Source organism: Seriola aureovittata, chromosome 5, assembly GCF_021018895.1.
Source record: "Seriola aureovittata isolate HTS-2021-v1 ecotype China chromosome 5, ASM2101889v1, whole genome shotgun sequence".
Taxonomy (NCBI): Eukaryota; Metazoa; Chordata; class Actinopteri; order Carangiformes; family Carangidae; genus Seriola; species Seriola aureovittata.
Window position 1 is genome coordinate 16,811,255 of NC_079368.1, and position 121,896 is coordinate 16,933,150.

At 39.3% G+C, this 121,896-nt stretch overlaps 2 protein-coding genes across 4 annotated transcripts; one reads left to right on the plus strand and one right to left on the minus strand.

Moving 5' to 3' along the window:
- Positions 1-13,783: 13,783 nt before the first annotated feature.
- On the minus strand, positions 13,784-97,473 carry ntrk2a (neurotrophic tyrosine kinase, receptor, type 2a). 2 transcript variants are annotated; one of them, XM_056375607.1, is made up of 20 exons: positions 96,864-97,473; positions 93,954-94,028; positions 92,495-92,566; positions 91,887-91,955; positions 90,701-90,846; positions 81,180-81,313; positions 79,965-80,097; positions 79,661-79,732; positions 79,201-79,428; positions 78,008-78,034; positions 77,543-77,554; positions 76,271-76,308; positions 75,839-75,938; positions 42,199-42,387; positions 35,580-35,710; positions 30,095-30,267; positions 29,695-29,850; positions 28,953-29,043; positions 21,241-21,399; positions 13,784-18,833 (listed from the first exon to the last, which is right to left on the minus strand). In XM_056375607.1, exons 1-20 carry the CDS (start codon positions 97,121-97,123, stop codon positions 18,648-18,650), a joined length of 2,451 nt encoding a protein of 816 aa, XP_056231582.1. In that variant the 5' UTR covers positions 97,124-97,473; the 3' UTR covers positions 13,784-18,647. The 2 variants fall into 2 exon arrangements, with proteins under 2 accessions (XP_056231582.1, XP_056231583.1); XM_056375608.1 differs by having other exon boundaries at positions 28,959-29,043; positions 96,864-97,472.
- A 6,628-nt stretch (positions 97,474-104,101) lies between these two features.
- Positions 104,102-114,667, plus strand: LOC130169074 (solute carrier family 28 member 3-like). 2 transcript variants are annotated; one of them, XM_056375491.1, is made up of 17 exons: positions 104,102-104,221; positions 104,818-104,903; positions 105,062-105,153; positions 106,568-106,757; positions 108,458-108,602; positions 108,696-108,809; positions 109,059-109,136; positions 109,581-109,661; positions 109,949-110,029; positions 110,138-110,263; positions 110,620-110,753; positions 111,086-111,254; positions 111,406-111,603; positions 111,689-111,770; positions 112,972-113,070; positions 114,001-114,115; positions 114,446-114,667. In XM_056375491.1, the coding sequence occupies exons 1-17, from the start codon at positions 104,138-104,140 to the stop codon at positions 114,558-114,560; spliced, it is 1,989 nt and encodes a 662-aa protein (XP_056231466.1). In that variant the 5' UTR covers positions 104,102-104,137; the 3' UTR covers positions 114,561-114,667. The 2 variants fall into 2 exon arrangements, with proteins under 2 accessions (XP_056231466.1, XP_056231467.1); XM_056375492.1 differs by lacking the exons at positions 104,102-104,221; positions 104,818-104,903 and having other exon boundaries at positions 109,078-109,136.
- The last annotated feature ends 7,229 nt before the right edge of the window (positions 114,668-121,896 follow it).

Sequence of the window (121,896 nt, forward strand, 5' to 3'; positions counted from 1 at the left end):
AAGGCATAAAAAGTCATAAAAACATCATTGTATAGTAAGGCATAAAAAATCATAGTATAGTAAGGCTTAAAAACGTCATAGTATAGTAAGGCTTAAAAATGTCATAGTATAGTAAGGCTTAAAATTGTCATAGTATAGTAAGGCTTAAAAAGGTCATAGTATACTAAGGCTTAAAAAACATCATAGTATAGTAAGGCTTAAAAAGTCATTAAAAAATCATAGTATAGTAAGGCTTAAAAACGTCATCGTATAGTGAGGCTAAAAAATGTCATAGTATAGTAAGGCATAAAAACGTCATAGTATAGTAAGGCTTAAAAACGTCATAGTATAGTAAGGCATAAAAAGTCATAAAAACATTATAGTATAGTAAGGCATAAAAAAGTCATAGTATAGTAAGGCTTAAAAATGTCATCGTATAGTAAGGCTTAAAAATGTCATAGTATAGTAAGGCATAAAAAAGTCATAGTATATTAAGGCTTAAAAACGTCATAGTATAGTAAGGCTTAAAAACGTCATAGTATAGTAAGGCTTACAAAACATCATAGTATAGTAAGGCATAAAAAAGTCATAGTATAGTAAGGCTTACAAAACATCATAGTATAGTAAGGCTTAAAAACGTCATAGTATAGTAAGGCATAAAAAGTCATAAAAACATCATAGTATAGTAAGGCTTAAAAACGTCATAGTATAGTAAGGCTTAAAAAAGTCATAGTATATTAAGGCTTAAAAACGTCATAGTATAGTAAGGCTTAAAATTGTCATAGTATAGTAAGGTATAAAAAATAGCAGTATAGTAGCGTGTAAAAAATTTTATGAAAACGTCATAGTATAGTATGTCATGAAAAAACGACATAGAATAGTCAGGCATAAAACGTCATGATATAGTAAGGCATAAAAAGTCATAGTACAGTAAGGCATAAAAAGTCATGATATAGTAAGGCATAAAAACGTAATAGTACAGTATTTCAATAACTTTATGATATTTACAACTGAGAAATTTGTGAAAAAAAGATGCATTGAAGTGCATAACACACATTGCACATTGCATTCACTTTTGTTTTCATGTTAACCTGCACATGCAAAGATTTAGAGAGGACTTAACCCAGATAAATTTACTTTACCCGAAATGTTCTAGTCTGACATTAAACAGTTGACCTGCATCTTAAAATGTTTTGGAAATTAAATAAATGGCAGTGCCGGAAGAAATTACAGCAAGACTAAGTATACAAATAGAGGAGAATGAAAAATCAAGATGTAAAGACAATAAATTGTAGAGAGGAGAGTGGAGAAATAATTTTAAGATAAAGAATAAAAAGGGAGATTCAGATGCTTGGACAGAGGAAAACAACACGAAGAAAAAAGATGATGAGAATGACAGAAGAAAGGAGGGGGCAGCTCTTTATTCTTGTGTCAGCTTTTTGTCAGGGAGATAGAGAGAGTCAAGAAAACAAAAAGATAAAGAGACAGCGAGCTCTAATTTTCCCATGTCAGCGTCCAGTCAGACCACAGACCACGGCGACATGGGGATGTCGATGGATGGACGCCAGCAAGGTCATCAGCCATAACCTTCAGGTTAACACAGGGACTTACCACACACTAAACACATTATGCAGATGTCTGCATAAAACACACAGACACAATTAACATAAAGCATGTTAAGTTCATGGGACGCCAGGGTAGAGAGCACACATAGTCCTAATGAACGTGGTGAAAGTGGTGATGATAGATCCAGAGAGAGACAGACACAGACAGACTGGCACACGCACAGTCTCAGGAGTGTAATTAATAAAGTATGGCTGCTATAGATATGAGAGTGGGGATCTCTCTGCATCCCGCTCACTACACCCACATATTTTTATTTTACTATGGTGGCCCTGAGAGCTAAATGCACTGCAACTAAAGAAAACACATGTAAATTAGAGTTGTTCTGATACTGGAGATGCATCCAATACTGCCTAAAATAATATATTGGTTATCAGTGATGTTTTATGTGTATATATTTTGTTAAGTTGCACTCCAGTGAACCACTTTACAGCATGTATGGAATCTGCAATGATCAGGCACAACATTAAAACCATGAGCGGCTAACTGGTTTTAATGATCCATGTAAACTGTTGGTGTAAAAGTGCAGGCAATGCAAAATCATTTCAAATCTTATTTTTACACTATCTGTGTGTGCAGGTATAGCTTTAATTGGCAGAGGTAATTGTGAAAGGAGAGATGGATGATGAGGGAACTGATGATAGCTCAGCAGCAACAAGGAGACATTTGGGAATTCCCGTGTGTGACAGGTGACAGACAGGTTTGAGTGTCCCTGACCTGACAAGTAAAAAACTATTTTTCAAAGTCTAAACTTCCTTTTTCCCCCCCAGATTTAACATGACTGTAAATAGGGAGGGAAATTGTGGTTTCCTCCGGGGCTTTTCTTAATACAATGACAATACATGACATAATTTCAGCTCTTCTATGTCCTCTCCCCTCCAGATCTCAATCAAAACATCTCTTATCCATCAAAGACTAAAATATGTGACCTCCTGTGACCCTTGAGATTGACTGAATGACTGTTGAGCCACGTGTCAAGGTAATGGGTAGCTTCCAATCCCATCAGCAAAGAAGTTGTGAAGGCAATTTAAGGATTGAGGCAGGCAGCCGGTACTTGGCTGTTGCAATCGACAGGAGAGTTGTTATCGATACAGAAGGCAGAGATGGGATGACGGGTGAATTCCTGACTGAAAGAGCCTCAAAGCTCATTGGAATGTTAAGAGCAAAGACACACAGGAGCAAAAATACACCAGTCTACAATACAACAAGCTCCACTGAACATGAAATACAATACATGAACCTGACTATAACAGCTGGATCATATTTTATGGTTATTCATAGGCCTTGTGCTTGAATTTTGGGTGCATATAAAAAAGCAACTTTATTGAATATATTGTTAATAAATCAAATGAGGAAAGGGATATATACACAATTAATCAAATAATGATCCAGGAGGCACTTAAATTAGCATAGACTGAAAAGACTGAAAACATAGGCAAACAGTTAGCTTGGTTCTCTCCAAAGTTCAAAAATACAGTAGTAGGTAACTGGCACCATATCCTTCGACACTTTGACTTATAAACCTACAGGTGACAAGTTACATGTAATCTTTGATTTTCATCGTTAATATAAAGGTATTGATTAGTGCAGCTTTTAAGTGAAGCACCTTGGTAATGGCAGAAGTGTAGCACTCACTACTAAATGACAAATGTTTTCCACGCTTACAAAGTAAAACCAAAGCAATAAAATGACGTGCATGTCATAAGCTGAATTAAATCATGCATTTAAAAAATGATACAATCAGTGACTGCAAAATGAAAACATTTAATTACACCCACTATATTAATGCTACGTACATATTTTACTTAATTACCTTTTCAGGAGGAGGTTCAAAGAACCATAATCCTTCACAGGACAGGGTCTGTAATGTTTGGCTCAGCTGGACGCAGGTAGCAAGTACATAAGTCACCTCTCTGTTTCCACACTAACAGTTTCACTGTAAAGGTTGAGACATGTCAGGAAAAACAGAAACATGTTTGGGTGTCGAAACAGGATGCAGAAATACACGTCATACTCGTTTGTGGAAATAAAGTTTATATATACTTTAGATCCTAATGAAGTCATGTGATGCAGCATGCAGTGTGTTTGTTTACCCTTTTGCACCTGTGGCTTAGTCACACTAATTACATCCATTCATGGCTCCCTCTTCCTGCTTCTCTAGAAATGACAGTTAAGAGTTTAATTAGTCCTCCATGACCCTCATCAGAGCCAGTCTACCTCAATAACAGTCACCTCAATCAGAGGCAACAATAAGCACATGCAGGTGCACACAAACGCAAATGGATGGGCCCTTCCAAGGGGGTGTACGCATATGCACTCACACACACACACACACACACACACACACACACACACACACACACATACATTCATATACTCACTGGGGGCTGAGGTCCCCTCAGGATTAGTCAATTATTAAGCGGTCTATCCCTCTAAGAAAGAGTGTTATTGATTGATTATCACTATAGGTTTAATAATTTAGTTGTTTTAATAGCAGAGATATGGAGACCAAGGAGAAGATGAACAGCCTGGGACATGGGTGGAGCCAGAGGAGGAGGAGGACGAGGACAAAGGGGACAAATCGTGGAGACAAAAAGCAGGAAAAACAGGAGGGCAGAGAAAGGATGGTGGACAAGAAGGGTTGAATGGTAATGAGCCTGTGGACACTGAAAGAAATCCACTGACAAAAACCTTTGATGGAAAAAATGAAAGAGAAATTCTCGTTTTTGGACTCAGAAGTCCAAAACGTAAAAATACTGCAAAAAACAGCAAATCTTTGAGTTTCTGAAACATTATTTGAATTATAAATATATGACTATAATTTAATATCAGTCAGCTAATCAATTAATCAACTAATTGCTCCAACTCTAAATTTCCACATGGTATCAGTATTACTGTACACTTTTTGGCATATGGGTTTAGATTTGCTTCATTAGTGATAGCTGAGAAAAAATCAGACTAACTTGTTTAGCAATTAGTGCCATAGTGCCTAATCACAATGTCATCATCATATCATCTGCACGCAATTAGCATCTCCTTCAGTATTCTACAATCAGCATCCTTGAAATTAATGTCAACATGGCTTAAAGTTCAAGTCTGGGAGTTCACGGAAATCATTACAGACCCTGGCTGTAATTTTACCAAACCAATATGCTCTGCTATTAGGCCTATTTTTTATTTTTTTATGTTGACACTGAATAGAGGATGAATGCGTCCTCCCTCTCTCTGTTTTTTCCTCCATGCTCGTCTATCAGGCCTCTATTTCAAGTCGTGTTATGATTCATCTTCTGAGTCGGGCTGTGTGAAAAGGATTGTGTGAATTGCAAAAACAGTAACACACCAGGTCAGCTACCCTCATACCTGCACTTTAAATCCGTGGCATTTTGTCTGGTGTGTTTCTCCCTGTTAAAAATGTATGAACCAACTGTACAGGAGAGGCTCTCCAGCCCAAGAAGCACAGCTTGTCTGAAAAATTCATGAAAAAGGGTTTTTATCCCTCACTGTTCTGTGGAGGTGGAGAAAAAAAGGAGATTGTCATCCCATGTCGTCAACCAGTGCATCCTTGACCCCCTTACTCCTGGACAAAAACATGTTGATCCTAATGCGTGCACACATATATATAGGCATATAAAAATACTCACAGATAGAAAGCAAAAGAGAGACTATAGAGCACAACTTGGGCCTTATTTTTGTAATAAGACTTTTGGTAATAACAACATTTTACTCACTAACTTTATTGCTAGGGTTTGTGGTAAGAATTACAAGCAGGCAGATGATCAAACAGATTTTACAGCAACCTGCCAACCAAAGAAATAATGTCAAAGATATTCAAACTTTTTATTACTCTGAGCACTTTTAGGAGATTCAGAACAAGTAAGTAAGTTATCCGTGAATGGAGATTGTTTTGTCAAGACAATTGACAGTGGATGCTGTCAGTTGTTTCAGGGGCAAGAAACCCCCCCCAAAAAACTGAATCTTAAAACGACAAACCACAACTGTTCTTTAACACAAACAAAGTATTTATTTTCATACAAACCACAATCTTTCTCTAATAATGTAGGGTATCCAAGGTATTTATGCCTAAACATTACCTAAACCATAGCTTTGTCAGATCAGAGAAATCATACGTTGTGTTTTGCGGGTCAATTACAAACAACATATTTTGCTGTCTCATTTGAAGGACATGAGGTCAGAATAAACAAGCAAATGTAAATCCATTATTTATTCTCCTTTAGCTCTGTTGTTAAAAACAACTGCTGTTTGGTTTTATTTCCAAATAGTCTGGTTTAGATTATCTGGCTGGGTTGTTGGCTGCTTTGCAACTAGTTTGATTATCTGACTATGTTCATTGCCCCCCGTGGACTTCACAGGAGCAATGCTTCATTGTTCCCAACTCTCAGTAATATCATTGGTGAGTACGATGTTGTCATAACCGACAGAGAGGGAAAAAAAACAGACATGAGACCCAGGTCAGCAGTATCCACACAGAGTTATTGTGAAATGAAACTGTTAGGGCTCATATCCCCTGTCATGGTGGTCGTGGTGGTTTAGCCACGGAGCTGTGAGCCAAGTCAACTAACTGTTCCACTGAGGCCACAAAGGTTCAAACCCCAAATACACCACTACTCTGCTCTGCTCTCCTCCCCTGACCGCAACTCCCAGCTGCCCCAACACCACTCACACAAATAAGACATGTCCACAAGTCCTACAATTCATGAAGCAGGTAAATGTTTGGTCCTTAACACTCACCACACTCACACAAGTCAATGCATACATACATACAAACAAACAGACAAACAAACCACACACACAAACATCAGCACATCCTTCCTCCATTGGCAGTACAGGAGAGTCACTGGTGTGATTGCATTATTGATTGCCCTGGATATGTTTTTTTTCTCCCGTCTTAAAAGCATTTAGCAATCTGGCAATTAGTTAGAGCTTAATGTAGGATGTCAAAACAGTGCTATTGATCCAGCAGAGCAAGGAGGAAAGATTGATCAGTCAACTCATTACGTTGCTGGCGCTGCCTCGTCATAAACACTCCAAATGAGACTCCATCAAAAGCCCATCCCTCGCTCGCTGGCTGTCTTCTGCTGCTTGCTCTGTCGCTCTCTCTGCATCAGTTTCCCCAGTGTTTTCTGTTGTTGGCTCCTGATGTTTGATTGCACTGTCTGCACCTCGTTTGAATTTGGTCATATGTTTTGTTCTGTTCATTATTGCTCCTTGCTATTTCTCCTTTATTTGATTGACTATGACCGATATGATCTATTTCATTGTCATGTTTCCTATACTCTCTACCTGCCCCCTCTTTTCTTTGTCTGTCATCATTGTATTTATTGTAAGCTATTAGGGAAAGATTTATTTCCATCTTTTCTCCCAGTATTTCAGTTTATACCATCAATCTCTCCTCTCACCACTGCTCCTGTATCACCCCTGAAATCCAGTATCTCCACGTACAACGAGAAATGTACGAACAGTTATCATTAAAATCTCAGACAGGGCAAATGAAGCTGATTTAGTTTAGTTTGCATCACTTACACCAATTCATTAGTCAATCATATGAAAATCAGGCAGTTGCAGACACACTCGATTCAATTTGCAGAAACACATGGCTCAGCAGTCATTTTATAAAGTGTTGTATTGTTCAATGGACAGATGCTAAGCTCATTAAAGGTAGCACAGGCTGCAAAATAACGAGGGCTGGCATTCATCAAGCTCTTCATATTTTGAATTTTGATTAAAGTTGTATTTTTCTTTCACACCAGTACAATTAAATATTCAGCACATCCCTACAGAACAGATGGGGTAGAATTTAAAGTCAAAATGGGGAGATCAGAAAACAGACAACACTGCTATAACAAAAGTAAGGACTTGACAAGTCAGACAAATGAGTCTGTTTGGTTTACTGGGCTTAATGTATAATTTATCTCTTGCACATTGAGAAATATGTTCATTTGCCCTGTGCACTGTAAAGTAGAATAAATTGAGAAAGTCAAAAATTTTAGGCAACTAATTTTTAAATTTTACTTGTTCAAGTTTTCACTTCTGTTAACTTACTACAAGTTGGCTTTATTTCTAATTTTGCTATTTTTGCAAGTTGTCAGCTTTACGTACCCTTGAGCTTAAAGTTTTAGAAGGATAATGAAACATAAATACCTTTACCTCCTTTCATTATCTGCAAATACTGTTAGAGCTGCATAATGCCACACATTCAATCATCAAAACAACTTGTAAGTTTGTTATGTTTATATTTAGAGGTCTGGACAATAGACAGTAACACTCAAACTTAGGTCAAAAATTTTAGCCAACAAGGATGAGATGTGCATGGGAAAAAAAATGAAATTTGAACATTTGCAATATCACAACAACTGAATAAACATCATCCACTGCTGAGGTTCATGTGACTAAAATCTTGAGCTCAGCAACTACATAAGCCTCGGGATGAGATTAGTCACATGTCGTATGTAATCTGTACATTGTTAAGAAATTGCAACTCTCCTGAAATGGTTCTCAAAATATTCCTTTTACATTTCTTCTTTATGTCCAGCTGCACCACAGCTAGGTTCCTCTTGCCTCAAGTCTGTGTGCTAAGCTAAGCTAAGCTAAGCTAAGCTAAGCTAAGCTAAGCTAAGCTAAGCTAAATGCCTCCTGGCTCCTGGCTGCAGCTCTGTACTCAGAAGCTGATAGTGGTATTCTTGTCTAACCCTAAGCATTTATAAAGATTGTGTGAGTCACACTACATATATAATGTAGAAAAACAACAATTGCTATCCAGAAGCAACATATCATGGCACCTGTGTGATTTGTGTGCTGTTTTTGTCCCAGCTTTCTGTCTTTCTTGTGTGTTATCGTTCTTTTCCCGACAAAGAAATCTGAAGTGAGAAGAATAAGTGCATCATCAGGAGGGGTCGTGTAATATAACAGCTGTGGCTGATGGACTTTGAGATTCACCTCATTTTCCATTTGTCTCCAGTCTCCAGCCCCTTTATCTCTGCTGCGCTTCTGCTTGTTTTGAGAGTGTTTCACTTGATAACAGCTTTCAAATGGGATATCAGCACATTTAGAGAGGAAAACAGCAGGATCATGAAAGATACTGCTGAAGATGGTCTTTTGGATCAGGTCTAGACATCTGCTCTTACCAAAATCCTTTTTCTCTCTTCATCTCTGTCGGTCTCTGTTGTTTTTCCTCTCACTCTGTCTCCTCTCTCTCCCTTTTCCTCGTCTTCTCCAACCGGCACCGTCTCTTTCTCTCTCTCTCCGCCCTCCCCCCCTTCTGCCCCAACAAGTGTCTTATATTTCCAATGATGATTTAGCTCATAAATCTTGATAAAGCCACTGGCTGTTCCGTTTTGGTGGAACAGGAAACTCTTGCAGGAGCAGGAGGAGACAGAAGATGAGGAATGGCTCTCAGTTATGAGGTTGTCCTGTTTTTCATGTGTTTTCTTTTTTCCATTTTGATGCTGTCCTCTGGGAGAGAGCATTCCTGTGTATTGAGAGCACCTCTTTCACTCAAGGGATCTGGAGAGGTGTTTTTTGTGATCATATCTGTATTTGTTCAGCCACCCTAATATTTGTATCTGTATCTAATCCTTTTTTTGTGTTTAAAATGAGCCATTGCTTTTAGTCATTTTCCAACCACCTCATGCATTTACCTGTAATAATTAAACTATTCAGCAGAAAATCTGTGAGAAAGAAAATGTCTCTCTGTTATTGCCCCAGCAAACTTGTCTCCTCCAATTACGTTTATATACTACTAATTTGTTTTGCGGGGAATGCCATGTTTATGTTTAGTTGCAGGAACTTTGTTTTCAGTAAAAGAACCTGTGTACTTTTGTGCAGCAACCAAGTCGTGAGGAGGTGATTGGGCCAGAGGATATCCGGACAAAGGACAATACACCTGCACCTCTGAGTGGTCAGGTTTAGGCACGCAAATGCAACTATTGGTTGAGGCTGGGGAGAGAAAGGGGTCTCAATTAAATGTTAATTAAGTAAACCTGTTGTTACTTGTCATCACTGTGGACTTTTTCAGTATTAAAGTGAGTCTATGTAACCTTTGCAAGAAGTAATGAGAGTCTTCTTCTGTGGTATGATAGCAAACTTTAGATATTGTTATGAAACTGACGTGGCTGAGTCTGTTTGATGACTTCATGACTCTTTTTATGTGGGCCACTCTTTCCCTATGTTTTAATATGTCACACATTAACATTTAAACAGTTCCCCGTTAACAAATTTATCATGCTTCAGTTTGTGAGTGGATATTGTCAGGAAATCAAATAAAAAGTGTCGCACATCTGCTCCTTAAAAATGTTTCTTCATTATGTTAAAATGTTGGCATTGTATTCCTCTTTAAATGTAATTGCTTTTAAGTAGAAATGTAAGGGTTGTAGAAATACACAACCAGTCAAGCAATTTTCAGTTGAATACTGTTCGAATAATAAAATTCAGAGGGAACATGGATTCAGTTATAAAACATTCTTTATGCTCGATATTGCTACGCTGGGAACAACCATAAATCACTCTCACACAAACAGACGCTCACATTCGCGGGGGAACGCATCCACATGAACACTCCTCCCTGCGGTGGCGATGATGTCACCACACAGGTGCAGCAGTGAAGGATTAACCACTAATGACTGCCTGTCATTGTCTTAAAAATCTCTAATTGGTCCACGTCATCATGAAGCCGCTTTGGCTCACTTCGTCTTTGTCTCCACTGGACCATTGTTCTGTTGTGTGTTTTCTCTCTAAGCCTGTGTTTCTGTAATAATGACACATTTTCTCCGAGCAACAGTTCCCTGCTGCTTTTAGATCTTCTGGGATGAGGCTAAAGCTAATAGTATAGTATTAAGATAGAGGCAGGCTATAGTTAGTAACAACATTACCAAGGCTTTGATGTGCAGCACGCTTGATAGAGACTCTATGCCTTGGCTTGGCGGCAATTATTTCCGTGGCTGGAAAATGATGAAAAATGCTGGGATATTGTCTTTCAGTCACTCAGGTCAGGTGACGTGTTTCCTTTTTCGGATGATTCAGAACCATTTGACAGGCTTTGTTCAGCTTTGAACTCACACACACACACACAATTTTCAGCTGTTGCGCTGCTTGAATACAAGGTCCATTTAAACAACTACTACATTTAATCTTGAGAACATAATGAAATGGTTTTCTCCTCATTATTTGGTTGTCCATACTGTATCATGCACAAGATCTTGCCTCCCACTGGTTGCATTTTTTTGAAACTCAATGTCTGACTAAACTGTTTGTACTAAATCACACACAATTCTTACAAGCTTTGCTTTCTTTACTTGTGGCGTTTAGTCATAACTCAACATTATTTGTGGTCGACATAATGCTTACTGTTTTCTTCTTTGTCCAAAACTAGCTCGTGCGTGATTTTCTCCAACTATCATATCACCATCTCAGTTTGTAGCGTGTCAGTGCACTTTGTGGTCAACGACTTTTCTTCCCTCCTGGTTACTCAGATATGTCTCCGCAGCACCTGTCAGTCTGTCATGACCTCACTGGCTTTGCTGGTGTTGATGGCGTTCAGGCTGCTTTTCTCTATTTTGTTTATGTTCCATTCAGTTATCAGTGTTAATTCTTTGTTTGCCTGCTGTAGCCTGGCATGGCAACCCAGTCAGAGAAGCCTTTTGCAGGGTTTCTTTTCAATAATAAGGTTTTGTAGAAGTACATTAATGTTTCTCATGAGTTGGTGTCGTTTACATTTATAATTTCAGAATCAAACATAGCTTGGCCTATAGAAAATGCGGTCTGTATTTTAGGTAGTGCTGACTGGGGCAGAGGCAGATTAGACAAAATGATGATTTTTGAAATATTATGGAGCACGTTCATGTTGGTGACTTGCGGTGGAAAGATTACTTACAAGTGAGGTTTGGGTTTCACGTGTGAACATTAGGTAAACATGGAGAAACTTTCCTCCTTCAGCAGATGAATGTGAAAACAATGTTATAGTGTCAAACTCTGAGCAAACCGTCCGTCAGTCTGAACAGTGAAGGTCAAACATCCAAGTGAGTAATAATAAGCAAAACACATTTTTGAGTGGATCTCAGTTTCAGACATTACAACTAGTGATGTGAGAACTTGAAATCTCCAGTGGTCTAAACTGAGAATGAATTTTACAGTGAAATAGGAGAACTGTTGTGTCCAGCAAACTTCGGAAAGGGCAATCTTCTTGTCAAATTGTTTTCCCCAATTATGTTTTGGTGACAAACATAATTGCTGGCTGGATGTTGGTTTGAATGAAAGGCTACATTTGTGAACTGCACCAGCATCAGCATGGGGTGGATGCTGGGTGTACAAATTACATGACAATAATATCACAGACTGGGGTTTAGGGGTTTAGGCAACAAGAACATGTTGGTCAAGGTTAGGGGAAAATCATGGTTTTGGTGAAATGTACATTAATAGGGTCTTTCCCTAACATTAACCAAGTGCTAGACATAACCATAATAATAAACCATAACAAAATTTGATACAGCTGTTGTCGCAGTTGAATTTCCTTCAAGATATATTTGTAATAATTTAATAAAGTAATGATAATTTCGAGGAGACAGGGCTGGTCTGGAGGGGATCTTTAATGATCTGAGGGTCAAGATGTATTTACACCAAAGCTCAAGGCCCCTGAATCCCAAACCACACCCTTTACAGGCTGCCAAAACAATCTGCCAGAAAACAGATTAGTATTACTTAAATACTTCCTTAAAGCAAACCAGCTTTAATTAATTAAAATTCCTAAAGGAAATTACTTAAGAGTCCTCTGGTCTCGCCCACAGTACTTTTTACTCAAGAACAACAGTTTTAGACCACAATTATTGAGGTTAAGCGTGTACTAATTGAGATCAAGGGTGTGGTAATACTGTCTCAAGGCAGAGGGAAGGCGAGTTGTTATGATGAAGATGTTTAGCAGGATTTACCAGTCAGGACATTTTGGTTACATGTTGTACAATTGTAAATTAATCGCTAATATTGCCCCAGTCTTTTGAGAGTGACATCTGCTCCTCTGTTTGTCTCACCAGGACGCACAGTAGATCAGCTTTTATGTTCCCTCATTTCCCTCATCCTTACAACTTGTGTATGTGTGTGTGTGTGTGTGTGTGTTCTTTGATTAAAAGTGTTATTTATGAGGTTGAAGTGCTGAGTACAGGACTTCTACACTGTACACTAAGGAGAGCATTACTACCACTTGCTTTTTACACACACACACACACACACACACACACACACACACACACACACACACACACACAATATGCTCAGTCTAAGTATTTTCCCTTCCTTCACACCCCCACACACACACACACATACACCCTGTTACACCAAGGTGAATTTTGTGCGCCTTGTGCATTTCTCATTTCCTTTCCAATGACGTTTTTATTAAAAGATAAATTGTAGACAGAGTTCTGTGTAAAAAGAACAGATTAATTCAGCTGTTGCTTAATTGCATCGGGGATTTAGGGGTACTCTTCTGTCCAATTTGCTAGTACAATTCCCCGCAAAAGCTCTCAGCCTGCTCCTAATCTGCAAACCAAGCAAGTTTTTTTTTTTCTTTCTTTCTTTCTTAAAAGACACTGGATTTATACTGGGATTAATAGAATGAGAGAGATGTAGCATCACTCACACAGTCCAGCTCTATCACTGAATTCAATTTCGCATATTTTCCTGTTGCTCTCACACCGCCCAGAGCATGCCTGAGTACGTCTTCTGTTACTAACCAAACCTCTCACTTTCTTTTGCATATCCCTCTGTTTGCTGAGGAGTGTGTGATTCGCCTCTCTTAACACATACACGCACACACACACACACTTTTACACACACATAACCATTCATTATACTCACTTGCAGGAGCTTTGATGTGACATAACACTTTTTATTAATTACATTGTATCACGACAGACTGGTCCACGTTCATAGAAATCATATCATCGTCATCACCATCATTACCATCATGACTCACTATGATCATTTCCACCACGCAACTGTATGACTGTTCAAGTTCTTCTGGTGTGTGTTTCTCTGTGTGTGTGTGTTTGTGTGTGTGTGTGTGTGTGTGTGTGCGTGTGTGTGTGTGTGTACCAGCAAAGCACAGATTGGTAGCATCAAAACTTTTGCTTTACTGAATAACAACCTGCTTTCAAAGACAGAACATTGGCTGCATCAGTCGGACTATTTCCAGCTTTTAATTACCTTGTGTTTCGCAATAGGTACAGCTGCTTCTAACATTTTGAAGAGTATTTTTAGGTATACAAATAACATTTTAACATCTCTTTTAATACAGAAACCTTCCAGCGTTTTTTGTCCTTTGTCCTATTTTAAGCCTCTTACAATCCAAACATCCACAAAACATTCAAAATCCTCCTTTTTTTCTACCACGGTGGCAGCAGTGAAACCCTTTAAACAAAGAGACAAATAGCACAGAATCAAAAAAAGAAATCTGGTACTGAAAAACAGAGATACTGCATATAGCAAAATTGGCTTCATTTTTTCTTTTTCTGTTTTGTTTTTTGCAGAGAAGCAGTTTTTTTTTGTGGTAATACATTCTTCAGGGCTTCACAAGCATCCAAGCACGCAGGTAATCTCAAAGATGACCTTTATGATATTTCAGCTCTCTTAGCTTAGACTGTGATGTTAGTGTTGTGAGAGAGAGGGGAGTAAATGTGATATGGATAATAATACTCCTTAAGTCGTGACGTGCATCTGGACCTTGTGTGAGATATGTTCCAGTCCAATGAATCACATGATTTAGACCAAACTCATTTACAGTAAGGAGATAGGCAACGGAAAATATCTGTAAATATTGCTCATATATTTCTGTGAAACCTAGGCTTTTGTAAATTGTGTAGAGAAGAAGGCTGATTTTCGAGTCATAAATAAAACAACTGAGTGATTCCATAAATCTTAGCTGCCATAATACCAACCTCAAACCTACACACCTAGGTAAAGTCATTTATCATGAATCTGTGAACAGCGACAACAAATCAGTCCCTGATTCCTCCGGTGAATCTCTTTGCATTTGAACAAGGATTTCGCTCGAGTCTGAGCCCAGCCTACGGATCCCTCCTGACTCACTCTGGCATCAATCAGCCTTCTCCAAACACACACTCACACACACACACACACACACACAAACACACCGCCGAGAGAATGAGCAAACATCGCTCTGCATCCCGGGGGCTGCTGTATGTCATTTTGTGTATTTGTGAGCCCCATGCAGCTTCCCAATTCTCTGCCCTCCACTTCTAAGACAAAAGAAGAAAAGAGTACAATCTAGATACTGACACAGTCTCGGACACAGCAGTTAGCGACGCTTATTTCTTTCAGCAGCTTATTCACATTTGTACATGTATTTTTGTTCATTCCTCTCGCTGTTATTTCATTTTACAAAATAAAAAAGAAAAGAAAAAGTAGCACTTCTAGAGACCAAAGTTTAAGACTATCACGTACAGTATAGGCAGCATAGAAGAGGAAAGTTGGTTGAATAGTCTATTTTACAGTAGGTCACTTGAATAAGAGAGAGAAAGAGAGAAGTCTGTGATTGTCAGTCCCTCCTTTTCTGAGATATCCGTTCATACAGCAGTTGTTGTTTTTCCTCCTTTTCTTTCCTGTGTTTGACCAGTACCTTTGGTCTGAGGCATGGATTCAAAGACAGCCCATCTTCAGCCACAGTTATGTTACCAGTTCACTGAGCGCTGCTGCGTTGTGCTGACAAGTCTTCATCATAACAAACATCCCTCTCACAGCCTCTTCCTTGAACTGTCAAAAAATCACTGCCATCCAACTTGACACAGTTCATTATTAAAAAAAAAAGAAAAAAAAAAAGAAGAAGAAAAAAAGGAAACAGCAGGTAATCTACTCTTTTGACATCTGAGTCGTTCGTACTGTGTTCGTTTCTCACAGTTTTTTCCAGCTCACACACAGGCCCTCACACGCCCTGCCCTCTGTTATTGCACAGAGATATTGTGTGGCAAGTTTTTGAATAGAGTCGAGTGTGCTGACTCAGTGCAAACTCTACTGTACTGTACAGCAGGGATGGATTTGGAGACCCTGTTAGCCTGCACCGGCAATGCTGCAGCTGTTACCTCTTGCATTCATGCGCTGACAGGTGACAATAATTTTGCAATATGGCAAACTAAACCTACAAATGTGACAGACTGGTGAAACATCCATCCCTGTTGTAGAGTGTACAGTGTACATGAGGACAGACTAGGTAGCTGTTAAGAGGGAGCCTGACATAAAAATACATATACACTCAAGATTATCTTACACATTTGCTAAAACATAATCTATTAAACCAGTGTTCAGTTTCAATCAGTTTGTTGTTGCAAAAGGCAACTTTAGATATAGAAAGAAATGTACAAAATGCTTCTTAATTTATAAATAATAATACTATAAATCAATAAAATCAACATCATTTTCAAGTTCACAAACATCAATACCATCAAGTGCCGTTGTTAATAAACAAATAAGACTTATAATTCCAGATTGATGTTTTACATCTAATTCAAATGGCTGTTAGTGAAACTGCAGTGATTATGACTTTTCAATATGTGTGTAAAGAGTAAAATATGCCCCAGTAAAACGCAAAAACAAACATTAAATGTGTTTCGTTGCATGCATGTGAGCTGTTGTATATACAGTGTGTCTGTCAGCGTTTGACCAGATATGTGAGCTGTACCGTAAGTGAGTGAAGTGGTTCTCCATCATGGGGATGTGTGGTGCATTATTGAGTTCATTTTCAGTTTAAGCTGTTGGTGGACTGCCAGTAAAATGTGTGAGGAGAATGTGTGTGTGTGGTTGAGGGCAGCCATAGGATTGTGATGGGAGCGTGAAGTTGAAGTTGTGGTTTATTAGAACATCTGCAGGCCGCAGTAATGGCGGATGCTCACTCTTACTTTGTCCCTCAGGACATTCACACCTCCTCTCTCTCCCTCTCCGTCCTTTTTTCACTCCACTGTCTTCTCATTCTCCTTCGTCTTTTCTCTAGATGACCCATTCCTACATTTTCTCTCCCACCATCTTCAACTTTCTACCCCATTGCTTCTGTTCTGAGCTCTCTCCCTTTCTCCCCATTTCTTCCCCAATATGCGTTATTACCTCTCCTCTTATTTCTCCTCTCCACCGCTCCTCAGTCCTCTCTCTGTTTTCTTCTCCTACTCCTCTCCATCCTTCCTTCTCAGCCATAAAACAATAAGTCTTGAATGTCTGTGAGGAGACTGTGCTAATGGAGCCCATTAGGCTGTAATGAAATATACATTACACCATTACAGAGGACGGGCCCTGGCTAAAGCACTGCACCGCTCAAATAATAAAACATGCACAATTCAATTTCCTTCTCAGCCCGTTTTGAGTGTCTTTCAGTGTGTGTGTGTGTGTGTGTGTGTGTGTGTGTGTGTGTGTGTTTGTGGAGATGGAGGGATGACAGGATAAGGTATACAGTGCGTGTGTGTGTGTTTGTGTGTGCGCGCGTCCCCTCTAGCACAGATGTGGTTTTCAAGGATGTCTGAGTGCTGAGAGCCTTGATGATTTAATATGGGTTGACCAAATGAACCACACCTTCTCCAGCGCCGTCGCCCACACATCTGACCGTGATCTGACCATTCAAAACCCAGCCTCCCTTAGCAACCTTTACACCCCCAATACCCCCAACACCAAGGCCTTGCAATAGTCAGACAGCTGCGGACAAATGAATCAATTGACCTCCGACACGAGCGCTTGACATCACAAGCGAAGCATCTGTCACTTTGGTGGGTGGGTGAAGGGGGGGGGGTTATCGTGTTACCCTGTGCTGTATGACAGTGCAGTCCAGGCCTTAGCAAAGTGATATGTAAAAGAAAACAATGGTAAAATGCAGTATGCAGATATGAGTGCATATATCCTTAAAATCATGTATGACAATCTGTTGCATGAGGAGATATTGTGGAGCTTTTTTACATTTCTAATATTCATCATTACAGTATAGTAGAATACCTTTGCCTTCTTTCTGAATAATTATTTGACCACAGCAGCTCAGTTAAGCCTCAGTTGGCACTGTATTGTTAGTCTTTTGTTGCTGCTCTTGCTTTTTTTTTTTTTTTTTGTAATCAGTGAAATTGGCCAACCAGAAATCATCCAATCTCACCTCCTGATTTTATCTGACAGGCAGAAACAAAACCAGATTGTGTTTACTTTCCCCTCCTGTTGTTTTGGTCATTATTCTGTTACAGTCAATCTACTGTATGTTAACCGGTGTGTTAATCGTCACTTGTGTAGTCTTTCCCGCAAGCCATGTTGGATGAATCTTCACATTAATACTCGTGTACAGTTCTGAGAGACAGACAGAAAGAAAGGACGAACAGACAAGACAAGGTGAGAGGGGAAAACACAGTGTGTTTATGGCTCGACATCTCACAGAGCCATTTCCTCTGAAACGTCTCACTGCCGTTCAGTCTCATATTTACACGCAAAGGATTGAAGCTTCTGGACATCCTCCCCCACGCTGCGCCTCCTTGACATTTCCGGATGTTCAAACGGGTCCTGTTGTCCGACAGGCAGCGACGAATGAGTCACTAAATTTAAAGTCCTGTTAATCAGGTTTCATCAGTTTAGCCCCAGTCAGTTTAAAGCATTTGAAAAGAAGGGAGAAGCTTTTTTTTCCTCCAAAGTTAAATTACTCTTAGTAAATGTCTCTTCGGGAAGGAAAGAGGGAAGGAATAGTGGTGCACAAAGGAGAGGAAATTGGTAGGGAGGACAGAAACGATTGGGGACGAGTTGAAGAACTTTTTGATTGCCTTTTAGAGTTTGATAATAGCTTCACATCCTGTACAGCGGTACCTTGCACGCACACAAACTTCATTCAGAGGTATCACCATGTTCACACACACACACACACAAACACACGCATACATGCAACCTCAAATGTTCATACACACTTGGATGTAACCATCCCCACCTTAACAGACATATTTCTCTGTCACAAACACACACACACACACACACACACACGCACACACACACACTCATAACTCTCTTCCGTCCTCCGCCTGCGTTCAGCCCAGTATATCCAGGTATACAGGCGAGGCCTTAGCCAAGTTGAGGAGCAAGCCGTGGATTTCTTTGATGTTGAGTCTCATGTGTGGCTCTCTCTGCCAGCAGCCCAGCATCAGGTCGTAGACTTCTTTAGGACAGGTCCTGGGGCGCTGCAGCACCCGGCCCTGGGTTATACACTCTATCACCTACAGAGGAAGAAACAGAGAAAAGAAAGACCTCAGGTTTGATGTCAGCCGTAATCTTGACCCTCTGTTGCAAAAGAAGAGAAAAGAAAAGAAAAAAAAAGCAGGCACAGCCCCAATCAATTCAAGCTGAAATCCATAACTTTCTGCATTTTCAAACTCCAGTGAAGATGATGGAGCATCTGCTTGGTAAAGCTGCTTCACCTGCAGTGGCGCACAGTGAGAATGTCAGAGTGAATAAATTATTTACTGAATTGATGAAATTACACTGCACTGGAGCAGTCATCCAGACAAATCCGATGCAATTCCTCAATAACTGTGTGAGAGTAAAGTCTCCACCGATAGATTTACCTACATAAACTGTACAATGAATGTAGTGTCTCAGCAAACTTGATATATTTCCTTATATATAAATGAAAAGAAAAATACAGTTTTGAGCTTTAAATCTCCTTGAGGATGAAGATTTGTGGATCAAGACACTTTGTTGAAACCTAGCTGCTGTGTGCAGAGGAAAGCTCTCCTCAGTACAGGGAGAATATATCATCCTCTGGCAGCAGTTTGGAAAATATCTATACTGTTATTTGCCTGTAATATAATTAAGCATTTTATAATTTCCTCAGACATTAAATACACCCTGCTGTGTGTGGAATGAATACCAATTATCGGCTTCTATTAAGCGCCCAAAAAAGCACCTGTGTCTTCCAAATCGCTAAATAACCATTTTGAAAAAAAACATTGTAATACCTGAAGATTACCATTAGGTATCTCTAAATTTTTAATGATCCGATCAGTAAGATTATTATCTTTTTGCCAAGCCATTACTAACTGGGAATCAGTTTGTGAGAGTCGATATAAAATGGAAATCTCATTTTGAAACAAAAGCCCATATCCTGTTTAGAAGATATCTGAGCCTCGAATTTTGGTCAGGAGGTGAGTGAACTGTGAATCAGCAGAAATCTGAGAGATATAAATGATAAAGAAAAGGGTGGACGGGGCTAAAGGTTAATTTTGGTCCTAAGGCGGTTCATGATGTTGAGGTTAAGGTTAAGGTGAAGGGTTGAAAGGCTCTGATGCAGCTGTGTTTCCTGGAAACTGGGTCAAGACCCTGGGTGTAGTGAAGGGAAGATTTGTAAGAGTTATTAATTATTCAGAGGCGACAGCCAATTGTTTACTTATTAATCTAATGCATAATAAGAAATGCATTTAATACGGCATTTCAAATTGAGCGATTTGGTTTCCTGTTATGTCAGTAATCTAATGTAATTTCAGTGAGTTACAATCATCTTATTTCAGCATCAGATATATTCTCAAACAGCTTGTCCCAGCTCTTATGATGTTTACACTGACTGAAATTGTCAAAAGCAGGAAGTTTTTTGTATGGGTGCAAATCAATGAAAATACTTTACTTTAGATATACAGTATTTTGCATCACTTTTACACATTTTGCCAAAGGTTCAGCCTCTTCAGTGGAATTTAAATTTAAGTTATGTGAGTTAAAAACATGTTTGGCTGCTGAGTATGAGTCTGTATCACAGTAACTAACCCACAGGCAGGCCAATAATTATTGTTAGTGGGTTTAAAACGGCAACTGTCTTGATAAAAGGTTAATTATTTAGATAATTTAGCAAAAGTGTCAAACATTCACTGGTTCCACCTTTGGCTCCCATATTGGTTCATTTTCTCAGTTTTAGGTGGTTTGAGTGGAGATTCTTATTTAGAACAAAATCTACTGACTGTGTCGCTGCTCGCTGTTGGTAAAACGACACTTAGGGAACAAAGCTTTTGTCCTGAGCAAAAAAGAACAGACACTTAGTTGCAGCAGTGCCACCAGACCACAAAATTCAGCGTGATCCATGTCAGAAAAAAGAAGGGGAAATATTGTGAGTCCTTTTCAAGAAAAGCCTTTCCACTCAAAACACAAGACACATCTGCTCCTGCACCAGCCTGACAGCGATGCCAGACAGCTTCTGCGCTTTAGAGCAAAACCAGCAAAACCTGGTTCCCCAGCTCTGCGTCTTACCTTACAATTAATTCAAGACATCACAAAATGATAAACAACTTATCAAGTTTCTAAGCCATGTGCCTTACCTTTATATAATGAGGTGACTCAGGCCGAAAGATTCACAAAATGTATACCTATGGGAAAACTGCTCACACAATTGATCAAATATTTAAATTTACTTGAACCAAAGGGCTGTTTCCTCATATCTGCGGGCTGCAACATGTTGTTTGCCATTACTTATTAAGCTGAAAGTGCTTCCAGGGGAACATTTACATAAAGTTTCTGCTTTGTACTTTTCACTACACTAATGTTTTGTTGTGATAGATCAGTAATGCTGTCTGCTGGTGTGTTTAGAGGTGTTTATAGAGGTGTCAGAGTTATAATAAGTGACTGTATTGTGTTCTGTACCTCATTGTTGGAGAGCTGGTACCAAGGCTGTTTTCCATAGGTGAAGATCTCCCAGAGAACGACTCCTAGACTCCAAACATCACTTTCCGTGGTGAACTTTCTGTACATGATGCTTTCAGGGGGCATCCAGCGGATTGGCAGCATGGTGTGACCTCCGACCTTTTAACGCACACACACACACACACACACACACACACACACACACACACACACACACACAAACAAGGAGAGAGAGAGAGTGTAAAGTCAGTATAGCGTAGAGTGAACAGAGGACAGAATAAAGATTGTGCGAGCAGTTAAGCATCTTCAGAGTCATCCCATCCTCTGACAGACATGACCGCTCTATATTCAAGTCTTTTCTTTTCATTTTATTCTGAGGCATCATGCATTTCGAATGCACGGTCACGCAGCTTTTCACATTTCTCACCAAGGTTCACTCAGAAATTTCAATACATTTTAAAATGGTGCTGCAAACATTTCATTCCTCCAAACTGCTGCCTGAGGCATTTAAATAAGTATGGTTTGGTGGTATGGCGTAGTAGATTCCATCATCTCCCTGACCGTAGCACACCTCAATTCTGATGAGCATATACTTTTATTTAACAGAAGATCGAGCGAGTATTGCTTTTTACATTCCCTAAAACGAAGAGGGTATATGCACTAATTTACTGGCCACCCATCACTATTAAATGGACTGCACTTACAGTATATAGCCCTTTTCTAGTCTCTAGTCCCATTGACCACTGAAAGTGCTTTATACTACAAGCCACATTCACCCATTCACATGCGCATTCATAGCTGTTTAGAGGATAAATAGATAAATAGAAAGTGTGTAATCAGCCAATGGATCAAAAGAAAAAAAAAAAACATTTGAGGAAGCAATCAAATGTATGCTATAAAATGTGTGAGCCAGAATAAACTATTGCAGAATACAGTATGTGTACTGCTAGTGTCCTATGCAAGTGGATTTCAAGTAAGAAAAATAATTAAATTTTGACCCTATTCATTTTAATTGTTGTATCAAACAATATGATGAGTCCCAGTGATTCTCGGAAAGCAGAAATCAACTGCTGAGGAACTCACAGGCACTCTGAGAGACAATTGGTCATTTCATTATTCTCTAATCTGAACTGAGCCTTTGGAGCCTGTTTGATTGTCGTATTCATTTGATGTTTGTACTGTTCATAACCACAGACAGCTCATTTCAGACTCCCACAGACTGTGACTGTAGCCTTGAATGGGGTTAATGCTGCGGCAGAGGTCCGAGTGTGAAACACTCTTCATGCTCCACCAGTGACAAAAGGTGAGAGAGCACCTCAGCCTTAAAGTATCATGTAATTACAGTACTATGTTTGCATAAAAGCTATTGTGTCTTACATATTAATTATGTCTCAGTGTCGCTCAGCCATTAAAAGAGAGAAAACAGTATGCTTAACCCTTTAACACAGTTTCCCCCCTTAGTAGCTTTAAGTATGGAATTAAAGCTATATGATGTTTACAGTCATGCCATCCAATAGGAAACATTCTACATATCTGTTAACCAACCTGATATATTGATTATCATAGGAAACGTGGGATCTCCACTAGAATCTAAAATAACATTTTTAGGGTTTGAACATTGTTTTGCTGCACAGCATGAATTTGCAATGACGGACCTTCTGGCAGGTCAGTGAAGTTCAGGGGGCTTAAAGTTAAATTCGTCAGTGCTTGAATTTTTAACCCTAACCTATTTATAGTAGAGCTGAGTGAAACATAACCTTGTATACTGATGCTGTTCTCTCTCATACCGAACCTCCCCTCTACCCTCACTCCTTCTCTTCACATGAATCTACCGACCAATCTGCGCTCCATTGCTCCACACAGACAGCACAATCCATTCTCTGAGGTTTATGCTTGTTATTAATGGCTTGGTATCCACACTTGGCCTGTTTCTATGTTATTCAGTGGGTTATTTAATGGAGTAATAAAATGTGCACGGTCACATAGATAGCCATCAGGTTCACTGGTACGTCCTGGGAACCATATCTGCCTTCATCTCCGCAGCTCTTACTCTTTATAACCAGGCCCTCGCTTTCCTCTCTGTAATGCCACGTCTCCCTCCTTGTTTGTCTGTTTCTCATTTACATTTGCCTGTTTCTGTCAAATTCAAATGTGCTTTATTGGCATGTCCATAATGAAGGTAAGTTCTGCCAAAGCAATGTAAAAGGGTTACAGTGTAAGAATGATAATATAGAATGCTGTAAAAAAAAAAAAGACGACATACATTACACTAAATACACTACAACACACTATACATTTACTTTTACACTTTTATCCAAAGCGACTTCCAAGCAAGGGACAACACTGAAGCTTCACCATACAACACTATTTATACAACAAAATGCACATTTTCTTTCGATATTCTTAATCAAAATCTGATGCTGGTCTCAAATGCAAATCACAGACATACACCGTGTATAATATAATAGATACACTATTCTCAACATGGTTGACATATATTTGACGGGACACACAAAGTACCGTTTGGTCATGATGAAAACTGGGACCATTTTAAATCCTGTTTAAATTAGATAGATACATCTGTGGGCTAAACAACTACAGAGTTGTGTTAAATTACTTTAGAAGCAGAGTGTTGATAAGTTTTATGGATACGGAAGACCCCAAGTTATGGTATTAAAAAGTTTCTTGTGCTCACTAAGTAATCATTGTTAAACTTTGTTAAGAGTTCAGAGTTACTGAAGAACCGAGGCTGGTCCAGACAGCTCTGTATTGTGGGTAAATCTGACACTCAGAATTCAGATAAAAAGACAGACAGTAAATATGAAGCACCATAATAGATATTGATTTGGGACACGGCCATTGTTGATTCTACTCTGTTCTATTCTGTTCTATAGACAGTCTTTTGACAGTATTTATTATTCACTGATGTGTCTGAACCTGCTCATGTCCATTAGTCTTTTTGTTTTATTCATCATTGCTGATCATTTCCCCCTGATGGTCTGAAATATTAATATTGGGCTCTTGAACTGCTGTGGTACATTTTTTTGTTTGTTTCTTAACTTTGTGTGTGTGTGTGTGTGTGTGTGTGTGTATATATATGTATGTGCATATCTGAATTAGAGAGTATGACAGAGAGAATGAGGAGAAAACAAAAGGGCAGTCTCTTCAACAAGGCTGTAACAAGGCTGAATTGAAAGAGAAAACAGAGGAGAGAAAAGAAATGAAGGAGCAGGAAGGGAAAGCCTCAGATTAAATCTTCTTTTGATTGGAGGGGGAGGGGCACAAAAAATTTACAGTGGAGAAGTCTGAAGAATAAGCGCTTTTAAAGATTCTCACTGACGGTGCATCAGCCCCGTCTCTGTTTTCTCTTTGCTGTCAGTAGCTTTGTCGTCAGTCTTTGTCTCCTTTGCTGTTCCCTTCCATCTCTCTCTCACTTGTTCTCACCTTCTCTCACCCTCTCTAACCCGCCTGTCTCCCTCTCTCTCCCTCTCTGTCTTATAAATATGCATCATTCCAGCTAGATCACTGCCTAAGTGTTCCAGGAAAGCCTAAAACAGGAGGAAGAATAAAGCAGAGGAGGGCTGTGGGCTCTCTGTAGTGACCTGCTGGAGGCTGTGGTATCCATGGCAACTGGACTGGTTAAAAAGAAAGCATTATGGGATGTAGTGTAGGAGGAGGGGCCTAGGTGACTAACTCCACCTACTCTTTGTTACACAGGAACCCTACCTAAAAAACTATTTCCAAGAATGCTAGTGTCTATGCATATGTATGTTTGTGTGTGTGTGTGTGTGTGTGTGTGTGGTGTGTGTGTGTGTGTGTGTGTGTGTGTGTGTGTGTATGTGTTGGTTGACATGACATTTTTCAACAATGTTGCTTTTTTTTATATACAACTCATCTGCAACAGAAATTTGTTTTCAAGGACATGTCATGCTGCTTCGATGATGTTATTAACGTAGTAAGGAAATGTTGTTCAGTTCGAGACACAAATATGCAGACAATGAACTTATAAGTAAAATGCTTACACACAATATATTTATCTCTCACTAAAAAACATCATCTTTTAGTACAACGTAAGACTACAGAGTCATAAAGAACTATCTTCAGGGACAAGAAGAACAAGAAGTCCTGATCTGGTCCCCACTGAGCCCTGATCTCAACATCATGAATTCAGTCTGGGATCTCCAAGATGCTTGGAACAACCAAGCAAAGGGGTCACACCAAATACTAATTTTACTCATTTGATTTAGGTTTTCCCTGTGTCCTGCACTTTGTATGACATAAAAAGATAAATAAAAACTATTCATGGCATTATTCTGGACGTTTGGGATTTCTTTTCAGTGTGCACATAAAAAAAAAGAAAAATCTTAAATAGTGGCGATTTTGAGTTACCCAGTTACCCATTCTAGGTAACTGTGAAGCGACTGCTGGCTTGATTGTCATAACATATACAGTAAGTCTTAATGTCATTTTGATATGTTGTTTTGTTTTTTTATTTGAATAATAATAGCTACAATCGAAAAGGTAGTTACAATAAAACTATATACATAGATGATGGAAAATCTTTTTTTCAAAAACGTGTGCAAGAGGAAATTGTGCTCCATTTGGTAGATTTTATCAAATGTTGACAGTATCATCTTTGTATTGATCTGTATCATGCAAACTGTGTTTTGCCTGTCCACATGAATGCTCACTCCTGTACAGATAACTGCTCCACTCTGGCGTCTCCAGGTGATCCATTAAAATGCTGTTTGTCTGTGCTGATCGGGACCCATAGATGGTTTGAAAAAAAAAACAAAACACTTACGAGCCAAATTACTCTGCAGAGATTGTTTAGTTCTACTTTGTTGCCAGCATTTCCCAACAGTCTGTGTCAGCAGCGTAAAACAGTCAGGCTCCGACGTTAAAACGTAAGCAGACAATTAATTTTCTTCCATCCTACACATTTGGGCATGAAATCAGTTAAGAGAGAGAAAATGTGCTGTATATATGCCTTCACCCTCCCCAACTCCAACTGCAAGTCCAGCCCCACCCACACACACACACACACACACACACACACACACACACACACACACACACACCAAAAAAAGGCTGCACGGAAAGACTCGTGGTTTGCATCCTTGTCTGTCTTCTGAAGCATCTGTCAGGTTCATTGTGTAACAGGGGATTCAATGACGTCACCACAGCCCCTTCGGTCCTACCGCCTCTGCTTCTATTTCCTTACACCAACACATACATAAGCACTGAGGGGGGGCCTCCAATTCCTCTATGACTCATCTTTGCTCCTGTCTGACGCAAGAGCATGGCTGGGTTCCCACATACACCATTCTCACAGTCACACAGTCACACACATACACACACACACACACACACACACACACGCACACGCACACACACACCTATGTCTTCTCCTGGATGCTGAAATATGGGTGGATCACTGTGTTTTACCTCCCACCATCCTGTACCTCTCCCGCTCTGATGTTTCCCCCCTGTCTGTCTGCGTCTCTTGTGTCTCTGATATCCTGCTCTGTGGTTGGGTGAAGCTGCAGCTCCTGTATGTGTTTGGTTGTTACTGACTATCCTGTGCGATGTTTTCTCTGTGGGCTGCCTCTCCTCCAGACCTCTCCTCTCCCACTTCGGCATGTGTATGTTCCTTTATTGCTCTATTACCGCCTTCACTCGTTTTGTATTTTTATTTGCGTCTTGTTTTCTCCCTCCCTGGCCTCCCACTCCTTTGCCTCCCCCTTTCTCTTTCTCAGCTGCTCCCTCCATCTCTCTCCTTCTCCAGCTCTTTCTATTCTCTTCGTCTCTTTGCCACCTTCCTGCCTCTGTCTCCCACACTTTCATCTCTCTCCTTCTCCCCCCTCTCTTTTTCTCATACTGCCACAGCATACTAAACAGAAGTTCTCTGATTACTTTTCTTCCTGAGAAACGTTGGATACAACTCCGAGGCTCACCGCCACTGCCTTCAACCGTTGCTATGACTACAGCCTCGGCGCTTAGCTTTATTGAGGAGGGGTGAAAGGAAGGAGGGGAGGAGAAGGGGGAGTGCTGTGTCGTCACACAGAGATAGTACAAAAGAAAACCAAAGAGGAGAGACCTTAATCTTTTTTATTTAATTTGATGCCATGTACAACTCGTTATTCCAAATTTAATCCTAACGAAAAGTAATTTTTCCATGTGATTGGAGCACCTATTACTTGAAATTTTTAATAGATTTTTTTTTTTTTTACCTTTTTAACATTGTTGCTTTGCTCTGGGGTCATGAAAGGTTTTTCTACATGTTGTGAAATATGATTACCTGTAAAATAACAGTAAATAAGAATATCTACTATTGGTAAAGTCATTTTCAAATCATGAGAAACAAGAAAAATATACCTGGAATTTTCTTATTTTGGCATGCCAGTGTCATGTATATGGGTCATAATTTCTACTGAACTACATTTTTAAATACAGTAGTTGTGATTATAAAATGGCAAAGATGAAGGGAGAGAGAAGCCTATATGCAAGCTATAATCTAGAAAACTGCCTCTCGCCTAAATAAAGATGATTTTGTTTTGTATTTCTTTAACTGCACTGAACAGTAATTATTCTGGCAAAAATATAGGCATGCTTTTATCCATAACATAAAATGCATCAATCAATGCAATTACTGAACTATATATTCATCCAATGTTATCTTTCTGCATGTTATTAAGTTATTATTTATTAATAAGTTATTATTTTTTCAAAACAGAGATTTTTCTTGTCATTGAATGGCTGCTCCCTCCTTCTTTCTCTCTTTCACCGCCCTCCCCTGAGCTCTCTGTCACTGTCGCTGCTGTCAGTTTGTCACAGTGGATGGGAGAGAGGGCAGGAAAAATGGACAGTCACTATCAATCAATCAGTACAATTTATTAGATTTCGGCCTTTTGGAAAACCGACAGATTACTGTGCAGCAGGAAAAAAAACTGTCTCTGGTACTACTGAGTTATCTTGACACTCACAGAAGAGCTGCTAAATGTCCCTGGATATATACAAAAACACACTCTCACACACACACACACACACACACACACACACACACACACACACACACACACACACACACACACACACACACACACACACACACACACACACACACAAAACCTTTCTTATTTTATATCTCCGAGTTCATTTACTGTTTATGGAAGCTACGCTAAAGCAATTGAATTGAATGTGGTCTTTCTACAAAAGAAAATATTGATTCATATTTTGTGAATCTTGTTCTGCCCAATTGATTTTTCAAAAACCATTATACTTTTTGGGAGGAGTTTCTAATTTAATTTTTTTGTAATTTTAGTGTCTTGTCATGCAGTTGTCTTACTAGCCATGTCTCTGGTGAATGGCAGATTCCTGGATTTAAAACGGGTGTAAATAGGCCCTTGATGGCAGAAAATGCTGCAGTAATTATCTTAATAAACAGCTCTTATTTTACACTTGCTATGACTTAAATCACTTAACAAAGCATGCAATTTCTTCCCCCTCTCCAATCAACTACATCATCTATTCACAACATGTTCAATTTCACTGAACTATACTCAGTTTAGTCAACCCACCACAACAAGCATCTTACTGTAACTCTGCCAGAGTCCGTCAGTCATGCCCATGCAGGGGAGGAGCAGCGAGGGACCCATGCAGCAAGGAGGAGGGAGGCTAAAAGAAGGGCCAGAAAAGATATCGACACATACACCTACCCTGTAGTAGTCAGTGCTGTAGACGTCTCTGGACATGCCAAAGTCTCCAATCTTTACCAGCAGGTTCTCACCCACCAGGCAGTTTCTGTTGGACGACAAATATGAGCAAACACAAACTAAGTACAGAAATGTTTGTTTTACAAAGATTGAGTTACTCTGTAGGTTGTTTAACCTCTACTGTATTTATCACAACCTACAAAGGTTTGGATGGCAGTTTAAAATGTTCCACACACTAGCCAATTTGCAGATTTGATGCGGGTGAATTCATTGAAGAAAGTGCAGCAGCATGCCTCTCCTTTTCCAACCCCCTAACTCTAACCCATTCCCAAAAAGATATCAGCCAAACAGGTAGCCCGTAGAGAAAACATGAATATATATTCTGCAAAAAAGTAGATATCTGTGGTCTACCATTGACTGATTGATTGACAGGATAATAATAAAATCACGTCTCTTCTGTTTTCTGTTTCTAGATGTTCAGAAATACTTGACTGTGTATTAACACAGTCATCAATCTGGCCACTATGATGCGACTGTGTTGGTTTGTGGTTTTCCAACAAATTATTATGTTAAGTAACTGATCAAACATGATCTTATCAATTTTATTCCATTGGTAAAAATGTTCAAAAAACTATGTTTTCACTTTGTCATTATCAGGTATGCCATAAAATATAGAGGTTCTGAATAAATGTCCCAGTATAGTGATGTGTTTATTTATTTAAGGCAACAAGTGACAAACCTGGTGGCTAGGTCGCGATGCACAAAATGCTGTGATGCCAGGTAGACCATGCCAGATGCTATCTGCTGGGCGATGTGCAGCATCTGAGACTGGGTCAGCTCCACAGGTCTGGTGGTCTGGCCCTCTGCCATCAGAACTGCATCTGGACCGTGAGCCCTATGCAGGATGAAGAGGAAAGTCTATGTAAACTCAGTCATGTCATGTTGTTTCCTGTCATCTGCGTTTCCAGTGTTGCTAGACTTTTTAACCTTTTAAACATCATTTTAACATCTACTATACAGTTAACTTAGTCTATTGACCCCTCTGTTTGCATGATGGCATTTTAAGGGGATGTAAAGTTTTCAAAAGAAACAGGTGCCATGTTGATGACATTCTTATATAATGAAGAAAAGAGCCATGCCTGAGGAACTTGTTGAGGTCTCCATGTTTCATGTACTCAAACACCATGATGAGGGGGTCGCTCTCCACGCAGACTCCATAGAAAGTGACAATGTGTTCATGTTGAAGGTTGGTCAGGAGCTCAGCCTCACGGTGGAAATCCTTCCTGGCATTTTCACTGGCCTCTTTAAGTGTCTGCACACACACACACACACACACACACACACACACACACACACACACACACACACACACACACACACAGAAGTGACATTTTAATAAACTGACAAATGAAAACTCACACATTATGCCACGCACACTGTTGCCAATTAGTCATTTTCACATTGCACCCAGTCTGCTCCAATTTATTTGGCTGATGTCCACTATGAAAAAAAAAAAGTAAGTGTCTTGCCTTGTAAAAGTGAGTTACAGCAACTCGGCACACACGGTGTGAAATTACTGGCACTGAGCAAGGACTGATACAATAGCAGAGCAGGATAAAATGGAGACATCTTATATTAATGTAAGCCATTACAACGTCCAGCACTGTTTACATTCATTATATTCACTGCTTCCCTTTGAAACTAATCTTTGTCTCCTTTGCATGAATCAGGAAATCTGTCAGGCAGTTTGTGTAATACAAGCATCTGTGACAAAGACAGAGAAGGAGTGTGTGAACGACTGAGAGAGAGAGAGAGAGAGAGAGAGAGATAGAGAGAGAGAGAGAGAGAGAGAGAGAGAGAGAGAGAGAGAGTTGCAGGGAATGAAAGTTATATGGGGTCTGTATTCATTTCACATCTAAAGAAGAAAAATATAGAAAATTCCTCTTGTCCTACATGAATAATTGATTGTCTTCCTACAGTGCATGACATTGATATACGTTTCTTTTCTACCTTGTGTATGTGCGTGTGAGCGTGTTTGTTTGTCTGTGTACTAACGATGCGGATAGAAGCTCCTATTACAGATGTACCGTAGGTCTAAAGGACAAGGAGAAGTCACTAACAAAGCTCAGGAAGACGGAAACGACCCGTGATCTTTCATCCAGAATGCTGAGATGCCAGAAAATGAAACAGACTGTGACTCCACCCACACACTTTCAACCAATCATGTATCATGACACAGAGGCTCGGTCATGTACATTACAGACTGTAATGTGATACTGCATGATAATGACATGATGGATTATTACAGTAGAGATACTGTATGAAAGCATATGCACTGATCTCCGCTTGAAATGTGATAACAGACGTGTATGGGAAATCTGGGTTGACTTTCCTATGATGAGTTCTCACATGCTCAGACTGTCCGACCTTTCAGGTTTAGTTTGTGCGACTAAATACCAACCTGCTCCAGAGGTTGTGTGTGATAATGATTATAAAAACACTCATACTGCCATTATAAAATGATTTAGAAATTGCAATTAATGGCTTCAATTCATAGTTAATAAATCATGTACTGGTGACCATTAAAAAGAAAAACTTGGTGTTTATACCTTGGATTTCATGACCATGAAGTTATAAACATTGGTAATATTAACATTAATAAATGTTAATAAGTCATTAATAAAACGCTTTTTCAGAGGATAAGAGATTAAATGATGAGGTGGACGGTTGTTCTTGTTGAACAAAAAAGGGTAAAAAGACAAAGCAAGTGTCATACTGGAGGAAGATAAACATCAGGCACAACCTGGCAACCCAGACTTCATTCTTATAATGGTTTATAACTTATCTGTGAAACATTAGCGAATAATGCAACTATTAATGGAGCAATTTACAACTTTTACACCTTTATACACCTTTACAAAGGGTGACATATTACAAGTGGCACTAAAATGCTCATGGGTCATTGCTACATTTTTATATTATCCACATTTGACTGACGATGGTCTGCTGATGGTCTACCTCTCATACATGCACTGTTTGTAGCTTACACACTGAGCTCCTGGTAAAAGGAAATGTGGAATACAAAAACATGATTAAAGAGAAAAAAAACTTCATTTCTTGGCAAAGACATGTATTGCGCCACTGAGTTCAATCAGCTAACTGAACTGCTCAAATGACCAATGTTACAGACATTAATCACTGTACTGAGCAAAACATATTAATTTTGAATTCAGGAACGTAACAACAGAGACGTTCCTGTGAGCCAGAAAGTCTCTGAACTCAGTGTTGCATTAATTCCCAGGCAAAAAGCCATAATATTCCACATTTAGTCATCTGGTCTGCACACATACAAGTCCCTGGACAAATAAAAAGCAATCAGCAACCTCTAGCTTGCGAATTTAGTGACTCACATTTACATGTGTGCAAGGCAATTCTATTGAAAGTGGAAGGTATTCATGATTGATGGCATGCAGGAGTGTAAGTATGTTTGTATGGATGTGTGTGTGTGCATATGCATAGGCCAATGTGTATTTGCACGTGTTGAAGTGTGCCTGTGATCGATGGCAGCTCAGTGTATAACGTACAGTAATAGCAAAACTTGCTTCTGTATTATGGCTGACTGGCTGATTGATAGCCGACTCTGAAATCAGGACCATTAAGCTCTATTAGTGAGTGTAGCCTATTGTTATGTGGTGTACAAGGGAGAACATGTTCCTGTAATGTAGCATGCATGACTGAGTTTTGGACTGAGGAAAGAGGTGTCATGATGATTAAGTGCACTGACAAATCTCGGAGCTGCTTCATGTACATCATTAACATAGTTCCATCAAAATATTGCACAGATTTTCAGAGAACTTCCAGAAAGTGAACAAGCGCAAATGCAAATCACTGTTCAACAAGATTACATAATCAAAAGAGTGCCAGGAATCCTTTTGTTTAATCTGGTATATCACAGCATTTTGACTTTAATGAATTAATTTGTGTACTCAGTCCACACTGTGTACAACAGCAGCCATCAGCACAAGTCTGGTGCTGAGCTGACAAAAAGGGTCAATTCATTCAAATCAACAAAGAAAAAATCAAACAGCCTCTCAAATAGTGCTATCTGACCATTCAGACTGCTTTGATTTTGGACAGTAAACCACAGGAACCAACTTCAAAGAAATGCCTGATGAGAAAAAAACATTGAGTTACAGAAGCTGACGTCAGGAGCCTTTGTTTCCATGACAACATTTTTGGAAAAAAATGCATTCTCAATATGCCAACTGCTGTTTTGATATCATGTGAGAGCCATGCCTCAGCAACTTGTTGACTCCTCCATGTTTCATGTACTCAAACACAATAACAAGGGATGGATCACCGAACAGGCCAGAGAGGTCAGGGGGCCCCTGGGTCAGAGCCTCAGTATGAGGTGACAGAACATGACCACAGAGAAATGCAAAAATGACCACGGAGATGCAACATTACCAAAATGAGATGCAAAACAACTGCAACAAGATTCAAAACAACCACAAAGAGCTAAATGACAGCAAAATACACAAAACGACCATAAAGAGACACAAAATGACGTTGCAAAATTCGTTTGTAGTCATTTTGTTGTCTCTTTCAGTCTGGGGGCTTTTTACATGTCTGTCCCCAGGGGGCCCATTTTCTTGTAATCTTTCCATGACCATGATGTAAGTTTTGGTTGTAGTTGTCCTAGTTTTAAAACATCTCCCGTGACAGTGTCTCAGTTGTTATGGATTATCCAGAGACCTCACTGTTATCACGTGAACTTTGTTTGGCCAAAGTAAGAGTCCCTCTCAGTTTGTTTTGTAATTTGGGCGAACTAGCCCTTTAAACAAGACAAATCAGTGGAAATGTTTATTTGAAAATCTGTTTCCAGCAGCCTTCATCACATTTTATCTTTGTTGATGCAGCAACAAGGGGGAGGAAGAGAAGACGGTAGAGAAGTGGTGAGTCATACCAACTGACAATAAGACAAGGACGAAAAGAGCAGGAACAGTGCATTGTACACTCTGTAAGCAGGTGGTACATTAGCTAATTGAAAAAAAAAATCTAATGAGTTCAGGGACTTAAATCAATGATGTGACTCTAATGATTAAATGATTCATCTACAATCATGTCTTTATACAGCTGCAGTTTTAGCTGAAGTGCTGTTTTATAAAACATCTTACCAGGTTTGACATGCAGTCAGCAACATACAGCATCTTGTTCCACAACCAAGAACTTCAGGTGCATATTTTACAGAGTGCACAGACTGAGCTGAAGCTAAGCTGGCAGCAAACATCAGTGGGCTAGCAAGCGGTTTAGAGCTAAGCTGGAAGGAAACAGGAAGTGTAGGAAGAGAAAAGAAGGTGGAGGATTTGAGAGGAAGTCTGGAAGTGTCATGAAGACAGAGGAGAGAGAAAAAAAAAGTCAGGTGAGAGAGAGAGTTAGAGGCGAGGCGTGAAAGACAGAGGAAGTGGGGAGTGAAGGAGGATGGAGTTAGAAGTGAGAGGAGATCGGGTGGTGGGCTGGGGTTCTCGCAGGTCATGTATTGTTAATGAGAAGTTCTTCACCAATCAGATCCTGTTTCACCGCAGACCAGCAGAGAAAGCATGCTTGATGTGGAGATGGGTGGATGGGATAGATGCGATGGGAGGATGCTCCCTGAGAAACCATTCAATTTGACCCCGGAAGTCAGCGGTTTGAGTGTAATTCCACCTTTTGCTTACAAAGAAACTCTTGAATAGAACGACTTTCTAAAAATGGCAGAGGAAATGGAGTTGAGGCGATGGCGCACAGAGTCTAAATACTATATAGATGCCATATGAAGGATTTCATTTCAAAATGCCATGTATACATTTCAGGAACATAACATTATCTGCTGTAATCTGTTCAATATTTCAAATGTATTTCAGGTGTCAGATCTCATTGCAAAAATACTGTAGAGAAGGCAACAACTTACCTAACCTTCAATAATAACATAATGGGTTTCATTTTGGTTCCACCAATCATTCTAAAGTCTAAACTAAACCCCTCAAAAATTGGAATACCTTGTTTGTATTGTAGACTGGATGGTATTTATTTCTTTTTACAAAGACAATCTGTCCTTCTACGTGTACTCTTTGCTTTATAATAGCAACAACACAATTAGGCTACTAAAACCAAAAAAAAAAAAAGAAAAAAGAAAAATGTGCTTTGTTCAATTGAGCGATGATTGGTTACAGATGTTTTTTCCCACAATCCTCACAGTCAATCGCACAGTTAATCTCCCATTTTAAAGACAATAAGACGACTGTAAATAGACCAATTTAGACATATTCTGGAGGTCAGGGACTAACCCTTACCCTTAAAAAACGCCTAACAGGAAGTACAAACACTAAAACAAAAGGTTTTAGCTCAATGACTACACAATGTCTGTGTCATATTCAGCCTTAACTGTATCATATGAAATATGCAGTGATTTGTTATTCTAAGACATCATTTGAATTTAATAAGCATTATTACCATAAACATGGTTTTTAACATTTGAACAGCAGAAATATACTCAAAACCGTTTGTATATTTTTGAAATATGTTTTTCTCTGGAACTTGCAGTTTTAAAAAAATTAAATGAAATCAATTAGACTTCCAGATTACCTTCACAGCCACCAGTATCTTCTCCTGGTCAGGCGAGAGGTTGTAACACTCAGCCAGGAAGACTTTTCCAAAGGCTCCCTCTCCCAGCTCTCTCTTCAGCACAATGTTGTGTCTCTTAATGTGCTGGACGACTGTTGAACAAGGAGAGACAGAGAAAAGAAAATCAAAAAGCAGTTCCCAGGCGGCGTCCTGGTGGCTCACCTGGTAGAGTGCGTACCACGTAGGCTTGGGTTTGAATTCGACCCTTTGCTGCATGTCATCCGCTCTCACTCTCACTCATTTATTAAACTTTATCAGTTTAATTCATGTGAGGTTTATTTGCCTGTCAATCTGTGTGATTTTACTACAGTGATTTAACAACAGCCCACACTTCGACATGTAATTTTGTTGTATGAATCAGGTTGCCAACAAAATACTGACAGGTGCCAGCTGATACGTAAATGTAGGTACAGTGGAGGAAAACAAGGCTGTGAGGAACAAAGGAGTAACAACTGGGCATCTTAGAGGAAAAGAGAAATGTATTATACCAAGTATTTTTTGCAAAAATCTGGGTATCCACATGACCCAGCAGTAGCTGACAAAACTAAAGTTTGTGAAAAATAGTGTCATCAACCTTTTTCTTCTTACTATGTAATTAAAGAGTAAAAAGGGGAGAACAGCCACACATAACATCAGGGCCCACATAGCCGGTTCTTACCATGTGATTAAAATAATTGAAATAATAATTACTAGGTTCCTCATGAAACACAAGATTGGTTATGTTCAATAAAAGCCGTCTATAGATGTAAAAGGTATGTTTGTTTTCCACATGACTGCTAGGAGCAAACTCTCAAAAATAAAATCCCATTTCTCACCTTGTCCTTATTTCAACTCATATAGTTAGGTAGATATATTAATAAATCTCTACAGTGTGAGTGTAATTGTACTAATTTATATTGTATTTTCTTCTACACACCAGTGTTCCTAGACTTTAGTTTTATTACCCAGTCCTGTACCCTGGTGCCCAATATTTACAAAAATACTTGGAGCTGAATTTATTTGTCCTTTTTCCTCTAAAATGCCCAGTTGTTACTCCTTTGTTCCCCATAGTCTTGTGTTCTTCCACTACCACTACTTACATTTACATATCTGTTGGAGCCTGACACTATTTCATTAGTACCTTATTCATACAACAAAATAACCTCGGCAGGCTGTATTATAAAGTGTTACTGTAGATTTTTCTCTCTTTTCAACACAAACATAGCTGCAGGGTGTATGATATTTTATCATTTCTTAAAATGTTTCTCTGTCACTCAGAATCCACACACTCTTGAGGGCATATTTCCCCGTCTGCCAATTTTATTTTATTACCCAAGTAAAATTGGCAGAGGGAAGATCATTATTTAATTGTGTGTCTGAGGATATTTTCCGTGTTTACAGAAATATTTCATGGTATCATTTATACATGAAATGAATTTTACAGTAAGTAATTGAATTTGCTGTTTTGTTGTACACTAATTTGATCCAGCTTCTACTGTAATGTCAATTTTAAAAATGTGTCTCTTTGTCTGTTTCATGAACGTCATCTTTTCCTGCCTCCTGCTCACCCACAGTTGGATCAGAGTCGATGAACCTGCTCTCTGTTGCTAAGTAACTCGTGACTCCATGCCAGCTGATTTTTTAGAAAATTTGGCATCTCACCATGGTGATGATACAAGGTTTTATTCTACAGAATGATTAACAGCGTGGTGCCCTCACTATAACCAAGCTAAACCCTGTCTCTCTGACTGTGCGCCAGATGTTCTGCAACTGTCTGCATGCAAGGAGACACACATTATCCTATAACACACGCACTTGGGTACCTCTAGAACGAACACACACACACACACACACACACACACACACACACACACACACACACACACACCACACACACACACACACACACACACACACACACACACACAGGACACCAAGAGCTGAGATTTATCTGTGATGTGATTAAGAGGTGCATTTGAAGAAAAGCTGTCCACTCAGAATATCACATTAAAGCCAAGCTAGACTCTCAGAAGCTGCATCGATCTACACTGTAAGCTACTGAGGTCCACCATAACCCAATATTGAACAGAGACAGGGAGAGAGAGAGAGAGAGAGAGAGAGAGAGAGAGAGAGAGAGAGAGAGAGAGAGAGAGAGAGAGAGAGAGAGAGAGAGAGATAAGAATTGCTGGCCTACATCAGATATCCAAAAGCACCTAATTTTCAGTGTAAGATTGTGCTGGATGAGAACACACCCACCATGCAATGTGTGTGTGTGTGTGTGTGTGTGTGTGTGTGTGTGTCTGCTTGTGCTCCTCTGAAGGCTTTGAACATTTACAGTATACAGTATCTCAACCCTGTTTCCTATCCTAGAAATGATGCCTACATATTACTAATTTATTTTACAAATACATTTTGGGAAATGCTAATGCTACATTTTTGTTCCAAATAAACGTTGTGCAGAGGAGGTTTTCAAGAATGTTATTGTTACGCTTACATAGGACCAGGCTTTGACACGAAATATCAGAGTTTGCCTTTTTGTGTTGCGTGGGTTAGGCAACAAAAGCACTTTGGGTCAAGGTTGAGGAAAGGCTAAATGGTTAAATGTTAATAAACTGCTTCAGGTCACAGTTATATTTTTTGATATTTAGCCCAGATGATAATCTTTCCTGAAGATCTCGATTGCCTACACACCAAGCTTTAGTTGCAGTTAGCAGATATTTGCAACAACTATTTGCATATACTGTATGTTCAGTTCATGAACATTTTAAGATTTGGCAACTTCATTCATTAAAACGTTTCCTCATGATGTTGATAAAAACACAATTCAGATCATGTTCCTTTTGCTGTTGCATATGAGTTGTATATAAACACAATGTCTAAAGGCAACAGGTTGAAAACAGTATCTAGATGTATCAGTGTGGCTAAAAGTCTCAATTTACATAGATGATATATTGCACATGACATTAAGTCGTCAGTTAAAAAACAATGGAGGCAGGTCACAGAACACCCACAATTCCCTGTGCAGCAACAGCACACAATAAACCCACATCCCCACAAGACAACTACCCACCATTTAACCAGCTAATTACCTCACCGCACCATTTCCTACCGCGGTTGTGTAATAAGCGTTCACCCATGAAAACGCCTCGCACCACTTCTCCTTAATTAACGCCCTCAAATAGCAAATAAATTGATGTGTGCAGACCAGTGCCTCCTCTATTGCTTTTTTTTTTTCTTTTGGCAGGAAGATTTGGCGTTGGCTCACAGCATGTCATGCCATTTTTTAAAAATCTAACAAAAATATTGTTAGATTTATACCATGTCATCGCAACTAATGTTGTATTCATATGATCAAGAATTTTACATAATTATTGGACAGAGCAATCAAGAACTTTCTAAATTAAGTTATTTTATTTTTTATGGTGTTATATCACTCATGAATTCTGCTTTCCAGCTGTCTGCCTCTGCCAATTTTACACTCCTTCTTCCACCCTGTTTTCATTATCAAACTGTATCTCTGCCATGCAAAACATCACCCCTCTTCTCCTCAATCAGTATCCTTAATTAAGATCTACGGAAATATTATTCCCCATTTACCAAACGTTGCACTCTTATTCTCTGATATTTTTCTTAATTAGTACCCGTTTTCCATGCTTATCGTATTCGCTCATTTTCCCTCATTTAGCATCCATCTATCCAGCCTCATTATCTTATTCTCACTTTCCATATTTAGCATGTCTCTGCTCCATCATTTATTTCTCCCTACTGCCATTCGCCTCAGCTGCTAAACCTATCACTTTTTAATCAACATCCTCTAAACGTTCACATCCAGGCACGTTCTTCCCCCCACTCTGTGGCTCCATCAGTCTTTCTCCATCACCTGTTTATGACAGCGCTTACAACATTAACATCAAGAGGAATAATATTTCTAATCAACCACCTCCTCTGTCGTCTTTTTCCATCCGTCCTTCTGCCACATCATACGATCTCTCCCAACTCCCCATAGAGCCACCTCTCACACCTATTCCCCTTAATCAGCATCTTATTAACAACCAAAGAAATTAATGTCTCGGGACATAATTATTCCCCATTTTCCATCTGCCTCTTCTTCTCTTCCTCCTTCTCTCATCTGCCCAAAATCTTTCCAAGACCCTGCTGACATAAGACAGCTTGAACAACTCGGAAATTGTGCGTTTGGTAGTTTGAAGTGAACACTGTGACAGTTCAAATACACAATCATGTTTGACAGATTCTTTGAAAGCAGAACCAGCAGAGACCTTTTCCACTACACCTCCTTCTAGTCAGCCACTACTCCCAACAATAAACACTCCTATCAGAAGGTGTAGCTAATTGTGACCTATTTTCATAAGCTTAGTGTACATGTGTGTGTGTGTGTGTGTGTGTGTGTGTGTGTGTGTGTGTGTGAATGTGTGTGTGTGTGTCAGCATGTCTGTATAAATGGGTGTTTTCTAATACTGTATGCAAGTGTAGACTCATGAAAAACATTTTCCAGAACATTGTTAATCCTCACTCCCTAGATACAATAAAATACATGCTGGGATGGAAACAGTGGAAAAAGTGAGAGATACTGTTGACAAAGGCAAGAGCAAGGTGTAACATAACAGAGAGAGAAAAATCTCTCCCTCAGTTCAGGGCAGCAGAGAACATTGAGGTTGAGAACATTGAGATTTGCCAAATATTAACATTCATTTTCATGCCATTGTTAGATGAAAGGATTGATAAAGCTCCCTTGTCATGTCATGTTTGGTAAATATGATTGGCAGATCGGAAGATTTTCCAAGCAGACATGAGTTTGGTGTCAATCTTTTCGTCAAAATTGCATATTTCCAAAATGTCAAACTATTCCTTTCAGGGCAACAAAATAATAAACACATTACACTTCAGCATTTAAATTCTATAATTTGGGAAATAAAATGTGTGTCCCCAAAACAATTCTCCATTTAAAAAATATGTAAACTGATAACTCAATAAATAAAACATAAAAATCCAAATTATTAAAAAAATAGAGACTTCTCTTGGTTTCTGGGTGGGTCTGTTTATGGGATATGGGCACATAATCTCAGTATTTCTGAAATCCCTGGCCATGCCCTGGCTTCACGCACACAAACAGCCTGTGTATGTGTATAAGGGATTAGGGAAACATAAACACAGTAGTTGCCACCTATGCATTTACTGTAACTCTTTAATAATGCATGTGACATGTTTTCCAGCAACGCTAAGTCCTCTGATGTTATTATTGTTAATGAGGTGTTCACTTCAGAGGTGAGCTGCACAACTGAAGCTTTGCAACACAGCTAACAGTTCCCATAATTACACGCCGCTCCTTCATCTCTGCAGAGTAATTGTTGCTTTATTGCTGCCAGGAAGAGGTCTGTGCCATCTTTTGAGTAGAAACGTGTAACTGCTACTGATTCCTGCATTGAATATTACAGGCCACAAGCTGGTTAAGATCGCTGTTTAAAAAGAGTTCACTTCCTGGCGTGCAACCTAACGTCACTCTGCCAAAACTGTCTCCATCAAAAGCTATTATACGATCTGAAAAGGCAGAGTGCCAAATAATCTGTCAGTTACTTTCAGTATTTATGCGGCCTGTCTGTGAGTCAAAGAAGCACGCAGAGTAATAGTTGTAATGGCTGTAATATATTAAAAACACACACGTAGGCTCATACACATACACAGCAGTCCCTTATTGACTTTCATTGATTCTCTGCGTTTTCATTCTCGTCTTTGGGCTGTAAATCCCGGTCTATCTTTTAGTTATATCGCAGGACTGAAGAGGTCAACTCCCAATCCCCCATTATTATACCTCCTCAACCTTGCCCTCAGCAAAAACAGCCTGATGGCGCACGCACATACACACACATGCAGTTCCATAATTTACTGCAACACAAGGCCAAAGCTTGGAGAAGCTTTTATTACTTGCCAATAATCATAATGTCATGTTGATGGACCAGGTCAATAACCTTGTGTGCTCTCTGTCTGTCTATTTGACTGTTGCTCACTCTCGCTATCTCACTCCGTTTTCCTCACGTTTCTCTTTTCTCCTACTTCTGTTTGTCTCTGTCTCCTCCCCGCTTTTCTTTGACTGCCTTCTCTTTGCGCTTCTGTCTCTCTTGCTTTGTGAATTTGTTGTGTGTACATATATGTTGGAGTTGTGCATGTTTTGTTTCCTGCAGCTCTGGGAATATATATGTGTGTCTGAGTCACGGATGGAAGTCTTGAATTTATGAATGGATTTGTGCCTAACATATGCTGGGGCACACACACACACACACACACACACACACACACACACACACACACACACACACACACACACACACACACACACACACACACACACAGAAAAAGACACACACACTTGCATATAAACGGACTTTCTGTTTCTCCCTCTGAATTGGAAGCTCCAAGGTTATTGCCATGACAGCAAGGAAAGATGTTACCATGGTAACCCATGTGTATATCGCACATACAGTTAACCTGAATATTTGGGAGGACAGTTCACAACTGATTGATAAATGTTTTGTTTATCTTTAGCATAGTTCAGTTGGGTACACATTGGTAGATTTTTTTTACTTACACGTGTCCGTTTTCAGCAGACTGTTTGTGCTCCTGAAGTACTGAGGGTTTTCTATCACTGGGATCTTGGTCATGCCGATGATTACGGCGTCTGGGCCCATCTCTGAGGACGAAGGAGTGTTGCTGCCATTGGAGACGTGGTGAAGAGGAGAAGCTGAGTCATCATCGTTACTGATCACTGACGATGGTCCTAAGAAAGCAGAGAGGTGGGAGGGGGATGAGCATTGCTGAGTTGTTTGTTTATCTTATCTTTATAATGATCGAGAAAGGTCTCGCCTGTGAGATGGAGAAATGTTTCCGCACACGTGCCAGCTATTTTAATAGTATGAGGACACAAGAGAATTAATTATGTTGTTAAGTTGTTATTAGCAGAGATTGAGGCGATGAGATCACAAAGTGGGGAGGTTAAGCTGTTATTATCGATCACGACAGACCTCTAAGAGAAGGAGCGAGAGATGTCAGTTATATTCTATAACAGCAGCTCTCTGATCACTCTCAGAGTCTCTCATATGTTTTTCGGAGAACACACCTTCTGAAGTTTTTGGGGTTAGTTCACACCAACTTCACATGACGATTGGTCTTTTTGATGCTTCACACAACTAAATAATCATTTTCTGTGTGTACAAACAAGGGCAACAACATGAATGCCTTCAAGAAAAGATTGCCTGAAAGTGCACACCATTATCCCCCATTTGAACGATTATCAAGTCTCACTCCGTGACGGCAGGCTTTTCACCCCAACTCTGACTGTGGCTGTTCAGAGCAGCTATAATCATTTCTGCCCTCAGACGTGATTGGATGACACGTCATACAAAGTAGTTTCTTCCGAGCATACGAGCCTCTGCCTAGTTAGAACTAATCTAGGAGGCTGGGTTAGGACCGAATGTAGCACAAATTCAGTGTCTCACAGGCACCTGAAAGAGCAGGTCTCCAACAAATAAGCCCCTTCACGTATTTCAGACAGGCTTCTCTGTCAAACAGAGCTCTAAAACTTTCCAGGGCGAAGTTTGATGAGTATACCTCCTGATGACAGTGAGTAATGTCAGAACACTCCCCACCTATCACTTTCTTGCTAGGTGGGAGGTGGAGGGAGATGCATCCTTGGGTTGACCAAAAAAGCCTCATTGCAACAGCCAACACACAAACGTTTTAATGTGCAACAGCACAGTAAGAAGTTACACAGTTACACTGAGGTCATCTGACGAAGTTATCCGTCACAACGATACTGCTTTTAGGAAATGTGGATGAGGAGTGCATGTAGCACAGAGTTGACCTCAATGTTTGGATGAGGACAAATTTGCAAATTTCAGCTTGTGGTAAATGAGTGACTAAGCCCATAAGAGTCCCATTAGAGGGCACCTACGTTCTTTGTCAGCTGTGGTTGTTTTCATGTTTCAATTATGGGTTATTTTTTTAGGTCAGGCTCTGCAGATTTTAATGATGAAGTCAAAGAAAGAGAGCAACGGAAATGTATCTCTAAGCTGGCGGGTAACCAAGGGAAATACTGTATGCCTTCAAAAAGACACATGCCAAGAATCCAGAAACCTGGAGGAGTAAAAACCAAGAAGCGGGAAATCCAGAGTCATTGACCTCAGTTCTTCTACTGACAGTGAAAAAATGTTCTCTGGAAAATAAGATTTTCTGTATCGAACTTCAGAATTCTGTTACTCTTTCTCTCCATGGTGGAATACACCAGATATTAAAATTCATGTTACATACAACAGACATCATCGAAAGCATGAAAACGTGGAACAAGAGAGTGCAAACAGAAGAGAGGTGGGATGGCATGAGTCAGACACTGAGCCCAACCCTTTTACAGAAAAAATGGTTTGCTTTGGCAACAGAACGGAGGTGTTATTAGTTTCCAATTAAGACAGTGAAAGCAGTCCATGAAGCTGATTCCATGTTCACAAGTTTGTCAGTTGCAGTAAACCTTCATGACATTGCTGCTTATTTCCTGTGTCTTCGGGTTGCTTGCCAAAGCAAACAATATCAGTTTTATTTGCACACAGACTGTATCACTAAACTGAATAGAGGCATTGTTAATGTTATTATTAACACCTGTGCTTTTTATATGATGTCAAAATGTCTTCTTTGTAAAAGACCTATTGTTTCCCAACCAGAAAGATATGTTTACTTCTGTTGTAGCCATTACCTTTATGCAATGCAGCTTTAATGTCTGTCAAATGCCAAAACCACGGAAAAAACACACCTTCGTCTTTGTGTATGTGTGTGTGTGTGTGTTCATGAGTGTGTGACTGCAGGTGTGTTCTTGTTCCCTGATAACAAAGCTTACAAGGTCACAAAGATTAGAAGACATTGCCGAGGTATAGTGAGATCTTCACAATGCCAGTGGACAGGTTTTAAAAGGATGCACGGTAACGGCTCCTGTGACTTTTTTTCATTTCCTTTACCATTCATTTTATACATGTTTGTATTTTTGTAGGTCTGTCATCATGAAGTCATTTCAGCTCCACCATCAACGGATGTTAAAATTGTGGAGGAAAGAGTTTTCATCGCTAACACACAAAATGAGAACATGCAATTCTTGTAAATGATCTTAATCACTCAGGTACATGGAGGGGTTAGCAATTGACTGCTTTTCAGTGCAAGTGCTGTAATAAGAGAATGTGAGTGATTGTCTATTTGATGCTTGTAGCTCTGTAATGTCATCTAATGTACAATTTCATCTCTGATTTAGTGGTGTGAACAGGAAAACTTATATGTGCATGTGTGTGTGTGTGTGTGTGTGTGTGTGTGTGTAAGGCTCACTTAACGACCATAATTGGATGCTTCCATCTAGTCTTGGTCTTTCATCAGCTTTTCACTAGTGTCCGTTGACGAAAAATAACAAGGACAAGCCAGAGCGTGTCTCATCATAGACAGGGAAGTGTTATTCAGAATTACACTCACACACACACACACAGGGAGTGAACACAAGGCGCAGTGCTTCTCTAGACCTCTTCAAGACACAAGCATAAGCCTGCAAACATTGTATTATGAATTGAGATTGATTTCCCCTGAGCACAAAATACAGGAGATGTATTCCCTCTCGTGGTCAGTTCTGCTGAATTATAACACTGGTTGACATTGTTCATTTCCTCTGTCCCTGGCCTCATATCAGGCTCTAGTGCTGCTGACAGGCCTTGATTGAGAGGGAGAAACTAAGAGAGTTTGTTTGTGTGTGAGGATGAGTGTGTGTGTGTGTGTGTGTGAGAGTGTGTATGTGTGTGTGAGACAGAGAGAGAGAGAGAGAGGGAGAGAGAGAGAGAGAGTCTAAATGAGCTGGTATTTGTGTGTTGGTGACTCATGTGAGGATTGAAAACACCTTGAGAGAGAAAAAGAATGAGAGGGAGAGCACAATAGTTTGTTTTTTGTGTGAAGGGATGTTCAAGCTTAAATGTGCTGTGTGCATGTGTGTGTGTGTGTGTGTGTGTGTGTGTGTGTGTGTGTGTGTGTGTGTGTGAGAGAGAGAGAGAGAGTCTTGGGAGTGATGAAGGGGAGCCAAAGATGAAAACCATACAGGTTTTGGGGAGAATAAAAAATATTCTGTTTGTAACTGTTTGCTTTGGAGCAATTGGTCATTTTTCACACATTACAAATCTTTGTTGGAAATCATACAGTTATCATTATTATTAAGTATTATTATTATGTTGATTTGTTTTATGTGTTTTTTGTTTTAATTCTTTTGGACAAAAATAAAATAGCTTTAAGCTTAGAGATAATGCAGGTCTTCTTAATCTAAAATAATTATATTCTAGATATTTTAAGTGTTATTTTAAGTGTTTTTCTAAGTCTATAATGAAGAGAGAAAGAATATTTTGTCAACCCATTCAGGCAAATTTAATCCTTCAGATTCAAATCACCAAACGTGGACATAACAGTATTCAGCGGACATCGCCAAAATGTAAAATGACAACGTTTTCATGTAAAAACACACAGACAAATACAGTCATAAAGACATTGTTTGAATTTTTGTCCTGGTTTCATTCCAAACTCCAAGGACAGAAGAAAGTCGAATTATTTGATCATCATCTGAATCCCATCACTACTAACATAAAGCTGCATCTGATCGTACAGTAAACAATAGTAACATATTTTACTTGCTTACCTAAATGAAGACATTTCGTTCTGCCTCAAATTGAGATTGAAACTGTACCAACATTATTAAATGTGAAGCAGCCATTTAGTCACAGCTGACAGTCCTACAGAATGAGCTGTTTCACATAGGTGATGGTTTCAATTTTCTCTCACTGGAGAAATTCTGCGACCAAGAAATGAAGCTGTTAGTTTTGGGCTGTTTGAATTGTCTAAATTAACTTCGGTGTTTACTACTATTGTGACTTTATCTCAGTGTAACAAAGAGAGAAAAAAAAAACATGACGCACACGAGAGCGCAGGTTATTGTCTGTCAGTATGTGTGTGTTTGTGTTGGGAGGGGCTGAAGATCATTAACACAGAGAGGTCCCAGGGTCAGATCGTTATAAATACCGTTAAGCCGAGGGGCAACAGGAGCCTCTGTGTGTGTGTGTGTGTGTGTGTGTGTGTGTGTGTGTGTGTGTGTGTGTGTGTGTGTGTGTGTGTGTGTGTATGTGTGTGTGTGTGTGTGTGTGTGTGTGTGTGTGTGTGTGTATGTGTGTGTGTGTGTGTGTGTGTGTGTGTGTGTGTGTGTGTGTGTGTGTGTGTGTGTGTGTGTGTATGAGACATGCAGAGAGTGAAGAGGTGGCAGCGGGCCCACGGGGAGTGACTTGGTAAAAGGGGGATGAAAAGCTGTAGGAGATGATAGGCGGCGGGAGGAAGAGAGAGATGGACAGGAGAGGTGAAGGTATAAGTGGGGTCAGGTCAAGACCCACGACCCGACACCGTTAATGGAGCTGATGTTTAAACTGGTGGAGACTGGAGCTCCTCGCAGTCTGGTCGGGAGAAACCTGGGTTAACAGTCAATAAATTACATTGCCTTGCTTTCAAAGTTCAGGTCATGAGTGAGAGGGAGTGGCAGGAGCATGAACACTAAAACTGCCAATTACTGCATCTCATTGTTTTCAAGTCTATTTGTCTTTTTAACAACAGGTGCTGTGTTGTGACTGTTTAGGTTAGTGAGACACCAGTTGTCAAGTGAATGTGGAGAGTTCAAGGGGAAGTGTTATGGATTGCAGATTTAACCATAAAAGATTTTCTTTAAAGGACAGTTCCAGGTTATTACAACTCGGGTCTTATTGTGGCAGTATTTGCAATCATTTGTATTGGTAATGACAACACTGGACTCAGCAAAGTAAGCAGCAAATAACAGTGACATCGCTACAATACAATCCAACCAATATCCAATTAAGTCAGCAGGTTATGTTATCTAAAAACTGACAGTGAGGTCAGCAATAACCCATCATTGGATAAGAAAGCCACCGTTGGTGCTGTAGGTCAAGTTTAAGAAGTAGCCAGTCACTATGAAAACTCTGATGTACATTTAACACAAACATTTAAATGAATACATTTCCCTTTAGCCTTTGCTTTCTCTTAATCATTTTTTGCGAACATGTGGGTTTGATCAACTAACCACCTGGCATCCTGTTTGTGTTTTTGCAGTCCATGTATTAGCCCCACACAGCAAATGTACCCGCTGTACAGATGTTAGCTGGAATGTAAGGAAACAAGCCACGCACACGCCAACCGTGAGTATGGAGTGTTCTCAGCTTCGGTGTTGAAACTGAGCTCAAAACTGACCAAGAACCCCCACCCTTCATTTCTCTCCAGTCTATCTATGTTTTCCTCTTGCCTCAGGATATATACATATACAGTATATATGCAGATTTGCCTTTGCCTAAATTAGTTCCACTGAGGGCATATTTGTCTCCATGTGTGTCTTTGCATTGGCCTTATTAATTATTCATTATTGATCAGCCACACTCTAAAATTTACTTACTCAGTCTGACACAACTTCAGTGGTGTTGCCATGTTCCCAGATCTCAGCAATTAACTTGGTGAGAACAATGTTACTATTACAATAGGAATAATTACCAACAGAATGAAATAGGATCCAAGTTGTATGAAACTTTATTTAAGTAGAGTGAAAGCATGAAACATTTACTCAGCACTATTTGAGCGATCAAACGCACCATTTAAACAACGTTGATCATCTAGGTCTTGATCAGGTTTGTGTACCGCAACAAATGGCCCAGTGTCTGACTGAACAGCTGTTTCTGTCAAGGGAGGATGGGCAATGCTGCCATCCAATCAGAACACACCTCACAAATAATGACACTGTTAAATTAATGACCTCCAGTCCACACGACCCATTTCGTCAGAGGTTTATGTTGAGTGCTGGGAATGAGATGCCTGGTGAAACTGAGCAGATGTTTTTTTGTCGAGAAAGTAGGAAAATCCCTTCCCTTTGAATGTTGTGGAGATAATAGAAACCTAAGCGCTGCACAGTGCTTCCAACCTATAGAAAAGCAATCCACTGTCTTTCCGCTGTTGCCAGCAGGACAGTCTACTGTGGCAGGATGTGGGTGCTGAGAATAAAATCATCTGCAATTCAGCCATAATGCAACCCTGAAGCATTCTGCAGAAATTCAGACGTATTACAGCCATCGCATGGAAAATGGACGATGATGAAGCTCCAGATACAACACAGCAACGGGTCAAGCAGTGTTACACAGCTATGAATACGCCCGTATGGACAGTCCATTCTTCACCTCTTTTAGTTGCTGCTGTGACACCGGTGTTGTTGTGAGAGCCCGGGGGTTTCGGGGTCTGGAGTGGAGCAGGAGTTTTATGGCAGGAGACTACACTGGAGCTGAGTTAAAACAATGACTGTGAGTGACTGTATTGATCTCTGTTAGACTCTCTGGGTGCACCTCAAACAAACAGAAGCCATTTACTGCTGCATGTTCCTCAGGGCAATGGATGTAGAGGGGCTATTATGGGATTTAAGGACATCAGGACCTGTCAGTCAGTCTGTTAAAACAGCTTGGTTGTCTTTTGCTCAAAGCGGAACAGCGAGAACAGTTGTTAGCAGATAATAGTGGATTTGATGATTTGAGATTACTTTATTGGCAGTGGTCAGTGAGGTCAGAGTGGGAGATTGGTTGACGTATGGGGTTTGGATGAGATTCAGAGGTGATGGATGACCTAGATATCAGGTACAAGTCGGATTAAGCAAGCAAGCGTTGAACTGTTGTTTAGTCTCCGTGTTATTAGCCACTTGGCACATTTACTGCCACCACCTTGGCTCCGGCTGCTGACGGAACATCATGAGCCAGAGCAGAAACAACTCGATTTTTGCGATATTCTTTACAATTTCACAGGCACAAACGCTTGGCTACAGTATGATAATTTGCCTGTTGATCAAAAATAATTACAAATCAAAAAGGCAGGAAATTCCTTCATGCAAATCCTATCATTCTGCCTCTTTTGGATGTTTTATCAAAGCAGGCAGAGGAACAGTCGCTATGACTTCAGTGCGAGGGCAGGACTGCTGCCTCTGCTGACCCCGAAGGCCTCGGTGACCCCTCAAGACCTTCACAATATGTGCAAACACACGTACACAAACACACACACACACTCACAGATGACTGGTAACATAAACCCGATGGTCTCTAAACTTCGCTGTCACCCTGCTGAACACAGGAAGTAATCTATCGATCCAGGATGAAGAGGAACGGAGGGATGAAGTGGAGAGAGACAGACAGACGAGAGGCAGGGGAGAGGAGGGGAAGTTTAAAGCGTGAGGAAAGAAAAGCAGCAGATTCACTGAGCGGTTGGCAGAAAGATGGTAAGGTAAATAGAATCAAAATAATGCAGGAAAAGAAACATGTAAATGAAATTGATCTTCTTATAATAAGCACTGGGGTTTTCTAGACCATTTTCTGTCCAAGTTTTACTTGTAGAACCGTTTTTTTTTTGTTTGTTTGTTTTGTTATTGCATATAACAGATTTGAGTATTCGTGTTTTTGCTGAGTTCTTCTCACTGGTTTGAAGTGAGGCAGGTCTCAGCTGGAAAAGGGTGATGTCACATATCTGTGCACCGATCAGGAATTAGCAACATCTGAATCAGTTGTGGGGTGTGTCGGCTTCCATTGTAATTGCCAATTAAATCTTATCAAACCAAACAGTCCTGTTGAAGCAGATCACCTGAAGTTTTTGTGTAAACTCTTACTCAAAAAATAAACAAGGATGTTGGACCAATTGGAAAAGTGTCTGCATGAAAGCACAGCTTGAAAAAAAAAACAGGGAGAACAGAGAACTCCTACACATTGCCTTGATGGTCTATTTATTAATTGACAGTGTTTTGGTCTGTGCTTTACTGTCTGCTTCACATTTTTGCATTTGTGAGATTTACATTTATCAGCATAGGCCACAACAAATGGATATTGGTTATTGTTATATGCCCTGAAATTCCATATCAGTAAATCTGTACTATCTGTAAAATATTACAGATATTACAGACCTCTGTTTTGCTATAAAGGCCTTCCATGGACGTTTTTGTTTTTCAAAGAGGAAAAACTGAAAGGTCTTATTCAACAGCAAAAAATGCCAATCACAACTTCCTAGAATCCAAGTTGATGTCTTAAAATGTCTTGTTTTGTTTGACTAACATCCTCTGCAGCAAGGATTTTTGCAATCATCGTCAAAATTCTTCTGTTCATCGACTAATCAATAAATCAATTGACCGTTTTATTTTACAGAATCTATTAATAGCATACTTTACCTATTACTGTAAAGATCATTTATGTGTCATGTCAGGGAGAAATGGCAGCTTATGATGGCAAATAGCCTTCAAATAAATGTGTAACTTTGAGCCTAAAATGCAAAGAACAACAAACAATCAACAAAAAGTTTTGAAGGGAAACAACGACTACTACTGACAAAGAATAGATTGTATGTTGCATGGATAGAGGGAGAAGGGCAGAGAAAGAGCAGAGAAACAGTGGGATGGATACAGTAGATGGGTAGAATTTCCTCTACACTGCAGTTAGGTAAATGTCCATGAATCTGCCTGTACAAGCCAGAAATCCTCCTCCTCCTCTTTGGCCTAATGCAGAGGCCTATCACATTCCCCTTTCCTCTGTACCATCCATTGGTAAAAATAGACATTTCCTCTTCTCTCTCTCTCTGCTTCTGTCTCACGTCGTGTATCTCCTTTCCCATCTCCATGCATATGTCTACCACCCCGCTTTCTTTCATCATCCTCCTCTGTGTTACTTCGTTGTTGCCCCCTCAGTCTGATCTTTTCTATAAATAATATTCTACCCACATTCACCTTCTCATATGACACACTGGGAGACCAATGCTTCCTACTTAAAGATGTGGGGGGATAAATAAATAAATCTCAATATTCTCAATCTATTCAACTGACTGTGGTGGAAAGCAACAAAGTCCATTTAAATACTAAAGTAAAAATTTGATGTACTTTACTTGAACATTTGCATTTATGCCACTTTATGCTTCTGACTCCACTAGATTTCTTTGACAGCTACTTTCTTTGCAGATTAGGATTTTATATGTTTTACATCTTCTAACACATCGTTACAGATTAAACTTTCTAAGCGTATATAAAAGTGTTAACAGCCTACCCAAACCAGCTTCACTTGCTCAACTATAACACTGAAATACTTATTCATTATTGCAGCAGTAATAATAACTGAAATAATGTTTACAGTGGTGGGAGACGTATTGAGTTCCTTTTAAATAAAGTTAAAGCAACAATTCACCAATGTAAACACACTCGATTACAAGTAAATGCCCTGCATTCATTATTAACAGTAAAAGGTACTTAAAGTATCAAGTATTTGTCTTGCAAAAAAGATGATCTGTGATTAATCTATTATTATATACGACTATGCATCAATGTGTGTGCAGCTGGTTGAGGTGAAGCTATAGTTTGAACTACTTTATGCACAAAGATATGGTTAAGTGCAGCGGTTCCCAACCCAGGGGTCAAGCCCGATAAATAAATGAGGGGTCATGAGATGATTAATGGGAGAGGAAAGAAGACAAACAAAGTTCTGACACAATAATTTGTTTTCATGTTTTTAGAATTTTCTCTAACCTTTGGCTTTTTGTGGAACAATTGATAATTTTAACTCTTTGTACCAAGAGCAGTTATTTCAATGAGATTGTATGAGAAGTTTAATGTTGACAAGGTGAAACTGCCAAAAACACACAAACATCTGAAACATGACAAGGGGTGTCAGGTAAACACTGCAGAGTCACAAGCCACACACGTCAAACAAAGTACTGTATTTTATAAGCTTACGTTTATAACGTAAAATCTGGGAAACAACCAGTAACTGCAGCTGTCAAATTAAATGTAGTGGAGAAAAATAAACAATATTTCCATCGAAAATGTTGTGACATTGAGCTTAAAATGTAAATACACTGAATACTTCTGTCACCGTTTCCCCGAAGTTTCAAGCATAACCCATCAACTATATGAAAACGACTAAATTCCAGTGACATAAAAGAAAAAAAGAAATATTTGTGACGTAATTTGGGGCGGTGGGAGTTCATCACTCCCAGCAACATTCTCAAAGGTTTGAAAAGGAAAAGCCTTAATGACAGTAATGAGAATGAAACATTATTGCTTCCTACAGCTAAGAGATGGGCCGAGTCAAAGAGGCAGGGAATGAAAAGATGATTTACAGAAAAGAGGAAGTACAATAAAAAAGAGGATTTGGATGTGGCATCAATTTCAAAGCCCGAATTGACACAGATTTATTCAGTTTCATTTATTGTGTCTTACTGAGCCTTTTGTTCCTGATAAATAAAGGAACACTCAGCTAAAAAAAATATGCGTTGACACAGAGACGCACACCTAAAAGCAATTGCACTCTCAGATGAAAAAGACACATTTACACACGAGGGACGCCAATAAATGATTTCTTTTATTGAAAATAAAAAAAAAACCCTGTCTTTCTTCTGAAGAAGGAAATATCTTTTTCAAATGAGGCTTTTAAGCAATTACAAAGAATCGTCTCTTGAACGCAGCTTTAATGTCAGTTTATGGAAGAGGATCATGGCCTAAAAGTCCTGGTAGCTACAAATGTAGCAATTTTATTTCTGTTTAGCTTTGTCTCTATGCTGCTCTTGACATGACTTATAATTCAGACATGTTTTTTTATATCCTGACTGTGGAGAGGTATAAAGGTCATCATTGTGCAATTATGTAAATGTATTTTTTCTGTAAAATGCAGGGGTGATATTTATGGATGGTGCTGCAGTTAGCGGACAAACCATTGCTGATGGAGACACATGAAAAATGAGGTATGGTAATGTCTGTAACAACCACAAGATGGTAAAATGGTCACTTGATAATAGTTCAGTTATAAAACAATAATATTGTGTATCAGAATGTCCAAAGGAAATAAAAAGGACAAAATAAAATAAAGATAAAACAACATTCACTTCCAGTTCAAAACCAATTATACTGTACTGTCCCAGTGTTAGCATTTTTTCAATTTTTAGCTCAAACGTCTTCAAAACATTTCCAATAAAATCTAAAGTATGCGATTTACAATGGTCGAACAAACATAAACTATGTACAATTGTGTGCAAAAAAAAAAAAAAAAATCTAAGCAGTTCAACCCTATAATAGGAACTGTAAGGGTTTACAGGACAATAACTCATATCTTCTGAATTGCACTGTGCTGTATTTTGTTGGAATGTAATGAGCGACACTGGTTATTCAAAACCCCATGAAATAATTCAGCATTTAGCTTGTTGAAATATAAGAACATACAGGACCAAAGTTAGCTTAAAATATGGACCAAATATTTCTCTTGAAGCTCCCAGTGAAACAAATCCTGATTAAACATAAGTATAAATCAGCTTCACACTAGTTTTTGTTTTAAAGGAAGAGTTTGACATTTTGGGAAATGCAGCAGCCATTTAGCTTAGCTTAGCACAAAGACTGGAAACAGGGAGAAACAGCTAGGCTGGCTCCATCTAATTGCAACAAAATCCACCTACTAGCACCTGTAAAGCTCATTAATTAACACATTACATCTTGTTTGTTTATTCCAAACAAAAAGGAAAGTATATTTCACAAAATATCCAACTGTTCCTTTAAGTTGTGGACACATTAGAGGTCATCTTTCTTTAACTTATCTTCCCATGTTTATAAGCCTGTTATTTAGGCCTCTGAATGTTCAGTTGGTTCTCCTCAATGAGTTTAAATACTGGTCATGTCACATTTGGTAGATGCTTTTATCATGTGGTTGATAAAATCCACTTTGCACCCTTTGCACTAACCAGTGATTAATGCATACCTTAGAAAAGACTTTGTCATAGTAAATGATCAGGCTATAACATATGCACTATATTGTAAAACACAAACAAAAAAAAAGCATAGCTTTAAGTTCACACTTAGCAACGGCCACAAATCTTAACTGCAAAAGTTACATTCATGTTGCTGATGAAGCTAAAATGTTTGAATATTTCATAAGCAGACTGTTAATGCATCTGGTTGAAGTTTCCCTCTGTAATTCAAAACACACACACTCTGTCTGTCTCAGTCTGTCTTTCCTTTAAAACACACACAGACTGATCCATACACAAACACACCCTCAGTAATACCACAGACACACAAACAGACACCCACACTTCCCAATCTTCCCCCTCCATTCACTTGTTATACTGACTGTTATCGTTAATTGCCTCTGGGTTATTTTTAATTGATTTTGTTCACCTTTTGTTTTTATTTATTAATTTTGTTGCATTTTTTAAACATTCTTCACTCTAATGGGTTTTTGATGTCATTTGGTTTCTGACGCCTAATTAGCACTTTGGCAGATTGATTATTTTTTCTCTTTCTTCTAAGCCCCAAAGGGATTGTAATATGGGATTTTCTTCTAATTATGAGCTTTTTACTCTCTTTGTATGAATACACAAGAGAACTAAACCTCCAAACTACACTGACTGTGAAAGTTCAACCAAACAAATGTTCCTGTTTGCTGACAGTTCCCTAATTCTCCTAAAGAATTCAATCAGTCTCGCAGTACAAAGGCTTCAGAGAGCTTTGGGAGTATATCTCAGTGTTACACTAACCTATCATTTCCCTGGGAAAAAAAAACACCATATATTTCTCAGAAGTAGTTTAAAGACACTTTCAAAATTACTCCAGCAGTAAAGAAATGAACCTTTAAACTGAAATATATGTAAAGTATAAACACTGCGGTTTAAACAGCATGGTCAATGAACACCACTTAAAATGTGGATTTTTATACATCAGTGAAAGTGCACAGCCCCTTTTTTCTTATTAATGGATGTAGAGGCTGCTCAAGCGCACACGCTTAAGATAATGTGATATAAAAACATGAGCAATCTCAAAACATAGGATGGTGCTTTTCTTTTCTTTTTTTTCCGATTAAATTTACTGACCATTTCGGCTGTCTGGGGTTTGGGATAAAAAGGTTGTACTCAGACATTTTAAACTGTGATTTCTTCTCTCACGCCAGTGAAAGTGTCTTAACCCTGAAGCCCTCTAAATCAAATATTCTCCCATACATCTGCCCGGACCTCAATCTCAGCCAACGCTGCCTCTCTCTATGCATGTGTGTGTGTGTGTGTGTGTGTGTGTGTGTGTGTGTGTGTGTGTGTGTGTGTGTGAGACGACACAGAGTCATCCCACATACTGACATGTGCAAATATGGTGGACTGCACGAAGTAAAATTCTACCTATATGTCGACATGCCATGCATGTGATGCACTAAAGCACTCGACATGTGCATGCAATTATTAATTTATGAGTGCATTTGTGAATATAAGCATCTGTCCTCCATAATGTAACTGAGATGTATAATATTGTATCCTGTGGTTCTAAAACATGGACGCACTGAAGAAAGTGCATTAAGATTTTAGATATTTATGTCCAATGAAGCCCAAACTATTCAGGTTTCCTCTGTATTCTGTATGTTCCTGGATCTTTCTCTTAACTATGTGACAGTGTACACATCTGTATTAGTATAGCCAGATGTGCATGCATGACTGCATCTGTCTTTCAGAGAGGAAAGGTGGGTGGAAGGACACTGATGATTAATTTAACAGGGACTTCAATTTATGATCTTGTGTGTCACTGTGTGTCTTGTGTTTTGGATACTGACAAGGCGTATGTTCCCTAATAAGTTACAGACAAGGCATGTAACATCTTAAACATTTTGCACTATAAAAAGAAACCCCCCCACCCTCCAAAATAATAAAATAAAATAAAAAATTGCAACCAACATCCTTTGATTTATAGGGGCCACAAATTTTCACTGTAACTCAGCTGCTGGCAGTGGAGGACGAGGAAAAGAAATCTGTTTCATGGCGGATGTGTGGGATGTTTTGACAGGTGTAGTGAATACCTGCAAAACTAATTTGACAGTTATGCAGCAGTTTAACAGCGCAGTGGCTTCCAAACAGTCAGGTAGCGTGCTCTGCCACTCCTGGTGTTAACAGTCTGTAATAAATAATTTCAGAAACCTGCCCAACTCTTCACATAGTTATCCTTTTTAACATTAAGTTGCACACAAGAGCGAGGTAATTGGAAGTGAAGTCATTTTCTCTCAAACTCATTCCCATATCTCTAATCACTTTTATTACTTGCTCGAACTGTGACTTGCAGTAGCGCAGGCCACTCCAACAGAAAGATGCTGCCAAATTCAAACAAAATCACTTTTCTTCTTCAAAGCAACTCTTTCTTCCCCTGTTCACAAAGTAGTATTGGTACTCACTTTAATGAGCCTTCTTCAAACTGTTCTGCTCTGTTCTTTCAGTTCAGCCGGATCACTGAGAGCCAGTGAAACGGCTGAAAGTCTCACTGTTAGAATTTGGGATATGATACAGATGATTATACAGGATAATAGAGGGACTGAAGATGGTCTGAGTATAAACAAGACCTTTTACACACCATTGTTCACAAAGTTAGGATTGTGTAGTGTGCATGAAGATACTTTGTGGGTGAGCTGGTCCTCGTCACTACGGGGGGGGGGGGGTTAAGTGGTAAGGCACAAAATCAGCAGCAGAGTGTTTGTGTGTGTCTACAGAAGGTGGGATGTGTATGGAGGTGGGAGGCATGTGAGTATTTGGAGATGTAGGTTAATGGCTGTCTCCGTCCCTCCGATCTGAATAATTCATCCAATGGGAGGCTTTTATGTGTCTCTGAAGAATCTCTCTGATTGGTTGATCGGGGCTGCTGCATCTCAGCGCTCTACCTGGTTCTTCTACCTTTAGAGATTGATAATGGACACTATTCACCTGAGCACAGTCTGTGTGTGTGTGTGTGTGTGTGTGTGTGTGTGTGTGTGTGTGTGTGTGTGTGTGTGTGTGTGTGGATTTGCACAATCCTGTAACCCCCTACAGAGCCTACTCCCTTCATTTCTTATACATTTTTTGTTTTGTTGGTTGGATATGTGGATGCCCCTCTCTCCCTTATCGTCCCCCGTTCCCTATTTTCTCACTCCTAGTTTCCTCCCCACTCTTTCTCTTTCACAAACACACTCTCACACGCAAATACACACACAAATGCACATTCACACACAAGCAATCTTTCTCTCTTTCTTTTAGTCTCTTGTGTGTCCGTCTCGGTTAACGTGAGACCACCTCCACTGGGATGTTCTGAAACAACACACAGCCTGAAGGGAAACACAAAAAAACATAAACGATAACAAAAACCAAGACAACTGTAAGAAAAGAAAACAACACAACTGTAAAATAATAATAATAATAATAATAATAATAATGATAATAATATTGAGGTTCCTATTACAAATTGCATTTACAGGAGAAGTTGCTGGTAGTGTCAGTAACACAGAGAATTATGTTGCTCAACATTTGTTATAAAAGTTGTTTCTGTGATGTTATACGGTAGGATGGAGAAAGAACACAAGGCTTTTTGCTTTATGCTTGAAATAACATTTAGTCATTTCAATGCTAAGAAAAGCAATGTACTGTGGGGTTTTATGCCAGTCTTTCATATACAGTTATTCGTTAATAACCTTGTATTGTTTTTCCACTGTGAGTAAAATATTGTCAAGGTTAAAAAATGTAGTATTAGAACAGAGAGGTTTAGTAAATTAACCAGATGTTATTCACAACAGAGCAGCACCAGAATTTTTTTTAGTCACAATGCTTGAAAATAAAATACAGTATTTATCATATCTGGAACCATAGGCTCAGAAACTGTGCTTGCATGTGCACAGGGGTTACAATTTATAAAAGGCTGCAATGGTAGTTTCAAGATCATGATCAGACCCAGAAACAGCAAAGCTGTGTCAGTGATGGAGGCAGAGACATGGTGGTAGAGCACTGCGTTAAGACCTGGGTACATGACTTCACTAAGTAAGTTTAAGTACACAACAAGTAAACAAACAGGCACTCAACAACAAGACTAGGAGTCTCCAGCCTCGCTACTCTCTATATGAGGCTGCGCTGAACACGAGGCACAGCTCAGGCTGTTGGAAATGTCTCATCAGCGTCATTAGGATTTATCATCTGGGGACCATGAGTCGGGACAAAATCTCTAGTTGTTGAAATAGCACACTAACATTGCCAAGGATATTTATTTATCAATCAGTTATGCACCAAAGGTCACAGTCACAGCAGAGCAGCTTCCCATTAAAGTCCCTGTTTGTTTAAAAAATAATAATTTACTCACAGCAGGGGTGAAGTGGCCTTTTACCAAAACATGAACAATAAACTCATTGATCCTACACACACACACACACACACACTTTAAAGCACTCAGTCATCCCACTGCGACCCAATCAATGGCCACACTCATACCCACATGTATTGTAACTTCATACCAGAAAGCACAAAGAGCTGTTTAACATATGCAACTGTTTCAGCTTCCTGCCACACCTATATGATCAAAAACACATAGATCTATAATACATAAAAGATAATCAGCTGCATGTTTCTTTGTAAAATTACAGGCTGATACCAACACCTGGTACGTCACTGGGGGGAGTCTGTGACAGCCAAACATAACGGCCTTATCTGTGTTGGAGGATTTTGTGTGCATTACCAACCTGTCCGTTTATGACAGAGGCTGAGCCAGCCAAAAAAAATAAACCCTCTTTGCTGAATCTGACATTAAGGTTCAAATACATTCCAAATATCTGAGTGAAAATAAGGAATGTCACCCAAAAGAAAAAAAAAAAACTGGCCAGAGTTTGTGTGTGAGAAAACTGTTGGATAGAGAAGTGAGTCATGTCTGGCAAAACATCAAACGGCTGAGCGGAGAGAGATAGAGACGAGGTAGAAAGAGAATAAAAGTCAGATTCCAGGTGTGTCACAGCAGTGGTTTCAATTTAATTTCATGTAGCAACTTCATGTCCTCAGGGTCTCCGTTACATCTCTACTGATTTCCTGCTGCAGCGATACAAATGTGTAGATAGATGTCTAGATGCAATAAAAACACCACTTCTTATCATTTGGACTACACTTATTGTTTGCCTTTGTATCTCCCACAGTGTCAATATCTGAACAAGTTGGCATAACTTCCCTCTAAAACATTCAAGCGCTCAGTTTAACAGTGGAAGAGGTTCTTGTCTTGGTAAAATGTCATCCTCTCCAGAGTGGGAGCAAGAGAGAGTAAAGAGGTCCACAGCTCCACTTCACTTTCTGTAATAATTAAAAATATCTTATGGTATTAAGTGCCTGATATTTTGTTCAAGAGACATACTGTAATGAAAGAACATGAATGTGTGAGTATCAAATAAGATTCTTTAAAATCTGATCAGACAAAATGTATTTTGTCCCTATTTTGAGAAAGAAATGGTAGGAGTGGCATAAAAGCCAAATTGTGACAGAAATACAGAATGTAGAGCACCATGAATATGAGATGAAAACCCCATCATTAGACAAGAACTGACAATTTTGCAAAATACTGCCTCCTGTTCAATGACAATGTTTGTTTCTTACGTCCAGTGCCACCCGTTTTCCAAATTTTAACTTTCTACAATACATGAGGATGGCAACAACGGTATTATTAAGAAAAAAAGGGGAAGGTAAACTGCAAAGCTGTGATTGAACTTGGAGTCAAATGCAATACATGCCTGTCCACCATCTCAACCTTTTCTGGCTCAGCACATAAACAGCACACTACTTCTTCCATGAATGTTACAAGTGAATTGTGAGGTGCCGATTTGTTCACTAAGGATTTACTGTAATTTTGCATGGGCTATGGGATAAAGTCCTTAAATTAGACTGAAATAATTAGTGTAACTCCTGTAGCTCCTATCCAGAAACTAATGAGGACCAGGGGTTAGGAGAGTCTGGGATAGTGGTGATATTCATCCTCCATTAGCATCTGTGGTTGCTTGGTTGAAAAACAGCACTAATGAATAAACATGCAATACTGAGGGATTCATCCAGATTGTGTTTAATCACACAGTCACTGAAAACACGCTTATTATGTCCTGTCCCAAAACAATTTCACCACTGCTGCTGCAGGTCTGAGGGAGAAGGATGTGTAATTAGGCAGCCTGCACAGTGGAAATACAGTCAGACCAGGCAAGTAATGCCTGAGACGTCTGTCAGGACAGGAATGTAAAGGAGAAAACCATTCGAGGCAGCTGACAGTTTATGACTGAGGACAGGGTGAGGCTAGCCAAAAACAACAACCTGCTTTCCCCCTTAAGCTGGCTTCATCATTTCTGTTTAGTGGAAGCTGAGAGAGGAGTTTGCAGGATGGCAGCAGACCAGAAGTAAACAAGAAAAAACCAACAAACTCATCACTAATACTCACTTTACTACCACTAGGCAGTGACTATAAAGACAATAACCTCACAGTTAGGCCCCCCTAAAGGCTTTTTGAGATTCCTTGCTGTGCCTCTGTCACACAGTCACCTCATAACAATCCACCAGAGACCCCTTTCAGCCTCTAATTTGTACCTAGACGCTAAGATGCACTGATTCAGCTTAATACTTGTGTGTGTTTGCAGCGGAGGCTTAGTGGATTAACAATCCCAGGACACAGAAGAGGAATGTAATATCAGAGCAGTTTATTGGTATCACAGAAAGTTTCCATGTGATGGTTTATGCATTTAACAAAGCCAGAACTGGGTCAGGGCCCAACTCCTCAACTGCAGAAATACCTGTAACAGTGCAGAAAAGTTACAGCTGTAGACCAGAACGTACACTAATATAAATTAATTTATCTATTGTAGATGCCACAAAGTAACACAATCCAACTTTCAGAGGACAATGGTGAGGTGACAAAGTCCCCAGAACAAGCAAGAAGTGGAAACTGCTGTGGTACAGACTTAACTGAGCATCGCCACTGGAGATAAAACGTGTCTGGTGATTGATGTTGGTTGTCCATTTACTTTCTGTCCCCTAAAGTTGTGTGTGTGTATATAAAAAGGAACAATAATGCTTAAGCAGTTGGCCTGATGTGGATTTAAACATTCACAGAGTAAACCTGAACCTCATAATCTTACCTCATGATCATAGTTTTATTATTGTAAGCTTAGGAGAATTGAGCCAGCACAAAAAATACTAACTGAACTCATACTTTATATGAAATACTGGACATATTCTGTTGTATATGGAGTGTTGTTGAGCAGTTCTGTACATCTAGGGTGTCAGATGATAAATTAAATGTACAGTCACATAAGTCCCTGTGTGCATTTTCTCCTTCATATGTGTGTTTATAGACCAGCACCTGTTAAGACGTTCATACCAGCAGCTGGCTGTTGTTTGACTTACTGTTAAATATTTCAAAACAAATACATCTTGGAGCTTGACGTCTCAGGTTTTTGATGCTCAGTATCTCAAAGCAGCACACATCCCTGATTCAAAGTTACAATTTCATAGTCAAAAATCCAAATCAATGTCATGTCTGGCTGCCAGTCATTGTGAGTCCTTTTAGGAGGAGTGAAAAATGTTTTTCATCCTATGACTCACTTCATAAACAAAGCCAGTAAATGGGGCAAAAGATCTCTCAGCTTGAGGCAGCATGCTGCAGTAATGAACTCCGGATTAACGATTTGACGTCTTTTGCTCCATCTCAGTCTCGACTGCTGACTTCAGTCAGTCCCAGGTGTCGCTTCATGTCGCCACGTGTGTCTTTTTTTGTGCGTGTGTCTGAGGGTAGTGATTCACTCCTCTCCCAGACTCAGCTAGTAATAATGATTTAGTTTTGGAGCAGCGCAGGTTGGCAATGACGTAGGTTGCCATGGCAACAGTATGCAATGGGCAACGGAAGTCGACCATGTCACGCTGCAGACCTTCTGACAACTACACACACACAGACACGCATTTTCTGCCTGTATCCCTCCAACAGACTTGCTTTTTGTCTCTTTGTCTCTCACTTTGTCCCCCCCCCGTCCCCGTCCCCCCACACACACACACACACACACACACACACAGTAGAAGCAACTACAGACCATTTGTCAAAGCTATACACTGTTTACAGAGGGAAGGGTCAACAGGCAGCTTGTTGTTCAGTGCTGTCGGAGTATTAGCCTTGTTTCACTTTTTGTTCGTTCTGTCTCATATTTGTTGGACAACGATCAGACTGTGATAAACACTGAGAAAATGATACATCTCATCACTGTAGTCCAGCATTTTCAAAGGCTTTACACAAAGGCTCCATGATTTGCTGCAGTTACAGCTACAACACAGGTCATCGGTTGTTTTTTTTCTGTTTTTGTCAAGCTATCATTCATTTCTTTAAAAATAATCAATGCATTTTGCAACATTAATTTGCATTAGAACTGAAACGATTCACTGATTGACAGAACATTATTCGCAAACTACTTTCATAATCAGATTAGTTTTTCTGTTTGGTTTAATTGTCTAAGTAAATGTCAATAAATCTCTGGTTCCAGCTAAACTGAATATTTGCTTGTTTTCTAAATGCCTGTCTAAATATCTATCTTCCTACAGTTGTTTGGACAAAGCTATTTACATTAACTGGGCTCCGTGACTATTTTCAGACAAGACCAAGGTATTCATCAATTAATCAACAATGACAGAAGAATTAATTGATAATTAAAATAAATATTAGTTTCAGCCATAATTTGCACATTCCTGCACTCTGTTCAGCTGATTTCAATGTGGATTTTACAAAACCTATTTCTGTGATACAGCGCCTACTTTAATTGTCACATTTTTTAGTTTTTTAGTTTTTTTTTTTTCGAACATGTGCGAGTAACACAACAAAGTACATCGAGTAACAAAGATTTCTTGTGTATACAGTTCATACATACACAAACGTATACTTTTCCCTCAGATTTGTGTGCACCGTCTGTCTGTTTAATCAGCATGTTCTCAGGACATACATTCTGTGCATGTCAGCTTCAGGCTGCTTCCTACTTGGTTCTGTTTTGTGTTGTCTTATGTCAGCTAAGAAAACCTTGGGCAGCTCAGCAAAATCGCAGGTCTTGGCACCGGACCATGGGCTGGACCTTAGGAAACACAGTAATACAGTGCTGTGAAAAAGTATTTGCCCTCTTACAGATTTCTTTTGTTTTTGCTTTTTTGTCACACTTAAATGTTTCAGATCATCAAACAAATTTTAATATCAGACAAAGATAACCTGAGAAAATACAAAATGCAGTTTTTAAATGATGATTTCATTTATTAGGGGAAAATAGCTATCCAAACCAACCTGACCCTATGTGAAAAAGTAATTGCCCCCTAAACCCAATAACTGGTTGTGCCACCCTTGGCGGCAACAACTACAATCAAGCATTTGCGATAACACACAATGAGTCTTTCACATCGCTGTGGAGGAATTTTGGCCCACTGTTCTTTGCAGAATTGTTTTATTTCAGCCACATTGGAAGGTTTTCGAGCATGAACGGCCTGTTTAAGGTCATGCCACAGCATCTCAATCGGATTTAAGTCCGGACTTTGACTAGGCCACGCCAAAACTTTCATTTTGGTTTTTTTGAGCCATTCAGAGGTGGACTTGCTGGTGTGCTGCAGATCATTGTCCTGCTGCATAACCCAAGTGCACTTGAGCTTAAGGTCACGAACTGATGGCCGAACATTCTCCTTCAGGATTTTCTGGTAGAGAGCAGAATTCATGGCTCCATCAATTATGGCAAGTCGTCCAGGTCCTGAAGCAGCAAAGCAGCCCCAGACCATCACACGACCACCACCACGTTTGACTGTCAGTATGATGTTGTTTTTCTGAAATATTGTGTTAGTTTTACGACAGATGTAATGGGACACACACCTTCCGAAAAGTTCCACTTTTGTCACGTCAGTCCACAGAATATTTCCCCAAAAGTCTTGGGGATCATCAAGATGTTTTATGGCAAATGTGAGACGGGCCTTTGTGTTCTTTTTGGTCAGCAGTGGTTTTCGCCTTGGAAGTCTCCCATGGATGCCATTTTTGCCCAGTCTCTTTGTTATTGTTGAATCATGAACACTGACCATAACTGAGGCAAGTGAGGCCTGCAGTTCTTTAGATGTTGTTCCCGGTTCTTTTGTGACCTCCTGGATGAGTTGTCGATGCGCTCTTGGAGTAATTTTGGTCGGCCGGCCACTCCTGGGAAGGTTCACCACTGTTCCATGTTTTCTCCATTTGTGGATAATAGCTCTCACTGTGATTCGCTGGAGTCCCAAAGCCTTAGAAATGGCTTTGTAACCCTTTCCAGACTGATAGATGTCAATGACTTTGTTTTTAATCTGTTCTTGAATTTCTTTGGATCAGGGCATGATGTGTTGCTTTTTGAGATCTTTTAGCTCACTTCATGTTGTCAGGTCCTATTTAAGTGATTTCTTGATTCTACAGGTCTGGCAGTAACCAGGCCTGGGTGGAGCTAGTGAAATTGAACTCAGCTTTCCAAGAAATGTGGTTAATCACGGTTAATTCATGATTTAAGAAGGGGGGGCAATTACTTTTTCACATAGGGTCAGGTTGGTTTGGATAGCTTTTTTTTTTTAATGAAATCATCATTTAAAAACTGCATTTTGTATTTTCTCAGATTATCTTTGTCTGATATTAAAATTTGTTTGATGATCTGAAACATTTAAGTGTGACAAAAAAGCAAAAACAAAAGAAATCTGTAAGGGGGCAAATACTTTTTCACAGCACTGTAAATCCAACTGGCTGCTCTCTGATGCTGCTATCAGCATTTTCTCAGGACATACATTCTGTGCATGTCAGCTTCAGGCTGCTTCCTGCTTGGTTCTGTTTTGTGTTGTCTTATGTCAGCTAAGAAAACCTTGGGCAGCTCAGCAAAATCGTAGGTCTTGGCACCGGACCATGGGCTGGACCTTAGGAAACACAGTAATAAATCCAACTGGCTGCTCTCTGATGCTGCCAACACACAGTATGTGCTGGTGTACCAGGAGGGTTCGTTTGTTCGGAAAATTAAGACTCTGTTACACAGGTATGAACATGTTCTTGTGCATGAAGAAAAACAATCAGGACTCTGATTGACTGTCTTGAATGTGATGTTTGAAATTGAAGACTTTCTTCCTACTTTCTGTCAGTCTGTCGCTTTCATTTATTGATCTTTTTCTCCCTCCTTCACAAACCAAGATTTACTCTGTTTTTTCACAAGCAATCATGTTCCCACTGTCCTCAATCTCCGCTAACACATCGCAAACACTGTCAAATCCCTTCATTGAAGTTCGTAGTGAATATGAATCCTTTTCACTAAAATGTAACAAATAGAAAATATACAAACAGACATAACCTGAGCCCAGTGGGATCCTCATCCGTGTATCTTCAATTTGAAGATGAAATTCATTTTTGATTTTGCTTAGTTAAGGTCACATTGACTCGGACCCAGTATATATCTATTCTGTGAACTTTTGATCTCTACTTTCTATTGAGGAAATGAAAATCTGCTGATAAGCCCCTTGATGAGGAATACCAGTGCAGAGATTTTGAACATCATACATGATAAAAAGACAATCACCCTACAGCACTCCTGCCATTCAGATACTTGATCTTTAATATAGTCTTTAATATATATTTAATGTAAATTCTCCTTTTTTTTAAGACATATAGACTTTTTTCCCCTAAGAAACACAAATAAACTTAACTGCACAGTCTTGTAAAATGGTAAATATCTCTTCTTCTTCTTCTTTCTCTGACCAAATGTCCAGAAAATGAGTCAAATTTGTGTGGTACAACACCGACTGAAATGTTCATACACACACAAAAACACGCTCTTTTGACTGTAACATCTGTCTATTTAATCAGCATGTTCTCAGAAAATATGTTGGTCGGTTTTTCTGGGCACGTCAGCTTTGTGCTGCTTCTTGTTTGGTTGTGAGTCAGTTTAAAAACACATGGACAGCTCAGCCAAATTGTAGGGCTTGGCTCTGGACCATGGACTGGACTTCAAGAAACAGTAATAAATCTAACTGGCCTGATGTGTCTCTGAAGCCTCGAGCAAATACTGTAGTACAGCACAGTTCTCAATACAAAGATGTTCTGAAAATTAAGACTCTCTGTGGGACATACAGGTACGAACATGTGCTTATGCATAAGGAAAAACAAAAAACACTACTCTGATTGACAGCGTGCCTCTAAGACATCTACAGTACAAAACAGAGGGCTTCATTTCTTCTTCTTCCTCATTTTCTTTCCTTCTCTTGTATTAATTCTTTGTTTTTCATTCTCTCTCCATCCTTCAAACACCTACTTTTACCCTGTCATTCACACATATATAACCCCCTATTCCCCATCTCCCCTCCGCGCACACACACACCCACACACATGCTGCAGAACAGAGCTGCTGACCTTAGCATTAGGCAGTGATGGGAAGGCAGGGCCAAGAAGACAGAGGCATCCTGGCTCAGTCTGGACAGGCGAAACGATCAATTAGCCCATCAATATACCTCTATCTGGTGTAGTGCTGTTCCCAATCACTCACTCACTTTCTCTCGCTCTCTCCCTTCCATCTCTTTTTTTCTCCTTCCCTGCTGTGCAGAAAATGCTGCACAGATGCACGACTATAAAACACAAAAGCAGCAAGTCACAGTAAATGATATTGGCATGCATCTTTGCCAGCTCTCATACATATTCAGGAAAACAGGGGACTTTTCTGTGTGTATGTTTGTCTCTTAGCCACTTGAGTATCTGCCTGAGTGCTGCAAGACTAGGTGCTGATCGATAGCTAAAGCCTCATTAACATAGACCCTGCCATACAGACATTCACTGTACTGCCAAGAAAAAGCCACACTGATGCAACATGTACACAGTCTCTGGCAGCAGTGACATTAACTGAGCGACCGGCAGGGCTCCGAACAACAACGCACTGTCATACTGTCTGAGAAAAACATCACACTGACACGATGTACACATATATGCAGTATAAATGTCTACACACACACAAATACCAGAGGTGTGGACTCACATGACTTGGTGATTTTAGCCTTTTGACCTACAGTGACTTGGTATCCTACCTGAGCAATTAACTTCTGCTGCTCATCTCAGGTCAGGTTTTATGTACAGGCTGTGATAGCGATTACGCTGCCACTCTAAACTGCAGTGTTTCTGCCTTCTCAGCAACAGAAAGTACAGTATCTCAAGTAAATCTCTACATTTAAGTTATATTTAACTTTTGTTTGCTGGAGAGAGGGATCTCTGGAACCTCCTGCTTAGCCTGTTGCCACCGCGGCCTGACCCTGGGGAAGCAGAAGATAATGGATGTATGGATGGATGTTGAAAGCTGTGGATAATCAATAAAGGATTCAAACCAGGATTCAGATTTGATATATGCTACAAAACTCTGTGGCAAACCTGCTTGTTTTGTTTTGTTGCTTTGCTTTGTTATAAAATGTATGTTTTAGAAGACATTTACTAATTCTGTAAATTTACTACACAAACTGTTACACTGTTTAAAAAATTAAATCCATTTAGCATAAAATGACTTCTTTATAACGTCAAAGCCAAAACATGTCCATCTTGTTATCTTAACATCACCAATGTTAAGATATGTGAAATATGTGCTACATCTGGTCGATGAAAGTCATTTTCTTGCTCTTGTTGGATGGTATGTTTATTATCATTGAACCGATGACCTTCAAATAAACAAGCAGAACCCGTTTTCTACAGAACATATTCTACATGTTTTATTTTTCTCATCTCAGAGATGAAACAATTTCTGTGGTGTGGTGGATCACTGAGTTCATTTTGTGGAAACATTGACACCGATTGAGCAACACTTGAGCAACAGCAATAAAAATGATTTCTTTTTTTTTCTTTTTTTTTTTTTTTATAAAATACTTTCCAACAATAAGCAATGTTTATGTAGAGATTACATGAGAGTCAAACAATTCTTTCTGGTTTGATCAATGCTCAAGGGCCATCTGTGCCATCTGAAACTAACATTAAAAAAATTTCAATTAATATATTACAGCTGCCACCAGAAAACCTCACATCCTAGACTTTGGTATCTTCAGTGTCCTAAATATGTAGATAAATATGTAGATAGTGCATGTGCTGACGCTTCATGACCCCCAGGTTTCCTCATATGCATTTAAAGACCATTTATGTTCTCTGATATGCACGTGGGTCATCTATGGGAGAAAGAAATAAAGTCACACTTAACATTTCAAAGTGCTTTCTTTCTGAAGTGTAGAATAATCTAATTTAAAAACCCTCGTATTTCAAAATGGAAACAAATTCTAAATCATCAGCTGCTCTGTAATAATTTCATCCGTGCCCTGCACAAATTGTACATATACATAATGTCCCGTTCCCACACTGCACTCCCAGTTTCAACTATCTAATTTTTCACTGCTCTGACTGTTCGCAAAGGTCAGGCCGACCAATACAAGACAGGAAATGATGTGTGGCTGAACAATGGACTCCCTGACAGAGACGAGAAGAGAGAGAGACACCAACTGATGGTCACTGCCAGTTCTTTGACCACAAACACTTCCCCTTTTCAAAATAGACCATCAAGGCTTTTTATTGTTTGATTCATCACATGGGTGCTTTCACATCCTCTTAAAAATAATAGAAAATGAAACCATGGGATTTTAGATATTTGGCTGCAATTCCAAAAAGATATCCCAAAAATAAGCATCTTGCAAATGCAAATGGATCTCTAAACAATAAACTGATGTGTACAGTTCAAGAGGCACACGCACCAGAAATCATTGTGAAAAGCAGTAAAAACAATCACTTTAAAAATTGCCGTGTATAGAAAATAAAAAGCTGCTGTCAGGAAAGTGCGCAGACAAGATCTTCAGGCAACATTTCATTTTGGAAGAGAGCAGTTTCCATTTTCAGAGCATTTCAAACGATCACTGCCCTCAGGATCAGCCACAGGCATTTAGACTTTTCTTCCTCCAGCTCTCAACATTAAAATCTACAAACAAACTGTTCCTTGAAAAACTTGATCTAGGACACAAAGTGTAATAATAAACACCACCAGGACTTAAGCCTTCTTTTCTATCAATCTATCTCTCTATGTATGTCCTGTACCCGGGGGTCACATGGGACTGGAGCCTATTCCAGCATGTATTGAACAGCACAGTTTACAGGCTCCAGTTTTACCATGTTTATATATTTGCAATTTCTTTTATTTAAAAATGTAAGTATAAAAGTAGCAATGATTACTACATAAACTGCTACAGCATTAACGAACGAAAACCGCAGTTAATTAAAACTTGGGTTTTGTTTTGGTAGCTCCATCCATTGGTTCTTTTAAAATTGCTAGAAAAACATCATCTTACTCTAAGAAACTTATTTGTATTGCTCTCTTTTTTTTGTATTATTCTTCTTCTGTCTAGCTGCAGTTGACATAATCTACCCATCTGATTTGACAAAGGTTTTCAATAAACAAGTTCAAGCATAAGCAAGAGAACCACTTGCATATTTAGTGTTTTCACATTTTCTTTGCACACAGCTTGTCAGATCTGAAATTATTGTGGATAAACTGCATGGCAGTTCAAGTATGTATAGTTTCAATGCAGTGCTTCAGTGACAAGTAAGAGCTTTAGACTGTTTACTAAAATAACCCATTGACCTGCAAACATGTTGTGGCAGTTGCTAAAGAAATGTCATTGTAAGAAAAGACTGTGGCACCCTGGCAGACATCATTCAAACTTCCCAACCAACTGACCTTTAATATGTCCTCCTCATTTATCATTGGCTGAAAAGACACGAGGGATGCTGTTGTCTGCTATTGTTAAGGCTTACATACAAAGACGCCCAAACGCACATACACCAACTGCAATACCCGAGTATGCTGTGTATTTCAAAGATGTTAGGCATGCCAGTGTCATTGCTCTAGGGATGGTGATGTCTGCTCACCATTCAGTCACCAGACAATCTCACTTTGGTCTTCACTTTTTCCTCCGAAGCCATCATGAAGTTTAAGTTTTTCTATTGACATTCAACAGCTATAGAATGGTTTGCCATGGATTGATATTCATGTTCCCCAGAGGACGACTAATAAAACTTAACATCACCTGACATTTCATCTGGTTTATGAACAAATACCTACAAGGCTAATGACATTCCTACCAGTCCAAGCTGTAGTTTGTGTTTACTAATATGCAAACGTGAGCATGCTAACATGGTAAACCAACATGTTCAATATGCTGGCATGCTGGTTTTAGCATTTTGACTCTTTTCAACTATTTCCTTTCCACAAAATAAGTCAAATGAATCAATGTTTACTTTTGGCTCAAGAAAAAGACCCATACAAGAACTTTGCCAGAATTAAATATAGTCTAAAATTGCCATAATTACATTTTAAAATCAGGTCTGATCAAAAAATAAGTCCAACATGACTAAGAATCTGACCAGGTTCTCCATTCCACTTTACATCCTCCTGCAGAACTAATGAAATTATTGACATTTGATACTCAGAACTAATCTGAACATCAGCCTCTTTACTTTGTGGTTCAACTCATTCAGTTTTTCTTCCTTCGCAAAAGTTTGGTAGGTGAGTGGTGTTCATCAAAAACCTCAGGAGCTGCAGGCAAAAGCTGCTTTTCTGCAGGGAGAAGAATAAGAATAAGAATAAGAAGAAGAAGAAAGAAGAAGAAGAAGAAGAAGAAGAAGAAGAAAGGGAGGAGGAGGAGGTGGTGGGCCTAGAGTGGAGCTCTGCTGACCTTGAGGGTGTCATATCGATTGATCAACCGGGAGGAGCTGTGTGCATGTGAGAGAGAGGGGGAGAGAGATGAAGACGTGCAACTCCACCAAACAAGAAGGAAACTGAAACCTGCACTAATGATGAATCATTGATAAGTGGAGGTCTTCCTCCTTCCTTCTTTCAGCTTTTCTTTTTCTCTTTGCCTTGCTCTATCTCACTTTTTTAACGTCTGCTCTAGCTATGCTGTCCTCTGGCTTCTCCATCTTTTTTCCCCCATGTTTTCGTTTCCTTCCTATGCTTTCCCTCAATCTCCGGCTCTCTCTCTCTCTCTCACCTCTTTGCTGGCTTTCTCTGTTTTTCTCACTCTCACTTCTTGTCAAATGTCAATTTTAGCATTCACTCTCTCTTCCTTTCTGACTGTCTCTCACTTTCTCCACTTCACATTTACTGCCCCCCCCCCGTCTTGACATTTCCGTCTCGTTCTTGCGTCAGAACTCAGCTTTATGTTCACGTTTCCCTCCCTACAGGTGCTTCGAGGGCACAAACACATGCTGCTACAGCCTTCCCTCTCTCACACTGCACTGTCAGAGATGTTTTCTTTTTCAGGAGTCTGCCGTTAGTTTGGGAGGGTCGTTATGTATAATTTTGTGGAAGCTGTTAGGCTTCCAACAGGCCTATTTAAGTTCCCCTGCTCTCATTCTGTCTGTTTCTCAAACTCTGAATCATTCAGTTTTCATTTTCCATTTTGCAGCCAACAACATTTGGACTCAACTTTTTGCTCTGTGTAACTATGATCATCTGTACATATAATTTATCTTCTTACAAAATGTATCTTGATTTCAATGAAACTTCCTGTCATCTTTGATTTCTCCATGCACCTCATCTCTACTGATATAACAAATCTCCAATACCCACGTTAATTTTTGTCAACACTTCAGTTTGAATAACAGCTGTTGGCACTTGAACGTCCTCATGAGCCAATCTGTGGCAAAGGGGATTCATCCAGGATACAGCTCCAGTTTTTGTTAGGTGAAATGTAGCAGCCTTAGTGTGGTATTTTGGGGCCAGAGTCAGATGATGTAGTTGCTTCCTCTTGTGGCAGACCACATAGTGGACCACGTAGTCTCACTAAACCTGATTTGCTTTCTCTCAGAGAACAGAGGGCTGTATTGATCGGATAGTCTTAGCCTAATCTGTAAGCAAGTTGGATCTTAAACAATTCTGACAAGTACCATGAAAACAAAGAGTGCAAGAGAATTTTCACCACTCAGTGGCTCAATCTTAAATCAAACCCCTACTATGATCCTCTAACTTTTAAGCGGCCAATAATTCACGTTGTTTCTGATCCAACTGGCTGAACTGGTGCCTGAAAGCACTATGTCTATCCAAAAACAATCACACAGTTGACAAACACCCCTCTGTACTTTGTGGTTTTATTTAAAAGTCATTCAATAGAAATTGCTCACAGCAAGGTCTTAGGATCGTCTGTATTAACTGAGACATACATTCATTTCTATAAAGAGCAATAGTTTGAAGAAATTTCATTTAGCTCCATTATATAACAGTGGTGGAAGAAGTCAATTAATCCCTAATGTACCTTTAACATTAATTTTCACCCCCTGAAAATGATGGTGAAAAACTTAAAGCTGCTATTAGCAGTTCATCTTCAGATTTTCATTATCTCTTAACTCGTTCTGTCTTTATTGCCGGTAACCTAACTGTTTTGGTTCTCTCTCACTGCACTGCATTTAGCGGGTAAAGCTCAGGATATTTCCCTCAGGAGTTGGTGGAGACCAAACCAGAGCTATGAAAAAGCGTGTACTGGACTCGCCTTCGCCATGTGACCACATAGTACATGATTCAATAAATGCTATTCAGGTTTAATATCAAGACCAAGACAAGCAAAGTAACCCAGTATTTCAGCTGTTAAGTCTACATTCTCAAAATTATCCACATGGTTAATCTTACATTTAATCCATTTTAGTTACTCCCTTCTGCCAACACAAGAACACTATAACAGCTATAGACAGTGTATAAAATAGCTGTCATATGTGCGAGGAGGGTTAACTTGTACCAAATGCTGCCCATGTGTTATTGACGAGAGAGTCTGCAGATTAATGCAGTCAATATAAATAATGTAAACCAGCTACAGCTTTTACTTGATTGTCAGATAGAGATGGAGCAGCATCATCCAGAGTCGGTGAGGTGAGCTGAGCTTTTGTCATGCACACCTATCCAATATGGCACACTGTGTTCACTCTTTCTGATCACAATTTCCTCATCATCTTCAGCACTGACTGTACTCGTGGGGGTGTGTGTGCGTCTGTGGACATGTGTTTATGATTTAGAAAACCATGTTGTCATGGCAAAGTGCTGTTTGTGTTAGATTAGCGCCGACAGTGTGCTGCCATCTGCAGTTATATTTCTGTTGTCGAAGTGGCCTCTGGTCATCAGGCTGGTAAAGGACATATGTAAGGGTTTCAAACAAACAGCAGATATGTGGGCACAACTGGTGTTGCTGTGGATTACTCACAGCTCTCCAACTTTCTGTCTGACTCTGCTGGTCATACTGACACCATTATCTCTCTCTCCACACACTCACCCCCAATGTCAACATGCTGCAGGGCACATACATCTGGATCTATGTGGAGCACGAGGGCGGGACCACGCCGGGAGAGGAAGTTATCAGTGGAAAGAGAGACTCCAGGGGAGCAATCAGAAGGACAAAACTGTGATGTGACCTAACATCCTACACACGAATAGAAGTGCATACACGTGTAAAAATGCTTAGACAAGAAAACATACATACATACACGCAAATGCAGATGTATAAGGAATGTCAAGAGGAATTAGAGAAATCATTTGCCTCAGAAAAAACCTTGTTCACCTTTCCTGGAGAACGAAGAAACCACACACACATGTACACAATGTATATACTAGCTACTCCATCTGTCTTCCACCCCTCCTCTCCGGGGAGCCATAAATCAATCGCTGCCAAAATACTGCACCTCAACATTGCAACCAAGAGTGACACACATAAATGCACACACACATTTATATGTTTTTCTCTACATTTGCATTCACTTTTTTGTTTGGTAATTTGAATGTAAAATGGGAACCTTCACTGCATCAAATGCAAATGTTTCAAGCGTTGCCAAAAGGTTATTTATTCCTAAAAACAACTGTGTCTTGACATAGCACAAAATTACTTCCTAAGAATTTTGAATCTTTAGTTTGCTTATCATGAATGCATTATGCCTTTCCAACCGAAGTGAACTAAACTAAAGTCAACTAAATGGACACAGAAAACAGTTTCTACACCCACCTTATGTATTTTGGGATTTTCACACAGCTAAATCTTGAATCACAAACAAAAAAAAAAACTGCATAATCATTATGTGCTGTATGTAGAAATAGGAGGACTGATGGAAGTGTTGTTCAGTGGTCATTGTTAGTTCACAAAGAATGAGAAAATATCAGCCACATGTCAAAATGAGTAAAACAGAGACAAGTCTGTTCTAGTAAGTCAGTATGATAAGTTCTACAAGAGAAAATAAATTAGTTGCAGTTGTAGCCATTCCAGAAGTTACACATTGTTATAAAAATGCTTTTTGAAAACTGTGTTGTAAAAAAGATAAATGGTGTGTGTGTGTGTGTGTGTGTGTGTGTGTGTGTGTCTGTGTGTGTGTGTGTGTGTGTCTGTGTGTGTGTGTGTGTGTGTCAGAGAGAGTGAAGGAGGGCTTCAGCAATGGCTACCTCAGTAGTTTTTACATCAACATGACAGAGACGACAGAGTTCAGTTTAGTCGACATGCATGTTATTCACCAGCAGCACTGAGACCCAAGCAAACTCCATCAAACAGCAGCTGTTTTCACCTGAACAGGATGGATTCATGGATACGTGATGGTCTGCATATTGAATGAGATCTACATACAGTATATGACATGAAACCTCGGACAAGAATTTTAGTGTCCCAAGCCCATTAATTCATTGAATGATCTGAACAGCATACATATAGCTAAACCCATCTTGGACTCATATTCAGCCCCAGATTATCAACCTCTGACCTGCAATAACCACTACAAGGAAAAAAAGTATGATTAAGTCTCCCATAAGTGAGTCTTAGATATTTAGCAACAATTAGAAAAAGAAAATATTACACAGTCGAAATATTACAAGTTAATACAAGTAAGTGGAAATGTGTACTTTACATAATGCAGTTAAAGATCCAAGAAGTAATTTTTATACCATATATATACAGTAGCTAAACTGGCATTTACCATTGAAACGTTAAACTTGTCGACTGAAATCTGAATTATGTGTGCTATGTGCTCCTCAGGTGATTATGAGTAATAAAGTAACGACAAATTTTATTATTTGACAGCATCGTAAAACATCAATAAAATAGATTTATTTGTCTCCAATTATTCCATATATTGGATTTCAGGCTCAAATATTTTGATTTTGGATTTTATGTATCCATGAAGCCATCCATTTTAGACTTAAATTACCCAAAACTTTGATCTAGACATCCAAACATCCTTAACAGCAATTACCAACATTTTTTGCATTAATCCTGAAGTGTTCATCCTCCCCCACAGGGTGGATGCCACTGAGATAAGTCAGAAGTCTTACCTTTGATGCCAAACTTGGAGTTTCCTCCAAACTTGAGAATAACCAACATTAGCAGGAAACCAGTGAAGGCTACAGCAGCGATGCCCACCACCACGTACACCTGCACAATTAAAAAAGTGTAGTTATAAACCTACTGAAGAGATGAGAAAACACACACAGACAGCCGCACAAAGCCAAATGTCATACACACCAGCAAACAAAAAGGTATAGACCACAGGTTGTATTTATATCACTGTCCAAGAAAGGCAGATTTTCTGAAGTACTGCTGCATCCTCATTGTGTTGGGTTCAAACAGTTTCTTATAATGCTAAATGATAGGTCAAACTCAAGTGTTTCTTGACAGGTAACAGAAATAAATGACACAAAAAACAGGTTCAAACATTCAACATCTGACATTCAATAGCTGGAAGAAAACAGTGAGATGTGACTTACTGCGACTCTATCCTCAGGTGGGTCTACAGGGGGACTCTCTATTTAGGAAAGAGAGAGACAAGAATCAATAGAGAAAAACAGCCACTCAAGAAGTGATGTGTGACCGAACATAGGCTATGCTGTCAAAATATCTTGAGTAAATATTCATAATATATGATTTATTGGTCATTTGCTTTTGTTGACATTGAACAGATTGCACACCAGGGGAATTTAGTTCAAGGCGGTTTTCATTTTAGTATTTTCAGCAGTTGTCCTTTTGTAACTTAGCAACCATAACTTGGCATAGCAGGCCTGTAAAACATTCTTTATATGCATAGGGATGTATGTGATACTCAGAGATTGGATGGTGGTTTCTTTTTTTTTTTTTTGTACCCTCGCCAAAACCAAAAATACAAGAACAAGTGTGTAGGCTAGTAAATGGATTAAACAGTGTTAATCTGCTCACTAACTGCAAGTAGAGTTTCCAAGGCAAGTGACTTTTAATACTGCATTATTATGGAAGCCGGTGTTATGTTAAACTCTGTTCACCAATAGTGCCCCATAGGTTAGAGCTTAGGTTCGGTTATGGTTAGGTGGAGCACAGAAAACTGGTTGGGGTTAGGGGAAGGTTAGGTTCAGTTTAAGGTAAGGGGAAACACATGTTGACAGACGGACGGTCTTTGACACAACACTGATCCTACATGCTATCAGAATTTGAGCTAACATTACACGTTCTTTATTAGATTTGGAGAAGTTGACACTCCTGCAAACCCAGCCTCAAACAATTAAATATAAATAATTTATGCAATTATGTAAGCTAAACAGCTAAACAGCTTTATCCTTATCATACTTACAATACTTGGACTAACTAGCTCCCCACTAAAAGACCATGATGTTTCTTTATTTCCATCTCCATGGATCATCAACCAGTCAGCGCAGACTTTTTGGAAGGGAACATGCAGCTTTAGCCTCAGTATTTTAGCACATTATCATATATGTTGCCTTCCAGTGCTGATTTAAGTCCCTCTCTCACAGGGTTCTTGTTTTTCTAATAAAATAAAAAGTCTGCTTTTGTCTACCTCTGACTGAAATGAAGGAGCCATTGTTTTCAAGAATTATTAAGAATTTTGTGGGTAAATCTGCCACAATGTAAACTGCATATATTTCATGCTAATATGGAAAGTTTGACAGGCGTAGCAACAGAAACTAACCAGGGCTGGCTTAGTCAATTAAATGTCGATTAATTAAAATATGATGCTTGGACGAGTGAATAAATAAAAGGCACGACAGTACCTGTGTTGATATCTGCAGGAGGAGAGGTGTTGGAGAAAGACAACAGAGACAAATTAACTTCCGAACATATCATCATATTTCAAGTGTAAATTTTTTGAAATGCACCTCACAAATAATGTTATCTGTCATGCCTGTTTTCTTTCAAAAACAGATTACACAAACACAATAGACAAAGCGACAAACATTCAACATGCACAACTTGACAGCGTGGAAAAAGAGATAACATCAACCCTAATCCCTAGCTGCATGGATGTGTAGGTATGTAACGCACCCTCAGCAACTTGAGAGAGAAAAGAGAAAGAGAAAGATTTCTAAAATGTAATTTGTATCAATTAATGAAATGATGAGATGTCACATATAAAAACACAGACACTATGAATACACTATGAATTTAAACCTGATGTGTTACATTTAACACTTTTACATTCAATAAAGATATTTGCAGTGACTATTCATTTTACTCACCATAATAGTAGGGCTCCTTCTCAGTTCCTGCACATGACGACAACAAAAAAAAAAAGATTAAATTTGGTCAAATACTGAATGGACAATATCTGCACAGGAGTTTCAAACTATTTAGAAATATTAGATAATAGATTCCTCTGGTGGGTTGGATCAGACGTACAGTACACATGTACTTGTCATGTTGGCCGTTTGCGTGATATACCCGATAGGCCTTTTAAGTTCAACAAAGTGTTAGTTGCTTTATTCCAATGTGCAGATACTCATGATTTGTACCTTTATTGATACTATAATCCTGCACACAACCACCTGTCTACATCTTAATGAAACGCTTCATGCCCAAGTACTGTATATCTTAGTCATGTGCACTCTTTCTGCCTAATTATTTACACGATAAACATAGCCATACGTGAACATACTTTAATATGCAAATAACAGCTTGAAATCTGGTGACGTACTACCAATAATTAAATATACAAAACTGTACCTTGCCAGTATGGCATCCCACTTTTGGCTTTCATGCCGACAACCAACCCCTCATCATCAGTCTATGCTCATCTATGGACCCAGATTGAAAAATGCATACTGTATATACACAAGTGTGCATTCATATTCAACCAGTGAGACAGCATCAACGAGAGGTTGGTGTTTTAAAAGTCTAAAGGGTGAATCTTAATAGTTAAAAGCACCGTTCATTTACTAAATAGAAATGTGCAACAGTGACTTCAACAACTTCACAGTCATAGTATAAACAGTGACGGGCAACTCTACAAAAAGAAAGAATTTGACAAAAGCCAGACAGACTCATAAGAGTGACTGCAAAAGTGATGATTTTTTCAGTTTCCTCATCATTTTAAGGGCTTGCACGGGTTACAAGAAAGAAAAAAAAAAAAAAATGAGTGCCAAGAAATGTTCAAATCCCCACATTTGAGAAGCTGAAACAAGGATCTTTTTCCTTGAAAATTTAGATAAATAAAATTGATTATAAAAATATTTGCTGACTACTTTTCTGCCAAACAGCTAATCAGTTCATTGACGTTCACTGACAATCGTTTCAGCTCTGTACTCTTTAATGAAAGCTAAATATTGATTTTAAAATAAACAGTTTTTTCAATAGTTTCTCAATAATAATAATAATAATACTACAGCTGATATGTTGATCAGAATGATGTGAAAACAGAAAATGAACTCCTCACCATCCCAGGGCTTGTGCATGAAGTGAGCCTCCACCTCCTTTTGGTCTGACCCGTATTTGTTTTTAGCCACCAGTCTGTACCTCCCATTATTGAGGTGTGTGGGGCTGTCCAGCTGCAGGCAGCCGTGGTACTCCCTCTCTGTGACGTCGTGGATGAAGGTCATGATGTAGAGCCCCTCTGTCACCGCTTCATCGTCCAGATACCATTGTAGCTGGGGCTCTGGGTTTCCTGTTAAGGTTATGAAGACGATACAAGACACTCAGTGATTTTCATTCATTCATTTTCATCATATTCTGTAATTATGAGTCTATATTTTTTGCTTATATCGTCATTGCTGTGATTCATATATATTGTGACAGTAATCAAGATTTAGGGTAAGTATTTCATGCTGAAGCCTTGCCAAACTGAAATTCAACAGAAAAAGTATCATGAAAGGATATTATTCGGATGTCTCTCTTACCTGACACACTGAAGGGGATGCACCAGTGATGGTCTGGGATTGCATCACTCAGTTTAGTGATTTTGGGGGGAACTGAGGGTAGTGGAGAGAATAGAGAGTTTAAGACACAAACAGAAAGGACAGAAAACAAGGTGAGATTATTGAGAGCTCAAAAACTAGTGAAGCATATAGAAACACTGATTGAGAAGAACAATTGTCTTCTCCAGCTCGTAATTCTCTGTTTCGAAGACAATACTACACAGACAGACGCTTTGACACCTTAATCCACATTGAATCAGGGATGTCTGCGAGAGGGTCAACCTACAAAGTATATCCAGCTGCAGAGAGGACTCCTTCTCTCCTACAATGTTCTCAGCTGTGCAGCTAATCTTGCTGTTGTGGTCCATCGACGACAGGTTGGACAGTCGTAGCACCGAAATCTGGCCAGATGTCTCGATCTGAGAGTGCAAACACACTGAAGAGTTATTTTCTCAACACAAAGACAAAGGAAATTATTGCTTATCTAACGACTCACACGATTTATCATCGTAAGATTACTTTGTAAAATTAATCTATAATGGTGACGTTACGTGAAACTGTCATGAAAAATAATCTCTTGAGGTTTGAGAGCCGCAGAAATCAGATTTGGCCTTTAAATCTGAGCGGACCCTGATAATTTACATGTGACAAAGCATGTGAAGCATTAGAATGAGTTTATCATACCAGTGAAATCATCACATTCATGGCATTGTATACAGCAGGCAACATAGCAAAACACTGTCAGCAGGTGGTAGCAGGGTTTACATTATTCATACATATTTGATATATCAACTAAAATGATAGTAACAAATGTAAGCACAAATATCTTGTATATCTCCAATTTTAGGGGAACTTACTCTTTTGATCACATCACAGAGAATACAGAGCCAGACAAAGTCATGGATTCCTTTTTAACGCCTTTACAGTGAGTTTACATGTGTGCTGACTATTAAACTGTAGCTAAGCTCAGTTACCAGATAAAGGGGATCAGGCTGCAACAGACATTTAACTTCAATTGCCAATTATGTATTCTCAGTGAACCTATGAAGCCTGGAAGCCTCCGTGCCCAAGGTAACATTTTCATTTTACTAAATTTATCAGACCAACTGTCCAAACCCCGAAGATATTATACACTCCAGTTTATTAGGTGCACAAATCTTAAAACTAACGCAGTCTAACACAGAAAGCTCTGCAATAAATCCTACCTTCACAGTGGTTATATGGATCATGTTTGGAAAGCTGAAACCAACAAGTGTCTTTTTTTGAAAAATGGCTGAGACAATTAATCAATTATCAAAATTATTTTTCTGTAGATCAGCTAATTGATTTATTGACTAACTGTTTCATGTCTGTAAGTAATGTGAAAAACGAACCTAATATATTTTCTCTTGCTCTCTCTCTCTCTCTCTCTCTATCTGTGTGTGCGTGTGTGTGCGCATGTGTGTGTGTGTGTGTGTGTGTGTGTGTGTGTATGTGTGTGTGTCTGTGCGTGTGTCCTAACCACATAGCTGGTGACCAATGACATGTCCCAAATCAGCTCAGGTGAGGGCACACCAGAGGTCGTACAGGACAGCTTCGCGTTCTCCCCCTCCATTAGAGTCACTTTGGCTGGGCTCAACGTTGCCATGGGAACCTCTACATACAACCAGGGAGAGGGGAGGAGGAGAAGAGGATGAGGAGGATAGAAGAAGGAGGGTATAGAGATGGAGAGAGGGGGAGGAAGAAGGAAGGAAGCAAACTTAGGATTCATGGCCAACTCTTGTCCTTTCAGTTGAAACACAAGGCACGTAACAACCTCAACAATAAGAGTGGAAGAGCAGGCAAAAACACACACCCACTACCACAGAGTGAAAAGAAATGCACACAAAGACAGGCCTCGAATTCAATCTCCCTCTCTCTCTCTCACACGTTCATTTAAGCACACTCACCCCAATCAAACAGTCAGACAAAGAGGCAGAGTTCAAACACAGTGATGGTTACACTGATTACTAGTGCATGTCTTCAGCAGCCCAAGTACTAAATTGATTGGACACAGTCTGAAGCCTCTGTCAAAGCAAAGACACTGGTGACGCTGTGTGTGCATATGTGTGTGTGTGTGTGTGTGTGTGTGTGTGTGTGTGTGTGTGTGTGTGTGTGTGTGTACAGTGCTGACCAGGAGGTGACCTGAGCATGACCAATCAGACTCAATCAGAGTCTTGCCACCCTTGTCCCCCGTCCAATAACATCGTTGGTGAAGAAAGGAGGAAGAGAAGAGAAGAGAAGAGGAGAGAAGAGATTAAAATAACTAAGAGAAGACAAGAATAAAGAAAACAGAACAAAAACAAGATGAGACCAAAAAGAAAAGAAGAAATGGGTGTCGACAGCTACTGAAGATAAAACTGGACAGATTTCTTATCAAACCTTCTCCTCTCCCCTTCTCCCCTCCTCTTCCAACCTCTCTTATCCGTCGGCAGAATGCTTATCACCAGGGCAACCCACTTATCACTACGGCAACCCTCTCAATCACCATGAGACGCACTAAAAACCAGTCATTTCAGTGGTGGCAGGCCAGCTGCCATATCACAACCACATATCTTAACAGACTCTCAGTAAATCAGCTTTCTGCTGCCACTACAGCCATCTGCAGGTCACACAACACACACACACATACACACACCCTATAAAGCCAATAAATCAGGATAAAACTTCTGGAAACCTCCTTGGTTTTGATGTGATTGCAGTTGTCATGACCTGACAACACAGAAAATTATTTCCATGTTCAATTATTTACAAGCACAGCTTTGGTAGTCAAACCATCCATGACGCTGTGTGATGGTAATCCTTCGGCTGCTCGGATGTGTTCAGAATCAACAAGTGAGACTGAGGAGGAATTTACCCTAATTAGCATGGTAGACCAGCCTGTGTCTGTGACAACACATTGCACAGAAAGATTTCACTATTATGTGCTTAGCCCACCTGCAGTCAATAAATGTATTTATTTAAGTTTGTTTGTTTGTTTGTTAAACTTGTTGGTTTTTGAACAAAGTCTGTCAGTTTCTTGAGAATTATGAAACACATAGACTCTCCAGGTTGAGGTGCTGCATCATTTTTATCCAACACAAAGTGTGAGCGGGGGACTGTGGGGTTTTCCAACTGCAGTCAAACTAACTACATGCAAGTTTTTGTTTTTTGTTTTTTGTTTTTTTTTTTACAAAAGCTGTAATCGTGTATTTAGCATCAGTTATATTGCTGTTCTCATTTGAATTACAAATACTTCAATACGGGGATCCAGCTGTTATCAGCTGTCCAGAAATATCTGATGAAAACCGAGATCCAAATATTAGAAAGTCAATGCCAAAACATGAGCATATATGAGACATGTGACATGAGACACATGAAACATATGAGGTAGGGAATGCTCTGCAGTGATCACATATAGTGTGTACAATGTAAAAAATGCAATTGATGTAGTATGTTAAATTGCATAAAGCCATGTCAAGTGCAAATTGAGACTGTACCACCACGTTTGAAAAGATCTATTCTGCAATTTAGTAGTTTAGTAGTAGTTAGTTAGTAGTTAGCTTTCAGGTGTAGCACAGAGATGAATCTGTTGACATGCTAGCTCATTAGCTGTTATGATTTCACGTATAACACTGAAGAAAATATCAGAGAAATGCTAGTACTGCTACTTACAAAGTCAAGAATCATGCGTTCATGTTTAACTTTGATAATGAACCCCAAAAGTGCTACTGAGATCACGTCAACTGATCCATTAAGATCCATGAACATGTGATATGGATGAACCCTCTCGAACTACTATTTCCGAGGTCCGGTTCGGATTCCTTCAGCGTCAGTCATTCAAGGAAATCAAACAGACCCGGTGATTTTAGCCGTTAGAGACATTGAATATAGCAGTTTCACATTTAAAGTCGCTATATGGCAGACACATGACGTCTTTGAGAAAGCTGAGAACTGACAGCTTACCTTTGTTTCGCTGATAATTTATAAACCAGACGTTCAACAGGTTTTCACCGACAATCGGATTATCCGCAGAGGTGTCGTCATCTCCATTAGAAACGAACCAGGGGATTAAAACCGGTAAACGAGTAAAGCAGTTTTACGTTTTAAAAGATCAGTGATTTGCGAGGTGCTTAAGAGGACAGGACTTCTCCAGCCACTTGGAGCTGAGCTACCTAATATTTGCCTTGCTTTTATTCTCTGATCATTTAAGATCCCGACGTCCGATGACTAAATTCTTTACACAACAGTTAGTTCCGACCAAGTAATCTGATTGGACGAGAGGCATTTTATGAGTGCTGATATAGTACTGGGACTTTTAACTAAATGTATCACTCCGCCTGACAGGTGTTCTACTAACCATTAATCGGCGTTACATTAAGGATCGCTGTCAATATTAGATTAAAAAAAAAAAAACTTAAAAAAAGATGAATATATTTCCAGAAATAACATTTGAATTAAATGATGTATGGTCGTCACAAGAGGATGAAGGGAAGGAAAGAAGCCTGGATACTTCAGCGCACACCTGAGGTAACAATAGCTTGCTAATGTGCACTGTGCAGGGTCCAGTTGCGAAATTTGTGTTGGCGTTGCCAAATAAGTGATTAAATAAGCAAATAAATTGTAATCTGTTGTTGCTTATATTACTAATATGGGGCGCGTAGAAGCTGTTTCATAAAACAGGCTGTGGTTGTAGGCCTGCGGCCTCGTACCTCGGACCGACTCACAGCCGTGCTGATATTCAGTACAACATCACTCCCTCTCGTGTGATATTGCTTAAAAATCTGGTTAAAATATTTAGTTGAAAAGGACAAGGTGTAAAAAGAGTATGTGGCTTAAAACTAGATAAAAGTCCATTTTGAGCTACTGGCAGTGAAGCAACCACAACTCCGATCAATGCGCATAGGGGATATGATGTCATTGACAGGCGACCAAATCACACATACCTTACAATGAGAAAAATCACGTATTTCTTTTTTCTTTTTGCTGGAAACATTTGGGATAATGTGAGTACACAACTCAAAAAATACATAACATCGGTCTAGTCATTTTTAGACATTTTAATGTGGAAAAGTTACATATTATAATTTTAAATCAAGCTTTTCAAATGTACTTACTTTTTATTGCCAGTATTTCCCTTAATTGTCAAAATTGTAAAAATGACCACCTTTTCTGTAAACAATGATTTTTACAGGGAGAGAATTGGGCAAAATTGTAACCATGAAAACCTCACCTTATCAAACCAACAAGACATCTCATTAGCACTGTTTATATGCCAGTCCTTGATACTCCTCGACTTCATGAATCTAGATTGCCCTCATTCACCAGGAGCCTGTTCTCTGAATTGGCTGTGAATTATGAGCACATGTGGCCCTGAATAGCTGCTCAAAGCTAATATTTAAAAGGAAAACATCCACTGCTCTCTGGATTGAAACTTCACACAATACGCCACAGCATACTTTAGCGTCATTGTTGTAGGTGTCACTGTTGTCAGCTCTTGTTACAGGCCACAATGGGCACGTCCATATCGATGTTTACATTTACCTTCCACCACACCGGAAATGCCATGATTTGTGGCGAGAGACGGGAGCAGGCAGAGAGGGAGAGAAATCTTTGTCAAATACACAACAGGGAGAGAAGCAAATGTGCTGGAGAGTCACACATCACAAATCTGTCCCTGAGTTTGCCTCTGCATTGTTCTGTTGTTCGAGCACAGTGAAGGCTGTCAACACAGTGAGAGGAGGATTCACAAATTATGATTCCTCCTCAAAGAATTCAGAGAAACAGGGAGGAGAATAAGCACCAGGTCTGGATGAGCAGCTTTGAAACTCAGAATCTCCTATAGATTATTGATTTTCTGACTAAACCTATTGTGAATCAGACTGACACCTGGCCTTTTCTGACTCTGAAATTTATTATCTTTCACATTATTTGTAGGTTTTAATTTTCCTCAAATCCGTCAATACCTGCCTTGTTTGTATCTTTTGCCCTTTTTCTGTTTTTATGCCACATTTAAGTTATTGTGGCAAATGACCTAGTATTAATGTTTGTAAACATTGTAACATATTTATCCCATTTCCCATTGGTTTGAGGTGGATTTCCTCTATTTAATTAGCTGCTTTGGTGTCTGATGATCAGCTTAACCAGACATGAAAGTTGATATTGGATGATTTTTGCTAAACCAAGGATTATGCGCAGTTTTGTTTGTTTGCTTTACTCACTGCTGTTATTGTGTGTTCCTTGTTTGTTTTGTTTTTTGTCCAATGTAAAGTTTTAAAATAATAATAATAATAATAATAATAATAAGTATTATAGTTAGGGAAATATTGTAGTTACGGCAGCTAGGTTAAGGTAAGGTTAGAAAGACCTGAACCTCTACACTATTACTTCCCACCTCTGTACATGAACTACAAACTTCTTCTTTCACTGGTTTTGGACATGGTACTTAGCTGGTTCAGCTATGCATGATTTTTGTCATATGATCGACCACTGATGAAGTATAAATCAAAACTACACGGTAATCTATATTTAAACAACAATCTTTCACCCCATTTCAAAATCTTAGCAATTAGTTTCTTCCCTTCCCATAAAGATGGTTTACTGAATCGTTTCGACCAGCTATTCTCTTCTGTTTTTTAAGCTGTCGTCCACTCCTGAAGCCTTCTGTTAGCAAAACCTCACTTGTAAATGACAGCAGCATGGCCAGCAAGGAAAGCAGGAGACCCAAATGTAGGTGGGATGGCACTAAACGTCATGTCCATTACTTTTAGCATACTTAAACAGTCTCATAAAACATCAGAGTTGCAAGACATGAACGTCGACCTACTCTATCTCTGTCAATCTGCTCTGCACTGATGTGCTTGACCTTTCTTCTGTGTTGATTCTAAGTTTAGTATTACAGCTTTTATAACAATCAAAAGACAGAAGAGGGGATTATAAAGGGGAAAGGAGCCTGATAGACAGTCATTCAAGCCAAACAAATGAGCTGACAGAGAGACGGACAAACAAAGAGGGAGACAGATGAAGTGCACCAGTGCTGTGATGTGACCAGCAGAGATCTGGTGATTCATCTGCTGTCATTTCCACAGCACATGAAAAAAAGCGCCTTTGCTCAGCTGGTTTCAATTATTAACATTTATGCCTTTTGGAGCATATAGCAGATACTTTCACCCAAAGAAACTTAAGGTGTAATAAGTGTGATCACAGAAAACGCTTACATTTCTTCACAAGCTAATGTAATTATACAATTTAAGGAAGAGTTGTTAAAATTAATTAAACGAGAGGGGACAGTTTATAGTTTTTTTTTTTTTTTTTTTTTTTCCCCTGTTAACAATCAACTGACTGGGAGTGTTTTAACACCTTCAGCTGTTTGAACCCCAACATTTTTGCTGAGTGACACAGTTCACTTATTTTCATATTGCACAGGCCTGGGACTGCAGTAACATCAGAGCAGCACTTTTTAGTAAAGTTTTGTACAGGTCAGCAAAGGGAACGGTCTGTATTTGCCAGCCTTTTCGAGTGGAGCTCCAGCAGTAAACAGCCCACTGAGAGATAAAGAGAGAGAGAGAGAGAGAGAGAGAGAGAGAGAGACATATGCGGGTGGCCTGAGAGATCATTGTCAGCCTGAGGGCATCATTGGGTACTTCCTCTCCTTTGTGCCTTCCTCATATGTCACTCAGATAAGTTCAGTCATACAGTAGGAGAGACAGTCATACATGAAGCAGACAGACAGATGGAAAATGAGTAAGAAAGAGGGAGAGGCAAAAGATAGTAAGAAAAAATGACAGAGAGACCAAAAGGCCAGCAGTTTGGCCAGACTCAGAGGTCTTTTGGTGTATCATTGTTAGCCCTGGGGCATTATTTGGCAACCCTGCCCCACCATGTCCTCCTCCTCATATGTCACTCTGCCAGGGGGTCCCCTGCCCACCTCTCCAGGGGCCATGCTGTAACTGTCCTAATGCCAAAAATAGTCTCTACTAATGGAGGGGAGGCAGAGGGGACGGATCAATAGGAGTTATCAATGTCATTGTAAGCTTCCTGAAAGCTAACTTATTGTTTGTATCCCTTGCGTCCCAACTGCCCTGAGCTATTTTTGACCAAATCATTTGCACTGTCAACAAGAGAGATGGCAAAAATACTTTCAGATTCATGTTGTGGCTTATTAGAAAAAAAAATTGATTACATTTCAATTTTTCGGACTGTTATCGAGTGTTTTATAAATTGAAATCGGACAAGAAGTGGGTTGTTTATGTTCACTTCCACTTTATAGTAACAAACCAGATCTGACTGGACTTATCCCCCAAAGGTTCGAACAATTTAAGTTTCATTTGTTTACTTTGGCTCAAGATTATTAGGCTGCTGAATTTCCAATTCAGCCAGATTTGTGCATATAAAAACCTACAAATCCAGGCATAGGTTGGACAGATTTTTCTTCAGAGAATACGAGCAGGTCAGACTTTCAGAGACAGTTCACACTGTAATCGGACCCCGTTTATGAATACAAGAGAGTCCTAAATAGAGATATTCATTAAAAATTTATGCAGGAGATACAGACGGGTGGCGGATTAAAGGAAAAACCAACATAAGGTGTCTTAGTAAGGTGTTGGGCCACTGCCATCATCACACAATGGTGGAAGAGGCGTCTTTTACTTAAGTAAAAGTACCAATACAGCAAAGTAAAAATACTCCATTACAAGTAAAAGCCCTGCATGAAAAATCCTACTCAGATAAGAGTACATAAGTATTAGCAGCAAAATGTAGATAAAGTATTACAACAAAAATGCTGGTTTGGCCCCTCTGACGGATATATTATTATATATGATGTCATCAGATGATCAATACTGAAGCATTAGTATACAAGCAGCATGTTACTGTTGTAGCTTTAGTTAGCTTTTTATACAGTTTTATACACACCGACCCCACATAAATCTTTGGGGTGGTGAGATGGTTAATGGGAGGGGGAAGAAGAAAAAACAAAGTTCTCTGACACAAATCTGTTTCAGTTTGACTTTTTCTCTAATCTTTGATTATGTTGAGATATCGGATCATTGGTTTCATGGTTTTTGCACCAGTGAACTTTCAAATGTGCATTCATCTTTGTAATGAGGGATTTATGCACTGCAACCCGACCATAATATCCCTCTCGGTGTAACTGTTGACAGACTGTTCTTGCTGACAAAGTCTGATCATGTCCTGCATTGACATTCTCAGTCACCTGAGGAAGAGTTGATCTTCTGTTTTTCCTTACATATTCTACTAAAGCTCGAGCATCAAGCTCATCAAGTTTCCAACCCTATTTACTGATGTCTTTCCCACAGATCTAAATGCAGATGTCACTGTTCCTATTGAAACACCAGCCAGTTGAGCAGTCTTTGTGACTGAAGCTTCTGCCATCTGTGCCCCAACAATGAACCCTCTTTCAAAGTCACTTAGATCTTTTCCTCTTGGCATCTTGATAGAAAATCCTAATCAACTGGTGCTCAGTATCCTTATACATGCCACAGAGCATGAGTGGATCTGCATTCATTATGTTTCTCCACTCATTTATTCAGGATTTTCTTTTTTTAGTATCCATCGGTTTACAGTAAAGAAGGAAAGACTAAAGTGTCAGTTAAGTGCTTTCATTTCTACAGTCAAGCTTGTTAAAGGTTCCCACAATCAAGTTCATTAAAGGTTTGTGCTCTGTGGAAATCTGCACTGGAGTGACAGCACGCATCCTGGTTATTTTTACATTACACTTATGCACTGTGGCAGGTTCAGAGGTTCTCCAGGTTTTAAAATATTATATTTCTTTTAATGAAAAAAAATTTTTTTCTTAATTTATCACAATCAAATATGTGAAAAATGCCTTCCATTGCTCACAATAATGTGATCATTGTTGTTGCAGTTGAGCATATAGGAGCAGCTTTCTGTAAATCCAGAGACAAATCTTTCCTAGTCGACTGATAAACGATGATTCAGAGAAAAAGGAAATGAAATCTGCTGTGTGACAGCAGGTCATCGGTGCTATAGGACAGAGTGCAGATGGTCTTTACTTCATTTTACTGTGATACATGCGGCAAATTTTCACTACTCAGCGTCTTTGAGACTCACTGATGTCATCTGTGTGTTCAATCTCACAAATGTTCCTTCCCAGTAAAATATCTCTGCTTCTATAATGTCCTGTCACTACCTTTCTACATGTCCAAGCAAATGTCTCAGATGAGTGTAACCAGTCTATAAGATGACATAACCTGTCACGTAGTGCGCACACACACGCATGCACGCGCCAAACACACTTAGTATGTGACACATTTCTCTCCCTCTTCTCTCATCTAGCAGCTAATCTACGCATCATATGAGTAAAATCCCCACAGCACTGAGATACAGTCAGCCTGTTTAGTGTCTGTGGCCTTTCAGTGACACCCAGCAGAAACCAAACTAAATTTTTAAGCCCTCTATTAAAGCATTGCTCTGGGTGTGCATGCATGCGTTTATGTCATTTGTTTGCTTGTTCATGTGTAAGATATAGTCTTTTTATTTTTTTTGTACTACACTGTGTCTAGGGAAATTACAATATACAAGCTAAGCAGAGCCCTGCAGAAGTGAAGAGCAGTATGCGCATTGTCCTCGCTGTGGCCAGCCGAAAGTCACATACCGGTGGGTATACATTACGATTAACACAGTGGCTGTTCTCAGTGCATGAACTGTATTCTTTTTGCATTTATTCTCATAGGTTTTGACAACAAACTTCACTTCAGTCCACTTTCTCCAGTAGCCCACACTTCCTCTGAGAACCGACAAAACACTTAGTACACTTGTCTTGCAGTAATAAATTTTGTACAGTATAAGTCCTGTACTTAATCACACATTTATGCAAACACACACACAACTATGCATGTGCATACAAACACATGTGAATGGAAAATTTTCTGTAGAGGGAACCATTAAGATTTTCCCTCCAGGTGTTTTAGTGCTTTGCACTATGCTGCAACTTATAAATGTCTTCTCCAGCTCCTTACTCAGTGTGTGTGTGTGTGTTCTCACCACAGTTAGGAAGTGTCAGTCTGGACAGCTTGCGTCCTCCTCCATCCTCAATGCAGCGCAGATCCTGATTGTCTGCTTCCTCCCCTAACCACAGCTTGATCCACATGTTCTCACAGGAGCAGTGAAGAGGGTTCCCTGACAGGATCCTAGACACACACACACACACACACACACAACGATTTGAGTAAGCAGCTGAATTGCAATGATATGTCTAAGTGAATGAAAGAAATTGTTTGAGATTTTGTAAAAGCTTATTTGCTTTCTTGCCCGGAGCTGGGTGAGAGGATTGATACCACTCTCATATCTATCCGTTAAATATAAATCGACAGCCAGCAGTTGTAGCTTAGCATTAAGACTCGGGGGCGGGGGTATAACTGCTAGCTTGTCTCTGTCAAATTATAACAAGGTCTGCCTACTAGCACTTCTGAAGCTCACTAATTAAGATGTTATATCTCGTTCATTTAATCCAAAACAAAAACCAAGTTGTAGAAATAATGAGAGGTTTCATGTGCCTGTCCAGCACATTAAACACCTTAAAACAACAACTTGGCATTTTCTTCCGCTTTAGTTTTTAAATAGAGAGAGATTTATAAGACTTGCTTATAAGAGTGGCACTGATCCTCTCATCTAACTGTTGATAAGAACACAAGTAAGTGTATTCCTTTAAGAGCCAGGTTTTTCATTGGCTACCTAGCATGAAAAAAAAAAAAAAAAATTTGTGCTGCACAAAACCAGTGGGAAAAATGTACAAATTCTCTTTTTTATTATTATTATTATTATTATTATTATTATTGTTCTGTCTTTATTATTATTATTCTCTCTTTAGGGTGTATTTAGGGGGCATGTTTTTCATTATTTATAAGTGTCATAGCAAGTAACATTGAGCCCCGGTGCTTAATTATCACTTCAGATAATCTCTCCATCCTATTTCCTCAATATAAATTTAAAATATAATAATTTTTCTGTCTGCAGGAAAACCCAAGATTGCTGGTGGCAGTAAACCCAACTCCAAGCTTGAAATCATCACATCAGGAACCTACAGGTGACATCACAGTTGCTATAGGTCTATGTTTATATACAGAGTATGATGATAACTGGAGGGTAAACCAGAGAGAGAGCCGGGAACTGACAGACAGACGGACAGACACAGAGATGGACAGACTGATAATGACTGCACTGAACTCACAGATAAGAGATGTTGAGGTGTTTGAATATCCTCCAGGACAGTGTTGACAGGTTGTTATCTTTCAGATTCCTGGAAATTAAATCGAACATCATGGAATCAGATTGCATTTGTAATATCACAACAAAATATTAGGTTGATGTTACAGCAACTAATGGTGCATTTCAACGTGCACCCAAACGCCTGTGTTATTTTTCCCATTAAAAGTTCCCCCCTCTAAGGATTGTGACAATTAGCCTTAAGTGGTGCATTTGATCAGTATAATAAGCATCAAACTTTAATTATTTTTACAAGGTCCCAAGATTTGACAATCAATTATAAATGCTGTTCACTATGAACCTGAACCTGGCTTTATTTTGCATCAATCTCTCAGCCATTTATTTCAGGTTAAGTTACTCTCTATAGTATTACATACTGTATTACTCTTGGTGGTGTAATTTTGCATTCATTAACCCAATTTAAAACATAAGTAAAATGTCAAAGGATAAGTCAATTTTAAGAGTCAGACAAATTACTGACTGAAAGTGATAAATAATGGTTGTACAGCTGTCACATCAACAGAAGGCAAATATACTGTATATTATGATGACATGAGATGTGTTTTTACTTACAGGTACTGTAATTTCATGTTGTTTTGAAAGGCCAGCTTTGATACATATGTAAGCCTGCTGTTGGTCACCGTTCTGAAAAAAAAAAAAGAAAAATATAACAGCCACATTAATATCTTCATGAACAACAACAGTAGGATATATACCAGCAGAACGACAGTTTTTTTTTTTTTTTTTTTTTTTTTTTAAAGAATGATCATGACTGTCCCCAAACCAATATGTTGTTGTGTCTAAGGCTAACCTAACCTTAGCATTGTCACGTCGTAAAATGGATTTGTTTTCCAACTGTATTTTGTGACAGTTTTGGAAGTTACAGACAGATATGATATCCTGCTGATGGAGACAACAGATCAGAAAAGTGTCGTTCTACAGGGCATACAGTATAGGCCTGTGGTGTATAGTTAAATACACTGACAGAGGCGCAGGTTGTTGTTGTTGCTGCTGTTATTCAATTATAACAATTGTTGTGTATTATTTTTCTGTCAATCAGTTAACCATTTACGCTCTAATCCTCTGGATATAGTGTGACAGACGTCTCAGTAGAAAGCGTTGTCGTGTACAAAAACTGTTTTAAGAGTCGGTGCATTTAACGTCACTGCGAACTTTAGATTACTCAGCACTGTTAAAACCAGGTGCTCAGAGAGTTTGTGCCCTTCATCAGCTGAGGTGAGGATGTAAGATAATATCATTATCTGATATGAAGTTGGTTTAAATTATGTTCTGTGACTGATTGATCTCATCTGAAAATACTTGGACTGAGTGAGGATTTTTATATTACAATGACACTTAACAAATGATTTAAAAATATTCATACTGTGAAATAGTGGTACCGTATATTACGAAATATTAACACTGCACAGAGTGTAATTGTGTGTAAAGTATTCCTCAGACACACGGGAGAAAAACCACAATTAAAGCATATAGACCCGCAGTGCATAACATGCTGTGTATTAATAAAGATATTGGCTGTGAAATGAATAGATTATTTCATTGCAATTAAGTGCTGCTTGGTAGACAGTTCTTTTTAAGATTAAGAAATAAAACGAGACAGAGAAGCATAGCAAAACACAGTAACTACAAACACCCTGGGACACAGTGATAAACACTGCAGGATTTTCAAGCAACAAACATAAACAATATATTGCCTTAAGGGAAGATGAGGAATTATTGGTACAAGCACAGTAAATCAATATGTCTCAGATAGTGGACAATAACAAGCTGAGCAAGTATAGAAATACTGTTGAAATGTTATTAAAATGTAGTGAAACTGTTTTTCTACCTGATTTGAAGTGCTGCCTATATTTAGACCCTATATGTACATATAAAGGAACATTTAACATTTTAGTAGGTGGTGTGGATAACAGAAGTGCCATAGAATTAAAAAATATAAGCAAATTTAGCAAATTTGCCCATTGACAATAACTCAGTGTTTTGTTGGTAATATAAGCCATAAAAGACTCACAGGTTCCTGAGATTCTTGTAGTAGTGCAGGTCTTTGTCGTTGATGGAGGAGAAGCTGCTCTGGTTGGCAATGTAGCTGTCAGGTGATACAAGTGTGTGTCAGAAGGCTCATTTGTTAACGGAGGGAAGAATAAACAGAAACATTTCAATAAGACAAAGGAACATAATAAGCCCATATAATTAGAGTTCAAAATTAAAAAATGAACTCCTGCAGGACTGCAGCTGATATATGGTACTCAGGAGGAGCTGGTAGTTTTTTTTCTTAAAGTAGAGAAACAGGCACATCCTTCGCCTCTTCTCCTCAGCTGCGCTTGAGCTATGCACTTGACCTGACGGTGTTTAAAGGCCAACAGGAGATGACAGTTGGCAACTCCCTCTTGTGATTGAGTCTAACTGTGTGAACAGGTTCAGACAAACAGTACATGTACTTTTCAAATATCGCAGCTTTGGGATCAGATGTCTAAGAACATCAAGGGCTAAACAAAACCTCCAGAGCGAACTGAGAACAATCTGTCCTATAGAAGGAACGCGTTGTAACAGTCGCAGCAGAGCTCTTTGTCCTGCAGAATCCCTGTGTCTTACTGTTGCACGTATTGGTTTTCTAAATCACAAGGTCATTAAATACTGTCTTTCATGTGGTCACATACAGTCTCAGACTCGGAAACTGAAACAAAAAATATTCTCATTAGATTTGTTGATTTTAAAAAATCATTACAAGGCTTTAGACTCGCTGAATTTATACCAAAATTATCACGTTTAAGTTCATCAAAGTCAAAAGATTGACAAGTGAGGGATGAAAGGGTAACACCTAACCATTAGAGCTATTTCATAAGGGTTGTCTAATCGCAACATCCCCAGTTCAGGTCCGGTCGGGGACCTTTGTTACATATCACCTCTCCTCTTTCTCCCTTCATTTCCTGTCAGCTCTCTGCTCTCATTATCAAATAAAGCCTGAGAAAAAGCTTTTTAAAAATTCGTAATAAAATTGATGTGTGGCTAACAATAATTAAAGAAGCTGACCCAGAATGGCAGCATTTTTCACTGCTTTACACATAAAGAAACACAGATAAATGGAAAGCAGCATCTTGTTTCCTAAAATTACTTTCATCAAAGATGACACACAACTGAAATTCAATTCTGACAAAATGTTTTTAAGGTAACAATCTTATAATCTCTGTAATCTACAAGAAATCGACAATTACGTTGTACATGAGCGACAAAGACAAACGAGGCAGTGTTTCCAGTTTCAGTAAGATTGTTGAATATTAAGTACAAAGAGCATGCACATAGATCCATCTCTGGTTTGTCATTAGGTGTGATTAACCCGTCACTGCATGTTTGTCTGAGGGAACAGGAGGGGAGTCAAGCTTACTACAACCACATTTGTCCACTATCTTAATGCCTGTGGGCAATAAATCAATATTATGACACAAAAGTAGATATTTATCATATTTTTATATAAGTTTGTCTTCTCAATCTTCAAAGGCTGCATTGCCTGTTAAACAACTTTCTGTATTGTTTCTGTGTTCATATCAGAAGAGAGCCAACACCCACAAAATATCATAAGTTATCAGTCAAAAAGAAATATTGTCATTTTAGATTTTGTCTGTGTCATCCACACACCCCACCTCTCCGATTCAACTGGAGGATATTTTCTTAGGAGATGGGGGCTAAATGCGATATGTTTGCCTCAGCTTTTACACTAAACATAACCATACATGTGAGACATCACACAAAGTGTAAGAGCTTGGGCTTTTACACCCATTCAGGTATTCACAGTGACACTGAATGCCCATTTATATTCTGTCAAATTGTGTGGTTGTCAGTGCAGATGTCATAAAATCAGGATGTCTAACCAATTAACACGAACCGATCTCCCAGGTTTTTTGGCAAGGTCGTTTGGAAGTAGAAGTCGCACGGTCATCAGTAATTTGTCTGTTTACATTAGCCAAGCACTCGGTGAAAGCTTTTCACCAGTCTGCTGGCTCATTTAAACAGCTTCCAAGGTTTCTCCAAGGCCGCCGATAAAGATTGTTTATCTCCGACAAAAGTCATCATCAACAAGGCCGTGTATCTTTGCCAAGAATGATATCGCATCCCACTTTGCCTATTTGTAGGCCAAATGCCGTTTTATGAAATGATAGTGAAAAGCTGGAAGGTGGTGGGGGGGCTGTACAGTATATCTACAATGCACACTGAGATTTGCTGTCATCTTGGTTGGTAGCCTTCACCTAAAATGTTGACACTTCCTGCAAAGATGTCGCTTTTTTTTTGTCTTAAACATCGATTTTTTTTTTTTCTTCGGTTCATTTAAATACACTAATATAAGCCATCTTGGGAAGTGTCTGTGCTAATATTTAGACAGTGGTGTTTGGTGAGTGCGTGTCTCCGTCCACATACACACTTTAGCACACGCACACAGACGGGCACGCGCTCGCACACAGACTTGGTTTTCTCTGTCAGAATAAAAGTCTATTAATCTGCTCTTATTTTTAAATGGGCAGTTTCCACGCTGGCGTTGAAAGACTGATGTGCCACATGATGGTAAAGAGTCTGTTATGCAATGTAGGTTACACATGATGTGTGTCTGAGCCGAACCCGCGTCGAATAAATGAGTGTGACTTAGATTTATATGTGAACTGGTACATTAGTTGATTTGGACTAAATTCTTTCGTTAGATAAAGATTCATTAACAAAAGAGAACCGGTTCTGGCTCTTTCTTTGCGGATAGTGTCTGCCAGCTCCAGACACAATTGGCAGAATAGGGGTGTGAGGGATGACATTCCTTTATTTGTAAAGTGTTGAAAATGCAGCCACCTTCATAAAAGCAGGGCAGGCTACATGTGAATATTTAAGGGCCATATGAATCCAACAGCTCCCCTTTGTAAATCTGATGCTTAGAGACACTCACATATCGGTGATGTTCTCCCTCTCCGCCTCGCTCTGCAGGACGGGAAAGGCATTAATAACCTGCTCCGGATCAACGCAGGAGATCCTGGTGCTGCTGCAGGAACAAGCCGACGGGCATGCCTCCGCGGACATCCAAGGATCTCCCGAGCCCGCTGTCACCCCGAGCACAACAACCCACCACCACCACCACAGGCACCGCCACGACCCAGACCCTCTCCCCGGCGAATAGAGAGCCCCGCTCCCGTGTCTCAAGGCGCTCATCTCCGGTGCCAACTTCAGCTATAAGGCTCGCTGAACAGCACCACGGCCCGGCCCAGGTTGGCTGGGATCAGCCCCGGTTCAGCCAATCAAGGAGAGGAGAAATAAAAGCAAAATCCGATGCTGAGGTGGATACAGGAGGCACAGCTAGAGAACCATCGGCCGTGGCAACGGTGACAGACAAGACAGCGAGAAAGGTGTGAAAAAAGAAAACAGGAGAGCGTGTCCCCCCGTTCCTGTGTGTTTCCTTCAGAAACCCCCGTCAGTCAGCCAGTCAGTCAAAATCACACTGCCACACTGACGGGTGTGTGCCAGGGAGGATCTCGATCTCTCTCTCTCTCTCTCTCTCTCTCTCTCTCTCTCTCTCTCTCTCTCCCTCTCTCCCTCTCTCTCTCAGCAGACACGCACTGGCTGATGCCTCCTCGACACAATGTTCTGTGTGTGTGTGTGTGATTCTCTGGTGGTCGGGGTTGGTGGATATAGGACAGAGAAGAAATGACAGTCAGGATGGGAGAGCCATGCAGTGCGCAGGGGTGAAGACGATGAGATGGGGAAAGGAGGAAGAGGATGGGTACCAGCATCAGGGCAGATCATGTATAACGTGATACCTCATTGATCCCCCTCAGGGAAACGCTCCTTGCTCTGCTTGCAGAGAGGTCTGGGGGAAGGGTCAGGTGCAGAGCAGAGGCGTTTCTTGCTCTAGGGCACATGTGCTTTTGATGGATGGATGAATGGATGAATTTGTATTTTCCTTTTGCATTTTTGGGCCGTCAGGAGCCCCTCTCACAGCACATGGTCTGTGACAAGTTTTACCAGCCTTGCCTTGAGTTGTGAACGAGGTGTCAGCGTCCTTGTCTGAGAGGGAAAGAGAGAGAGAGGGAGGGAGAGGTGGGACAGGCTCCGTTGAAGAGGTTATTTAATTTATCTGGTAGCTGGCTTCAGATTATGTGTGTAAATGAGATATAAGGGGCTATCAATTTGCAGGCTCTAATTGTCATAATCATTCCCATCATCACCGTCATTGTCATTATAATCATCATCATCATCTGGGTGTTATACTAGGCGTTTCATAAGTAGACCTGTATACAGTTAATCAATGAAAAACAAAGCTGTCTGAAAGTAGATAGGGAGATACTTAAGTGCCACATTTCTAGTCTTGAATTTGGAAATAGGAAAAAAATATATAGACATAATATGAGAAAAATAATGCAAAGAAAAAATAGCCTTTTTCTTAATGTCAGCTGAGCTGCTGGGTGCTTCCATTGTAAATAGGACAAGATGTGGATGTAATGTCTAAAGCAGCACATGAAACAGAGAGAGAAAGAGGGAGCAATCACCAATCATCAAGTCTTTAGCTGGCTTGTACTAGACCAAGCATCACCTTATTAAATCATTAGGCCATATTTCATTCATCATATGGGGCTCCCAGCCAAAACCAGACCTGAATCAATAAGCTGTCATCTTAGAGTGGAAGCTATATACAGCTGTATGCCAGTCACTCTGCTACTATAGATCCTAGCTCCTACTGCTGGATACATTTCTGACACAGAATTTGATCTGTCTTTACAGCCACTGAGGAACAGAGTTACTTCTCCTCAACCTTTCACCAGGTATGTGAGAGTCAGAGAATGACAGCACATCTGCCTGTGAGCAGCAACAGCCCCAACACACCACAGCTGTGAGGAGTCCTCTCCTCTCCTCTGCTCTCGAATGTCCTGTCCCCCATGTGCAGCTCTAATATGACGTTTGCACTGACGCACAGGCAGTGCACTGAATAGAGGAGTGTAATTATGGAGCCCTGTCTGTGTCTGAACCAATCTGGCGGATGCCTGCCTCAGACACTGGGCTGTACACATTCTGCACAGAATGGGCGTACCAATTAAAACATTGTCTCACAAATAGAATATTCCAATTACTCTATGCTCCTTTTGAAATTTGACAGAGGGTGCAGTCTGTGTTAAATGTCTTTGACATTTTAAACATGTAATCGCCCTCTTGAACCATCTGTCTTCCATAGACAAAGCATCAGGCGGGATGTGTTTTATCCAACACTGTGAGCATATTATAGTATGCCAAGCATAATTTGCTTCTTGTGCTAATCAGGCAGCATGTTTGATGCATTATTTGCAAAACACTGCTTTCCAAGTATTTATACTATAAATACTAATAGGGAACAAAGTTTTTCGGTTACTTTTAAACTGACTTAGCAGTCAAAGTCCCTTTGTAATTGCCATGTCCAGAACATGTGAAATTAGAAAAGTTTTCAATGAGTGCCATATCTTGATGACTTTGTACAGCAAAGGCAGCTCTGCGAATATAAATGTGTGGCTCCTCAAAAGTCACAGCATCAGACACCTTCCTGGAGTTGGTCCATTGACACAGAAATAATAAAATTTAAGTTTCAGATAGTACTTCTAAAATGTGTTTATTGAAATGAGATCTGGCTTGCTCAAAATATACACTAAATGAACTGGGTCATGTGTCTATTGAGCAACTCCAGCATTTGTTTCTGGATGAAACACACTCAAATCTGGTCACAAATAAAATCTGAGATGTATAACAGTGTCACAAAACCTGATGCACTATAATTTAATTCAAAGGCAAAAGCAATATTGATTTTATTGGTCAGATGGTGCTGGTGTAACTAAGCTCCACTGGAAACATGACATCTTACTGTAAAGATTTTTGTATCTAGCAGTGTGATGAGTGGTTCTTTTTGTTGGATCACAATTGTGTATTTTTATGGTCACAATTATGGGTGTTCTTGATGATTTAGGGCTGCCAAAACAGATTATCATTGAACAATCTATTAATAGTTGAGTTAAGATATATTGTTGTTGTGGTTGTGCGATCAGTCCATCGCACATTCCTCAACCCCAAAATATTTGACCAACAGCCAAGTCCCAAAAATGTTAAAGTTATGCTGAAATGAAATCAATAAACTTTGTTGCATTTTTATTTGTAAATATCTCATTTGTTATATAAAACATCAAATATTTGAAATGCAATTTTTTATCTGTTTCAGGAAGAAATCAGTCACCTGTTGCTACATCATCACAATCACTATTGCTGCATAACAGTCATCTGCTGTTGCATTACAATCTCCTGTTGTATCACAAGCACCTGTTCTTGCATCACAATCGCATATTGCTGCATCACAAGTACCTGTTGTTGCATCACAGTCACGCCTTTGCATCAAAGTATAACACAATCACTTATTGTTGCATTACAGTCAACGAATGTTGAATTAAATTCGTCTGTTTTTGCATCAGTCACTTGTCATTTCCACACAATCACTTAATGCTGCACCACAACCGATTGTTGCATCACAGGCACCTGTTCTTGCATAAATGTCCCGTTATTGCATCGGTCACCTATTGTTGCATACAGTCACCTATTGTTGCATCACAATCACCTATTTTAGTGTTAAATTCACCTATTGTTGCATGAAACTCAGCAATTACTGCATCACAATAACCTATTGTTGCATTACAGTCATATAATTCTTGCATCACAGTCATCTATGGTTGTATCAACCTTGCCTATTGCATCAAAATCACCTATTGTTGCGTCACAGGGACCTGTTGTAGTATTACAGTCACGTTTTATTGCATCACAGTCACCTATCATTGTATCAAAATATTGTTGCTCACAGTCACCTATTGTTGCATCATAATCCTTTATTGTTACATCACAATCACCTACTGTTGGATCACAATCACCTATTGTTACATCACAATCACCAATTGTTGCATCACAATCACCAATTGTTGCATCACAGCCACCTGTTGTTGCATCACAATCACCTTTTGTTGCATCACAGTCACCTATTGTTGCATCATAATCCTTTATTGTTACATCACAATCACCTACTGTTGGATCACAATCACCTATTGTTACATCACAATCACCAATTGTTGCATCACAATCACCCGTTGTTGCATCACAATCACCCTTTGTTGCATCACAATCACCCTTTGTTGCATCACAATCACCTGTTGTTGCATCACAATCACCCGTTGTTGCATCACAATCACCCGTTGTTGCATCACAGTCACCCGTTGTTGCATCACAGTCACCCGTTGTTGCATCACAGTCACCCGTTGTTGCATCACAATGACCCGTTGTTGCATCACAATCACCTATTGTTACACCACATTCACCTGTTGTTGCATCACAATCACCTGTTGTTTTATCACAGTCACCTGTTGTCTCATCACAATCACCTATTGTTGCATCACAATCACCTATTGTTACATCACAATCACCCGTTGTTGCATCACAATCACCCGTTGTTGCATCACAATCACCCGTTGTTGCATCACAATCACCCGTTGTTGCATCACAATCACCCGTTGTTGCATCACAGTCACCCGTTGTTGCATCACAGTCACCCATTGTTGCATCACAGTCACCCGTTGTTGCATCACAATCACCTGTTGTTGCATGACAATCACCTATTGTTGTATCAGTCACCCATTGTTATATAACAACCACCTATTGTGACATAAATCTTACGTATCAGGTGCTGCAGTTGCTTTCCTTTGGCTGCACAACTGGGAACCCCCTCTGTCACTACAGAACTTTGGTTTAAGGCTTCAGTGACACGCGTGATGTGTTCTGTTTATATCTAAGAACTTCAGATCCTTAGCTTTTAATGTTCTCTCCCAAAAGGGATGCAAAGTGTTTGATCTCCTTCTGGCAGCTCATTTTTTACGTATGGGCACCAACAGTATAGTTTTTCATTTCCAGAAAGAAAGCTGCAAAAACAGTTTAGTTCAGGAGTTTGTTCTTGTAAAAGAACATCCTTTCATCCTCTTCTGACGAGGACGACTACACATAACTTAATTCAAATGTTATGTGGAAATATATTCATCTTTGCAAAGTTCGTTACAATCTAAGATTGATAACAACTCTTAGTGTAACGCTAATGAATGGTTAATAGAACACCTGTGAAGCGGAGTATACATGTAGTTAAATGTCCCAGTGCTGTTGTACTCTATATCAGCACTCATGGAAGGTCTCTCGTCCAATCAAATTACTTGGTTATTACTTGGAACTAATTGTTGTATAATTAGATTTAATTTCATGTGTGTCAAAAGACTAATGTAAACTTGTGCCTGGCCTGAAAATGTTTTAGAACAACATATGTTTGGGTAAGTGATACTAAGGGAAATACTCGTGAGTTGGGTGAACAACCTGGCGCTGTGACACAGGGGTACTGAGCTCACTTGCAGTACGGGAAGTAGACTGTAGTCTGACCTAATTGCTGTCTTTTTATACTCCACCTCTGCAGTCAGTGGCAGTTAAGGCGAAGTAAGGCAAAGTCAGCCGAAGTCGATGTCCAACACACCTAAAGTCACCTATTGTTGCATCACAGTCATTTGTCATTGTATCGCAATCACCTGTCACTGCATCACAATTACTTGTTGTTACATCAAAGTTAGCTGTTGTTTCCTGTTTACTTGCCTTTACCTGTTAAAGTGGGTGTGCTGTGATTATTTTTTAAATATACCTTTTATTTAATCTTGGTAATCACTGTAGGTTCACAAAAGGTAACCAAGAACAAGTCTATTTCAAGCCCAAACATTTACCCGATCCTTTTAAGATTTATTTATGTGGGCCCCTAGAAATACATAATGCTGCTTAGATTCCAAAGCTAGGAGTAATAGAGAGATAGGGTCATGAGTGGGACGCTAGACACAATGAGGTGCAAGTATGTGAAGACAACATCACACTGGCTCACCCAGTGTATCAAATGTTTTTCTTCCCTTACTCACTGTGAGGGGTTTTGGTATATGATCTATGCATAAACAAACCTCAGTCTGTCAGAACAATTTCCCTACTTTGTTCTTGCTTTATTGAACTTCCTGACTTTGTTTTGATGAATGGTTTTAACATGTGGATTGGCTGCATCAAAGTGCTAATAGAGAGCAGTATTCAGTGGGGCCTGTGTGCCCTTAGTGCAAAGAAGTCTGTCTGGTTTTCTTTCTTTCTTTTTCGTTCTTTTCCTGATTTTTTGCATTTGACGGAAGCTCAGCTTTCTAAATGGAACGGTTATAGCAGGGCAGATGATGTAGCTTTTTCCACCAGAAACTGAGTAATATCTAAATCATTATTTATTTTCTTACAACAATCTTTGTGGAGGGTTCTTCATTACCAAGGTTATATTATATAGTAATGATTTGTTGTCTAATTTGCTGCACTTTATTGTTTTGTTTTGGTAATTCACTGTTTACTACAGTTATAGCTACTACAGAATAGCTTTCAATGAGAGCTCCCAGTGTGTCACCCAGTATATATAAATAGTCATGTGGACTCACATGAACCTGTTCTAACCTCTGCATATCAGCCATGTGTATTATGGTCTTGAGAAATTATACACTAGTGCTCTCTAGTGGCTACTGGGATACTTAAAAGTAAGACCTCGCCATGCCATTTGCACAAGCTGCATCCATGCAGGAACAATACAACTTTCCATGAAGTTGGAGGTTTCTCTATGAGAATGGTTTAGTCACGAAAAAGACATAAGTACTATTTACTAATACTTTGTCCACTATTGGAAACACTGTTCTTTCAAGGCTGTGGGGATACTGGAAGAAATGAGCGAATAAGAGAAGACAGAGGTCATAGTATGCTGTGGTATTTGGTCTGATTTTAGAAGGTTTGTGCCAATTATTCTTCCTGTTTGTACTAAAACAGCACCTGCATGACTCAACTATACACATTAACCCCTGTGTGTGTGTGTGTGTGTGTGTGTGTGTGTGAGAGAGAGAGAGAGTCAAAGAAACAAGAAAATGAAATCCTTATCACAATACACATTTGACAAAAATATTTACCACAGTATCCTAAAAACAAACAAAGTAACAAAAAGAAAACAGCAGGGAGGAAAAGCGAGGGAGAGAAAGAGATACAGGGAAAGACAGAGAGTCACAGAAGGAGTGGGAGTGGAAAAGGATAAGACAGGTGTGCTTAAAAGAGGTTTCCAGTAAGTGTCTGGCCAGTGCTTGAACATACATGAACAACAAGAGAATGGAGCTGAACACAATAGAGAGGAAGAGCCAAGAAAGTGGGAGAGACAACAAGGCCTTTGACTCAGAGGTAGGCAAAATATTTGAATACAGCCCAGACTTGTATCTCCAGCTATTCTCAAATAATACTGTTTATAAGAACTGGAAACATTTCAGACCCCCTGCAGTCAATTTCAACAGCATACTAAATGTAAACTCATGAAAAAGCCTTTGTTTACATGTATTTATTTGTTAGAACATCTCACTGCTGATTTTTACTGAATTAGACCAGAATCTTGGTAAACAAGTAACTAAATGAAATAGTTTTGGGCATCGAACTACAACAAATTTGTCTCCCAAAGTGCTTAAAAACCACCATCCCTCAGCCATAGAATGTTTTTGCCATCCAAGTATGGTGAGGTGTGATATATCTAAGTATGTTCTGTGGCTGCAGGATCAGGTTGCAGGATAAATATGCTGTTGGACCTTCAGGACACACACTTGTATGTACAGAGACAGTGCTTGTGTTCTGTGTGCACAAGAAAGAAAGAAGCACTCCTTCAAATTAACAGTTTGAATTAAGCTTCTGAGGAAGTATGTGTCACTTGTGTAAATGTATAATTGCAAAATGCACTCCTAAAATAACATAATTTAAGACGTGTGTGCGTGTGTGTGTGCATGTGTCAGGAGCAGGATCAGATATACCTTGATATGGACAGTGCTTTGGAAGTTGCAGACAATGCGCAGAGAGAGACGGATCAACAGAACAAAAGGTTGTTACTTTGTTTTTGCCAAACACACAATATCTCTTCATGTCAGATTTTCTCAGTGTCTTGAAAATCGCCAGCCTCTCTCTTGTCCCTTTGATGTAACATTTATGTCCTCTCTCCTTATCTACCCCCTTATCTTTCTTTTTTGTGTGTGTACCTAGCTTGGTGGAGAAGAAAATGGAGGCAGTCAAGGGCTATTTGGCTGAGCACAGAGACCAGATCCGCCTGTTTATACACCTGGTTTTAGCAGCAGGTAAATCATCTTTGTTAGCATCTGTTAAAGTGTAACTCAGTGGATTGTGGGTCTCTGTTTGTAGGCCTCCACAAGAAACCTATTTCTGAAATGAAAGGCATGAAAGAGCTTATCATCAATGCTGAAACAGCACTGTTCTGATTTTTCTTTGTTTGGTACTTTTGATTTTGCTACTACATATGATAAAATTACCAAACCTTAATATACTGAGAAATCAATATCTAGTCTTGCCTCAGGCCTTTCAGTGTGCATGAAGGCTTGTAAAGGGCTATTTAATTTACCTTTGAAATCTAGCTGATGTTAGAGTGGACCTACAATGCTCTGTGCCTTGAAGAATATTGATATCCGTGTGTGTGTGTGTGTGTGTGTGTGTGTGTGTGGAGAACAGACAAAAATAGAGAACATTTTTTTTTCTCTTTAGGACACTTAACCACACAATTGCTATGATTGTTACTGGAAAAATCAGTCCATGCACATGTGGACGTGTATTGTGTTACTGTTCAGACACATAAATGCACACTCATGCATTTTCTGTCTTCTTCTATAACAATGTTAAGAGCAGAATTAGTGGTATTGTGACATTTTATTGATCCAAATATAATAACAGATCATACAGAAGAACTTATGTTTCTCTCAATTATCACTAATGGCTTTTATGTCGAAATTATATGGATTGGAATTAAAAAAAACTCAAAAGAAAAAATGTGCTACTTTCAGAGGGAATGCAAGTTTACAGATGAAAACACATTGCATTAAGACTTAGGACAAAACGACAATAATTAGTTTGAAATATGAAACAATCGGTTTACGGTTCACAGGTCGTCAGACATCATAAACTTTGGTGTATTTGTTATACATGTGACATATTTTATGTGCATTCCTTAAGACATTTGCATGACATAGCAGTGGTGAGAAGTAACAAAGTACATTTAATTCCACTGTATGCTACTTTAAACTTTTTTATTCCTCTACATTTATTTTAAAACTTAGTTACTAGCAGATTCAAGTTGTTGATACAAAATATAATCAACAACTAAATTATGATGCATTAGTACAGATTACTACACCCCGCAGTATAATAATAGCCCCACCATTTACAGTAAGTGATTTACAAGTGGCATTAATGCACCAATAATCCAATCCATTGGGATACTGATGCTTCTCCTCTAGTAAAAGATCTGAGTACTTGTTCCACCACTGCAACAGAGTGATGGACAATATGTAGAGTTACAGATAAGTCAGATTTTTGCAGTGGATGTCTGTGGCAGGCCAGTAATTTTAAAGCTTACACCACTTCATGGCTTCTTGTAATGCTGCAAATACATAAAAAGATTAAAATAGTTTTATTAAAAAAGGTTTAAAATGTTGTCAGCACTGTGGGATATAATTCATATTAATTCCGAATTTATTTCAGGCTTCGCTGCCATAGTGATAGCGGCATGTGTTCTGAACTTCCACCGGGCTGTCGGGCTGCTGGTCATCTCCTTGGTAACTGTATTCTTTCTGTTCTGGGATTGGATGATGGAACGCTATGGCAACTGGGTGTGGGAGGAGCTCCATCCTATCAGAGACCTTCACAGCAGAAACTGGTTCTGGATCAGATGGTGAGAAATGAGACGGTGTTCAAACCTTGTTTAAGTTTTTCTACACTGGTGTGCACTTTGCTTAACAAAAGACAGCTACGAGGTTATTGGTCCTTAAACCATAATGATGCTAATGATAGCTCAAGTTTCTTATGGTCATTCAACGAGAAATACTCTTTTAGTCATCTTACCAAAAAGTGCAGCCCTTAAAATCATTATATAATGAACAATAAAATACAAAATGGACTGTAGGTAGACCATTAAACCTATCTGTTTCTACATATAGCTAATGGTAATGTGCCTGAATGCAATTGTGCTTACACTGTTCTTTGGCTAAATTCTGCTCCACATAAGGCTCTATGCTGTAGTTTTTCACCTGATAATATATTCTTATTTATCTTATATGGTGCAAATATATAAGGCATATAATTTGCAAGACAGTTCAGACAAGTAGGGGGGGCTTTCTGTCTCTTGGCAACAACAATGTCCTCGGACTGAGGAAATTCATTATTTGTGAAATCAGCATGAGCCCGGAATTCAAACTGGGCAGGATAAAGGAAACCAGAGCAGTTGGTGGTATAGAGAAAAACTTCTATGTGCTATAGTGCACATTTAGTGAAGTAACTGCGCCAGCTCAAGGGCACTTCAGGCAAAGTTTCCTCAGCAGAAAGGTGAAGTGGAGCCACAAGATAGACCACAATAAATGTAATAACAACATGAAACACCAAAATTAGAAACATTTAACCAAATGGGTTAAAGATTCTCAACTTTCCCGATCACGCACCTGAAGGAGTTTGATCTCCTTCAGGTGCGTCATCTTAATTCAATCAATAATACCACTGTTGGATGTTGCAAACTAAGACATACTGCACAAGACTTTCTTTTATTGCTGTAGCTGATAAAGGCTGAATGTGTCATAGTAGACACAAACTCCAGCAATCATGATGACGGGCCTGCCAGGTGTAGTCCTAGGGGTCTTCACCGAACTGCCGACAGTTAGCCACTAGCTGGTGAACATAGTGGAGCATTTAGCAGCTAAAGAGCAAGATATTTCCCTCGGGAGCTTTTGGAGAGAAAAACAAAGCTAACAGGAAGAGAATATTGGAGTTACATTTGTCAGGTGGCCAGAATCTCGACTCCAGATGAATGCTATGTTGCTGTCTGTCTGTTGGATGTGTATGTTGTTATATTTTTAGTATTTGTATCTGCTGTCTCCAGGTGTTTGGAAAGTTACAGGGTTAAGTATAAATAAGAAAAAATCAATTCTTAAAAAGGGGTAAGACAAAACTAAAATGGGACATGGGACAATTTGGAACTCTGTAGCCTTTTGGAGGTTAGATGCTCAAAAAAAAAAAAGTCTAATCCTCTCCTAAGCAATGCACCAGCTGAGTATATAAAAACTTCTTCTTATAAAAGACAGGGAATGCTCTTTTTGTCATCCTTTAGCTTCTTTACAACATACTGATACATAACACAGATTACAGAAGAACAGACTGTCTCTCTCCCCTGTATTCGTTGTCTCCCCTCCCTTCCTCCCCCTGCCTGGCATGGCATTCTCTCTCTCTCTCTCTCTCTCTCTCTCTCTCTCTCTCTCTCTCTCTCTCTCTCTCTCTCTCTCTCTCTCTCTCTCTCTCTCTCTCTCTCTCTCTCTCTCTCTCACTCTCTCACTCTCTCTCACTCTCTCTCTCTCACTCTCTCACTCACACCCTCTCACCCACCAGGATAAAATATGTGTTAGTGCTGGTGGCTGTGGTGTGCTGGCTTGCACTGGACACAGCCCAGCTGGGGACGAGACAGCTTGTGTCTTTCTCTGGTTTGCTGTTCCTCATCTTCTTAATGATGCTCTTCTCCAAACACCCATTCAGGGTAAGGGATGCAAATCCAAGCTTCAACATGTATTCGAAAACACACACGCTGACAAATGACTTTATGATCATATGTTGCACATGTGTGTTGCAGTGGTCTTGGCAAACCTTGCTTTGTGGGATTGGGCTGCAGTTTGTCTTTGGCCTGCTGATTCTCAGAACCACATTTGGCTTTGCTGCCCTGGTATGGCTTGGAAAACAAGCAGAAGTACATAAGTACAGACACACACACAAACATATATATTGTCAGTGGCTTGTCAGTGTTTTTTCTACGTTGCCAGCATTAATGTCTACTTTTGCCTTTGGTAAATTAACTGTAGTTATGAGACATTCACAAATATTCCTGTCTACTTGACTTTTAAAGTATAGGCGATTTAAGATTTACAAGTTACATGAAAAAGATACAATCAACTGTTTCTAAAGTTTCTGTTGCTAACAATTCAAAATCTCCATACAGATCTTTATGTCATTCACAGATGCTGGGTCGAAGTTTGTGTTTGGTGCCAGTTACACAGACCACTTCTTTGCCTTTAAGGTACGGCACACACTTGCATGATGCACACAGGCACTCACACATGAATGAGTAGATTTTGGGTGTTTGTGGACATCAGTACCCAGTTATGATTGAGTATTGTGTTTGGGCATATAAACATCTCATCTTGGCCTTCTGTCATGTTTGCCTGTGTTTCATTTGTCCAAGTTACAGTAGTAGTTAGTCAATACAGCAAAAACTATCATAGAAAACAGTACTTGCCAAAATGAAAGTGAAAAAGACGAGCCACAACTGTTACAAATTTAGAAACTGTCAGAATTAGGTGTATAGGAATGTAAACAACGTTTCTCATTTTCTTTGTAAAATGTGATACACTGAATATGAAACCAGGATAAGATTCAAAATCAGGATACTAGTGTGTATGTAAACATACTTAATAATACAGATGATGATGATGATGATATGATTATTGTGGACTCTCCCCAGGTGATGCCTATACTGGTTTTTTTAAGCTCTGTCATCTCCATCCTCTACTATATTGGCTTCATGCAGTGGCTCATTTGCAAGGTGAGAAAGTGGGAGAATAAAGTGCATGGACAGAGGGAAAAATCTGATACCAGATCAGTTATTTCAAACCATTTATTGTTAAAGCACCTTTCATATAAGAAGAACAGTTTAAGGAATGGAAGACAAATAATGACAGTTTAAAGTAATTCATAATTGGAGCATAAAGAAACAACGAGGGCCATGATTTTTGAATTTTAATTTGTATCGTATATGTTATAATTGTCAGCAGTTCAGTTATTTGATTGATTTGATTTTCTTTGCCATAATGATTTTTCTTTTTTTCTCAGATTGGACTGGTAATGCAGGTTATCATGGGAACGTCTCCAACAGAATCCATGGTTGCAGCTGCAAATATATTCCTGGGACACGTAAACAACAGATTAAACAATAAATTACTACAAAAAAACAATTAATTATATATTTATATAAACCCATCAACCCACTAATCTCAAATCAGCCTGGCCTCTCTCTTTCAGATAGACTCGCCCCTCCTGATTCGTCCATATATCAGTGGGCTAACTATCTCTGAGATCCATGCTGTGATGACAGGAGGTTTTGCCAGCATCTCTGGCTCCCTTTTAGGAGCCTTTATCTCTTTGGGGGTAAGGAAGATGATGAGGGAACTGAGATTGTTAAACCAGTATTTAAAAGAATATATTTTAAGCAAGTAATAAATATCAAAGATGAAAGTCCAGTTTATGACTTGAGGTTGGGAATGTCAGTGATTTACCTTTAGAGTGGGAGTTCCTGAACCGAACCCACATCTAAGAATATGAATTAGGCTGATGTAAGAGAAAACTACTTTAGCACTGTTTGAAATATAGCCTGGTAATTTTCCATTCCTGGTCCAAGGACCCGGGGGAATTATTTAGACTGCGATTTTGTGAATGACTTGAAGTGATTGCTTGGCTACTGAATTTATGTAATCATGTAATCTTCTGTGTGCTGCTCTTTTAAGGTTGAGGCATCACACTTGTTGACAGCATCATTGTTGTCCGCTCCAGCCTCCCTGGCCATTGCCAAGACGTTCTGGCCTGAAACCGAGACCCCAAAGGTCACAAGCAGTGACCGTGACCTCAAAATGGGCAAAGGGTAGGAGAGGCCAAAAGAGACAAGTATGATTTGGAAAATAAGATTTATGTTTCCACAAGGTTAACTTGCAGAAACACAGAACCTGTTCAGTCATATTTCTATTTTACATCTTCATCCTTTTCTCAAATTTGCATTTCTGTGAAATCCTGTATGCATTTGCAAAGTCTTCATTACAAGTGTTGCGCCATTGGAGTTGGCAGCTATTTTATTTCTACTACATTTCTAAGAAAGAAAATTTTTAAAAAGTGGCAGCAATGAAAAAAAGTAACACTTTCACATTAACTCTGAAGCACAAGTGTCATATAACTTTTCAAATGCCTGTGTCTCCTCAGAGAGAGTACAAATGTGTTGGAGGTGGCATCCCAAGGTGCATCTAGTGCTGTGGGTTTAGTGGCCAACATTGTTGTCAACCTCATTTCATTCCTGGCATTGTTATCCTTTTTCGACGCCGTCCTCTCCTGGCTCGGCGGGATGTTTGACTGTCCGCAGCTCAGCTTTGCGGTGAAGGGCCTGACACTACACACACACACACACACACACACACATACACACACACACACACACACACACACACAACTCTCAGCATATACGTATTGTGTGACCCACATGGGCGCACTCACACTCCCTTTATTTCTGTCTGTCCCTCCTTCAGCTCATCTGCTCCTATGTGTTCATGCCACTCTCCTTCATGATGGGTGTTTCCTGGGAGGACTGTTTCATTGTTGCTGAGCTGATTGGCATAAAGACATTCCTCAATGAGTTTGTGGCCTATCAGAAGTTGTCTGAGTTAATTAAGAGGCGGAAGGCAGGAGGGCCTGCATATGTGAACAATGTAAAGCAATATATTTCTGTAAGTCTCACTCATCTCACCTAATGTTCTCACTTTTGTTTTAATTCAGAGTAAAATGAACTTTAAATTTTGTTTCCTAATCTAGGTGCACTCTGAAACCATCGCAACCTACGCTTTATGTGGATTTTCCAATTTTGCTTCACTGGGAATGTCAGTGGGAGCGCTGTGTGAGTGTCACCTCTGAGCTGTTAGCAAGGCTGAGCACCAACACCAAACAGGCAAACAGGAAAATCAAAGTTCATGAAGATCCGGACTAGTTTCAAATGTTGAAAAATTCAGATGAATATGTTCTTATTTTAATTCAGTATGTTACTGTCCCAAATGTAAAAAGAAAACTGCACAAGATACAATTTCTGCCTGTAGCCTACAGGATAGAAAATCGAATGTGTCCTTTATTTTTTTATGACTGACATAAGTGGGCGTAAGTGGCGAGGAATCCATCTGTTACAGTTAAGCGAGTTGTGGCGTGTGGGCTGTATGGGAGTTAAGTCTGTTTCATTTAGCCTGTAGCTGCCTTATGGCCTGGGAAACAAAAGGAAACTTCAATATTCCACCCTTATTCTCCAACACATATAACATCAGCAAATTTCCAAAACTTAATGAATGCACCCATAACAACTGTCTGTGAGTTTGTTTGTGTGTTTATGCAAATGTCGAAAATAGGCTGGCACTGGAAATGCTCGACAAAAGCCTCATTCGGATCTTTAAAGATGACAATTCAAGTTTCTAATCCAAGAATTAAAGAAATGTGTGACAGTGTTGAACAAAAAGTGACTCCTGTGTGGCAAAGTTGGCTATGTCAAGCAAGGGGATATTTGTAGACAAGATAATTAAGAAATTACAAGTTGAAAATTGCTAATTTGCATATCCCCCAATATATCAAATGAACAGGCTGTCCTTGATAAAATTTACTTTAAAATGAAATCTTTTTGTAGCACAAGATACAGTGAAAAAAATCCACAGGTGTTAAATCTAAAAAGGACTGAAAAACTGTGGAAACCATTGCCTTGCTCTCTCTCTCTCTCTCTCTCTCTCTCTCTCTCTCTCTCTCTCTCTCAAACACATTGACACACTGTCAGTCATAGTCAGACTGGCTAAACATAACAAGGCATACGTGTTTATTTGCATATTGAGCAGGGAAGAGAGATCTGATCACAACTCCAGACGCATGTGGAGATGCATTTTAATGGCAGATGTGAACTGACAAACTGTCCACTTGTTGTCAGATCACCTAGGATGAATGTTAATTCCAGGTCTGAAAAGGGCCACTGTTACAAACATACGAAAGTGCCAAACAACAAATAGCCAATTTCATACAAAACGTCAAAGATTATATATTTCTGTAGTTATAGTTTTGTGTTTTTCCAGCGGCCATGGCTCCTGATAGACGGTCTGACATCTCAAGTTGTGGCTTCAGAGCTCTGATTGCAGGCAGCGTCTCTTGTTTCATGACAGCTTGTATTGCAGGTGAGTTTCAGTCTATCTGTGCCTCTATCTGACAGATATTATGTTATTGTATCCACATAGTGAATGCACTGTATGAAGAGTGTGTTTCTCATTCCGATTGCACCTTGAAATAACATTAAATTACACTGACACTGTAGCTAGTTTATAACATTATTCTTTGCTTATTTAATGCTGCACTTAATTCCACCCATGGGAATTAAGTTGGATGTGAGATAATGGGCTCCTGGGCACAGTAAAAGGCCCTCTACCCCTCCTACATAGGAGCAAGACAATACATCTGCATTGTTTGTAATGGTTTTGTGGAACTTTGTAGTACTTTACTACAGAGCCAGAGCACGTCCACGCTGACACTTCTCTAAACTAACATTATATTACAGCACAGTATACAGAATATTACAGGAACCCATCAAAGAGATGCAGGTTCTCTTTTCTTAAAGCAGAACTATTCTGCTCTCATACTGATTCACGTTACTGAACTGTTTTAATCATATTTGAATTAAATGTGACTGTAGCAATATGTGATTGGAATTAATGTTTTTGACAGAATATTAAGAGTGACTAGGAGCAAAAACATGATGTGGTCATAAGTCGTTATAACTGAACTCTCTGACTTTATAACAAGAAATGGTATAAGTCACTTTAAGCAGAGAATTGGCCCATTCAATAATGGATTACTGAATGGGCATGAAACATGCACGATATCATGTGTCCCTCTAGCCTCATACAGTGTATACATATACATATATAGACACAGACACATATCTATCTGCTAGCTCCATTTTAATTCTAACTGCATGCTGAAATTATTATGAGTCATGAAAAAAATGTTCTAGTCAGTACAAGTCTGTACATCAGAGCTACACAGTATAAAACATGTCAATCAAGTGATTTTTATAATTTGTATGATTACATTGTTGTGTGGGTTTCTAGGTATGTTGTACATCCCTGATCTTCACTGCCCACGTTTCCTGAGCACAGAGTTCAGCAACACCAACGTGACCATCAGCTCACAACTGGTCACCTGCTGCACACTACTATATAACAGGTGTGTATATGTCTGTACTTGTGTGTTACTGTAACAAGTTGATGTTTTGACTATCAAACATGATCTATAATGCTTTAGAAGATGATTTATTTACTATTAGTAAAGCAACTAATTACATCTTATAAATCCTTTATAAATGGTTCCTTATCAGAAAGTGGCACCAGTTTTTTTTTGTTTGTTTTTTTTTGATATCTTGATTCAGTTATGAATATATTAAAAACAACTTTTTAGAATTAATACCGCTGATGGAAAAAAGACAGATGCCGTGATTCATTGTATGTATGTATGTATGTATGTGTGTGTCTGTGCGTGCGTGGGTTTTATTTGCAGTGTGACAGTGGAGCCATGGAACGTGACGATCGGGGAAGAATTTAGTCAGAGCAGTCTGCAGGGCTGCTGCACAGTCACACAACCTACACACTTCAACTGCAGCTTGGTACTTTGAATCATTGTTAACAAAAACACACATCTAAGAGGTAGAAACGTGTGTTGCTTGTATGCATGTAATCTAAAGTACAAGTGTGTGTGTGTGTGTGTGTGTGTGTGTGTGTGTGTGTGTGTGTGTGTGTGTGTGTGTGTGTGTTGTGTGTGTGTGTGTGTGTGTGTGTGTGTGTGTGTGTGTGTGTGTGTGTGTGTGTGTGTGTGTGGGGGTCTGTGTGTGTCTGTGTGTGTCTGTGTGTGTCTGTGTGTGTCTGTGTGTCTGTGGGGGTCTGTGTGTGTGTGTAAGTGTATAGACCAAAAACAAAAAGCACAATGATCAGACACATCAATAAATGATTAAGTAACTCATAAATTGGAAATGTATGTAGGTAGGTAAAGTATGTTAAAAAAATAGAATAAAAATAAAGACAGTAGGTGACACATAAAAAAAAAAACTATTATGAAAAAAGAGAGACAGTGATCTAAAGACCTGAAATCAATGAACTGTCCTAGGAACATCTGGGCTAATTTTCTGAGTATCATCAATATTTCTTTAAGTTGAATGTTCTGATAAGTTGTTAGATGTTCATGAAACAGCTCTAATTACAAGTGAAAATCATGAATGTATACTGTATGTGTATGTAGCATGCGACCATACAGGAGGGCAACTCTTTGTATTGCTTGAAAATGTATGTTTCTCATGTGAAACGTGAACACGCAGGACATTTTTAGGGCAAGCAGTCTACAGGATATCAAGTGGTAGAAAGTGACAGGTAACTGGACTTCTTCCAACTTCTTTTGTTGGCCACAATGGCCACGATGCAAAATTTAAACATCATGTGGTACAAAAGCTGTGTCAGAATCATCTCAGCCAAATATGCCACGGACTGTATATATATTTGATTCCTCAGTTTTCCTTGCCTTGCCTGAATGTACCGACTATTACATTAACAAGTAATAGCAATTTATTACTTGGCCACTGGATGTCAGTGGTGTCTTCTTTTTCCCCAAAACATATTGGTAGCCAATAACGACCAGCCAGTTCTGACTGGCAGACCATTTGTCCAAGTAGCTGGTTTATTAATACCGACAGAAATGATGGACTCAAACCGCCTGCTGAACAAAGTGGACAATATCATGGTGTGCATTTCTACATCAGCATGTGTGAGCAAAGCAGCCAGTCACAGAGATGGCAAATGACAGTCTCTTCATTAAGTACACCACAAGCAAAAGGTCAGATGGCTCCCTTCTGCGGGCAGGAGGTGTGTTCACATGTGTGAATTTCACTCACCCACGGAGAGCGAACATTAGATTCAGCTGTCAGACGGTGACATATAGGGCGTTTTTAGTCCCTGTGCTATCATGTGTCCCACGTAAAAACATGCTTGTTCGCATCATGTCTCTTGGAATTTTGAGGAGTCAAGATGATTAGATATTCTGTGGAGGGCCAAGACCTAAAAAGTTCAGAAACCTAAAACAAACTGCAGGATTTTATATCTTTTAAGGCTGTGTCATTTAATCAGATATGTTGCTCAATCTATACACATCCATCCTATCCTGCTTTGCACATCACATGTATATTCATAGACCGTTTGGAATCCTATATATATTCTGTAATCTGAACAACATAGCACTGTAACAACGTTACAACAACATAATGAATATGTGCGTGAGATTCTGTGATTTGGAAATTTGCCTTTGGTAAAATGCTTTTTTCTTGAACATCTTGGCTGGACTGTGTTTACTATGAATAAATACTGGTGACAAATGTTCTGTTTTCATTTGCGTTAGGATGACAGGTGAAAATCAGCTGCTCAGCCAACACTGATACATTAACACTGATTTTTTAAATAATAATTATTATGAGTATGCATAATCCCTAATGAATAAAAAAATGTAAAACAACAATGTCTAAAAAGAAAGAAAAAATAATTTGGTCAGACATTACAGCAGTTGTTAGGTTCACTGAATGTGCCCTTGTATTTAAAATTAAATTGTTTAAAAATTTAAATTAGCAAATATATTTGGCAGAGCCATAAGAAACCATAATACATTAATTAATAAAAAAAATATTATTAATAATAATAATAATAATAATAATAATAATAATAATATATATATATATATATATTTTAAAGGACAAAAGGATAAATACACTAAGAATACACACACTAATATCTCATTCAGAGAAAATAGCACATGTAGTCATTGATTGAAACTTTAAGCATCGAAACACAGAAAACAAATGAAGATCTGATCCATAAGAGTCTTGAGGAATATCTGTAAATATATAGTGTGAAGTGTGTTTGTATGCATTGTATGTGATCTATTCTTCTCCCTTGTTGTGTATTAGTGTTGATATAATTAATATTAATTATTGCTATCCTTGTCTGTTGGGTACATTGTGTTTCATTGTGGGTATTTGCAGATGTAATATTGGACAGATGGAAAGCAGAGAAGAAGACGATGAGTATTAGGAGGCCGAGACTGGTGGATATTGGATTGTCATGTAGCACCACTCCAACAGAAGAAGAGGGGGATGGAGAGGAGGTCAGAGAACCTGAAGATGGGGATGAAGTTGCTCCGAAGAGCATACAAAGGAAGGAGGGGTCGAGGGGAGGAGGCCGCTGGGATGAAGGAAACATATGGAGGTGGATCAAGGAACGGTAGAAAACCGGCTGATTGAAACTAGTAGTTTGCAGGGATTCACAGAAGCACTTAGAAGGGTGATTGGAAAAGAGGGATGGTAAGAGCATGGAAAAAAGAATTGGAGAGGGAGGGAAAGAGGAAGAAGGGCTGATGATGGAGTGAGGGAGTGACCCAATCAGTGGAGGTGATGATTAAGCACAGATAGATAGATAGATAGATAGATAGATAGATAGATAGATAGATAGATAGATAGATAGATAGATAAAAAGGTAATGTTTCATTATATTGTCAATGTTAGGTGTCAATGTACAAGTACAATATGTTACAGTACCTATAAACACTGGGATTTTACAGTATGCTAAAAAATTGCAGTAGCTTGTAATTTTACCACCATATGACTTGCAGCCACTTACTGGCTAATTGTAGTAAGTTATTGTAATTGTAATGATAAACCTTTAACAGTGTAGATAATCATCTTATTGACAATCTCATCAAGCTACGCAAACATTAATGTGACTATTGTGGCTAATCACTGTTCTCCATGATATGCTCTCTGCTTAACAAACCTTAATTGATGCTTTAATTGCTTGTTGACACATAATTACATGGATGTGTCTTGGCACAGACGGAGGAATTAAACAGGAGAATCCCTGACAAATGTGTGCAAGTGAATAGATGGTCTAATCGTGGTGAACAGTGGCGAGGCATGTTTCTCATCAGAAAATTACACACAAAAGTAGTGCGCATGTTAGTCAGATTAACATAATTTATACAGAAACACACAGAGGTAACAGTATATTAGAAGAGTTTTAAATCCAATAAATTGTCTGTGTTTATGTATCTCCCCTGACATGACAACAGTGAGCTCCTTGTTCATGTGATCATTATCCATCTTTTTGCTGCCCATGAGAGTGTTGAACATGTTGAACAGATCAAGATATGCTGAGGAGAATCTGTGAAACACCAACATGACGTGGCCCCATTAAACATCTAACGCTGCACATTGTTTTTCTTGGACAGCCGTTCTTTGAATTAGCTTGCTATGTAGTCTTTCTATCTGCCCAGACTTTAAAGAAAATCTTTTCCGGGCCTGGGAAGAGGTGAAAATGATGCCCATTTAACCGTTTAGATCAAGGTGCATTCAGGAGTGTCTGCGATTCAGGACTCAAGTGTGTTTCTTCTGTTCTGAGAAATAATGCAGCCTCTCTCCCCTTCAGCAACGCTTGTTTGTGGCAGGTTCTGAGAAAAACCTGTGCGAGCGAATGTTTTATGACTTCATGTGTGTTTAGCCGCATGTGCCCTTCATCCCATGTGCTTTCACCCCCGCTGGGAGAACTCACACAGACACACAAGCGTGCATGAAAACACACCGATGCACACACGCTTGCTGACCGATGCAAACTCTTTCTCTGTCAGTCTCCTGCACACATACATTCCCTGGAGGCCAGGCAGGGGGTCTGGCTGGGACAGAGATGGACACATGCTGGGATCAGAGCAGCAGTGTGTGACTCACATTTCTCTCTCTCTCTCTCCCTCTCTCTCTCTCCCTCTCCCTCTTTCTATCAATCTCTCACTTACTTCTTTCTTTTATCATTGACACCCCACTCCCTCCTCTCCCTGCTCTGTTTACCCCCTGTGTCTTTGAAAAGAGTGTTTCAAATGTATTCTGCACACAAACTCATCAGGGAACTGTTCCTGAACCTATAGAAGCAATTAGATATTTGGGATTGAAATTTTGGGATTTTTACTCTCTCCCTCTCCCTCAAAGAATCATGTGTTTTCTGTCCTCATCCTACACTCCCCTCCTTCCTTTTTTCATGTAGCTAGCTGGGTACCAAACTCCTCATTACTCTAATTTGGAGAGCACGCCGCTCCCCTAATGGCCTCAGGGGCTCGAAGAATATCAAGTGCTGCTTAATTCTTTAATTCTATTCAAGCTTTACATTCATGCCATCCCTCCACCAGCTCTTCTGTCCATCTTTCCAGAAATTCGGATCCCATTTAGTGTTCCTCCACAAACAGCTACTAAGAGATGTCTCAATTCTTTTTTTTTTTTTTTGAGTGGAGGAGGGGAAAGATGTGAATTTTAAAAGCATATCAAAGCGCCATGTCTAGTCCCTCTATTTTATGCCGTCCGTTGTTCCAGGCATCCTACAAGTGTTTACATCTTTTGCTGCTGTTCATGCTTCACTGAATGTGTACTTATTTAACCCTATCGTTTGCTGAATTAGACAAATCTCCATGGTGACCGAGGCAGCAAAGAGCAGGTGGATGGCCCTTGAGGATGCATTAGGACCTTCTTGCAACAAGGAGATATATCCTAGCTGTAAGCTAAACTGTGCACCAGACCTATTTCAAGGGACAATAGAAATTCATTGGCTGAGCCTGGAATTGTCTTCAGCTTGCTGTGCATCTGAATGACCAGGCAAATTAGAAATCTAATGTAAAACTATATATTATATAACTATATATTAGGTTTATAGAACAAGAAAGTTATTTCTGAAGGAGAATAATAACACTACATAGAATACGTGCATAAAAAGTTGTAGTTTCAGAATAATTCTCAATCCAGGACTATGGACATGAAATAGATAATGATGACTTACTTCAGAAAGAGAACAAAAGAACAAGAATTTACAGTTGAAAAGAGAAGAGATTGATCATGGTGGTCAGCAACAGAAAAAATAATACATATGTAATGATGGGCATTTCTTTTCCATAAGTATGAATGCGGCAGTAAATCAAGCTTCTTCTCTGTAGATTCAGAGTAGTAGTCACTTGCAGTCCTGATAATCAGCAGCAGTAAAGTAACATCTCTTACTTCCAGATGGTGGCCTGCAAATGGAAATACACTAGATAACTGTTATTGGTTTGTTTTGAAATCAAGAAAACTATGAAAAATGTTATAAGACCGCTGTATTTTAGGCGATTGCGTAATTTAATTCTGCCTTAATTTAATTTAAAAAATCAAAGAGGAATGACAACTAAATGTGTGAGAGAGAACAAGAAACTTAGTTTACAAACTGTGGCACAATATCAAAAAAATAAATGATTGGAAAAAAAAGGTGAGGCTGCATGGAAAGAGAAACCAAATGACAAATCTAAAAGAGAAAAAAAGGAAAAACTGGTTAAAATGAAACGGCCTTGATGCAGATAATGATATCAGTGCATTAGAGAATGCTGAGTGGGATGGTGTAGACAGGTGTGTGTGTGTGTGTGTGTGTGTGTGTGTGTGTGTGTGTGTGTGTGTGTGTGTGTGTGTGTGTGTGTGTGTGTGTGTGTGTGTGTGTGTGTGTGTGGTGTGTGTGTGTGTGTGTGTGTGTGTGTGTGTGTGTGTGTGTGTGTGTGTGTGTGTGTGTGTGATGATAATTATACATACATTTTTAAAAATCAGACACATTGAAATTTGTACAAAGTACTACCTATGATACAGTTTGTAGCTGAGAAATGGGAATAAATGACTGAATTCTCAAAACCTTGTGTGTGGGAAGACGAAGGTTGTTGACTGCCAGGTGTAAAAAACCTGTGAATCTATAGAGTAAACACATGCTTGTTTGTATTTATGAATAAAATCCCTATAGGCATTAGTTGCGCTAATTGTATAGTTGGTAAATTACAATAATCCATTCATTTCTTAAATATTTTGATCAAAGAGCAAGTTTGGTGGAGTGAAGTTATAAGTAGACCGACATACATGTGATTTGTGCAATTTAAATGTACATCAGAAAAGTAATGCCTACACACTGACTCAGTAGACCCCAGTATATTATGGAATATTTTTGGTATGGCTTCTAATCAATAGATAGAGTTCTCTCCCACATGACATTTGCAATATTGACTCTCTCTCTCCTCCTTCAAATCCTGTGTCAATTTTTAAACTGGCAAATTATTCTGTGATGTTGATGCATTGTTGCTTGTTTTTTCAACTGTGTCTTCTAAGTTGTCCTTGGGTGTTTTGAAAGGTGTCAAATGAAATGTATTCTTATTACTATTATTGTTAGTAGTAGTATTACTATTATTAGCAATATTGTTATTAGTATTATTATTGTTGTTGTTGTTTTTGTTGTTGTTGTTGATGATGAAAACTATTATAATCAGAGAGCAGCAGCGATATAAAACACAAGATAAAACAAGATAAAGCGCCAGGCAGCTACATCTGTGCACACTTCCATCTTGAAAAATGGATTTGAAAAATATCTGTCCATAGTCTAAATGATAATGCATGGGTTTTTTGTTTGTTTTTCTGTTGTTGTTTTTTTTTGTAGCCTATGTCAAGATTAAAATATGTTGTATACAAGAGTAGAATTTCTGATAAGATATGTCTTTAATAATCTCATCCAAGCGACAAAAAGAGGAGAATAATTTCTTTTTTCGAATTTTCCCAGTAAAATGTTGTACAGTTGTTGTTAAATCTTTCCAGGAGGCTGCTGGAATGGACAGAGCTGAACAGTTTGATGTGGATGCTGGGACAGCCGTGTTTTATGATTTAAAAAAAAAAAGTCTTAATTTACCTCGAAATGATGACAAATAACTCTAGCCTGTTTTATGCAATGGATCAATTTAGATATCTATCTGAAGTCGTACTATTAGTTTGATCAAAGCCGTAGTCTATGTCTATCTTTGTGAAACAGGCCCCTGTTTAGGAACAGTGTGCAGGAGCTACTCCTTTATAGATTAATTGAAACTGTAAGTGAACAAAATCTGCTTCAGAT

Coding starts and splice junctions, on each gene's coding strand:
- ntrk2a (XM_056375607.1), bottom strand. CDS start 97,123: ATGAGCGCCTTGAGACACGGGAGCGGGGCTCTCTATTCGCCGGGGAGA. Junction 90,847..91,886: donor CACCTCAACATCTCTTATCT/GTGAGTTCAGTG, acceptor GTGTGTGTCTAG/GATCCTGTCAGGGAACCCTC. Junction 35,711..42,198: donor TCTGCTGAAAACGGACACGT/GTAAGTAAAAAA, acceptor CTTGTTCAACAG/TCGTCCAGCACATTAAGAGA.
- LOC130169074 (XM_056375491.1), top strand. CDS start 104,138: ATGAACAACAAGAGAATGGAGCTGAACACAATAGAGAGGAAGAGCCAA. Junction 104,222..104,817: donor ACAAGGCCTTTGACTCAGAG/GTAGGCAAAATA, acceptor TGCATGTGTCAG/GAGCAGGATCAGATATACCT. Junction 108,810..109,058: donor GGCTTGGAAAACAAGCAGAA/GTACATAAGTAC, acceptor ATCTCCATACAG/ATCTTTATGTCATTCACAGA.